Source organism: Rattus rattus, chromosome 8, assembly GCF_011064425.1.
Source record: "Rattus rattus isolate New Zealand chromosome 8, Rrattus_CSIRO_v1, whole genome shotgun sequence".
Taxonomy (NCBI): domain Eukaryota; kingdom Metazoa; phylum Chordata; class Mammalia; order Rodentia; family Muridae; genus Rattus; species Rattus rattus.
The window spans coordinates 105,843,482-105,987,660 of NC_046161.1; the positions used below are offsets into that span (position 1 = coordinate 105,843,482).

General features: G+C 44.6%; 1 protein-coding gene across 1 annotated transcript; it reads right to left on the minus strand.

Moving 5' to 3' along the window:
- Nucleotides 1-5,055: 5,055 nt before the first annotated feature.
- On the minus strand, nucleotides 5,056-72,178 carry Stt3b (STT3 oligosaccharyltransferase complex catalytic subunit B). The gene is made up of 16 exons (XM_032911029.1): nucleotides 71,812-72,178; nucleotides 45,827-45,935; nucleotides 42,462-42,749; nucleotides 28,925-28,990; nucleotides 27,167-27,266; nucleotides 20,330-20,428; nucleotides 19,391-19,537; nucleotides 18,073-18,121; nucleotides 16,839-16,993; nucleotides 15,847-16,058; nucleotides 14,504-14,691; nucleotides 13,501-13,672; nucleotides 12,568-12,741; nucleotides 10,212-10,325; nucleotides 8,697-8,909; nucleotides 5,056-6,664 (listed from the first exon to the last, which is right to left on the minus strand). Exons 1-16 carry the CDS (start codon nucleotides 72,117-72,119, stop codon nucleotides 6,584-6,586), a joined length of 2,475 nt encoding a protein of 824 aa, XP_032766920.1. The 5' UTR covers nucleotides 72,120-72,178; the 3' UTR covers nucleotides 5,056-6,583.
- Nucleotides 72,179-144,179: the final 72,001 nt, after the last annotated feature.

Here is a 144,179-nt window from a genome sequence, read left to right on the forward strand (position 1 = left end):
AGGTGCTACGTGTATTCTGGGATCCAAAGGGACAATGTGTCATAAGAGTCTCCTTCTGACAGCAGGAGCCTAGAGTATGGACCAATAGCCCTGCAAAGATGGCTGGAAAATCTGTATAGAAGAATCCTATTGCAAGATGAACACAGGCCAGTATACCAGAAGAAATACACATTCTGAGATAAAGCCAGCATTTGGGGCTATTTTCCTTGGAAATTGGCAGAGGCCAAAGAGCTGTTCATACCTTTATAGGAGAGAAACCATGTTTATACCCAAGTATCTGGCTGAAGTCTTTGCACAACATTACCATGGGAGCAATGATAGTAGGCCAGAATTGTATATAACATTTAATCCTTAAACTGGGTTCAGGTGATTCTGGTTTGTTAAATTTCCCTACTTCTCTGGAAGATAAACAATCTCCTCCAAAGTAAAAACAAGAGCCCTGGCCTACACTTACCCACACAGCTTCTTAATACAATGCTTCTACCACCAAAACCCCATTTACATAGATGAGAGCATAGACAACAACTAACAGGAGAAAAGCCCATGCACCAGAACAGAGGCTCTGTAGGTACTAGGAGACACAACTTAAAACCATGCTCACTGTTAGTTATCTATGCATCCTGTCACATCACGGCTGACAAGACTGGTCAGCAGGTATCTAAAGGCTAAGCTCGAATTTGATATTCAGCACACAAAGTAGGAGAGACCTGATTCAAGTTGTTGTGAGACCTGTATGTCAAAGTCCCAGTCCTTAAAAAACTCAAATGTTTAAAAAGCTTTAAGTCTTTTAACTATGGGTTTCTATTAAAAAAAAAAAAAAGTTAAATACTCAGTTCAAGAGAACCAGGGCAACTGCAACCAGATCAAAGCAAACCCCAAATCCAACTGTATGAACAGCTCAGTGTTTGACATTTGGGACTCACTAATGATCTGGGCTCCAAAGGGCTTGGGTAACCCCTCTCCCCATCGCTCTGGTTTTGTCGTGAGCATCACATGCAGGTTACCCTATATGCTCAGGCATACTCAACGCCAGCTACTGTCCACATTGTTACCCTATGGGCTTGACAATTCCAACTGCTGGAGTCCCCATCACAACTGAGGCTGCACCTTTAATGGTCTCCTGGCTTCTCTTTGGGGACTCCAACTGTGCTGCACGGTGCTAAGCTTCAGCTTTTCTCCATGACCGCTGCAATCCTGGGGTCTCCGCTGCAATTGAGGCTGCACTATCACCAATGGCCTCTCCTAGTGCTCTCAGCCACTATGACCCTTTTATACCTTCAATACTAGTACCACCTGGGAGACCCTTATACATTACCAAGTTTGGCCACCGGGTGAGATGGAGCCTTGGCCCACTCCGGAACATCGCTTTCTGGGTACTAACCCTGAAAAAATACTTTCCACAAGATTTTACCTCGTTGATGCTAGTCTCTTATGACTCAGAGAGGATTCTTTAGCCCAAGCTGATCAGAAACCACAGATTCTTAATTCAAATATATCGCCTCTACAGCCCTGATTGTTTTTGCTTCCTCTGAAACTTACAATCCAGGCTTCTATAGCCTGGATTTCTCTTTACACTCTTAGTCTTCAGAACTCCCACATGAGTAGCTCAAAGGCTTTTCCAGCCCAACGTTTCACACAATTCCACAATCCTCCCAAGACGTGGTCAGCTGTGTCACAGCAGTGGCCCACTGTGTGGCACCGACTTCTGACCTAGTCTGCTTCTGTTGCTGTGATAAAACACTAACAGAAAAGGAAGGTTAGAATTCATCATTGCGAGACGATGAGACAGGAACAAGGATGCTTCTACAGCCGGGGCCACTTTCCCTGGCAGTGCTGCCTCAGTGGGCTGGACCCTCCTCCATCAGTCAGTAACGACCCACAGGCATGGTCATACGACACTGTGATGAAGGCATTTTCTCAGGTGAGGTTCCTCTTTCCAGGTGACTCTAGCTTGTGACAGGTTGATAAAAAATTAACCAGCATACTCACACAGACATAAATCAAACATTTATAACCATCATAGTGACGAACGCTTGTAATCCCAGCACTCAAAAGCCTAATGCAGGCCCCGAGTCCATGACAACCAGACTAGAGAGTAAGACCCTCTGCCTAACACATACATATCTCAAGATAAAATGTTCACGATTAATCTGATCAAAGGTATCTGCAGAGATTATACTCAATGGCAAATGAACCAGCTTCCCTGAGAGGAGCCAGGCAACCCAGTACAAACCAATTACAAGGAACAAAACAAACCCACCACCGTTTCCAAGCGACAGGGCCAACTGTATGAACCCCTGAATGCCAGAACACTGAGGACGAGGGCAAGCAAAACATTACGTAAGAACACATGCTTCTATACTCTATAAGGAGATATTAAGGGTTTATGACATATTTACCAAAAATCACACACCAGGACACCAGCTAATAGAAGCCACTTTTTTGAGGCAGCAGAGTGTCGTGTAGCTCAGGGTTGGCCTTTAACTCACTATGAAGCTGAGGATGAACTTACCTCCTGCATCAACTTCCCAAGTGCTGGGATTACAAATGTGTTAGCCATCATGGCTAAAATAGAAGGTTTAAATCTACATACACACCTATACTTATGTGTCTGGTCTGTGTTTGTGTACATGTCTGAGTAGAGGCCATAGAGGGTGTCAGACTCCTGGAGCTGCAGTTACACCACCCAAAAGCAGGTCCTTTGCAAGAGCAGCAAGCCTTCTTAACCTCCGAGTTATCACCACCGCCCCTAAAATAGAAACTTTAGGCCTGTAAGCCAGGACAGTCACCAATAAACAGGCATTTCACAATGTACTCAACAAGGGGATCCTGGGTAGAAGGCAAAGAACAGGCAGAGTCAAAGGAAGGACAGGCACGGTCTTGGTGGTTTTACAAAAAGTTTTTTTTTAATCTTCTAGCATTACATATTTATGTATTTATTGTGTATGTTTTGGGGTGGGCATGTGTGGAGACCAGAGGACAAACTGGAGGAGTCTGGTCTCTCCTTCCGTTATGCGCATCCCAGGGGGTTCAGGCTTGCCAGCAAGCACCTATCCATCAAGCCAGCTCTTCAGCCCATGAAAAGATCTTTTTAAACAAGGTGCAGACAACCACAGACATACATAAGATCAAAGAGATTAATCCCTAACAGCCTGTAAGCTGAATATTGATGACCGCACAGATGAGATACATAATGAATTTTCCAGAGACAAAACAGTAGAGCATGAACCAGAACATACACCCCAGAAAAAAATGCATTTCCAAATGGCCTACACTTTTCTGGTGAGCCAAGGAAGACAAAGTAAAGAAAAGGAATCATTATCTGTTCTCACTGTGCTTGGTGCCGTAGTTAGTAATCTCGTCACGGGAGGCTGAGCAAGAGGATCATGGCCAAGAGTTGTGGGCCAACCAGAGGGCTGGAGGCAAGGAAGAAGGTAAGAGAATAAGTGAAAGGCTGCTGAGAACACGGAGGCAACAAAAGTGACTTTATCCTGAGACTCCCAACTGTGGGCGAAAGCTGAGAGAAATGTTTATTTTCTTGGCATTATTTGCAAATGTCCATCAATAAACCAACAAGAAAATGGAGGTGTTTGAACAAGCTGCAGAGGGACGGAGTATTACATATTGATGAAAGCCGAAAAACTGCCTAGGCAAAGTCTGTACGCTCCAGGACTCCACTTCCACAGCCCCGAGAGTAGGTGCACCCAACCACACTAAGAGGAAGCTACTGAGGTGGCAGTGGCTGAGGACACAGGAGCAGCTTCAGGAATGCTGCTGCCTCTCCTGGAGTGATCCTGGCCGAGGATGTAAATCCTCCTTCTCTTTAGTTAATTCAACATGGCATACAGTCATTTTCATTTCTGTGTCAGTCCTGGCACTTCATTAGTTTGCTTACTTGGTCTTTCCACTGAACTGCATGTCCAGCTGTCTCCTCACCTCAACAGGGTTAAGGCAAGCAAGGCAAACAGACAAACACCATGAGAAGCAGCGGCCAGATGAAAATGGTGGCTCAGTCGTCTCATGCTGTGTACACTAACAGCACTGCATGTGGGAAGCAGAGCGCAGGCCAGCTGCTTCAGTCACACCCTGCCCTACTCTTCCAGCTCTTTCTGAACCAGCAGCTCGACAATTCAGTTACAATGGTTGGCCAGTGAGCTGGAGGGGTCCTGTCTCTTCTCTGCCCTTAGTACACAGGTCACAGCTTGGTGGTGTAACTAAGGCCTGATGACCAGCACTTGACCAACTGAGTCATCTCCCTAGCCCCGATCTATGGACTTCAGAGCAAGTTTTGGCTAGTGGTAGTGTCCAACCAGTGAGCAACAATGCCAAGGCTGTAATAATTTTCTAAGAGTGAGCAGCAGCTCCAGATCCTGTGGTCGCCTGACCAGCAATACAATAGTACAGACAATGTTTTCATGTCCAGTCTCGGGGCCTCCTGGTCACCACTCAGAATGCCAGCACTGTAACTTAAGCAGGGTAACAATGTCAGTGTGGAAGCTGAAGTGGCCTAGTTGATATTATACCGGGTGCCATTTGCCACCAAATTTCTCTGGAAAGCTTCAAGGTCATGATGCTGAAATTCCACTGTGAAATTTAGGGTTAGTGATCATACACAAAATGAATTTAGATTCGAAACAAGCTTCTAAGCTCAGCAGCTGACACTCCGGGTGTGGTAAAACCACCACCTTGTCACTTCCCCACACCAGCACTGTGAGCTTCACAAACACCAGGCCTCAAACCAAACTTGTTCCCCAACCTGAAAAAGGCGTAGGCATGGCGGGAAAATGGCACGCAACACTGAGCTGTGCCGTCTCGGGAGCCCCGTGGAATGGGTACCATGACAGCCTGGCCTGCCTTTCTTTCCATTGCCGGACCCCAAAAAGTCAAAACGAGGTACGGTTTATTCTGAGTAAAAAGGTAATATTTAAAAACATGTTTTGAACAAACTTATTTTTCCACATATTTGGCTAAAACCTTTATAAAGTGAGTAGAGAGGGAAGAATGGGGTCAGAACTCTGCACTTCTTTCAAAAACAAGGTCTGCAAAAGACAAGGCTTAACACAAAATTTGAATTAACTTTATTTCCCTTATGGTCAATAACGTCTCTGCATTGAATTGTAAAGCAAAGTAAGATAAAATCCCCCAAATGACAAGGTATCAGAAATCCAGATTTAGTTACACTTTATTTGTGAAAATGTTCAGCTTTTTTTTTTTTTTCTTAATATTGGTCTGTAAAAGAACCATCATCTGGATCAAGAATGAATTCTATAAATCAAAGAATATTCTACACCTTGGAAAAGGAAGTCAGCAGTAACATTCTCACGGAGCGTTGTAAATTACGGTTTCTTCATAAAAGGTACATACTGTTCTGTACTTTCCCACCAAAGCAGTGCTGTGGTGTGTAAAAAGTTCTCCTGTGGCAGGAAACCTCTCTCTCACTTTACTAAACAACTGGATAAAGTTTTCAAGTCTGTATAAAGTTGCCTATAAGCTGGAAAATGAACAGGTTCAATCTCCATTTATATTTTAGTGCATCTTTTGACAATTGTCACATTTGTAATAAAAGTAAGAAAATGCCTATATAGCACTAAAGAGTGTTTCATCAAATGCTTAAGGTATCAAAACATGAAGCAGTGAACAGAAATCATCGTGATGAACAAAACTGGTATAAAATGAGGAAAATCCAGGCAAAGTTTACAAATCCTTTGTCACTGTGTAGTCACAGAAATGAACTCTGGATGCCTGTCCACTGTAAGGGCTTTCCCCCTTAATCATCTGCGTGGAAACACGGAGCCAACCTCAGTACTAAGGTAATAGCCATCCTGGCCAGCAACATCCTGTGTGTGCTCGCCATGATTCCCAAAGGATATAAATTTAGCCCTTGAATGAAGAATGCATGAAATCTGCTCTGTAAGTACCTGGTGAGGACACCTGCTAACTGCAGTGCGGATGCCTGAACACAAACATCTATCTATCAGCTAACTATGCAAGGCCCACCGTCAGCAGCAGCTGCTTACAGCGGCAGTGAGCGACAAAGTGGACATTTGATGAAACATTCTTCACACCGGAGAAACAGGAAAATAAATAGAGTTCACAGACGTAGACTCTCTGCTAACACGTCTCTCAGACCTGGGCTAGTTGGTTTACTGGTCAAGAAGCTCTTGTCACATCTGCATTTGAGTCTTACATATTGCTATTTGGGTAATTCAAATAAAATGCAGGTCTGGTAAAAGAAAAAAATTGACAGGTACGCATGTGCCAGGGACCAAATTAGAGGGTTCTTTGGTGCAATTAGTCCAAATTCTCAGATTTGAAGGGTAATATGTACCAATAATTAAAAAAAAAAAAAAACAACCTTCTGCCAGATGCTCACAGCAGGGCTCTGTCTTGCTTCACATTACAAATCGCAAACAGCTGTTCTCAATAAACCAATTTAATTTTAAATGAGGCATTGCCAGAAAATTTTGTACATTGACTTGGCCCAGCGATGTTCTGTACCCTTGGTGCTGTGAAGCAGGACATGAGCTGAAGGCAAAGACCGGTTCTCACAAGGACTGCTGCAAGTCAGGCCAGAACAGTGTATTTAAACAGTCTTCTTAGAGATTTTCTTGCCTTTCTTAAAAACTAGCTTATTTTTAACGTAGCCACGCTTCCTTTTAGTAGTCTGGAAAGAGAGAAGAATGCATGGTGTTAGTTCAGGTCTCACACACTGAAGTGCCTAGACACACAGCCAGCTTACTCTGTTACGGAGACGGTCACTCAAAGTTTGTCTTGCGGCACGACAGTGGCACTGCTGTCCCGAAAGAAAACAGCGATGAACAGAAGTATGGTAACTGCTCGAAAGGGTCACTACGGCATCCTTCACACCTCCCTCCTCAAGCTAGTGGGACGAATGACAGAGTCCAGGTCCCAGCTAAGGAATTAGAAAGGCCATGTTGCTATTGGCTAAGCATCCTAGGGAATTGGCTACATGAGAAATAATACATTATAGCCATTTTCAGAGCCCCACTTTTTCCATCTGCAAATGAGGATGATTATCTATCTACCTTCAAAACTTAAAAGGCAAAAATCACTTGGCCTATTCTGTCAAGTCCTTTTAGGAAGGAAACAGGTCAGGATGAAAACAAACATTCCTCTAGTTTCATAAATCTTGTCAAAATAGAACCATTCTTCACAGCTTGGTATCTAACTAATAATAGTTGTTTAGGTGGGTTCCTGTTTCTGTGTACGTGTGTGCACTTAGGCATATGTGCACACAGGTCAGATGCCAACCCCCAACTCTTCTCCACCTGGTTTCTGAGACAGTGACAGTCTGCTCACTAATTCAGCAAGGCTGGCTGGACAAGGAGGGATCTGCCTGCCCCACAGTGCTGGGCTAGCAGGTGTATGCTACCACAGCAGGTGGTGCTGGGGACCAACAATCATTTTACCACGAAGCTGTCTCCCCAGTCCTACTAACATGTAGATGCTTTCTGGTAGAAGACTGTACCAGATATGGTGGAAGAAACTATTACAAGAGCATCTGCTGAACCAACGGGATGCCAGATCTAAGAGCCGGGGAAAGCACTGTATGTACCCATGCAGGAACTAGGTTTTTACATTAAATATAACTCTTCAAGTAGGCTTCAAAATTCAGAGCAGAGACAACCAGCATGTTCCTCTTAGAAAAGGCGCTTGTTACCAAGGCTGCCCTCTTGGTGGAGAGAACCAACTCCTACCAATTGTCTTCTAATCTCTGCACCTCCAGTGCTATACCTATTTACTATCATACATATTGCCAGCATGGTAAACATGCATGTAATGCCAGCATTCAGGAGGTAGAGGCAGGAAAATGTCTAGTTTCAGATCAGCCTAGGCTACACAGCAAAACCACTTCATAAAAGTAAATGTAAGTATTCACTTCTAAGGAATAACAATATGACTCATGTTCTGAGGTAGTTGGCATGTACCTTCCCAGTTTAAGTGGACTGCTCTGTTATGGAAACACCTAACGCTACCTGGATCAGTTTATTAACCAGTACTCTGCACCCAAGCCACAGAGGCACCGGCTGCTGTCACTTCCGCCTGCGCCCCCTTTCACTGTCAGCTATCTCTACTAGGAAGGTTAGGACATCTACCCAACTTACAGGAGCAAAATGACCCCTGGGAGAGACTTCCTGATCCACTGTTTCTTAGGAAAGGACACCACGCTCTCCCTGCAATCCCTGCCTACAAACTCTGTCACAATAACTACGTTAAAATTAGGTAGCTTAAGAAAAATGATCTGGGTTTTTGCTTCAGAAGGGCTCATTCAACTGCAGATCATCTACTTAGCAAATAAAAGCTCCATTTAAGAGCATGGATCCCAGTGCGCTTTAAACCTGAGGACAAGGAACTACAGTTCTTTTAAGTTCTGAGTTTCATGCAGGTGGGACAGCAATGGCCGAAGATACAGTCTAGAGACACCCCACTGAGGAAGACTGGAACAAGAGTGCCCCTACCTAAACTTCCACTGGGCGTGCCAACAACCAGCAGGTTGGGAAGGCTGTGGCTTGAGGATACTCAGGCGCTCCTGACGAGGATTCCTGTAGCCCTGCATCTTCGTCATAGTCAGCCATGTTCTTTATGAGCAGTTATTAGCATTTTCCATACCGGCCCACTAACCCACTAAGCCTAAACAATATCCTCTTAGCAAGATGGCTTTACTGGGTACCCACCTTCTTTGACAAATACTTCTGTTTGGGGAAGATGTTGGTGACTCGAGGCTTGTGACCTAATGTCTCCCTGTTGTCGGGTGCTTTCACTTTATATATCCTGACAAGCCAGTGCTCTGATGTAAAGGCTTCCTCCAAATGCTTGAATTTAATGTCCTTATTTCCGATCTCAGCATTACGTGTTCGGTCAAAACCAGGGGGTGTGCGAAAATCTAGCTGCAAAAGAAACATTAGAACCTAACGTCAGCCTTGAGAAGACATTCAGTAAAACAACAACTGCTTCCCGAGGCATGAGACTAATAGGGCTTAAATTGTTCATAAAACTTAAGGAAAAAAAGTTCCTCCTCATGCGGAGAACCAGGACAATTATTTTCTAGAGTAACTATTATAACTAGGCATGTTTTTCCTAGCCTGAGTTTGGATCCCAGGCAAGTGGTCTTTAAAAGGGGCAAAAAATAAATAAATAAATAAATAAAAATTTACATCTAGATACTGTGGGCGTGGTGTTTGCCTCTAAGGCCACCTACAGCGATCCTAGGTGAACAAAGAAGCAGGTACCCATTGTGCCTATCTGCCCTAGAGCAGCACAGGAAGCAGGGATGCACAAACCCTCCAGGGTCATGCCCGCTGCACAACTGTTTTACAAACGGGAAAACCTGTTTCATACTTTGAATTTCAGACAGATCCTTTCAGGTTGGGGTAACATCATTCCTGGTAGAAAAGTAAACAAATAATTCCTTTCATTTATAAGGTACCAGGCTGACTAGCAAGTGTCGTAGAGTTCCCTTTACTGACAACTTGTTACAGGCTATAAAAGATTAGCATAGGAGACACTTGTCTCCCTGCAGCCTCCAGGCCCTCTTTAGGTTGGCATAGATTCCTGCAACAAAAGACACAGTAACAACAGCAAAACAAGTTTATCAATCCGTGTAACACAGGACAGGGGGATCAATGAGAAGTGACTCAGGAGTAATGGCTTAGAACTGCATCTCACAGAACATGCTCAACCAACAACAGTAGGCAGTGGAGAGACAAGGGAAAGGCTGAGGGCTCTGCACAGGGGGCGTGAGGGCAGCAAGCATGCTCGTGGGGAACAGCTGAGGGAGTGTGGACGGTCTGCTCGCAGACTGCTTCAGTGCACTCACTCTTCAGTAAGAGAGAATTTAATTTGTGCCTTTAAGCAGGACTGAGGCCAGATGAAGGTCCCTGTGTTTGCTATGTAATTGCTTTTAATGCAAAGCTAATTTTTAATGTCAGAATAACATGTTTCCACTAAAGTAAAGTAACCAGTTTACCCCTCCCCCTATTATTTACAGATAAGAAAAAGTCACTGGTCTAATTTTTTTTTTAACATTCACAAAAACATTCAGAAGTTAAGCTAGACATGGTGGCACAGGCCTATAACCACAGATGATCTAAATACAGTGGGAACGGAACTTTGCATATCTCTCTCCACAGTTCAAGTCGCAGGCCCCTCCCCATTCGAATAAAGATTACAGAAGAACTTATTGAACCGACCTGCATTTCTCCAAATCTGTAGTATGACATTTTATACATAAGGCAATTTAACAGAGTAGGAGACCCGGCTCTGTCCACTCGGAATTCTCCCTGCTGGGTGAAGTAGTCGCCTTCCTGCAGAGAAATCACACGCTCAGGGTCAGTCCAGCCCCGCACACCCAAAGCTTCGGGCTCTAGCTCGGAGATAGCATCAGGAAATTATACTTTTTAACCCCCCAGCCCCCAAATTAATCCTGTCAGATTTACAACCTCAAAATTAAAAAGAGCAAGACCAACTCCACATTAGCTAGAGCGAGTCCCCCACAACTGCCCTCCCACCCTTTCTTGAAGTTTGCCTTCAATTTTTCCTATAAACTCCAAAATCCTCTTTTAGTTGGGGAGGGGAAGGTTCAGTAAACTAAAAAGAATATATGGCACTATTTTTATATTAATTTTTATTGGGTTATTTTATAAATTAGCTTTTCTATGAGGCATATATTGCTACTACTTTAAAAAATGGAAGTTCAGGTAGTAAAGACACAATTCCTGACACAACACTTCCTTTCACAGGACTATATTCTATAGATACTTGTATATGACTCAAATAATGGACGCACAAAATGATTTACTATGCCAGAGACAAAAATGCTCATCACACAGAATATGCACACACAATGGACACTGTAAGGAGATGGTGGTGAGTGGGGATGAGGACCACAGTGTAACAGACTCCTCGCTATGGAAGCACCAGTGCATACACATACTTAAATTAGAACCACATACAAAACAGCACTAGCAATGACCAGGGACCTCTTAACTGAGGACTCACACCCTTTCTTAAGATGACAGCACTCAGGTCTGTTCTCAGCAGGAAGTACATGACGCACAGGAAGGAGTGTATGTGCGCTCCTCTTGTGAGGGATAAACTAACTTTTTCCATACTTTGTAATCTATTCACATAGTTTAAGAATAACACATATAAAACAACATAGAAATATGTACTTCAATGTTTGGATCACGTTATGACTTTTAATGGTGCCAAGTAATCGACAAACTGAAATCATGTTTTAGGAGAATGAAGTATCAGTTAATCTAATGAAAGGATGGAATGTTTGTTCCTCCCAGCTCGGGGGGTGGGGGGAGAGAGGAGAAAGACAGCACTCTCTCCTGAGCAGGATATCTGGGACTGTGCTTCACCTTTGTCTGTTTCTCTCTCCTCTCAACTTTTGTGCCTTCCTCACATGAGCACAATTCTATCGACTTGTCCTCAGATGATGGGAAACATGAAATCTAATAGAAAAGTAGTCTTCTATAAGGACAATAAGAGACATGGGTATACCCAAAAAGGGCTGGAGAGGAGGTGACAAGGGTGTGGAAGGAGAAACACTCCAAGACACAATTCTAAAAACCCATGTCAGATGACCAACGAAAGAAGGTACAGGCAAGTTTCAGGGACAGGACAGCCTGTAGTGGTACAAAGTCGGGCAAGAGACCAGCAAGGGGGGCTGAGCTTGCACTTGAGGCAAGAGTTTAGACTTTGCTTTACCAAGAAACAGACCATAGTAAGGCTAGGCTTTCACTATATTACCACAGATATTCGAACACCTCCACGCATGTCATTGCCTACATTCAATAGTCATAAGCTTAAGTCTTGCCTTGGGCACCACACTAATTCTAGATCCTAGAAAAAGACCCAGTGCTCAAAGCATTTATGTTGACTGGCATAAAGTAACTTGCCTGGAGCACCTAGCTGACAGTTTGATTTCAAGGCTCATCTCCATTATTTGTTGAAGGCTTTCAAAGCACAAAGTGGCATGATCAATGAATGTCATATACATGGAAGACGACACAGGACCAAGGCAAAGACAGTAATTTCTAGATTGTTGGTCTCTTTCATATTTGTAAGCATTAAGGTTAGTAGTGGAGCAGAATGGAAATGCAAAAGAAGGGCAGAAGCAAGAGACTAGGCGAAGAAAATGCCAGGCGAGATGGACGCACAATCACTAGGGTTTGTTCTGAGACAGGCATTCTATTAGGCAACACTTTCACTTTAGAACATCAGGATGTACAAACACCAATCTGGACCGCACTCCCTCCTATACACATACTCTCACAGATATGCTGCTATCAATCTGGTACAGGGCACGAGAGACTACCAAATCCAGGAATTGTAGTTAGTATTTTAATGAATGGAGAAACTAAGGCAGTAGACCAGGGCAGGCTGAGAAAAACAGTGCAGCCCCTGGGTGTGCTAAGGCGCACCTTTAACCCCATCCTTAGGGGCCAAGGCAGGAGAGCTTTGAGTTCCAGGAAGGAAAAAACACATAAATCAGCGAATGGGAGAACAACATGGGCCCTGTGAACTGTTGGCCCTTACCCGAATGTCTTTTGGGTGCTCCCCTTCAGCTATCCTGACCATCCAGAGGAACTTGTTGATATCATCACCAGAATAGCCAATAACTCCTCCAAAAATGACCAACACATAATCAACATCAAGAGACCTCATGATTTTATAGGCGGCTGTTTCATTAGAAGACATAGCTTTTCCTACCTGTGGGATAAAATTTAAATATACATTTTTTGTACTGTAAGATGAAATTAAGTTTGATATACATTAATTTTGGGTAGAAATGATTTTTCTGTGAATGTAATAAACTTAGAGGAATTCACTAACATCTTAACTACAATAACCATTTTATGGAAGAATTGTCAAAATTTGAATATATGTTTTAATAATTAAGCTCTAGGGCATTAATATTTTAAATGAAAGCAGGCAAGCTTTTAAAGAGAGGTTTTCTCCAAACCTCAGGCTGAGCCTGGCCCGTGATTTCCACAGCAGAGTCTTCTGAGCCCAGCAGACACAATAATTAGCTACCACACTCGTGAAACTGCTGAGTCCATTTATTAAGGCCCATTTATCTACTCAGACCTAAAGTACAGAAGGGACTCATTTATGCAGATTCACTATTTAATAAAGGAAAGGGAATATATAATTTGCACATCTGTCTATCTTGCACAATGTAAAATCCTTGTTTTCATATTTCCAAGACTTTTCTTAAATTTGCAATGTAAAAACTATCAAGCATTTTAAGTTTCAGATTTTGCCTAGGTCTCAGTAGGCTAAATATATCAAAAGCTACCAAAAATTAGCCTGCGATTTTGCATATATAATACCACTCCTAAAACAAGAATACACAGGCAGACAAGAATCCTAACTGGATCTTTTGTTTGATTCTAGGTGAACTCTGATTTGCTAATTGGCATGAACCATTTTATTCTTTAAAAACAAACAACAAAGCCGAGAGCTCACCAGTGCAATGTGGCTGTTGTTCCATGTGTTATTGTCCACCAGAGTAGTCCTGTTGGCCATCCCAGCAATCTGATAGCCATAGTCCCACCAGGACATGACCCGGGCGTGTTCATCCGTGTTTTGTCTCAGCCAAAAGTATGCTTCTCTAAAATCATCTAAGATATTTCTGGTTCTGAAAACAAAAACAAAACAATTCACAGTTTTATTTTAAATGAGGTCTTTAAGTGTGAAGGAGAGGTCTTAACATTTTGAGGTGTTTAAATTGGTGAAATTTTTCATTTTAAAGATGGTAGTCAAAAGCCCCTACTTACAAGGGGGAAAAAAAGAGGAGGAGCTTTTTCTACCCTACTGTTTCCCAAACTAAGGTGCCGCCCCCCACCCCCCCAAAAAAAAACAAACCAAAACTCTTGTCTTGTAAACATCAGATCCTAATAAACCAACTCTGGGACACAGTCTGTGCTCTGTTGAGATGGTGCTAGCTGGGCCCTGCCCTCAGGCCTCTCAGGTAAGGCTTAGGGTAAGCTCTACAGTTCATTTTTTTTTTTTTTTTTTATTCATTTATTATATAAGTACACTGTAGCTGTCTTCAGATACACCAGAAGAGGGCATCGGATCTCTTTACAGATGGTTGTGAGCCACCATGTGGTTGCTGGGAATTGAACTCAGGACCTCTGGAAGAGCAGTCGGTGCTCTTAACCACTGAGCCATCTCTCAGCCCCCTACAGTTCATTTCTACCAAGTCTCACAGTAGTGATGAGCAGTGTTCACTAAGTATACACAACTACACATGGACAAGAGCACAAGCTACAGCTCCTACCGCCCCACCCTACAGGATGGGGAAGGCCACACAAGAGACAAAGTGAGTAAACTTAGGGGGTGGGGTTGCCCTAGCATCTCTACTACAACTTCAAAAGGAGAATCAAAATCAGAGCTTCACGAGTGACATTCCTTTTGAGGTTAGGGGATATTATAAAGCCCTCTCACAGCCAAGGTGCCCCCTTACCCATCATGATTGTAGGAGGCGAGGACCACACTGGGGCTGGAGTAGGCGTTGCTGGTGACCCAGGTGCAGTGCACAGCGAACATCATGAGGAGCATAAGCATGAGCATGGTCACGATGCTCTTGATGTTGGGACCCAAGCCCTCCTCCGGCTTCTCCTGCTCCGTCACATGCTTTCTCACTTTCCCTGCCTGCAGATGCACAGTGACAGTCAGAAGCCCTTGCCACTGTACTTGGTTCATTAATACAGTCAAGGGGGAAAGTGAGGAGAATATTAAATAATTCCATGGGTCAGAGAGAATGTAGTCAGATATTCTACGGGTGAGGCGAAGATTTGCTCTTGCTTTATAACTCAAAGTGAACTTTAAAGTCAATGTGAATTAGAAAATACACTTAACTCCAGGACCTGATCTCAGAGTAAACTATCTCTGATAGAAGGCAGCTTTTAATTAAATATAAAAGTGTTAACCATGGGGCTCCATTCTGGCAACATAAAATCCAGTATGTATATACCTAAACTTAATTCTATTCTTGAAATGGCTATGCCCACCTAAAATACAAAATAGGAAATTACTTTAAGAGAAACTACAGAATTAGCCAAACATCCATCCATCACCCCCCACACACACACACCCCTACCTACCTACCTCTGTTGGAAACAAAATAGCCATAAACGCTAAGTTATAAGGATGATTAAAGAAAAAAAAAAACAAATAAAATATAACAGGTATGTGCTTAACACAAATCTTTATGAATTACGTTGATTTCAGAGTAAGGAAAGAAAGAATTCCAGCCAATTTTTACATGGCAACATTCCACTGCTGGTTAGAAGTGATAAGCTAAGTCCATACTAAAATAGCAAGTCTAACAGGTTATTTAAGACAAGTGCACTAATTCCTAAGTCTTTCCCACACTTGTACCCAACAGTCTTTGTCCTATTGTTATGCAGGTTAAAAGTGAATTCGCAAATAGATGTTAACAAACAGGTGTTTAACCAAATACCATTTTGAACACCAAGTTACTATTTAATACACAGAGCCAGTAGATCCACACAAGGTCATACCAAACACAGACTAAGGACAAGTGCAAGCAATGGTGCACATGGGTAAACCTGATGAGCTGTGCTCTCGGAAGTGGAAACGGGCTAACATACCTAAGTGCTTAGGTAACAACAATCCCTTCTCTGATTCCATTCTGTTTACTGTGAGCTCAAAGGCGGACTAGGATTTCAATTTTGAAGCAAGCAATGGAGAGAAACTACAGAAGGCACAGTTTAGTATATTCATTTCAGCACACATCTGGAGACTCCTCTGGAGCAGGGCAGACGGGGACAGCACAGCCCTCACCTTGTCATACAAGTTTCCTGGGCTTCTTCTGTCATCCTCGTCACTGCTGTCCTCCACAGGTGGGTTTTCCCTTTTCATGTCATCCCCCAAATAGTGCTCAAAAACACTGGAGAAGGCAATTGCAGACAGCATGCAGACGACTGGGGTCAGAGTCAGCATCAGCCGTACCATTACTCCAGCAAAGTAGACAGCACTGATCGCATACAGAGCAACTGCAAAGACAGGTTTTCTCTTTCAACACCGAGGGGAGAATGCTCCCAGGAGACTACATGTTCATTACCACAGTGCAGAACACATCTGAAAGTAGGCGTCTGTGAGCTCACAAAATAACTGTTTCTCAATTGCTAATACTGACCAAATAGTTGTTTAAAAAATAAGTACTGTTGACTAAATAAATAAAAACTAAACAGTTTAGAGAAATGTACTATCATTCAAATGTAATTATTACAGATATGAAAAATTAAGTGTAATTTGCTTTTGTCCAGAGCACCATACATCACAATATCCGTAGCTGACAGGTGACAATGGAATGTGACTTTATCATTAGGCACTCAAGTTTATAGAACCAAAACAGCCTCAGAGAGCCAGCACCACACCTGCTGTAAACCCTTCTTTAAAGCAAGCACGGATAAGAACACAATAGATGGACATCTGTCAAGCAGTACTTGAAAGGACAATCAGGCTCGACCAGCCAGCGCTCTACAGAAAGTACTGACAGCCTCAGGCCAAAGGCTTCAGAAAAGCCAATGAAGTATTTGACTCCTATATCATCTGAAGCTACTGAAAATATTCAAGTAGGCCATGGGTTTAAAAAGTAGTAATTAAAATACACATACACTGAAAATTCAACTCATTTTTGTCTAAGCACTTTTGTAAAACATGAAAAATGAATGTTCTTGAACAGAACATATATAAGAAAAACAAAACATTAAAGTGGAGTAATCTCAATGAAAAATTTGTTCTGAATCAAAGAGTTCATTAAAAAACCTTACCAAATACTCTTTCATCGTTGATATTTTTGATGCAGAACCATAGGCCTGCTGGGAAGGTACACACAAGAATATGTAGATCAAAGAAGAAAGACACCCATGTCGTAGGCTGATGTTCAGACACTGATGCAATAATTGGAATGTGTATTTTTGCATACCTAATATTAAAAAAGTTCGTCATTATTACAGTTAAAGGACAAGACTGGAGTTCCCTCCTTTAGATGAACAATCTCTCCTGTATTACTGACATCACTCTCTTTCAACTTTTCTTGTTCAAACTTGCATTTTAACTGCCGTAGTTAGTGACCCAGTTGTTTGGTATACATTATTCAAACTAAAGCTAATATGTCTCCTTAAAGTGGAGCTGTCTAGGGCTCATAGAACTGCTGGCTCTGGTGTCTAATCTCTGTTCGGATAGGTAGGTGTCTGGAGTCAGCTCTGTCGCCTACTCTCTATCAACAAGTTTCTCCAACTCCTCTTGGTGGCACTACCTCCTGTGCTCCAATGCCTTTCCAGACAAGGGGCTGGCCCCTGGCATGAGGATAGAAGCCACTTTGCACTCTGGGATTCCAAAGAGGTCAAAATTACTTTAAAAGCCTAAGTACAACTGATACACATCAACTTTGGAACTTGGCTTGGTCAGCAAATGTTTTAGCCATGAAACCAGTTTACTCTGTGTGACTTCACTTGCACGGGAGCCTTTGGTGTCCTATTGGAAGGACACCTGATCAATAGTGATGCCATCGCAGCACTAGGCCGTCACTCCAAAGACATGAGGTGTCACTGAAATAGTTGGTCTAACTCAAACCCAACTTTTGAGTTCCTTTTATGTAGCACTCTTAAAAAATGTACCGCAGACCCTTAGTATATTTCAGATTTTCAAAGCAGAAGCTTAAATTAAGTGGTTATACAAAGAGTTCTTCATACCCACTTCATAAAAATTTATAATACAGTGCCTTATCCGTAACAAAACTTAAAACGTAAATTTTACATTCATCTCTTTTTTAAAAAGTCTCCAACTTTAAATTATACAGAAGCTTCTGCTCTGACAAAATCATAAGGAGTTGGCTATGTAGAACAGGAACATAGAACTTACGTCTCAAAACAACAGGCATTCTCTTCAAACAGCTCAGCTTGGGTATCTACTATTGCCTAAGTAATGACTGAAATGCTCAGGATACAAGAACACAGCAAAAGCTATTAGAATAGGAGGCCAAAAGAGCATATTTGAACTTACCCAGTATCCCATAATGAATAAAACCTGCCACTCCATGGTGCAATGTAACCTTGAAGGGAAAACACAGAGGTAATTATCTGTCTTTTTATTATTTTGTATGTAAATTCTCTCTCTTTGGGTGTAGGGATGTTGAGATAAGGTCTCCTTGATATTCAGCCCCATCTGCCCATGGTTTCCCTCAAACTTCCAACAAAACAATCCTCCTACCTCAACCCCTCAAATGCTGCTACCGGGCTTAGCCCGGGACTGGAGAGATGAGTCAGTGGTAAAGAGCAGGGACTATTCTTCCAGAGGACCTAGGTCTGAATTCCAGCGCTTACATGGTAGTTCACCACTGTCTGTAACTCTAGTTCTAGGGGATCTGACATCCTATTCTGGAGTCTGTGAGCACTGAGCGCACACACACACACACACACACACACACACACACACACACACACACACACACACACACACAGGCAAAACCACCACACACAAAAATATAAAAAAGTAATATTAGCATTGATGTGTATTGGGTACATGCCACAATAATAACTATTGTTGTTATTAGTATGTGCGTGCATGTGTACGTGCGTACTTATGTTTGTTTTGTAAGCCAATGAACATGTGTAGAGGTCAGGGGACAATTCTGTAGTGCTGATTTTCCTCTTCCACTTTCAGGGAGCACGTTCAGGTCACTAGCCTTGTCAGCAGATACCTTTCTTTACCAGCTGAGCCATTGCACCAACCCAGTTTTGTCCTTTGTTACTATTATTTATGAATAATTTAAACCACTATATTTTCAAACACTCAGGTCTTTGACTCCAGTCATACCTTCCTTCACCCTGTGCTGGGCCTGTACATCAGCTGGGCTTATGGAATACCTCAGGGAAAACTGGACCGTTGTTTAAGACTTCTGAGCTCAGGCTCAGGGAGTAATTTAGATCCAAAGCATGTGGAGTGCTGTGGCCGACAGTCTCCGAGGAAGAGGGAGAGTGCACATGAGAGGGTGAGGAAACACTAGCTTAGCACAGATGCTGAGTTTCCAATAGTTTTGGTTCTTTAATAAGCAAGAGAAGGACATTTGTGGATTTACAAGAGCCTGAAAAGCAATAATATTAAGATAAACTAGTTTTTTTCTAAAGTCAGGAATGACAGTTCATGTCTTTTTAATTGTAATTTGCAATGTGTTAATGGAGTTTAGAACGTTTGATAATTATTTGTCACTGTACAGAATTTGATATTAGGATAAACGGAGTGTGTGAGAAGAACCTGTGAAAGCCTGCTCTTGACAGTAATCGAGAGCCACGACCTCCATGTTACAGGTGACGGCACCTACCTGTGTATGTCAGATAGATGACACTAAGGAACACAGCGCCTGCAGCTAGTGAGACACCCAAAAAGAAAAGGGTCTGGAACTCCTGCTTTGTCAACCGGTCTCTCAGATACTGCAGAAACGCATAAGCCTGCAGCAGCGCAAAGACACCTGGTCAAAGAGAAGGCTTGTGTGAGTACCATCACAGTGGTCCCCAATGCCCTTTCAATACTTTCACTTGCAAAGGCATAGAACCCCGTGTCCTCCACCCCAGGGTTAGTCACCTCACCTACCCGTACTCCCATGTCAGCTGACAGCTAATCTACGATTAATGACCTGAGAAATCCTACTGCACATTTCCCCCCAATGCTCAGAGTCCTTATACATGCACCAGACTAAGAACGCAGCCGACTGCACAGTGACGCCGAGGACTTAAAGCCTAAGTTGTTTCTGTGCTGGCTCGTTTTTTGTTAACTTGACAGAAGCTAGAGTTATCTGAGAAGGGGAAGCACAATTGAGAATGACTATCAGATTGGCTGATGGACAAGAGTGGGAGTATCTCCTTGATTAATGACTGACTGATATGGGAGGGACAAGCTCACTGTGGACGGTGCCAATCTTGGACTGTCTAAGAAAGCAGGGTGAGCAAGCCAATGAGCAGCGCCTCCATGGCCTCGGCTTCATGATCCTGCCTTGAGTTCCTATCCTGACTTCCCTCGGTGATGGACTGTGATCAGGACACTTACACCAAATGAATCCTTTCCTCCTCAAGTAGGTTTAATCAGTGTTTTAATACAGCAATAGAAAGCTAGGTACACCAGCTATTATTATTATTATTATTATTATTATTATTATTATTATTATTATTATTGAAATCTCTTATAAATTATGACATAATAAAGAGCCTAAACTTCATTTTAGTGTCAGTATAGAAGGAAAAATTATTAACACTGGTTTCCATACCTGCAGCTGCCATGTGCTCGCTTGTTCTGATTGGCTGGAATCCCACAAAAGGTATCTGCATGGATAATATTAAACCCACAATGTAGAAAGTGCTATATGCTATAAAAACAAAACAGGAAACAAGGGTAATTTACTACTGCCATTAAATACTCAACACATAAATATATTTATAAATCATTTTAGAAAAGTTTTAACAGAACTTAAACAATATTATCTTGAAGTGACTGATTTGTGAATGTTAGTCGCTTTATAGATCATAAATATTTTATCCATTTTTTAAAAAGTATAGTTTGTAGACCTCACTTATAGTTTCAGAGACTTGTGCTACCTTCCTTTCTAGGAAATGGAATCAAATTTTAAAAAATTCATCATTAATAATCATTCTGCAATTGCACTTGCATGAAGTAACTACCATTGCTGTGGTTATTAATCCAAAATACTCATGGCCTCACAAACGCCTAGCACCAATCGTGTGCCCGCTGACCTCAAAAGCTCTAAGCGTTTTGTGTCCTCTTCCCAGTTTCCTAAGACTTCTTGAGTAGAAGTTGAAGAGTTTAAAAAGGAAAAGAGCCCAGCCACGGAAGTCAGTCTAACAGAAAGACCGTTTGCCCTCCACAGTACCCTCCTCAGCTCACACGGATTCAAATGCACAGAGCTGCTACCGTGCAGCGGCAATCTGTGTCAGAGACTGGTTCCCACTCACGTGGCTACAGATCAAGATTAGGCAAACTGACTAGAGAGAAAGTTTAAGAACCACTGAAAGTAAAATTTTATCAGAAGATAAAAAGTGTATTTAAATAAGCTGATATGAAAATAGTATTCTATTCATAAACTTTATTTACATTACTTTCATAAATGTACTTGATGTTCAATTTTGGGTAAATAAGCCATTACGAAAAGGGAAGTCTAGGACACATTTGAAATGGATATTACTCCATGCCCTTTGCCTGCTGTACTCTGTGCAACACAGGATAGAGCACATGCCTTTCTCCTCGCCTTTACAGTTTATACTTATCTGCTTTTAAAAGAGGTCCATTTTTAGAAGGTAAATTGTGAACCACTAGTTCAAATGCTACACTACTTCCAAGCTGTGTGCTAAGTTATGACTACTGTGTTGGGAGGATAAGCTCATGAATCTAAGAGAAAGGGCCAGGGCCTGGGGAGAGTTTGCAAAGACTCAGAAGTAATGAAGGCCACAGCTCTGCCATCCACCCAGAGTGAACTCTGCAGACACTCATGCTGCAGGCATGGGCCTATGTGAAACACTCAAGTGAAACTCAAGTTACCACAATTTCTAATGTGCTTATGTGGTCAAGAGGCCTTCTAGCAAGTTTCTTTTACTAATTAGTCTGTGCTGAAGCTCTGATACAGTCAGAAGTAGAATAAAGAAGGAAAGAGGAGAGAGGGAAGGGTGGGAGGGAGGTGAGCACACAAGGCTACCATGTGATTCCCAAGTATACAAAATCAAACACTTTGTTCCATTAACACAGAGTGAGAGCTGGGTGAGGCCCGTGACCTCCTGCCCACATCAGGGCCACAGACGCAAGATGATCACTACGTATCTTACAATGTGGAACTGAGAGCTCAAACCCTGAACATGAACAGACACCACTAGGAAAGACTGGAGAGTGCTAAGCTTTCCTCAGTGAAGCCTGCCCATAGCAAACACTGCAATTACCTCAGGCTGGGGCTACCCTTAGAAATACAAACATGGAATTCAGCAAAACTGACAGGATTAGGTCTGAATATAAGACAATACAAACTGAATTTAAAAAACAATAAATTATTCCCCTTTTTAAAAATCCAAGGAGAAAATAAGGGAGTAAAACTACCTTACAATGAACAGTATATGATCGCCCCAAAGAAAAACTCATCTTCCCGAACCCGCAAAGCAAACTCCACCTCCTTCACACTGCTGCTTCCCAGTTATTTTTCCCAGAGCAAAGGAAGACTACACTTTCACGCCAACTTCAGACATTCATTCTCATCAGGAAGGAGACGGAAACACCAGGCAGGGAGTGGCTCAGTAGTAAAGCACTTGCCTAGCATTCCCAAGGCTCTAGGGAATGAAACCATGAAACACCCAAAAGCAACCAATCACAAGACCCCAGTCTCTATGGAAACAAAAGCACAGGAGTCCACGTTAAAGGAAGAGTGTCAAAATGAATTCGGGGAAAGGGTAAGTTCTCACTGCTTGGCTAATGCAGACAAAGTATCAGGACGCTCAGCTGGGGCCTCCGCACGCACCTGAGTCTGCTAGGACGCTGCAGTGACCCAAGATCTGCTCTAAGAGCCGAACCTGCACCAGCCTGAGCTTCAGTAGTTTTGGATCACTGGTTCTGTGACGTGTTCACACAGGAGAGCCCTTCAACACACAGGAAACCACTTGTACCAAACAAGCTCCGTACAGTGCTAAACATCACAAGTTTATCTCATGTAAGATACCGTGCTTCCTAAATGTATAAACTAGCATGCATGAGTCAATATTTTAAATCTCACAAATTTACATTTTAAAACATAGAAAGTAGAAAATTAGATTCACTTGAATAGAAAGACATGAAGAAATAAATTTAAGAAACACAACCTTTATCCACTGTAAAAATAAAGTATTTTTTCTCCAGACCATATGACAGCACCCAATAGTGTGCTTTCAAAAAGACCTTTTATCTATGACAACTGGGACATTTTAGAAACAGAAAGTCCTGTTAAGATCAATCCAAGCTGGTGTGTAAAGTCTACGGGATACTAAGAGCACACCATATCCAGCTAACACTTGTAATAGCAGTAGGGAGGCTTACGCAAGCAGGCGCTCAACAGTAGTACAAAAGGCACCCCGTTCTTATAGGACTTCAGCAACAAACCCACAGCACCCATTCTTCCTGAATCTCCACTAGGAGCTGTCACCAAACCACTGCCCCACCTAGGCCAAGTTTCTACGCACGTACACTAACCTATTTCTTAAACTCTTTACCCTATTCCACCAAAGAAGTGAGCTCTAAAAGAAAGAGCACAACCCAAGGAAACCGTAAATCACTCATTACATCATAAAATGCTACCACACTGCCATCCTGTGGAAGCATAGTTCCTGGCATTTACTTATTGCTGAAGACCATGCTCCTGCTTAGAAAAATGCCTCTAAAACAACTGGACTTGTTCACACGTACAATTTGTTTTACCCAAAGAAAACTCTAACTAGAGACAGAAATCTATAGAAATCCTAATCTTGTTTCCCTCAAAACACTTGAGTTCCAGTGAATCTGTGGCTGGTGCCATGCTGGGCTCCAGCTGCGCTGAGACCTCAGGCTGACAGAGTGCTTGCTGCTCTCGCTTCAGTACCTCACAGATAAGGCAGCACAACACTCTAGGCCATCTTTTATTCAGTAGTGACAGTGCATGTGTGTGGAGGTCAGAGAACAACCTAGAGGTATTCACTTTCCTCCTTGAGACAGGGTCTCTCTTGGCTGTTGCATCCCCTAGTGATTGAATTAGGGAGCTGCCATATCTGCTCCAAATGGGTTCCAGTCAGGGCCTCACATGGTGCCTTTTGCCTTTTCCTCAGCCCACATCTCTGGAGTTTTAAGTTACAACTACTCTTCCTTCTGCAAACTTGGAGAAGGGTCTGGGAATGCACAAGCCCATTTACATTAACCCACCATAAGGCCCACCAGCCTTTCTAAGCTATTTCATCTCTTGGGCAGTGTTTAATGGGAATAGCTAACAAAATATCACTCTTCTGTTAGACAAGATACAGAAGAGAAAGACCTTATAATCCAATTAGTTGTACTTGACTGCTGACAAACAAATATTAAGCTTGTAAGAATGTTAGACAGTTTACTTCAAGTCCGTCACCTTGCTACTTTGTGAGCACTGGCTACTGAGAATTTTGGTAAATGTTCAGGGTAAAGCATGGTGAGAAGCAGCAACAGCAACAGAGGGCAGAAATCAGGCTCTTCTGACTGGCAGGAATACCTGGATGTGCACAGGCACAGATACGCTCTCTTCTTCCCAGGGCCACTGCTCACAGCGACCAGGTAGAGCATGTCACTGAATGTCACTGAAACAGACATCTTACAAGCTCCAAACTTGTAGAGGCAGGAAGAAATGACAGAAACTACTTGAGCAGAGATCATCACACTTTCAAATGAAAAAAAAAAAATCTGCTACTACCTAATAGGGAATTAAGGGTAAGAATCTAGAGGAAGTATACCCAGATTTAAAATTCTAGTTCTGGACTGGAGAGAGGATCAGCAGTTAAGATCCAATCAGTTGGCTTGGATCCTCCAAACGACCTGGTTTCAATTCCAAGCACCCACATGGTGGCTTACAACAGTCTATTTACTCCACTTCCAGGGTATCTGATGCCCTCTTCTTACCTCAGCAGGCACAAAGACATGCACATGGCGTAGGCATACATGCAGACAAAACAAAATAGATATGTGCAAAAACAAAAAATTAAAAATAAGTTTAAAATTCTACTTTGGTTTTACAGAAGCAATTCATTAGTTCTGAAGGCTAATGAGACACCATCAGAGCACAAGGAGATTAAGAATACATTGTGTGAACAGGTAAGGGGGAACTCATGAAATATATACAACTCTTCTTTCCCTAAGACAGTCTCACTATGTAGCCCTGGCTGTCCTCAACTCAGAGATCTGCCTGCCTCTGCCTCCAGATTGCTGGGATTAAACAAAGGTGTGTGTGTACCCACCATGCCTGGCTAATTCTACTTTTAAAAAATGGGATACTGTTAGTCAATCACTCCTGCAACTATGCAGTAACTATATCTAGTATGTGTTAAAAAGCACAACAGATAAATATCAGCAAACATAATTTACAAATAAAACAGATTTAAAAGAATTTAAACAAAATTGCAATTTTATTGCACTAAAAATCATTTAGGACTTTCCTTTTTGTTTGGAGAAGGTTGCAATTTTTTACCCCAGGCTAGCCTGAGATTCACTGTGAGCAAGGCAGACGTCAAACTCTATGCATCCTCCTGCCCCAGCGAGCAGAACACCAACTTACCTTAGACAGACCTAAGCATCTGTGTAAACTAGCTTCTACACAGATGTACTCCTGAGCAATTTGACAGGTGCAATGCTAAGACTGGGCTCAACTATGACAGCACCAAAGCCATTTTTCCACTTCATTTGTAGATATGAGGAATCTTTGTGTCTATTAATTGAAGAAGGCAAAGTGATCAAAGATTCCTGTTAAGTCACAGTAAGATAGGCCCTTGCTTTATGTAGTTTTAGTCTTCAGACAGAAAGATACTGCTAGGCCTGTCCCTTAAGGAATGAGCGTTTCTGGCTCCCCTGAAAAGCACTTACTGTAACCAACACTAAGACCTGTGAGCAAATGAGAGGCCAAGACAAAGCCTTCAGCACTGCTGTTGGCCCTCTTCATACACCATGAAGGTAACACACAAAACAGATTGTCATCGCTAAAAGGATCAATCTAGGAAGCACCGAAACCACTTTATGCTTTTATAAACAACTCAATCATGCAAGTAATGTATCTAGTTTATAGGACACAAGAGCAATCTCCTATCTTCATAAATCTTTACCTATCACAAATATAAAATCATACATATTTTTATTATTTCCAAAATTAGTTATGATAGTAACTAAATAATTTAAACAAATGTAATCAGAAAATTGTGCTATGAATATTAAAGTATTATTCTAAATATTATATGGTAATAAAAACCCTATTAGACAATTAAAATATGGGTGTCAGAATAAGTATTACAAACATGACCACTATCCCATGGTGTGCTTGCCCTCTGCCTACAACATAAATTTAGGCTAATTACTGCTATTAGTATGCGCTATTTATTATAATATAAGCTTTTTTTTTTTCCGGAGCTGGGGACTGAACCCAGGGCCTTGCGCTTCCTAGGCAAGCGCTGTACCACTGAGCTAAATCCCCAACCCAGCTATTTTTAAATTAGGAAAACTTTCTTACATATTCAAGGCTGGCTTTGAACTTGCTACCCCCCTTACCTCTTAGAACTGAGTATACAGACATGGCGTCTAATAAGCTTTCCCAATGTCCTGTTACCTACAGAACAAATCACCTCACCTCAAATAACCAATGTAAATCTCAAAAGCAAATTGAAACTGTAATACAGAAACAACTATTTTTTATTCTAAAATTATTTAATTTTATTTTATGTGCATTGGTGTTTTGCCTGCATGTATGTCTCTGTGTATCAGATCTTCTGGAACTGGAGCCACAGAGAGTTGTGGGGTGCTGGGAATTGAACCTGGGTCCTTTAGGAAGACCAGCCAGTGCTCTTAACTGCTGAGCTATTTCTCTCCGGCCTCCAGAAATAATTATTTTAGTCGCTTTGCAAAGTTTAAGCTGTTGTGTCTCTTGTTGAGAGAAGCAAATCCTATACCATGTTTAACTTTGACATTTTCTATCCAAGTTCTCATTAACTTTAACATGAGTGAGATTCTTATATAAAACAGTATAGGTTTTACATCTCTGCTCTTCTGCAGTTTCATGAACTAACCACATCCCTATATGGAATGTCCTACTATATAATGCTTCTACTCACTGACCCCTCCCCGAGACCTTGGAATAGGTCAGCTCATTAATAAAATCCGGCACAGGTAATGCAGAACCAATCACACAAATTAACTATTTTTATACGTTATGTGAACATATGAGGCTTGTTTTGGGCCTTCTCCCCATCTCCCACTGTTTTTCTATTTGTTTTGCTTTTGGTGACAGGGTCTCATGTAGTCAACATAAAGAAGTTAAATACAAAAAAAATGACTACCGTTTCACGGGCAACACTGAGCACATCCCAGAGGTGGAGTCGCTTACCTATGTAGACTCTCTTGCTGTACCTCTGCATCAGGAGCAGCACAAACACATGGAGAGGGATGAGGTTGATGATGAACACATAACCTCCCCACGCAGAGACCTATGGGAAAAGAGAGGCTCAGACACATGCTTCTTCTCTCTCTCACTTCCTAAAGCAAGTATGTCTCATTTGTCACAACAACCTGAACACAAGAGAAAAAAATGCTAGGATTTTTGGCAATTTTCCTAGGGTAGATAGATGTACATAACAGTCATTTTTTTTTTATTGATAAGTAAAATAACATAATCTCATGAATCTAGTAAGCTTTTCTACACTCACTGGAGAACAGCTTAAGTTAATAGGACCATCACATAACTGAACTAGCAGAACAGGCTGCCTGGAAATGAGCATTGACCATAAAATTTTAGAATAAAACATAAGCTTTTATTTTACCTAATTATGATGACCTATTTACCTATTTACCAAAAGATGGGTCTCTGAGCTTAAGAATGAGGAATTCTGACACTGGTCAGACTCAACTAAAGGGGCCCTTTCATCCCCTGGCCACACTGTGGGCTCTGGACAGTGCTGATTAGCTGAAGCTGTAAGACAGATTACAAGTAAGGCTGTGCGCGCACGCGAACACACGCACGCACACACATTTACTGCTTAACCACATGCCCCCGGATATTCCTAACGTTCAAAGGGGCCTGCTTGACTAAGCATAGGTGCAGAACAGTAACCGGGCATTACTACCTCAGAAGACCCCAGAAAATTGACGCACTTATTTACCCTATGAGATTAGTTTCAACAATCAGTTTAAATTATCACGAATTTTCATACAAACAACCACATAGGCTACTGCATTAAAGAGGCAGAAATATAAAAAGCATTATTGAATCCCAACCTTGAGAAACCTATTTAGAACTTAGGAGATAGTTACGGGCTAACAAAGTACACAGGCAATGCCCGGGTAATGACTAAGGAGTTCAGGAATTCTCGAAGTGCAGGCAGATCCATATGCCACGTCGTCTCTGTCCATTACAACGAGGAAAACCCAAAGTCTCAGGTTTGAAAGCAACACTGCTCATCCTCTGCCATGGCCTTTCACCCTGCGCTTCTCTCCTTCTCTGGCCCAGGGGGCAGACATTTTCATCCTTTTAAGGAAGGGGAAGAAAACACAGTGGGGCAGAGGGCTAGCCTCCCCTCCCTTCTGTTTTCTCAGTAACCCCTCCCCCAGCTCTCCACCGACATTCCTTCTTTAGCGCCCTGACTAGTGGCAGACAGATGATGTCTACTTTTACAACTCATGATCATGACTAAACAGTCAATTCCAATAAAGGAAACTAATTGATAGTGAAAAATTTTTAATTATTTGAATGTCAAACAGAAGCTAACTTCATTTAAACATGATACAATGCTCTGTATTTGACAGGTAGTTTCTTGTTCTTTTTTATGCTGTGATCTAATAATATGGGAAAACATATTACTTGTCCATAAAATGAAAAAAAAAATACATTTAAACACAATTCTAGATGCCATTAAGAAGTTAAACTCTTTTAGAAGTTTAATGTTGTTATTGGTTTACTTGCTGATTATAAACACTGCATTTGAGGACTGAGTATCAGCTCTTCTCAACAAGGGAACCAGGGTAGGGACCAAGAGCAAGAGGGGAATGCAAGGGTGGGGCAGGGCAGACAGGAGGAGGGAATTCGAGGAGCACACGAGCAGAGTCCACGTCCATACCGGGCCGGAGCCCCCGCAGGCACAGCTCTTACCATGTAGAAATACGACAAGCAGCAGCACATCGTCCAAAACACAGACCCGGTTTTCACAGACTTCACCTGTAAACAACAAAAGCAAATCCCACTGTAAAATGTAAAAGGCACTGAGGGAGGGCTGAGGCTTGGCTCTCCTGACTGAATGAAACAGACCTTTACAATGCTGGACAAGCTGTATTTTAATAATGGATTCTTGCTTAGTTTTAAGTAAAAAGAACAAATAAGGGAAATTACGTGTTCTCATCGTCGGCCATGAGAAGGTCAGTATGGACAGACTGCAGCCTTAAGTAACTGCGTCAGTTATCTACATGTTCACACAGCTGACCTGCTAGACTTGTGTATTCTTCATCTGAATTCAGGGTCACATACATGAGTCTAAGCTTCTATTCTGAAAAACTTACTGTTACAATAAGAGCGTTTTAAAATAATCAATATTTTAAAATGTATATTGAACTATCTTCCAGAAGAGCCAATTCATAAGTAAATTCTCAGTAAACTGTATTAGAAAGACTATACACAAATAAATCAAAGTTCAACCAATCTGTCTTAAAGTACTCATTTCAAATGAGTTTGTTACCAAAAAAGCAAATCATCAGCATCTTCAAAATAACTGACCCAGACCCAAACACACAGACATGGTCACCTTCAAGATGAATGCCTAAGAGAAGAACAATTCCTAGCACAAAGCCTATATTCAAAAAGGTGTTTCCTGTCTCTCTGTGCGAAGAGGCATGCTCAAGAAGCCTAAATTAATTTCCAGAAAGTCTTTACTTTAACAACAGGTTTTTAATAACACAGTATAGCTAACTCCACGTCATGTCTAGACTTTGGTACAAAGTATGAAAACAAATACAAGAGGAGGAAGCAAGGGAGGGGAGGGGAGGAAAGAAAGCATTTCTAGTTTCTTGCTCTCAGTGAGAATAGTGGGGAAAGTTTATTAAAACAATGACCATTTAAAGCAAGAACTGTTCTATGGCCAGCCCAAGATGATCTACTTGAGGGGTGATCACCAAGACTGCAGGGGAGTGGGGGTGAAATGTCATTGCACACCCTGTAGAGCTAAGACTGAGCAACATGTACCAACGCCCTACTAGGAAGAGCAGCGGCCACCAAGGAGATGGTGAGTGAATGCCCGGAGGAACCAAAGGTGCCTGGAGAGTAATGGGCAAGAAAGCAGAGGACAACCCCAGAATGGCCCTGGAAGGCAATGGTAGCAGCAGAACAAATGGACAGACAGTCACCACGAACTTGGCAGCAGAAAGCACATCAGGTTAGGGGTCTCAGAAGAACAGGGGGTATAGGGCCTGCCAGGGATGTAGCTTGCCAACTATGCCACTAGTACCTGGCCTTTCAGTAACCAGGATCCATTGCAGTGACAGCTTTCTACCTTCATCTGATACCCACTGTGCCACAGGCCACCAGCCTTTATCTGTCACCTGCCTACACTCCAGAGTGTTTTGATTCAAACTGGTCCTGGTCTGCCAAGACACTGAGCTCTGTCATCAATGGGCTGAACAAACCTAGAACTATCAAGAGTCCCGAGCACCTTCCACACCATACTTTCTGGGGTACCGTTCCTATTACCACATACAGTACACAGCTTTCCTTTACCTCATGGCCTGTATATCACAGTTAATATTCCTGTTTATAGAAGTTTCTTTATTTAACTTCCTGTGACTATTTTTTTGCCAGGACAGAGCCAAGATGCCTATAGTCACAATACACTCCATAGACTTGTTTTTTCCCTTTAGAGAGAAGGCTGGCTTAATCCTCCAGGTTCTACTGAAGAACTGCTCAGTTTACATTCCATTTGCTTAAATCCCCTCAGGCTGTAAAGTCAACTGGACTATCAAAGAATGAGAAGTCAAAAGTACTCCTCGATGTTCACACAAACTTTACTAGTCGACTCTGATACATAACTGAGTCCTTTTCCAATGGAGGGGGACAGAGATACAAGGTAAGGATTTCCGTCACGGTACAGTACGAGATCATACCATGCAGCTGGGTGCTGAGCAACTAATGATACAGACTCTGATCGCCAACAGTGAGGGGAGGCGGTGAGAGGTTGGGGAGCGGTGGCTTGGACTTGGGGAAACTACGAGAGGCTTTAGAAGTGGCAGGATTCATACAGAAGTTTACAGATACGATACAGTCAAGTCCATAGTGGATCTAGGAACAGCAACACAGCTGGAGGGAGTGAAGCTTAAAACTAAGTGCCTGTAAAACATACTCAAGAGAAGGTGAGGAGGAGAGTCATCTGCACCATATGCAAGAGGTGAGGTGCTGGAGAGACTGCTCAGTGGTCACTGCTCTTCTAGAGGACCTGCTTCCCAGCACACACGGAAGCTCACAATCACCTTTAACTTCTAGTTCTAGGTGATCTGATAGCGCCTCCTGGCCTTCATAGGCAGGCAGGCAGGCAGGCCATAATAACAGAAGTGGCTTGGCATGGGGAGGGGAAGATGCACGCCACAAAAATGAAGTCAGTGCACACCAGATGGTGTCGCAGATAAACAGCATGCATTAAGTTCTAAGAAAACAAGACCAGAGTAAGAGAATCTACCTGAAAGAGTATCAAGGTTTTGAAGAGGCGGGCCTTGAGGGACTGCAGTAGGCAGTCATCTCCATTGTTTCAAAGGAAGCAGAGAGGCTGTGGTGGGTGAGGGTGAGACAGGAGAGGCTGTGTACCCAAGCTCCTGAGATGCTTGTAAGGCACAAGAAGTAAGAGGTAAGTAAGAGAAGAGCCAGACGTCCTCCGTGGGGTCCTTACTTAGAATGGATGAATGGAGAGGAGGGGCAGTGTTAGAGGAGATCAGCATCTCAGGGCAAGCTACTGAGCCCGAACTGACGGGCGTGCACGCACACACAGACACACAGACACACACACACAGACACACACACAGACACACACACACACACACACACACACACACACACACACACCAGTTTCCTGAGGAGGGTAGGGTCATGGACGGTCTTGTGGAGACGTGGACGTGATGTTGTCATTTGGTCTTTGACAAGCTGGTACCAAGCTTGATGGAATCATGTGACAGGTTCAGCATCCATAGGCACAGCCTCACCTATCAGACCTCTGCTTCACTGGCTGAAAAGTTCACAGGACTAAGCTTGAATAGAGACCTAAGATGGAAGACATCTCAGACCAAAGCAACCACTCCAGTGGCACAGAAGGACAACGGTACAAAAGGTAAGTCACAAGCAGAGAGACATTTTTAAACAGTCATGACATTATGGGTTTATTCATTGAATTCTCAGCTATATGACATTAAATGTGGTTTTGTGTGTGCACAAAGCCCTGGGTTTGAGCCCAGTGCTAGAAATAATATTTTCTTCCACAGCTAAGTGAATTAGAATCTTTTATTAGAGTTAAAAACTGACATGAGACATGTCTGGCTAGAGGGATGTAAGGGCTCAGAGATCATTCACTGAGGAAAAGAGAAAGGAAGGCCCAGAACTAACAATAGCTCAGTGCCAGAGTGCTTGCCAAGCACACATGAGGCCCTAGGTTCAAAACACACACAGACACACACACACACAGACAGACACACACACACACACACACACACAGACACACACACAGACACAGACACACACAGACACAGACACACACAAACACATACACACACAGACACACACACACACACACACACACACACACAGACACACACACACACACACACACACACACACACACACACACACACACACACACACACACACGTCCGCGCCTGCGTGGAAAACTATCAGAAGACTCAGTTGAAATTTTGAAGGTACTCATCACACCACAGACTAATCAACTGTGTGCTAATGCTTGACCAGAAACTCCACCCAAATCCTTGGCCGACATATTTATTCAGACAGCAGTGATCTTTAGGAAGCTAAATTAGAAAGATTAGAAATAAAAATAACAGTAGATATGTCGCTCTAAAACAGGTTCAGGTTTAGGAATCCAGCATAGCTGAGAATAGTGAACAAAGTTTAGCCCCAACTACACGGCTTCCTCACCAAGAGTAGGGAGTGTGCACAGACAGAAGGACCAGCCAGCAGACACACGACTAGAATCAACAGAGGACTAGAATCAACAGAGGTGCTGGACTTGGAGAACACAGACTTCAGTCAGCTCCAATAAACGACCTTTAATCCCAGCCCTTGAGAGGCAGAGGCTATAGATCTTTGTGAGTTCAAGGCCAGCCAGGTCTAAAGAGTGAGATCTGGAACAGCCAGCTCTACAGAGAAACTCTGTCTGAAAAACCAAATAAAGCTTTGGGTTTTGTTTTGTTACAATAAAGAGCTTCATATGTATTTTTTTTTACTCATATAATAAAAAAAACTAGAAGCAATTAGAAATTTGAAGAGTACAAGCATAAATGAACAAGAAAACTTATCAATAAAAAACACCCATTCCAGGGCTGGAGAGATGGCTCAGCGGTTAAGAGCACTGACTGCTTGCTCCTCCAGAGGTCCTGAGTTCAATTCCCAGCAACCACATGGTGGCTCACAATCATCTGTAATGGGATCCAATGCCCTCTTCTGGTGTCTGAAGACAGCTACAGTGTGCTCACATACATAAAATAAATCTTTTTTTAAAAAAAAAATCACAACTTTTCAAATTTTATGGTGAACAATCCACAGAGCCAGGAACCCGAATAAGCTGACAAGTATAATAAATAAAAAAAACAAATTAGACAATGGTCAAAGGACTGAAAGATAAAAAAAAAAAAAAAAAAAAAATTCTTTAGAGGATGAGAAAGAAAAAAAAAAAAAACATGGGAAAAAAAAAACATGGGAAAATGCTTATTAACTACCAGTGATCAAAAAGAGCATCAGCCCTAAGAAACTATCATTAAATCCTGAAGGCAGGCTGCGCGGTGTGGTAGTATAGGCCGTGATCCCAGCACTTGGGAGGCAGTGGCAGAAGAATAAGAAGTCCAAGGTCAACCTCAGTCATATAGCAAATTTAAGGCCAGCCTGAGCTACCTGAGATCCATCACAACAGAGCAAAGCAACCAACTGTAAATATGTGTGTATATGCATATGTATATACACACAGTACACAATTATATCTAGATTTTTAGACTAGTGACACATATACATATATGAAATGGAATAAGAGAAAAACAATGGAGCCACGCTGCTAAGATGTACTGCAGTTATCTTAACAGCTCGAGGCAGACTGTACTAACTGCAAGATGCACAGGAACCACTATACACAAGATTTTTAAAAAACTAAACAACTAAAATGAAAAATAGACACAAGTAGATAGAAAGATGCCATATACAAATACAAATCAAATCACAGAAAAAGAGATGTCAGTGTGAATCAAATTCTAATGAAAAGGCAGACTTGGTTAGGACAGATGAGCAAGACACAACTGCAGTCTTTAGAGAGAACTGTTTGAATTTAAAGCTTCTCCAGGGCCCAGTAATCTTTTGCTGAATGACAAGAAATCAATATAATTGGGGGAGGGAATTAGCCCAGAAGCTAGATAAACTTTAGCCAGACTAACCAACTCAAAAGGGAGGATACAAAACATCAAAACCAGAAATGAGACATCATACAGACTATACAGGAATTAATTTATGCCAACAAATCAGACAACTGAGGTGAAATAGAAATGGCTCAGAATGGACACACAACCCTAATTACTCAAGAGAAAAATCAGATCAGACAATGACATTAAAAAACTGATGTAGCTCAGGTCTGGAGAGATGGCTCAGCAGTTAAGAGCACTGACTGCTCTTCCAGAGGTCCTGAGTTCAAATCTCTGCAAACCACATGGTGGCTCACAACCATCTGAAATGGGATCTGATGCCCTCTTCTGGTGTGTTTAAGACAGCCACAGTGTACTCATATATACATAAAAAAAAATAAATCTAAAAAAAAAAAAAAAACAAAAAGCAAAAAACCCAACAATAACAAAAAACCCAAAAATCAAACTGATTCAATAATTAAAAATCTTCCAAGGTCCAGTGGTGAATTCAATGTTACATAAGAGACAATGGCAATTTCATGGACACTTTTTCAGAACATAAAGGAGACAACACTCCCTAGATCATTTGTGAAGCCTTCTGCAAACCTGATATCCCAAACCAGACAAAAACAATCCAAGAAAACCAGCCAGTCTTCATCACCAATGTAGATATAAAACTAACAAAATGTACATAATATAAACACGACAATATGTATAAGGTTGTGCACTTTTAACAAATATTTATCTCAAGACACAAACTATTTTAACATCTGAAAAAAAAAACCCAAAACCAAAAAATAACAACAACAACAACAACAACAACAACAACAACAAAAAGCCCTAATCCAGGAATCTCTTTCTGGGGTAATTCTGAACCTCGGGGAACATTCAGCAATGTCTGGAGACATGTTTGGTTGTCATAATGTCATAACAGGAAGACCTACAGAGTGTATAAAGGTATATTAATTATCAAATTTAACACATGACACAGCAAAATTGATCCAACCAAAATATTGATGGTGCAGAGGATAAGAAAACACAACTATAAGAAAGGTCAAAGCAATGTGATTAGCTTTAGCAAGAGACAGAAAACACAGTGTATCCACCATTAACTGCCACACTGAAAACCAAGGAAGATTTCTTAACCATAATCAAGCACAGTGACCCTCAGCTACAATCCCATCGCACAGGTACTTCTCTGTGCTTCCACTTAAGTCAGAGCAAGTGGAAGCTTGCTTTTGATTTTCCTTGCGTCTTATATTCAACACTGTACTTAGATTCTAGTCAGTACAAACCAGGAAGGAAAAGAGTAGGTCTACACATTGGAGAGCAAAAGGCAAAGCACCACCCTTTGAGCTGCCTGGGGAGAGAGCAGATAAAATGACCTTGGTATGTTTAAAATCTTAGGAAATCTTTAGCAAATAAAAGGAAAGTAATGCTTAAGTTTATTACAGAGACATGGCCAATACATAAGAATTTCCACCACACAGACCTTATGTACTATGACATAAGTAGCTAGCAAGCCAATGGGGGAAGCACAGGCCCTAGACCCCTGGAGTAGAACAGACTGAGCAATAAGCCCATCAGTGTCCATCCGTTAGATCAGAACAAGGCCACGATAACCTCTCCCATCACTCCCTTTCTATTAGCAAATTCAACAGAGGAGGAAAGCAAAAGGAATGCAGACTGGTGAGGATGAGAGAAAGTTGACGTTTTAGAAGATGACATGACTGTCTAAGGAGCAAAGTTCAAGGAATCAAAACTACTGAAGCCACTAAGTGAACAGACACACAACAGGATACAAATAGCAATTAACACTTAATATCCTTTTAACACAGTACATATATTAGTTCATAAAAATAAATTTAAGAAATATGTATAGAATGCATATACAGAAAACCAACAAACTATGGTGAAAGAAATCAAAAGATTATAATATAAAAACATTCCATGTTTGTGTTAGGAATGCTCAATATAACCAAATGTTTTTGGTTAAAAACAACAACAACAACAACAAAAATGAATTCAAAAGTCTGTATAGAAAGGCAAAAGACTCAGTATTAGTAAAGAAAACCACAGGGTCGATACTATCTGGATTTTAAGATTTACAAATTCAAGACAGCCAAAAAGGATCATTAACTATAAATCATATAAATATAAATCAGAAGGTAGGAGGCCAGAGAGATGGCTCAGTGGCCAGGAGCACACCCTGCTCTTGCTGAGGCAGCCCTGGCTTCAGCTCCTTAGGACCCCTGGAGGCTCACAACCACTTGCGGACCTGGGGTCTTCCAGCCTCGTATGCCCTTTTATGCCTGTGGTGCACACAGACATGTAGACAAAGACAGACAGACAGACGCACAAACCAAGTAACTTAAAAATTTTAAATTAAGCTAGAAAATTTCTAGAATACAAAGTAAAATTTAGTTACAACCTAGACACACAGAAAGACAAGTCCCATGCAAGCGTGAGCTGGCCTCTTCCATGATGTCCAGTCAGTTAGAACCCAAGTGAGTCCGTTCTCACCTTTACATGGAGTTCATGCAAACTCAGGTAAAAGGCAGATTACTGCTGTGTGAAGAGAGAGGATGAGAAGCTAATGACTGAAGAGGGATACAAAAGCCAATTCTAAGCGGACCAAGGACCACAATCCAAGACCTAAAACTGAAAATGCTAGAGAAAAAAAAATAGAAAATTTCCAACAGCTCAGGAAATAACAAAGAGATGGCATTGAATTATGATTGACTGGTTCAAAATTGTGGTTTCTGCATTGTTGAAATCTGCCATGGTAGTGGAATACAACTTTTCCCAAAAATTCGAGACAGGGTTTTACTATGTAGTTAGTCCTGGATAGTCTGGAACTTGATATATAAACCACATCTTTGCTAGTGACTTATTACTTGATATTTATTTTTAAATTTACCTTATAAAATGGAAAATAATCCTCTCATTCAAATTCAAAATGGGTCATAAACATAATGAACTTGGCTCAGGAATGCCACCAAATACTCACAGAATGGCAGCACAAGACATTTTGCAGAGGGGCACTGAGCCTGTAAGAAGCTGACCGTGGACAAATGAGAGCAGTTGTCCGTCCATGTCAGTCCTCTCACGACTCCCTGAAACTGCCAAGAACTCCACACCAACCAGTCAACAGTTGTTCAGCATTTGAAGCAAAAAAAACCAGCCTGTGAACCCACTGAAAATCCAAACATTCATCACTTTGAACTATCAACAATACAACTATACAACAATAAACCTATTCTTTGTCAGATCGCTATATCTTCAGCTCAGCCATTGGACCAGAGGCTTCAGAGCACTCCTCAAAGACACCAGAAACCAGTTGCAAATACATGTGGTTGGGGATGGTTTAATCTACCAAAGCCTTCTGAACCCTGGCAAAACCATTACATCTGAGAAGTGTGCTCAGGAAATGAAGGAGGTGCAAGAAAGCCCAATGCCTATGGCTGGCACTGGCCAAAAGAAAGGGCCAATGATTTCCAAGACAACGCCTCACTCCCCACTGCACAATTAACGCTTTAAAGCTGAACAAACTGAGCTACATTACTGCTTCACACACCATAGTCACCTGACCTATTTCTCCCATGAGCAGTTTCTCCAGCATCTCCAGAACTTTCTACAGGAAGATACTTCTAAACCAGAAATCTGCAGAGAACACTTCCCAGCAGTTTGCTAAATCTCAAAGCATGGATGTTTACACTAAAGGAACTTATACTATACAAGCACTTTTATTGGTACAAGGTGCTGACTGTGTAATTTTCTTTTTCTTTTTGTCAATAAAGGGATGTTTGAGCCTAATTATAATAATTTAAAATTCAAGGTCCATGGGGGCTGGAGAGATGGCTCAGAGGTTAAAAGCACTGTCTGCTCTCCCAGGTCCTGAGTTCAAAGCCAGCAACCACATGATGGCTCACAACCATCTGTAATGGGATCTGGTGTCCTCTTCTGGCCTGCAAGCATACATGCAGGCAGAATGCTGTACACATAATAAATCTTTAAGAAAAAAAAAAAAAAAACCTCAAGGTTCATAATCACAATTCCTTTTGTAGCAGCCTAACAAAAAGCACTATATAGGACAAGAAATAATTATCAAACAGAAGAAAAATCCCTCGGATTGGGAGAAAAATCTCTGCCAGTACTTTATCTAGCAGGGGCCTGATATTCAGGATATATGAGTTCAAAAGAGTCAATACCAACAGGAAAAATATCTGATCAACAAATGAGCAAATGGACAGTTCTCAAAACAAGTACAAATGGCCAATAAAAACATGAAAAAAAATGTTCAGTATGTTTAGCCAAAGTGCAAATCAAAATTGCAATGCAATTCCATCTCACCCAGTCAGAATGGCTACTATTATGATTAGATAGCAGTGCCAGGAGGACACAGGCTAAGGTCACGCAAAAGCCATGGGTGGAACTGCACCACAGCTCTGCAGTGACAATCACGGAAAGATCTCCTGGCTCCTGGCCACCCTTCATTTCACTATGGAGATCCTGTAACCAAATCTGTGGTGCTGGAATGTGAACAGAAGCACAGCAGGACGGGTGAGCTCAAAGGTAAAGCCATGCAGCACAGAGAATTTACTTCTGACAAGAATGCTAAGATCATTCTGTTAGAAGTTAAGAGGGTTGTTTCTGAAGGGGCCCAAATACCATAACTAATTATGATTATGAATAAGAAACCAAGCTAGAGAACCCATACTTCCCAATTTCAAAATGTACTACAAAGTTCTGGTGGGTCAAACAGTGGGGTGCTAGCTGGCAGAAGGACAAACGCACAGCTCTAGGTAACCTTGGCATGTGTGATCAAATGACTCTGACAAGGTATCAAGACCAATCAAAGGGGGAAAATAGAAATCAGCATGTGACCAAAGAGTACACATGGAGGAACCCATGGAGGGGAGGCCCTTGGTTCTGTGGAGGCTCAGTGCCCCAGCGTAGGGAGATGTTAGACCTGTGAAGTGGAAGTGGGTGAGTAGGTAGGTTAAGGAGCACCCTCATAGAGGCAAGGGGAGGGAGAATGACATGGGGGTGTTGCAGAGGGGAAACTGGGAAGGGGGATAACATTTGAAATGTGAATAAAAATAAAATAACAAAAAAAAAAAAGAAAAAAAAAAATCAGCATGTGAATTAATACATTTGGACCTTTAAGTATCATTTATAAAATAATAAATGGAACAACTTCAATATAAAACTTAAAACAACTATGAAATTCTTAAAAGAAGACATAGGGTAAGATCTCACAGTGATGTGTTTTACAGTGATTTCCTGGAAAATAGGAACAAAAGACAATATTGACAATTGAACATTAATTTTTGTATATCAAAAAATGGTCATGGGATAAAAAGGCAGTCCATAAAATGGGAGAACCAAATAGAAATTGTTAATCCATTGAGGGATTAGTTGCATGTATACTTAGAGAACTAATAAAACTCAACTCAAATTTGAGAAAAGGACTCTAAGAGGCATTTCTACAAAAAATTATCCAATTAGCTATGAAACACACAAAGTGCTTCCCACTCATCACTGAAGAAATGCAAACCAGAACCAGTTACACTGCCTTACAGCCATCAGCATCATTACTAGCACCAGAAAAATTAAGCCAGGCATAAAGGTACACACACAGAACCCCAGCCATCTGGGAGGTACACACACAGAACCCCAGCCATCTGGGAGGTACACACACAGAACCCCAGCCATCTGGGAGGTACACACACAGAACCCCAGCCATCTGGGAGGTACACACACAGAACCCCAGCCATCTGGGAGGTACACACAGAACCCCAGCCATCTGGGAGGTACACACAGAACCCATCCATCTGGGAGGTACACACAGAACCCCAGCCATCTGGGAGGTACACACAGAACCCAGCCATCTGGGAGGCACACACAGAACCCCAGCCATCTGGGAGGTACACACAGAACCCATCCATCTGGGAGGTACACACACAGAACCCAGCCATCTGGGAGGTACACACAGAACCCCAGCCATCTGGGAGGTACACACAGAACCCATCCATCTGGGAGGTACACACAGAACCCAGCCATCTGGGAGGTACACACACAGAACCCCAGCCATCTGGGAGGTACACACAGAACCCCAGCCATCTGGGAGGTACACACAGAACCCCAGCCATCTGGGAGGTACACACAGAACCCCAGCCATCTGGGAGGTACACACACAGAACCCCAGCCATCTGGGAGGTACACACAGAACCCAGCCATCTGGGAGGCACACACAGAACCCCAGCCATCTGGGAGGTACACACAGAACCCCATCCATCTGGGAGGTACACACACAGAACCCCATCCATCTGGGAGGTACACACAGAACCCATCCATCTGGGAGGTACACACAGAACCCCAGCCATCTGGGAGGTACACACAGAACCCCAGCCATCTGGGAGGTACACACAGAACCCATCCATCTGGGAGGTACACACAGAACCCCATCCATCTGGGAGGTACACACAGAACCCCATCCATCTGGGAGGTACACACAGAACCCCAGCCATCTGGGAGGTACACACACAGAACCCAGCCATCTGGGAGGTACACACAGAACCCCAGCCATCTGGGAGGTACACACAGAACCCATCCATCTGGGAGGTACACACACAGAACCCAGCCATCTGGGAGGTACACACAGAACCCCAGCCATCTGGGAGGCACACACAGAGCCCCAGCCATCTGGGAGGTACACACACAGAACCCCAGCAATCTGGGAGATACACACAGAACCCATCCAACTGGGAGGCACACACACAGAACCCAGCCATCTGGGAGGTACACACAGAACCCCAGCCATCTGGGAGGTACACACAGAACCCCAGCCATCTGGGAGGTACACACAGAACCCCAGCCATCTGGGAGGTACACACAGAACCCCAGCCATCTGGGAGGCTACAGCTGGAATAGTGAGGATTTGAGGTGAGCCTAGATACAGAGTAAGAAACGGTCATAAAAGAACAAGTGCTGGTGAACATACAGAATCATTAAACATCTGCTTACTACTGACTGAAACTGGAAATGGCAGTTATGGAAAATATCAGTGGTCCATAAAAGACTAAAATTTTTTAACTGTTATACAAGTGTATACTACGAGTTTCTACCTAGTCAACTAGCCAAAGTCAATGAGTAGAATGATTGCATTTTATAAGGCATGAGTTGATGTGGATGGTCACAAAACATAAGTATATACAACATTTCTAAACGGTGACATTTGCTAAGTGTTAGATTCCTGTGTATTTTATCATAAGAAAAAAAGGCTGAAAGAAAAAATATAAAATAGATACATGTGTAACAATTATGCTAAACACAAAACCCAAGACAGTAAGTGTCCTATGTAGTAGGATTTCATTTTGTGAGGTATCAGGCTAGGTAAGTCAATAAATAAAACTAGTCCGATGGCTCAGTGAGATGTCTCAGTGTTAAAAAAAAGCTTGCCTTGCAAGCCAAGTTTGATCTTTAGAACCCCTGCAAAGAAGAGAGAACCATTTCCGCAAACTTGTCCTTTGGCCTCTACATGTATGCCCTAGCATACATGAGCCTCCAGACAGCATCATACAAGAGCAGCAAGAAATGAAACTTTACAATGCAGGTGCATGGTTTCCACAGAACACAGAAGAGGAGGTATTAACAAGGGCAGGGCTGAGCTCAAAGCACAATCTTTAGAATGAAATCTTCTGTCTGTAATAGCGATGCCAGCTGCATAAAACTGAATGCAGCAAGGATAAGTGTACACTTCAAATATTAAAAGGTAGTTGAGATTTCAGTTAGGACATTACTTCTTCAATAGTTCACACCCACCAGTTAGAAGAAAAAGGAGGATAAAAAAGTACACAGAAGCCAGGAATAGCACGTAACTATGATTCTAGCCCGCGGAAGGCAGAGGCACAGCAGGAGTGTAGGGCCAGTCTCATACAGATCTGTGTGCAACTCTATTGGTAACAGATGCATGTCTGACCTAAATCCTTAGGGCGGAAGGTCCTCAGCGTTAAAAGCAGCTAACATTTAGTGGTACTTACCCATAAGTAGTAAGTGAACTGAAGTGCGAAAATCGCAATGCCTTCGTTATCAAAGGATCCCGCTACCGACCGAGATATGTACCCGGGTACAATAGCAATGAAGCAGGCAGCTAAGAGCCCTGCTCCCTGGTTCCAAAGTTCTCTAGTTAGCAGGAACGTAGATATAGATGTAAGGCCGCTAAAAGTTGGTGCAAGGAACACACACACATCTCTGATGTGAACTGTTATGTTCAATGTATTTAAAATCCAATGAATAAGGCCAGCTGTTATCATCAATCCTGGGTAAACCTAGAGAGAGGGGAAAAGCGAATTTAGTTACATGAAAAAAAAAAGTTCCTGGAAAAAAAGTACTTCTTCCATTTGTATCTGTAGTTAAGATTGAAAGACCTCTCCCTTTCACATGACACAGAATAAAACCTTTCTGAACTAGATCCAAAGAGCAAACTCATATGGAATATACACTTACAAGAGAACACAGAGACTAGAAAACAAGAGTAATTAAGAATATGCAGTAATCCTTATCTATTAATTACCCCTCTCAGTTCTCAATGCTGTCTTATTAGTCATTTATTCTTCAGGAGTGGCATTTTTTAACACTCTAGTCTAGTTCTTATTGTGAATACATATAAAAAAGAGAAATGATGAATAAAAGTCTCCCCTACTTTTCAATCTGAGATCCTGAAAGTAAATACCCCTAGCTAAGAAGGCCTATTTATTTGGGAACAACAACAACAAAGACTAAGAGAGAGGCTGAAAGCACCATGTTTCAGGTATTAATGATGGGAGGGAAGGTTACTATCCTGGCACACCCACCCTGATACCAAAATAAAAGCAGCAGACATGAGAAGATTCAGTACTGGGGACATTCACTCTGAAGTATACCTCAGTTAGCAAAATGCCTGTCTGAATCTGCATTTGCAACCGCACCCCAAAGGCTCTTCTTTTTCCCAAGACCAGAGGCCTGAAGTCATGTGACACACTCATTCCTGGCTGCCCTACCTCAATCTGTGTCTCACACCCTCCCAGCCCTCCGCTCTAACCCACTCACTCGTGTTTTCTCCCTAACATTTATTACACTTACTAGCATTGAACACACTTTATAAAATCTTAATTTAATTGCTCAACTTCACAAGAATACACGCTCCAGAAGAATAAGAATGTAATTCTCAGCATCAGGGACAATACAGGGGTAGAGTGTGTGCTCAATGGCCAGTGAGTGCAACAACAGGACCTAGGCTGCGAGGAGAAGAGCAGCACAGAAAGTCGTTATAATTCTCAGAAAATCCCATCCCGTTTCACAGCCAACACTACGTCCTATTGTAGGATTCCGCCAGCAGTACATAGACTTGAAAGTGCTTCTCAGTATAAGTCCACTTACCCATAATATGGCAGATGGAACTTCAACATACAAAGTACTACTGGATGAAAAGACTAAAACCAAAGACTCCCGACAGCAAAGGTGTATTCACACTTGGAGCTGGAGAGATGGTTCATTTGGTTAAGAGTGCGTGCTGCTCTCACAGAGAGGACTCAGGTTCAGTTCCCAGCACCTACAACATTAGTTTACCCCTATCTACAACTCCAGCTCCTGTGGTTCCAACTTATCTTCTGACCTCTACAGGCCCTAGGCATGCACAAACACAAATGCATGTCTACATAAATTTAGGATTGAATGTATATGTATTCACGCTCTAAGGGAAAAAAGAGTACTCTCCAGATGTAAACAAACAAGGGAGTTCAAATTAAGCAGGCATTCATATTCCTAGAATCCACAAGGAAGAAAGCAAAAGAGTCCACGAAAGCAGACGTACCTTGGAGCCAGAGGTTCAGGGGTTTAACTTGGCCCAGGGGTCAGGGAAACAGCCTAGTTCCCAGCAAAGTCAGATTCTATTTATGAAACTAAACTGGACAATTTCTTCTCATTGATCAGGGAAATAAGGAAGGAACTCTGCCATCCTAAGTAGGAACAAAGACCCACGGAAGGAAGATTGTTCTGAAACTACAGCACCTCAGAATGGTGCTGCACAGACAGCTCAGACGAAGGCCCTGCATCTTCAAGCTGCACACACAGCATGGGCTATCGGCACGTTCTTGTAGGCCAGTGCTGCGAGGGGGGGACCGGCATGGTGGGCGGAGGCAGTTGGACACCTGGAGTTTGCTCATCAATCTAGCCCAATTAGAGAGCTCCAGGCCAGTGAGGGACTCTGCTCAAACAACAACAAACCCGAGGAGGACAGCACCCTGGGGACATGTACAGCAGACTTCTCATCTCCAAATGTACATGTGCCCCTAGATGTGAATACATGTGCACACACACATGCACCACTCTTTCTAAACACAGAAGGAAGGAGCATGGAGTAAATTAGAAGGCATTTTAGGTTACAATCAAGAATCGAAAACTAAAAGGTTGGAAGTTACACATATTTCCTAACTACAATCCATTTGAAAAATTTAAAAAAGCACTATAAACCCCTCTTTGTTTACAGGCTAAATGCAGTTCTAGGCAGGCCTGGTGGCTCACACCCAGTGTCCCATCATTCGGGAGGCTGAGGCAGAAGGGTTAGTGCTGAATACAAGGTTAGCATGGGCTACAGAGTAAGCATAAAAGAAAACAAAAGCCCACAGCAGAAGGAAATCCTAACAGATTAATGTGGAAGGAAGGATGATGAAAACACTACCCCAGACCCAGGAAGTGCTGCTGGCAGCATGGCAGTGACTGTGACCCACAGAAAGCCAGCCTACAGTGAACAGAGAGGCTCAATATCACTAGCGATAGCACAGGCAGTTGGGAAGGAAACATAAAAATAAACTCAACAAATTAGGAAAAAGGAAACGAATCTGAATTAACGATAGAAGAGAGCAGATGTTTATGAGGAGTGATCAAAGGGTACAAACTTCCCCGAGAGCTGCCATGCCCCCCCTCTATGAGTTCTCCTTACACACTGAACCCTAAGAACCCCCATGTCATCCTTCTGGATCCAGAGCCCTCTACACTACCCATTAAGGTTCAATTATCTACATCTATTTAGAGGCTTGAGGCTACAATCATTTAATTATTTTGATTTTTCAAAACTTTTATTTCCTTCCCCCAAAAGCTTTAAACTCAATTGCTCTGCAACAAAGTGAAAAAACACAGCCTGGACTTGAGGTAGTTTGTGTCGGCAGATTCTTAATCCAGTCTCTGACTTTGAACAGAAAAAGGCGGCAATGTGAGATATCCCACAAGGAAACTGCCAAAAACAGAGCTGAGCTATTGGGTAATTAGCCATGGCAGATGTATTTTGTGAACTACTCCCAGATTTCAAAGACACCCCCACCCCCCCGCAGTTGAGGGTTAGTCAGTTTACAGAGGAACGGGTACTTACGGTGCCACCCACGATTCTTCCTAGTGGGTACCATGCTCTTTCATCAAACCAATTTAAGAACTCATAGAACCCATGAGATGCAAGATGATGAGTTGATCTGTAGTTAAACCTGGACAAAAGAGGAGAGGAGATGTTATAAGACGGTTAACACGTGCCTGTCTGTATATTCAGTACATGGCTACACGTGTCTCACTCCAAAGAACGAACCGTGAGGCCCCTGTGAGCTATTACTACTGTGATTATCAATGATAAAAGCACCAGTTTTCAAGGTTTAAGGAAAACTGTGATTATCCATTAAACCATAAGCAGGTTATTTTAGCAGACAAAAGTGAAGGGCAAATTACAAGGTAACAAAGTATGAAAAAGTCAAGAAACCAAGAGACACCCTGAGTTCTTACACTCACCATACAGAATCATTAAGTGACACAAGGGACTGGAGGGCAGAGCAGGCTTCAAACATAAGCCCAAAATGCCACTGATAAAGCATAATTCATTCATTCATTCGTTCGTTCATTCATTCATTCAATTGATCAAATAGAATAACAAAATAACAAAATCAGATATGCTTTTTGGTGTAACTACTCAATGCTGTAAAGTGATGGAATAATAAATTTTCTGAGAAGGGGATTTTTTTTTAAAAGACTTATTTATTTATTATATATGAGTGCACTGTAGCTGTCCTCAGACACACCAGAAGAGGGCATCAGATCCCATTACAGATGGTTGTGAGCCACCATGTGGTTGCTGGGAATTGAACTCAGGACCTCTGGAAGAGCAGTCAGTGCTCTAACCGCTGAGCCATCTCCCCAGCCCGAGAAGGGGATTTTTAAGATCAAAAGTTAAGACTGTCCTTGGTGCAACCCAGGACTCTCCACACCACAGAATTATCTTTAAAACCAAGCCCCAGACCCCTAAATCACTGATAAACCGAGAAAGCACATAGTGCTACAGAGCTCTGGATGCACTTAAAAACGACAGTCAGGCAAGGAAGGCCCCATCCTAGAAAAGGAAAAAGACAGCCCCAACCTCGTGACGATATTGAATGAAAGAGGCAGTGTCATAGCAAGAAGCAAGGCTTAAAAGAGTTCAATGGAGTTTCCTGAGTGACAGAACAACAACAACATCTTCCTCAGGTGATGATCACAGCACTAAACAGTCTCTCCAAAGTGATATCCTTTTAGCTGTAACTTCTGAAGGAAAGCTAGGCATTAAGGGTCTACTGAACACTTGGACAATGGTTGAAACCGTCAACAGCAATGGCGTGCAAGTGCTGGGTCTTAGCCGAGTGTCAGCATCTAATGCTGGCAGTATCTCAGGTGTACACGCTCACTGCGTCAGTCTGTATTTGAAGACACCTTCTCCTGTCTTGAAGCACTGTTCTTTTGTCAGTTCTCTAAATCAACTCTCCTCCTGTGGCTTCTTTTTTCATTCTGCCAGTGGTATTTTAAGTTACAGTATTTGTCAGAGGTGGGCCGGTGCTTGCCAAAAGAGAACAACCTGCAGGTGTCCCTCTCTTCCACCATGTGGAGCCCAGAGATTGAAACCAGGTCACCTCTGCAGCAAGAGTCCTGACCCTCTGAGCCATCTTCTTCCCAAGCCAATGGTATTTTTTAAATACTTAGTTTCTTCTTATGTGCATGTGCGTTTATGTGCATCAGGTACACACAGCTGCACATGGAGGCCACAGTGGGTCAGATCTGCAGGAGTTGGAACTACAAGCAGTTGTAAGCCACCTGATGTGGTTGCTGAGAACTGAACCCAGATCTCCTACAAGAGCAATATCCATTCTTAACTACTGGGCTTTCTCTCCCCCCCCCCCCAACCATGGTATTTTTTAAACACAAACTCTTTACATGAACCCAAATGTATTTTTTTTTTCTTTTGCCAAGAAAAGACAAAGTACAAGGGCAAGAGCAAGGGGGAAGTTAGAGAAATAATGCTCTGCTATGGCACGATCATAAAGATAGTGCTTATTTTATTCTTCATGATTAACAGTGTAAGGTTGCCCAGCAAAATCCTTAGTGAGTCCAGAACTGATCATCACCACTGCTTCGCATTGGTATCCGAGAGACTGTTTTACTAGTAGTTTTTGGCCTGCCTTAGAATTTTCAAATTACTTTTTCTGTCTGGTTTTCTGACAGAGGGTCTTACTATGTATCTGACTGACCTGAGACTCCCTATGTAGCAGACTCCTCCTGCCTCAGAGTCTTCATGTTAATTTTAAAGCAAGTTTGTCAGCTCTACCCAAGATAACCTGCAAATTCCACTTAATCTCCAAACACTTTGGGAAGAATTAACATTTTAGAACTAGGATATCGAGAATATGGCTGATACCCATTTATCCAGGTCTTCCTGAACGTTGCTCCACAAATCATACCATTTTACCTTACAAATGTTGAACACATTTGCTGAGACTTAATCTCTTCTCTAATGCTCTCTTTACATCTAAAACATCTGACACGTTCACAATAATCTGTTGGTATTTTCACAATGACTCTTAACTAAAAACCCTACATATGCTTGCTAACACTTACAATATCACTAGATTCTACATTTTAAATATGGAAAATAATGGCTATTCTGGCATTAAACACCGAGAGTATCTCAGGGACTCTGAAAGGCCTAAGAGCACTGCCAATAAGAGCTCATGGCTTCCATCTTGTTCTTTCTCGTCAGCACCCCTGGAACTGCCAATCTTTTCAATCACAGAAAGCAAAAACAAAAAAACTTACAGGTGAATACCACTTTTAGTCAAAGTAAAATATTTAACAAAACCCCCATTAAGTTCCAAAATGAAGGAAAAACTACTGGGTTTCTAATATTACAAACAGTATTTTTTTTTTTCAATAAAACCATCATGAACTCAAAAAACAAGAGAAACAGTATTCATTAATTAAGATACTAAAGTTTCTTTAGAGTCTAAGAAAATTCTGGCTCCTGGGCAAGGGACTACATACTAAATGTCTGCCTCCCTCATGGTTATATTAAACAGGAAGTGTCACAATCTAAATTTACAACTTACTACGAATGTGCTGCAGATTGGGGTGTTACTGCTAGTCTAGTTATTTTCTCTCCTGTAAACTCTCAGTTGCAGCACTGTAAGTCCAACCCAAAGCAAACAGAAGCGTCATTTAGATTAACCCTAGGCTATTCTTTTCCTAGTATCATAAATTAAAATGGAATGTATTTACCAATCACCTTCTTTTGAGCATTTTTAGCATGGCCTTTCTCACCATGCACCTTGTCACACACACATCGTATTCTCTCGTCCGGTCACTCAGCTGAGATTTCTAACTGTCCTAAGAGCTTCTCTGACGATACTGCCTCCCTCCACCCAGCCTGATTTAATGTGTGCTTTCAAAACTACAGGTTCACCTCATCGTGTGCATGTGGTTTGTGTGAGCGTGTGCGCATGAACACTCGAGAGAGTGCCAGGGTGTATCCTGGGAGGACTTCCTGCTTCTGCCACTTCACACACAAGGGCTAAGTAATGCCAGCACAGCTGACTCCTCTGGGCACCCTAGCATTGGACAACAGTCTAAGTTTTGTGCCTTACCCTAAACAATCTGCTGGGGAAGGGATTGTCTCAAGCATGCCAGGCAAATGCTCTACCACTGAGCTATGATCCCACCCGTTGTTTTAGCATTATATGGTATATGTAAAATATGAGCCAGAAAAGCTGGAAAGTAATTTTCACCTATCTTATAGCTAATGCAGTAAATCAGAGCAGTGTTTATTCCACAAATGCATTACAAACAGTGCTGAAAGGAAAGCCAGTTCCCAAGGGCCTGCTCCGTCCGTCTTTTGTTCTAAACGTTTCTCCTCCATAAGAGCACCCAAATGTCTGGATACAATCAATCAAATACTGTTTGCTTCTTGAGGAGAGATGTGAGAATTATCATTTTTCATAACATTTAATTAAAATGATTGCCAAGGGCTTGTGGATAGTTGGTAATCTCTTCACTCTTTGTGGGTAGAAACAGTATGTTGCTATGTAGCTCTGGAACTTGCCATGACAGACAGGCTGGCCCACAAATCAAGAGATCTGCCTTCCTCTATTGTCCGCTGAGATTTAAGGTGTAGGCCACATACTTGGTTCTTTCACTTCTGCATTACATTCTCAGATCCACGACTGGCATGTTTTTAGAAACAAAGTGAAAACCAGCCTTTATAAAAATAAATTTTAAAAACCCCTAAAATAAAGGGACAGTAGGAAGCAATCAAAGAATGACTGGGGGGAGGACCTCAACCATTTAGCAGTGAAAGAGTACACCAATCCAAGGGAGGTAAGAAATAAACAGTCTCACACCTAAAGCGTTGAGTCCACAAAGCTTTTATACCCAAGACAAGAGCACAAGTCGAATGCAGTCTCTGCGCATCAAACCCAGGGCACATGGCAGGAACTATCAACTAGGTGCGGAGAAGAAAAATAACTGAACAGCGAAGGCAGCTGGGACCAACGCAGGCAATGAGAACCCAGAAAGGCCCGGCCGGAGTGACAGCTTCTACAAAGTGATAATCATTTATTTTTAAAACCTCTCAAGTATATTAATGTACCATGCTTCTTTGATGTACTAAGAAAATTGAAAGAGAAAATGGTTCTTTCCGGAGCTTAACTGCAATAGACAATAAACACAAAGCAGATCATTACAGATGGGAAAGTTTCACAAAATATGAGTAAAATTAGAAGATAGGACACGCTCCTCTAAGCAAAGATAAAGTTCTATCTCACACCATCTGTAAGATACTTAAGAATGAAGTAGTCACCTACTCAGAGAGAGGGAAAAGAACTAGTAAGTAAATGCAAAGCCTGTCTTAGTTTGCTTTCTACTGCAAATACTGCGACACTATTGTGATAAACAGCTGAACCAAAAGCACCTTGGAGAAGGGAGGGTTTATATCAGATTGTATGTCCCAATCACAGTCCATCATGCAGGGCAATCAGGGCAGGAACCTGAAGGCAGGAAGTGAAGCAGAGACCACAAAGGAACACTGCTTCCTGGCTTGATCCTCAGGCTTGCTCAGCTTTTTATAATACCCAGGCCCCCTGCCCAGGATGGACTGACCTGCACTGAGTGGGTCTATCAATCGTCAAGGGAATACCCCACAGACTTGCCCACAAGTTAAGCTGATAAGTGATTCTCTCCTCAGTAGTCAATCTAAGGCCACAGGGCCTGAGAGGGAGAGAGGCTATGAGGTCTGAAGTCCTTTTATAATTCTTGTAACTTGTGCTACTAAATGCTGTATTTTTTCATTCACTCATCTGGCACACATAAACACAAACAAAACCTTGAAATGAGATGACTGGATTAAGGCACAAATGTCTAACAGCGGGCCAAAGTCATACAGCTATGCAGTGGCTGCGATGGCAGCTCTAGCCCTAGCACCCACATTCAACTGGATCCAAGATGGCGCTGAGCAGCAGTGGCACACAGCGGTTCACTCACATCCCCTTCTGGGCACTGCTTACCTTGAAGTAGATTTAAAACTGCTTGGAAGTTCCAAAAGGCTCCCCTTCAACTATCTCCCCAACGAATTGGACACACTTTAAAAAGAACATGTTATCCTTCATTTAATCTGCATTTCTCTGTAATATAGTGGGTTCTTGTACAAATCTCATTAATGGAAGGGTTCAAATCTAAACGGTATTGGGAAAGCACTGGTTATACATGTTTCGATACGTATGACAAGCATGTAACTACGAACTGGTAAAGTCCTCTTACCTGTTTTAAGAGGGGAGGCTGCAGAGATGTTTCAGTTACTGGCACTTGTTGCTCTAACAGTGGACCGGTTCAGTTTCTAGCACCCACATGGTGGTTCACAACCATCTGTGACCTTGGTTCTAGGGGATACAATGACTTCTGATCTCTGTAGCACCAGACATGCAAATGGCACACATACACACACGGGCTAAACACTATACACATAAAATGACTCAAAAGAAAAAAGGGACATGGAACCTTTTGTTAAGTTACCTTGGAAACAATGCAGAAGTCTAGCAAATGGCTGTGCTGCTTGAGACCTAAACTCTTTAACAGTTACTATAGTCATGGCCCTTAACAAACCTTAATCAGGCCTGCTTAATAGGTGACAACCACTACCTCCTAAAGGCCATATATGAAGTTTATAAATGCTTTCTTACAAGCAAGTGTTACCCCCATTAAAGAAAAGCAGAGCAGTGTGTCTCCATCTCTCCCTACTTTACCTAAGGTCAACCTGTGTCAGTCTTGACAGAACTTGTCTCAGTAGGTTGATGTCTGATCTGTCCACTGTGCTCAACACTTTCCTTCTTGTCTCAGGAAGGGGTGTGTGAGCAGGAGCAGAGGAGCAATCCTCTCTCTCCCAAAGAGACACAGCCTCTCCTCCCACCAGAGACAAGCACGCTACCCAGTATGAAGAACTGCTTTGGGAGAAGAGCTACTAATAAACATGGCTGCTGTCCTCCAGAGCGGTAATGGCTCCAGTGCTAAGAGCAGTAGCAGGATGGGACAGAAACCACTCTCACACAGAAAGCTTACTCTCTCTGCTTACTTCTCTACACAGAACATGATTAGCAGGAATTCCTATTTGATCAAACAAAACAAAAAGCCAAAAGGCCAAATACCTACCTACTATACAATAAACACGATTAAAAACTTAGAAATTAGAACACCAAATCAAAAGAAGTGTGGAAAAAAGGCAAGAGCTTAGGGAGGAAGAAAGGCAGCCAGCAGTCAGCATGACAGAAGAGACAGAAGGCAGAAAGGCAAGTTGAAAGTTAAGTCTGCTCTTTCTCCTGTAAGTTACAGCAACATCTTCCAAGATAAACATGTATTTTGATATGAATAAATTATTCAAGTTTAACATCTTGTCCTTTACTAAATTTAAAATCCACATTTGACTGATGTCAAGTGTCTCCCTCAATTCCAACAACTTAAGACTGTAACAGGACCTTGAACATATCCACACTCAGAACATCACGGGAAGACTGGTTTTGTCTTTCTCAGACATCGTTTCTTTGTAGCTCCTGTGGCTTTAACTCCTCCACTACACAAACATCACCGTGGACTAGGAAAAACAGCCCCACCCTAAGGGGTGCTTTACCCTCTCCATTACAGAATTCATTCCTCAGCTCTTCCTGGGCTAGTATTACTCTAGCATCCTGGAAAAGAAAAACAGCTTCCCACACAGCAGCAAAGGCTGTAGAATGAAGACTGAAGGAACCGTATCCTTAAAACATTGTCTTTATGGGAGAGACTTATTTATAATTTCAGAGCCCTAGAGTCTTTCCTAAGGAATCCTGCTTAGACATAGCTAGCCCTATTAGAAACTCTATGAGCAGTCAGAGGAATATTATCTATTTGTACAACACATCCGCACCCGCACACACGCACACACGCATACACTCGGGAGCAAACGTAGAAGGTGAAAGGTTCAGACTCTAGCATTCCTGAACTCGGCTCAGATTCCCACCGACAGAGAACAAACACGTTCTAACAAACCACAGACTATTCCCTCCTCGTCCTTCTTACACTGCATCAGGGATGGTTGGAATGGAGAAGCAGAGAAGCCATTCGGAGGAAGCTCTGCAATCAAAAAGGTCAGAAATAGACCAAAAACAGAAAGGAAGCCAAGACACAACAAATACACCAAACACACTGACTGTTCATTACAGGCGAGTGCTCAATATGGAATCATTTCGTGCCAACCTTATGGCTAGCTATGCTTCTCACGAGTTGGCAAAACAGGCAGCTGCCAACATAAGCCTGACTGCAAACAGAGGCAAGGACAGGGTTTCTAACCTTCCTGGATGACAGCCTCAGATACTGACAGAAACATGGATTCCCCCACTAAAAGTCTGTATAAAGGTGTGTACTATTTTAAAGCCGGTTTTAAAATACCTACAAATAGTCACAAAAGGTAGCATTAGATAGACGAACAAGTCAGACTTAGCAGCACTGGTCAACTTCAGTTTCAAAGACTGTGTCCCCACGAAAGGGCAGTTTGGGTTGATCCAACTGAACTTATTTTTCAAGTTTCTGGCCTAGATGTTAGTTATTTAAAGTTAGTTATCACTTCATTAGGGAAAACAGACAAAGACAGTAGCAGTTAGGCAAAGTGTCAGATGAGCAAACAATTGCTTTCTCATCACTCTTGTTTACTGAATAAAACATGCACATGCACACGCACACGCACACACACAAATCTAACTTCTACCTTCTCTTCTATTTCTCACAGAACACTGATGTAGCAAGAAGAAACTCAGAAGAAAAAAATGTACAGTTTCACCTACTTAAAGGAAATAAAGTCCCATCTCTTCAGGGAAGTCAGATGTTTAGATGCTTACAAATACAGCATTCACACTCTCAAAACCATATCCAGAGCAGGCTAACACTAGTAAACACGTCTTGTAAGTTCTGGCACAGAAAAAGATGTTAGATGTCACATAAACAGTAAGACTAAAATTCTGTAATAATGCAAGTATTTTTCTTGAAAATGTGACCATAAAATATGGACTAACTTTAAGAAACTACAGTTCTCAAATAATTTCCCACCTCAGAACTACTGGCTGGACACTGTCCTGTGTGCACAATGGTAACTGGGAACAGAGGCAGACTTGCTTTCTGGCCCTGCAAGGCTGACATCTGACCATTAATAGTACAGACAGCAATCAAAGAACAGAACACTTGGGCTGCAGAGATGGCTCAGCGGTTAAGAGCACTGACTGCTCTTCCAGAGGTCCTGAGTTCAATTCCCAGCAACCACATGGTGGCTCACAACCATCTGTAAAGAGATCTGATGCCCTCTTCTGGTGTGTCTGAAGACAGCTACAGTGTACTTATATATAATAAATGAATAAATCTTAAAAAAAAAAAAGAACAGAACACTTGAATGTTAAAGCTGCCCGAATCATATATATGTTCTCTTTTTCCACTTTTGAAATCTGAAGCAAGGGCTGAGGAGGTAGCTCTGTCAGTGGCGATAACTGCAGAACTGAGTTGGAGAGGGTCCCAGACCTGTGACCAGCCAACCACTGTGCTTCGGTCCAGAGATACATATCTCAAAATAAATGAGTAAACATATAAATAACGCAACAGAACAATCAAGGAACTGTGCTGAATGAACAACCTATCCATTTCACAAACAAGTACACACAACACATTACACATAAAAAACCCTCACACATTGATACACACATACATGTCTTCATGTTTTATGCACTGAGCTGACAGTGTGTGTATCACCATCCTTAGCTATCACCCCCAAACCCAGGAAGTTCCCACCAGTCACCTCCCCTTTGAAAGTGACCTCTTTCACCACATACACTCATTTGTTCTTCTCTGCTTTCTTTCGTATAAATAGGATAGCGCTACTCATGTAAGAGTAACATAACAATGTTAGCATGTTTCTGAGACTCACCCATGAGCAGTAATGTGTGCCTTTTCACTTCTACGTGCATTTCGTCTTATGACTCCTACCCACAGTTATCACTGACAGTGGGGCTGTGGGGCTGTTCCCAGCTGAGAAGTGATAGCCCTGATGGCTTACGCATTCTCATACAGGCCCAAGCCTTTAAGATTGTGAGTTTCCCGTCTGGAGACAGGAATTAGTAAATGCTTTTTTCCAACTCCACTTCTAGGCTATAAGCGTGTATTTAGAAGACAGTAAGGGGTTTCCCACAGGAGTCACCATTGCTCCTCTCACCAGCAATGTGCAGGAATCCCAGATCCTCCCCAACAGGTTCTGTCTGTTCTCAGGAGCTCACCTTACATAGTGCTCCGGCACTGGCACAGTCTGCCTCTCTCACAAACTCAACTACCAAAAGAGCTCACAGAAGCCTGCTACAATTGGCATTTTCTTAAACCTGGGCTAATTACCAAGCAGGGACAGAAATGTTCTAAATGGAGAAACGCATGTATAAGGGCTAAAAAAATGTACATTCCACTTCATAATGAAAGGAAGGCTAGGACAAGTCTGAGACCGGAATGTGAGCTCAGTCTTCTGCGCTCTCATTACAGCGCATGCCCTCATGGCATCTGTCATTCTTACTTGTTCTTAGTCTGTCTACCCTACTAGGCTAGAGTCATGCTTGACTTCAAGATTATATCCAGGGTCTGGTGGACGAGAGGGACTCTTAACTACCTCTTGATTACATGTTAGGCAGTAGCAAGATGAGAAGCAAGGGCTGTGAAAGGCATTTGTCTTTGTTTTCTACCTTTGTGTGACAAGCTGCACAGGCTTAGTGGCCTTGTTAGTTCAGTGTTACTAGGTCCTTTGCTTAGAGTGCATGTGGGGCTGGGTTCTCCTTTGGGGGCTCCTCTGGGAAATAAGCTCCTTCCAACCTAAACTCTCTTAGGCTACTAGCAGAACTGAGATTTGCTTGAGGCGAGAGGTCTGCAAATCCTAATGACGTAAGTCTTGGCTGAACCTCACAAAAGGCTGTACTTGTCGATATGGCGGTTTAATTTGATAATAGCCAGGTCTATCTGGTGAAAGCCTGCTCAGAAGCCCAAGAAGCCTTCCTTTTTGTTGACAAAATCCTTAGCCTCAAACTCACTGTGTAGCTGAGGAGGATATTGAACTCGTCTCTTCCTCCCAAGTGCTAGATTACAGGCATACGCAACTTCACCTGGTTTATGTGGTGCCGGGGTGTGTGTGTGTGTGTGTGTGTGTGTGTGTGTGTGTGTGTGTGTGTGTGTGTGTGTTCATGAGTGGCAGGTGTCTACTAAGCTACAAGCCCACCCAAGACAAAGACAGTCTTCTACAGCATCACAGAACCATATGCTGCCCTTCAGTTTCTCATTAGCCTATTCGTCAAGGCTATCAACAAACAAGCTCTTTACTTTGCAAGATTTACATAGACTCTCTCAAGTTCTACGTTTTATACATATATGTTCTAGGAGTTTACATATGTAACTATTTAAAATGTTGATGTTAAAACATGTATTCAACCTAGTCAATAGGAAAGCAAACAGGGACACGGAAAGAATGACGGTATAGATGCTAATGTAAGCCTAACGGTCAGAAAAACGGAAGTCAAATTCAACACGGTGCATGCACAAAGGCAGGTCAGAACTCTGATGGTCAACTGAGAGACACTCAGCAACTGGCATCAATTGTGACAATAAGCCTGGTGACCTGAGTTCCACCCCCAGAACGTTACATCCACTCACATGTAAATGTGAAAAGAGAGAACAGAGTTTACAAAGTTGTCTTATAACCTTGACATACACTGTGACGTGTGAACCCTCACATACACATCATGCAAACAAAATATCATCTGCTTTAAAAACACCAGTGATTAACTCAAAGACGAAAGGTTTCCATCCCTTCCCCTTCGCCTTGTTACTAACTCTCCAGTTTTACAGCTGTCCTTACAGAGGTGGGTACGCCTCTGGCTGAGACTTCACAGTACCTCAACTCAGTGTGACTGGAGCTAGAGAACAGTACCAATCAAGCAGAAGCAACTCTGGCACTTTGTCTTTTGTTATCCCTGCCATCTAGTGGTGGGACCAAAAACCCAAGGACATCAGACTTCACAGCCTCCTTAAGGGGGTTGGGGGAAGCCTGCTTTATTTCACTATAGCTACAAAAGCAATTTAAACCCAGGTGCACCAGCTGACATCTTAAAGGCACTGTCTAAACGATCAAGTTTATAACTTCAGATATGGAAATTCAAAGAAAGGTATCCACAGTAGTGCTTCAGTACAGCCGAGAATTAACCAACGATGCCTGAAAAGAACTTCAAGTCAACTCTGAAGGAAGAGACCTAAAGAGAGCAGACAGGCCCTGCAGCACGAGCATGAATGTACTCATGGGTGCACAAGCAGCTGCAGCTTAGCCCTGGGACGATGCTCCCCGACCTCCACTCACTGGTAGGTGGGCTACTTTCATACAAGACCTTCTTCAGCAGAAGAGCATGTGTGTACTGGGACACACCCACTTCTCTCCTGGTGAGCACTAGAGGAGAAAGTAAAGGGCTGTGTCAAGTCTGCAGCTATCTGGCCACTCTAAGTCACTGTCACGATTCTCCCTCAGTGACGTGGACAAAACTCAAAAGAAATGACAACACACAGCAAAGCTTCACAACAATGCATTAACTACAAATAAGGGCTCTGTTTTAACTGTCTGCTGCCAATTCCATCTGTCCCCCACCCCCGCCAGAAGAGGAGGGTCTCTGGACTATCAGGGAAGGACCTGCACTTTGTTCTGTTTTGGGAGAGGCTCTTCCTCTGAGGCCACCTTGGGAGACTTCCACCTCAGCCTTCCAAGTGCTGAGATTATGTGTGGACCTACCACACTTGGCTACACTTGGCATTTTAAAAACTAACTGAAGGGCTGGCAGGATGGCTCAGTAGTCCTCAACTTGCACCCGTGTGTCATGGCATGAACCGTGCACTCAAATCACAGTCTAAAGAAGATGTGTGTCTACTGCCTGATATTTACCTTCTACTTCCACCATTGGCATTTATTTGTTTGTTCGTTTGTTGAGACAAAGACTTACTACTTAGTCTTGTTAAAGCCCTTGACTAGCCTAACTTACCATGAAGTCAAGGTAGCCTGAACTCTGGCCTACTGCTGGGATTAAAGATTAAAGGTGTGTGGTACTGCATTTAGGTGTTAAATCCAATGGGTGGCATGTTTCCACTAGGTCTACTGGGGTACTATCAACAGACAGAATTGAAATAAATGGAAAACACACAAATCTTCCAAGTTGGAGAGCGGAGCAGAAGTGTCTACACGTGTATGTCCAGAGTTCAGGCATGAAAACAGTGGCTTCACTTCCCTCAAGCTCAAGTTCTGCACTTCAGTCCTGCTCTGTGGCATCCTCACTTCTGAGGTAACTCTGTTGTACTTCGATTGCCCTGTCTAAAGCATTCTAAGAACATAGGGCAAACATTTGATCACACACTCCGAACTTCTCAAATTCATACAATTTGAAAGAATTTTAGCCACAATATTTAACCTTAATTTCTAGAATAAAGTATGGAAGTAGAGGTAGGCAAGAAAATCTCAAGTATCAGCGAACACTTCATACCCTGAGAACAGAGAGCACTCGTAGAAAGAGCACGAACAGCAACTAGCCTGGCTGTGGAAAGCAAGTGTGCAAAGTTTGGGCAGACAGTGACTAAATGATTTAAATGAAGAACTCAGAGGGGAAACAAGAAATAGGGAAGTGAGCACGCACACGCGCGCGTACGCACACGCGGACGGACAGACACACACACACACACACACACACACACACACACACACACACACACACACACACACACACTCTCGCACTTGGGAACCTGGGGCAGGAGGAAGCAGCCTGGGTTACATAGCCAGACGCTGCTTCAATATAAGCAAATAAAAAACAAACAAAAAGCCCCAAGTGGGCAAAGATATTCACGGGAGATTAAAATAATAAATGTAATGTGGAGAATGTCTAAAGATGCTCCTAAAAAATCCTGCACCTATACACCAGTGTTCTCTTCTGACACTGAAGTAAGCCTATGTCACCAATAAATTAGACTGGAAATGATGCCGTCCACTCCAGGCCTTTTCATCAGCCAGATGGCTTCTCCCACCTTGGGACTCTTTTGGAGCCCAGGAACCGCGCAGTAAGGCAGCCTATGCAACAGTGAAGAGCCAAATTCTGATTAATGCATGGTCAAAGTTCCAGCATGTCACCAATGCCCAGGCGTCTGAGGCACCCCTGCTCCAGCCAGCTACAGCCTTTGGAGACAACTATAAAGCTCAAAACGTAGGCTGGTACAACTTCCTAGTCGGCCACATTACGGTGGAAAGTGCTGGCTCCTGTGCCACTAAGTTTTGAGATGGTATCTTTATAATTCGCTGAAATATAATGTCAGTGCAAGTACAGAACTATCAAACTCACGCATGTGTGTACCAGAAAAGTTTAACATCACTCATGATAGAAAAAACCTAGAACTAACAACTACTGTAATTTCAGCTCCAGAGACTCTGAACACCCACTCCTAGACTCCTAGACTCTGTGGCCATCTATACTCAGGTGCACACACACAGACACACATCATCAAAACAAAATATTCGTACAGTCAAAATGCTTTCCTAGTTGCAACAGGAAAAATAAAAGAGGCAGGCTAAAGAACAGGTAAATATGAAGATGGTGCTCCATTCTGCCGCCGCTGGGTAGGTTTCCAATATCAACAGTAAGTTTCATAATTATATAGAGTACATACATCCCACTTACGTGCATGTTACATTTTAAATATACCTCAACCTATTAGCAATGTCTTCTGTTGTGATCTGGCCCAATAAGTCTAATTAACATAACTTAAATGATATAAGTATCCAAAATGGTTTTATTTTAAAAGGAAAGCCTTTTGTATCAAGGTTGTTTCTATTAGACCCTTTAAGTTTAGTATATTACTTTGACAATCAAAATATCTTAAAAGGGGGAGAGCATCTTCCTTTTAATGAAGTGAGTGATTCAATTTAACAACCATAAATAGCTGGATTTTTAGTCAGTTGTTCAAGCTTATTTCTTCTACTCTGAGCATATGACTGGCCTTTAAACCATGTTAAGATTAGATCCATTTCATTATCTTACATGGCTTCATCATCCTGTTCCTCTCTTTCAAATGTCAGCATGTTAAAATGAAAGCCTCTCTTGGTTAAAGTCTAGAATAAATGTGTGGTAGGAACCAGACTACGTGCCCATGGACAGGTGTAAAAGTTTTGAAAAGTCAGTGAATATACAATGTTGGCTAATATACTGAACAAATTCCACTCAAAACATGTGTTGCCCTTTTGCTGTGCCAGGGACTACACTTGGGGCTTTGAACGTGTACTAACAGACTTTCTTTTTAAAATACACTGATGAAGAAAGGATTTTTTTTTTTTTTTAAGCATAGTTTTGTTAAGTTTGAAAAAAATAGAAAATCCCATGAGGTCACCTCCAGGCTGTGAGCGTGAGGACTCACAGGACACTTAACAGACCAATCACTTCTATTAGGCTTTAAACGACAATTTAAAAACGGACAAGGGCCTCAGAGTTTGGTTTATTTAGTACTAATTCACTAATAGCTACTACCCAATGACCCACCTAATAATTAGACACAAAGTTATTTCCTCTGCAAAGATAGTTCCACAAATAAAGCGATTGGTTTGTTCTAATGAGTATTTTTATTTAGTATTCTTTAATTTCTAAGTTTAGAAGGTCAAAACTCTGATGCTTTCTAAAGTGCTGCTGGATTTGAGTATCAGTTACCTTCATCATTGAGTTCAATCAAGAAAGAGTGATGAGTTTAGTAATACTAATTAGTGTTAAGGCATACAATAATTTCAGATCTTATTATTCCTCAAACTCTAGCCTGTAAACTCATTTTTATTGAGATGACATCTTTTCCATTCATCATCTCAGAAATTGACAATGCGACTTCTATAACTCAGGAAGCTTGTAGGTATTAACTATTCTCTCTTGTCTGATTCAGAGCTCCTTAACTACTGAGTTAAACATGAACAGGAACTCAGTGACTTGTGCTTGTAAGAAACACACACACAACTAAACTTACACTTTCTCCTGACACTTCCCAGTGCATCCAGTCGGCCATTCCCCTCACTGCTAGCAGCCCGCAGTGCCACTCACAGCTCCCTTCTGCTACAGCCATCCGTTCTCTAGCATCGCTCCCTTCCTTAAGACTAAATACCTGTGAAAGTGGAGTCACAACGTTCACTGCGTGACTGTTGACACTACAGCCAAACCTAAGAGACTTACTACATGAGCGTTTTACCAAACAAGACAGTTTAAGATGAAGTTATTTTTAAGAAGGTATATAGTAAAAAAAAAAAAAAAGGTATATAGTTAGAGACAAAATTTCAATATTCATTGAGTGTTCACCATGCCCCTAATACTGTATAAAACACTGCAGGGAGAATACAAATGACGTTCTTGACTGAAGGGAACTTTTTCCTGCTTTCTATGGTAACATTAAATCATCATTCACTTCAGGGGCAAATGGACATCAAAATCCAATGACTATGCCCTACAAAGTCAGATAACAAAACAAAACAAAAACCCATGACCACAAAAACCTAGTGTTTTTTTGACTATTTTTACTTTATAGATGTAAAACTTCAAAAAATGGCTTCAGCCTGTAAAGTTTAGCACAAGACTGTTTTACAATGTTATTAACAGAGCCTATACTGACTAACTTCAGGTTATTTTCCTGAAAGGAATGTAGCTGGCATGGTTCACAACAGTAAAGACACCAAGGAGAGTACCTCCACTTCCGAATTCATACAAGAGGAGTCTCGGGCGCAGGAAAAGGGCTTCTATCCTTACACTGACCATTACCCACGCGGAGGCTAACCTCAAGGCATTTGGATTATTCCCTGCACGGAGTTCAGGATGATGGGCTACATTAAACATCTTTCTTAGGATAGCTGGCTTAAATTAAAGTTTGGACTATAAAGTTCAAATGCTGGCTGACTCACTGAGTTTGAAGAAAGGCAGCTCCAGATTTGAATTCTCCTCCACAATAAATTAAGTCTGCCAACAGCCCGCTATTTGCTCACAGGGGCCTTATATTAAGGCACAGCAGGACCACTACCAAATCCACCAAAATCACTTCAGTCACCAGAGAGATGCATGCAAGTTTTTTCTGTTTCACTTATGTGCTGATTAGTAAAGGAAGCCTTCCCAACCAGAGTCACTTTCCTGACACCATAGAGCATTTGCTAACAGACACCCAATTCTCAGAGCCCAGTAAAGTTCGTGTTCTTACACGAAGGCCAAGGACCTTATTCTTTGAATTAACTTTATCCTTGAAGATGATTTTTGAGAAACTCTTCTGACTATGACTTTCTCAATATTTCTGAAGACTGACACGGCCTCTAAACAATCAAGAAAACAAACTGAAAAGGATCCAACTCAGTAAACACTGGAACACGAGAGCAGTGGTTCGCAACCTCCTAATGCTGTGACCCTCTAACACAGTTCCTCAGGTTGTGCTGACCCCAACCCTAACATTATTTCTGTTGCTACTTCATAACTGTCATTTTACTACTCTTAGGAGTCATAATGTAAATACGTGTTTTCTGATGGTCTTGGATGACTTCTGTGAAAGGGTCATCTGTTGCTCCCTTTCCCAAAAGGGTCATGACCCAGAAGTTGAGAACCACTGCACTAGAAGAAAGCAACCTGGGAAACTTTAAGAGAACTCAAAGAAGCTATTCAAGATTCTTAGCTATATAAAAACACACTCACACCAACCAAAACTAGTAGTAATTGTGTGTGCACACAATGCACGCACGCACACACACACACACACACACCCCAAACAAAAGAAACAAAGCAAGTAATTACTGCTAGGTATGGTCCCAGCACTGGGGAGGTAGCCTGGGCTATCTCACAAGTTCTAGTCCACCTAAACTGCATAATGAAATCCTGTCTGAAAACACAAAAGAATCACACACATACACCTTGCAATGGGAAAAGAAGACAGACACCTTGGTGGCGGTGGTAGTTTTATATCAGCAAGAGCAAAGCAGTTGGCAGTCCTTTGTGCATCCTGGCTTGAGGGCCATCCTATGCCTAGACTCACATCATGTCAAGTGCATTCAGCACAGCACAGGAAGAAGTCAGATAAAAGACCTGCCCTCTGCCCTCCGGTGTACAGTACAGGGGGCATAGACATCCGCTTGCCACCACCTCTGCAGCATGGATGGAGGATGTCACTCAGGGGCCCACCAGCCACATGGCCAGCCTGCAGGAGGCAGGGAAGGCACAAACAGGACATGGCACCATATGTATGAGTATGTGGTGGTCAAACGGGAGATAAAGAAGTAGAGCAGCGGGGTTGGGGATTTAGCTCAGTGGTAGAGCGCTTGCAAAAGGCCCTGGGTTCGATCCTCAGCTCCGAAGGAGGGAAAAAAAAATAAAGTGGAGCAGCTTTAGCACTATGAAGAGAGATGAAATTGCTGTGGGGTGGCACAGAGGAGATGCCTACCCCCAGCCCCTCACCACCTCCAGCAGCTGAGAAAGCTGCCCACAGGGTCATGAGCTCACGGGAGCTATCCTGCCCTTCACTTGGGAGAGCAGGCCTTGCTCCTCACCTGCTCAGCTCAGTAATATTGGCCCGGATTAAGAGGGAGGGGAAAGTGGAGGAGATAGCTCTGAGGACAGGGCTAGGCAGACCTGGTCCTGCCACCCTCTACTGTGAAGTGGTGGTGGTGGGTGCCCTCTGCCCCCTCATCCCTTGAAGCACTCAGGAGAGCTGACTGAGGTCATGAGAGCAGGTGAACTGGCCCAGCTGGCCCTGGTGGAAGGGATGTGGGTGAGCAAACCCCGAGGGAGAAAGAACCAGTACAGGCATGCCATGAGGCGGCAGGAGTGCAGTGTGTGTAGGGGTGGTCATCACCCCTGCACCTCTCAGTCTCTCAAAATAGCTAGGACTGCAGGCATGTAACATGGCCAACACCACTGGAGCTCCTTCCTCAGGGCCCAGTTCTTGAACAGTAACTTTTTTATTCCATTATTGTCTGTCTCCTGAATGATGTCCCCATGCCCTGGTTCTTTTATCCTCTGTCTTCTGAGCAGTTCAATCTTTCTAGGGTTATCTACAGAAAAGGAAGACTCCATCTAAAAGAGTTGGCTTTAAGATCATTTGTTATCTAGGCCTGGAAAGATGGCTCAGTGGTTAAGGGCACTAGCTGCTCTTCTAGAGGACCTAGGTTCAATTTCCAACACTTACACAGCAGTGAAAACTTGTAACTTTGTAGGTAAATGGTACACAGATGTAGGTACACACAGATAAAACACATAAAATAGATTAAAAAAATTCTTTACAAGATCACGTGATACCTTGTTATCTTTTCCCTTCATTTTTACAGGTACTTCCTGCTATAAAGAGAACAGGCAACTCTCCTGTGCTAGACTGCTGCGTCTCATCTCTGCCCACTGTTCTGACCAACACAGAGGAGCAAAAGGATCCGGATACCAAAGCTACAATTCTGCTTTACTACGACAGGTTAACCAAACTGCAGCAATACAGAAAGCTCACCGCCCCGACACAAGTCAAGCAGTTACTACTTAGGTTAGGTTACAGGGTGGGGGACAGGGACTGGAGAAGCAATGTCACAGGTGATGAAAATGGTCATGAATGCAATGGTCAGGTGGGTCTTCATTTTACTGGGTACTGACTGGGTCCTTAAGGCTGAACCCCCTTTTTTCTATAATGCCTTTGCAAATTCACTTTTTGCTCTTTTTTATATAAGCACTTGAGATTTACTTTCAAAGAATATCTCAACTACTACAAAAGTGCTGCTTTCTTTTTGATAATCCTACATTCACTGTTTTTGCTGTGGATTGCACATTGTGAAATAATTTACTCTCATAAATAAACTTGTAGACATGATACTTTTTTTTTGGTGCCATTCAATTTGGCCTCATACTTTTCTTCAGACAAATCTGACCTGTAACAAAATAATGTAAGGTGTGCATAATGCACACTTTAGGAAGGAGTTACTATGCCTTTTAATTTTTGTAATGTTGCAGACAACAGTTTACCTTCAACATTAAGCGGCGTCATACACACACACACACACACACACACACACACACACACACACACACACACATACACACACCCCAATTGCAACATTAGATATAGAGAAAAGGACAGAACAAGAACCTGTCAATATTTAAGTTAAAAAGATAATAATTTGAAGTCTTGTTAAGTTGAAAGAACTAGAAATCACTTTTAAAAAACCATACTGGGGGTAGGGGCGGTACTGTTTAACTGGAAAGGGTTATAAGTTTATAAATCTTAAAAAAGAAACTCATCAACTTGCTTATGAACGGATACTTTAGAATTTTTTTTTTTCGTTTTTCTTTTTTTTCGGAGCTGGGGACCGAACTCAGGGCTAAATCACTGAGCTAAATCCCCAACCCCTAGAATTCTAATAATATGAATAAAATCTGACTACTCTATCGGAGAACACTTCTTTTGATAAATAAGCATGAGCACACAGTAAAGAAGAATAGCTTTATAACTTAATTTATGGCAGAGACAGGCAATTCATGCCCACAGCTTTTTTACATCACCAACTCCAAGTTAAACTTTATACTAAAGTCCTGTTCTATGTGTGAACTAGTATTATTTTCAACACCCTCAATTCTAAATGAATGGTAATATACAAAGAATACCTTGAAAATCTATTTACCTCTAGAATTCTGAGTCTACTCTTAAGAGCATAGCTGTCCACTCAAAATCTCCTGCTGGGCTGACTGAATACCTCCAAGGTCAATATTATGAACTTTTTACAGACAAATCTTAGTGAAAATATTTAACTAGATTCAACCATCTTTTCTTCTCAATAGGCTACTTACTTACTAAAAGGCCCATTTCTGAAAATTCATTACTCATCTTCAACAAAAAACAGAACAAAACTTAAATCAACTTTTCTTCTTTCTTCCCCCACCTGAAAACAATCAAAACAACTATCATCCAACTAGCGAGCTGACTGCACTAGAGAGGGCTGGGACCAAGCATTTTGATGGTCCAATAAATAAGGACTTAGAACAGATGATTAAGAAGCAAATTAAATTGGTGGCACACGCCTTTAATCCCAGCATTCAGGAAGCAGAGGCAGGTGGATTTCTGAGTTGGAGGCCACTCTGGTCTACAGAGGCCTTCCAGGACAGCCTGGGCTACACAGAGAAAACCAGTTTCAGGAAGGATTTAAAAAAAAAAATAAGAAAAAGAGTGAGAGACATTTTCTTTGAAACCTGTGTTATAGTCAGAACATATAAAAACAGACTTTGGAATCAGGCAGATCTGGAGACCAATGAATTAAAATATGCTTTGTCTATGAAACAAAAGATTTCACCACATTCCTCAACTGAAAGGGAAGTATTACAAAGTGCGAGACACACTGTTGAACTTACACATATCACTTGAAAATTCTGTTAATGTTTCCTACAAAATTAAGTTCCACAAAGGAAGGGTTACAGATGATATGGCTAACTTGATTAGTACAATTCACAGATTTGCTCATCTTTAAATGATACAAATTTGAATGGACAATTGATATAGACGTTAACAAACAGACATTTAGTAATTTATGTTGAAAAGTATATTCCAAAATGTTTAGATGTCTCAAACTAAGATAGCTTTTTTCCAAACATTCAAACTATAAAAAAAGTGCTTCAATATTTTGGCCCGCCTACAACACCAGTAAACAAATTTGCCCCACATTACAGGGGCATCTGAACAAGTGCCCCAACTAACTCTCCCTCCATGTACTCCCACCAGACACGGAGCTCTTTCCTTTGCCCCATGGCTTGCCTACCATTTCTATCCATTTCCAGCCTTCAGGTTTACTCAAGGCAGAAGGGGAAAGCGAGAAGCAGGACACACTGTAACCCAGCCTGCCAGCCTGGGCTTTTCACAGCAAGCTCCTGGGAGGGAGAAGGGAGGAGAAGGGTGGTCCACACTGAGAAGTGTCATCAGTCAGAATCAGCACGGTGGTCCTTCTCCTGCTCCTTTAATTTGGAAGTCTATGTTTTCAGGCCCTGTACTGTTTGGATGAAACACTGTAGTGACAACAGGCTAAATAGTAAAACAATTCAAGACTTTACAAGTGCTTCATAAGAGAAATAGAATAAAACCAAAAATCCACCACTGCAGATTTTTCTCTCCAAACAACAGAGCCAAGTCATTTAACAAACGTGGTTAATACTCTGGCTTACAGTGCACTCAGGTAAAATTAATGACCAAAACCTCAAAGGGATAGGATCTGATCTTGGCCTGCAGTCCAAGTGAAGATACAAAAAGAGTTATTTGTACATGTTGTTCTGAATGATTTTACAGAAAACAAAGCAATCCAGAAAGAAAGTTTATCCTCGAGTGAAGGAAACAAGGTAGCATCCTGTATCACAGGCCAAGGCACCAGTAGTCTCTCTAGACTTCAGAGTCTAAAGGAGGAAGGGTGTAAGCACAGCCATGGACACTGAAGAGTTAAGAAAAATATGTCAATCAGAGAACACAGGCAGGAGTGATGTGAATGTTCACTCTAAAATTCAACTTTCCTGTGTGTTGAAAACTTACAGCACAATCATTTAGCAGAGGCAGATCTGCTGAGACACAGAGGCTTTTAACTCAAAGCAGTACTGTGGTGTCCCAGGATCTCACTTTAGAAAACATCAGCCTTGGGATTAGTTACTTCTGAGAACACCGGTGTAGTGTAACTACTAAGACAGTACAATAAAGACTATCTTATCTTTTTCTATACATTCATCACTTTTGAGAGCATGAAGACTGGAGGTCAGGCACAGACAGGCTGCTAAGTTACTTCCACATCCAGGAGTTCAGAGCCAGAGAAGAGAAACTTTAGCTTCTAATGCTCCGTAGACAACCGTCTTCATGCAAACCACTTATAACTAGAAGTACGTAGTCCTGCCTAGTCTGGCCCTAAAGCAAAGAAAATCCTGAAGGAAAAGCAAAGATTCCAAGGGCTAACAACAGATCCTATCTGCTTGGGATCTAGCTTATGCTTCACGAAAGCCACGATGACTACCCGAGGGGAAGGGTGGCTGCAAGTGGGCACAGATTCAAAGCCATCATTAAACGCAGCCACTCAAGCACTTCCTATTACATGTACTTCTAACTCGAGGATCCCAGTCGCTCCTGGGCAGAAAGTGTGGATTACAATGAAATCAGTGGTGGTGTACCCCATCTGGAAGCACTGCGGAACTGCTGCTGCTGCTGCTTGCTAATGATCCCAGTCACAGAGGCTTTAAAAGATCTGGGAAACTTTCTAAAACTGCTTGCTTTTGCTAACCATTCTGTCTTCTTCAGAAATGAGGTCAACAGTTTTGTTTGGTTTTTTGTTTCTGTCATCTGTAAAGTGAAGAAAAACATGGGAGACCTCAAAAGACAGGATGCAGTCCACACTCACAAACAGCTCACTTTCCAAGGCTTATTGCTCCTTTGAAAGATATTTTCACTAATGAACCTATTTATACCATAGTTTCAGCTAAAGCCTAAAGCTTTAAATTCTAAATTCCCCAATTCTCTCTAGAGAGAAGCCCCTAAAAGGCTGTGCCATGAGAAAAAGGGCATCTCCTTAGAGTAGTGCTAATGGGGAGAGCTACCACAATCTGTCAGAAGCTAACAGGAAAGGTCTGGCTAATGTAGCATACAAGTGTTCATAATCACAGCAAAACTGCAAAGACTAAACACAATGTTGGATAAAAGGATAAAGCTAGATGCTTGCCCTTAAACTAGTTGGTCAACCAAATGTCTGGCACCTACAGAACAGTCTCAACTGCTTCCTGGACTCCTGTCAGCTCAACTGAGAAGGGAGAAACATCGCTGGCACAAAAGGTGAGAATATAACCCCAAAACATTGCCAAATTATCAAAAGAAAAGGTACTTAAGTCAATAACCTCATATACTACCACCTCTTATAGTAGTTGGTAAGATTTATAACTTGGGGGGAAAATTTAAAAACAGGTGTAATTTGGTGACAACTCCCTCTTGGCAGCTTTCTGACGTCTCACAATTCAAGAGGCACTGTTAGTACAGAAGCACTCACCATCAACTGCCTTTCCCGAAAAGGATTCAGAAATTGGGGGGTGGGGGGGCTGAAGGTGTGGGCAGGCCAAAATTGGTTCATAGAAACAGGCAGAGAGAACATTGAAATATTACTAAAGGTTCCCATCACTGCTGCACGGTAATCTGAGCCACTTCCAAGCTAGTGTGTGAGACTGCTCTTACTAGCTTTGGAGAAAACTGTTTTAAAAGTCAAAAGTAATGACAGGCAACAGGCAAGCTATACAACCTCCCTTGTAAAAAATTTTCAAGAATGATTATGAGATGGAAGAATGAATGGCATGCCTATTAGTAACAGCCATGAAATGAAAATCTAAAGTGAACACAGTATTCTTTTTGTTTGAACTTGATTTCTCTCATTAGGTCTCTTGAATCAGGCATTCCACGAGATTCACCCAAACAAGTCACCATGCACAGTGAGGTGCAGGGACAATTCCTTTACTATACCTATCTGCTCATTAGAATGTTCTAACATTCCAAGTGTGAACATTTCATCAAGAATACACATTTAACACTGCCACTGGTAGGTGGAATAGCTAAGTAAGCAAGCAGGCCTTGGCTGTGGACACTGCAGATCAGTGTATGTGGATTAAAATTTAAGTGGAACAGACTTGGATGGAACTGTGTTCCCATACACAGCAGAAATAAAAATAGATTTTCATGAATAAAAAAAGTTATGATCTCAAATTTCTAAGGCCATCTAAGCCTCCTCACTATGCAGTTTTACTAGGGGGAAATGAGCAAAAAAATTAAAATCGCCTCATTTATTTGTGCATTTATCTGTAATCATTAATTTCAGCATCTGAGTTAACTCTTAGCAGTTAAGAATCTTCCATTTGTAAAAATGTTACTTTCTGGAAGTATCTAAAAATCACTCTGGAAGTATTTCCAAATTTTGTTACATCCTGTGCTATCTTCATCTGAAAAGACACAACTTTCTTCTAGTGTTGTTCAGTAAATTTTGGTGGCTTTCATTTCTGGTCAATTTTATTTTTAATCTAATTGTTTGTTTCATACTCTATCCAGTTAGTAAGACTTCACAAGTACTAGTAGGGTCATAGTAATCTCCACCAATATGATTTTCTTCTCTGGTTCCAAATAACATAATGGTCATTTATAAAGCAAATCTAATGTTAGAAAAAAAATTGATACCTCTAAAATGGGACAAAAACCCCTCACAGCAGGCCGTCACTGTGGCTCACTGCTTCTCTAAACTGTTTTCCTTGAGTAGGCCCCTCTGGTGTTCAATAGATATTGCAGCATAAATATGTTTCTTAAAGTACAACTTAAATCCCATACTGAACATTTAGGTTCCCCCGGCAAAAATTCATTTATAACCTATATATTATTAACTCTTAAGAAGATTCTCTGTGCATTTCAAATGGTAAGACAAATACCCTACCGTTTAATTAGGTCTAATTACAAGTAAGATTAATTCAAGGTTGATAGGGCAGCCAGAGAAATAAACTAGTTTAAAGAGGCGCGCTCCTGCTCTCTTTCTCAACCCCCCCCCCACCCCTCTCTGAAAGAAAAAAACAAAAAACAAAAAAACAAAAACTTAACTCAGGTTGGGCCAATGGGGAGAAAGCCCAAAGCAATCTTCCAGTCTAGGTAACTCTGTGTTCAGAGTTGGGTTAAGTCCCTAAAACCTTCAGGTCAATGAGTGCCATGCAGCGTGTGCAACTTCGGCACCACAATCTAGAGCTCCCAGCACGGTGTGTGGTACGGTTTGTACTCTTCTCCACAGACCTTCCTGCAGAGACCAATAAAAGAACTCATGCAACGCTGTCGGATATTGTGGTAACAACCAGGGTGAGAGTTCGGCTAACAGAATAACGATCTCGCTCTAAAAAGCAACGCAATACAACAGTACAAATAGTGTGGCGAGCTGAGAGCACTTAAGGGCCTTAGGGGGGGTTAAAGAGACACTCCTGAAAATACCTAGGGCTGGAAAAACACGAGGCGCTACCACTGCGCTCGCTTTCGGGATGATATTTCTCCCCCTAAATCCTAACACTCCGCTCTCCAAGAGAGAGAAAATACAAGGGGAAAGAGTGAAACTGCGAGGCTGAGCGGACGAGGGGTTCCAGTCACCTCCAGCGGCCAGAAGGCAATCCCGGGGCTGCTCCGAGGCAGGAGAGGAGAGAAATGAAATAAAATGCAACAAGGCGCAAAGCTGCGGCGGAGAGGGCGTGGGGAAGGGGCCCCGGGAGCAAGCCGGGGCGCGGCGGGGAAGAGGCGCCGCGCGGGGCCGGCCCACCCCGGCGGCCGAGGACTGAGGCTCCGCTCCGGGGCAAACTTCGCCAGGCGGGCAGGGGGCGCGCCCGGCCCGGCCCGCGGGAGACCGGGTGGGATCCGAGGGGCTCTGGACAAACGGGGACCGCGGGCTGCCTGCGGGGGAAGGGCGGGCACACTCACCACGGGTCGAACTCGTGGATGATGCTCTCGAAGCGGATGACGGCGAAGAGGCGCGAGCTGAAGCCGGCCAGCCAGGCCAGGAAGAGGATGGTGAAGGAGAGCAAAGACTGCCACCCGGCCGGCTGCGACAAGCCCCCGGACAGCCCCGCGGGGGGCCCCGGCTTCGGCGCCGCCGCCGCCCTGGAAGCGCTCTGGGCTCCGGGCCCGTGGTGCCCGTGGCGGCTGTTCCCCAGAGCCATGAGGCCGCTCCACGGGGACGAGTTGAGAGACGACTTGTGCTTGCTCTCCGGGGCCGAGGGCTCCGCCATGTTGTGCCCCGGCGGCGGGTCTCGCTCGTCCTCCGCGGCCACCGCCGCCGCCTGGAGCGAGGGGTGCTGGGCGGAGACCCAGAGGAGGAGGAGGAGGAGGAGGGCGACGGCGACGACAACCAGGAGGAGGAGGCGGAGGCGGAGGAAGAGCTGGGCGCGCTCCCGCCCTCAGCACCGCGAGGCCGGGACACTGTGGGTGGAAGCGGCGGCGGCGGCAGCGATCCGGAGTCTCCGCCTCAGCAGTAGCCGCGACCGCTGCGGTCTCAACCCAAAAGGCCCCTGCGCCCCACTAGCCATCCGTGTCCCCCGTGCGGCTGAGGAGGCGGCAGTGGCGGCGAGAGCCGACGGGACGAGGGCGCCAGAGGAGCGGTGGCTCGGAGCGGCAATGACATTCCCCCGCCCGCCCCGCCGCGAGGATCACAAAGGGGGAGGAGCCCCCTGGAGTCCGGGCGGAGCTCAGGCAACCTTTGACTCCGCCCCCTCTCCCAACAGGAACTGGCCCCTCCGCCTGTCACAGAGCGACAGGTCCGTTAAGGGGCGGGGCCGGAATGGCGGTGTGCACCAACAGGAGCGCGAGCAGGGTCTTGGGCGGGGCTTCGGCTGAATGGCCCTCCCCTCCTCCCCCTCCGCCTCGCGGCCTCGCGCCTATTCGCCGCCGGCCGCGGCTACGATTTCATTGTCAGTTGAAAGACGCGGTTTCGCGCGCGGGCCTGTTTGGGGCCCTGGGGAAGGGCACCAGGAGGTTCGGCTCGCTTCCCCGCGTGGATCCTGACTCGAGGAGCAGAAGGTCCCACGTCCCAGTCGGCTAAAGGGACGCAGAGAGCACGGCCCGGCGGTCCGGTGCTCGGCGGCCGTGACTTTTAACCCGCTCAGCACGGAGCGCCCGCCACGTGACTGGGCGCGCAGGCGCGGTGCAGGGCCCTGGGCGCGTGGGTCCAGCTGCTCGGCTGAACGTGCCTGAGTGAGTGGCTGGGTCGCTGCATTCTCTGTCCCCGTTGTGCTGCCCTGAAAACTTAGAGAGGGCAGACGATCGTCCGAGCCGCAGCCAGGCGCACGCACACACACAAAATGTCACCTTCTTTTTCCTGTGTTTCCCAATTGCCAGGACATTATTTTTGCAGCTCAATCTTTTGACTGCAAGAATTCACTATTTCCACCTGCCTACGTTCGTCCCGTCACCAAATTAACTTTTCCTGGACTAGGTTAGCTATTTCCCAATTCCCACTTTAGCAAACTAGCGAACCGAAAACCCCTGTGTAGGAACTTTTCCTTGTCTGGGGCAGTTTGCTTATACCGCCTTCTTCCTCCACAACTGGCTCCGCCCATCCCCCAAAGCACAAAAGTCAGAGATAAAAGATCGGCGGGATCATTGGGAGACTGGAATTACTGTGATATAAGCCCCCCCCCCACTCCCCGTCAAGTACAGAGGTTATTGTAGATACAAGGGCCAGTTAATATTTTATTGGTTTCTTTTATGACACAGGAATTTTTAAAAATGTGTGTAAAGAAGATTAAGTCCTGTAAAAATTGCAAAATAAAATTGTGTTTCGTTGCTTATTGTCTTAGGTAAATGAACAAACGTACCTAACTAGTATATTCAGCCACTCCCAACCTAGTGATTAACTTTGCCGGTTTCCTTATAAAAATAAATAGACTCTCGGGGTTGGGGATTTGGCTCAGTGGTAGAGCGCTTGCCTAGGAAGCGCAAGGTCCTGGGTTCGGTCCCCAGCCCCGGAAAAAAAAAAGAAAAAATAAATAAATAAATAAATAGACTCTCATCGGAGAAAACGAGAAGCCTTCCATAAATAGATCTCCTCACCACCAATTTAATATCCAACATTTATTAAACATGTAAATTTTAATGAGATTCACCGTAGAATATTAACCAATCTCTTTGAACAAAGAGAGGCAATATGTCCTTTCTCAGAAAAGTGCATGTTAAAATGGCGGCATTTCTTTTGACCCATGTTTCATGAACCTATCCATCTAAAATAACAGGATTTATCTGGTGACTCTCACTTTAGACATTTTGGGTGTCTCTTGTATTACAGGTGTTCCCCATTGAGTTTGTCTTCTCCCTCTTGGCGGTTTAGTGACAGGAGGCCCAGTCTGAAAGGGAGTAGAAACAATTATAATAAATTATAAAACACAAGTCACCTGTGTGGGACCATCCTTTCATCTTTGTATGTGAGAGTGGGCATATGTGTACTATGGGCATACATATGAACGTCAGATAACAGTCTTTTTGGTAGACCAGGTTAGCCTCCTGTCTCACCAGAGAGCAGTGTTTCTCAACCTGTGGGTCTCGATCCCTCTGTCAAACTGCTATCTCCTAAAATATTTACATGGTAACTCATGGCAGTAGCAAAATGACAATTATATGATAGAGCAACAGAAGTAGTTTTATGGTTGGGGGTCCACAGGAGTAATTGTATTAAAGGGTCACAGCATTAGGAAGGTTGAGAGCCACTGCCACAGAGCATTGGGATTATAGGCACCTGCTGTTACATCCAGCCTTTTATGGTTCTGGGAAATCAAACTGAAGTCCGAGTGCTTGTGTGGCTTGTCAGTATAAAATGAGCTTATCTGGGAACACCATGGAACATTGTTCAGAAACGCAAGGAAATGCAGGGTCATGATGTAGACAAGGGTAAATGAGCTCCCGGGAAAGCATGAGGACCCACTCTCGTAGGAAACCTGAGAAACACGGCTCCTGTCCTCACACCCACATCAGTCAGCCCGTTGGACTGGTAAGCCTGTTGTGTAAACCGTGGGGAACACGAGAGGAACAGTTCAGGGTAGGCTGACGGACAACCGAATGAGAGCGTTACCAGAGGAAGCAGAACTGCGGATAAGGATGGGTCAGAAGAAGAAAGGAAAGAGAAGCAAAGGTCCTGTGGTGCTGGAGAGGGGAAAGCAAGGAACTCAAGAAAAGACTGGTATAGATGCCACACAGATCATAGAGTCCCAGACCTTCGAAACGGTTGGATATTGCATGTTCTGGATTTACAGCCTTTCAATGTATTAAAAATGGCTTCCAGTCTGTTTAGGATGCTTCTGTCTGTGGGCCACTGTAAACATGAACTCCCTGATTCTTCCGTGCCTCTCATGGCCTTGTTGAGCTGAAAAGTGAATCTTCTTCTTAACAATCAGAATTTCACCAGTTTCCTTAGCAAGTTTAGAGGTTGGATTACACATCAGCACTCACACAGCTAGGAGAGACCATAGACTACTTTCCAGAAGTCTGGCACCAAAAGTACAGAGGACCAAGTTAGTCAGACCAGGAAAACAGTGTCAGGGACTGGAGAGAGTGATGCAGAGTGGAAAAAACCCAGTCTCGAGTTTGCACCAGCTTAAATCTCCTGCTAAGAGACCATGGTGTATGACGGATCTGAAAACACCACCAGGCACCATCCTAACTCCGTTCTCAGGTCCGTTTGGCGAGTCACTTCACCTCCAAGCCTCAGTGATTATGGACTACCCCTTCCTAGAAGGGTTCTGTTCAGAAGGAAAGAAGGAGCCCATGAAAAGAACTTGACCCAGTGCCTGGTTGGAAGGGGGAGCAGTCACTCCGTGTTGGTTATTAGGAGTGTCGGTAGGACTTAAGCAGACAGATGGTAAGATGGCTCAACTTCCTGATGGTCAGGAGAAGAATCTCCCATGACCCAAGCCTGTCTGAATGCTTCTCTGTTTCCTCTGCCCGGAGAGCGCTTACAGCAAATAAAGCCTGCATTTCCCCCAACACCTGTACATACACAGATACACAAGAAGCACTGTGTGACAGGGAACTATTGTCTCTGGCCAGCAACTCACAGGACCTGAGGCCAGCCAACAGCTATGGTAGTGGGCCAGAAAGCAGATACTTACACTTTCAGTCACGAAATGAGTGCAGCCCTGAGACACCAGAACCATGGGCCTTCCATACTTGCACAAGGGTTCCTAATTGTAAGAGGTACAAAATAATAGTTATATTCTTAAGCTTCTGAGACTGGGGGGAGGGGGTATTTGTTACACAGCTGTGGCTAACAGACACAGTGAGATTAAAGAATGATAAGCTTGCTAGTTATCTTTCTCTTACATTCCTCAGAGCAGTCCGAACAACCTGCATGGATGAACCACCCCAACCATCCCTACTGTGTCAGCTAAAGTGTATCCCCTGGGGCACTCACTCCGCAGACATGTTAGTAAGAGGAGTGGAGCTCTCGGGCAACCAAGTCTGCATTCTTTATTGTCCCCTTTTAGAACCTGGTTCTAAAAGCAGGCCATAGACTAAAGTGCACGAGGTTAATAGGTGTATGCGACTGTTCGGGGTCAGTAACCACCAGGAAAATGCAAATCGAAACCCTATACCACCTCACCTCAGTAAGAATGGCCGTCAGGAAAAAGACAGGAAAGGACCGTGAGGGTATGAAGCAGAAGAGGGACTCCCAGGGCAGGGTTGGTGGTAATCCTGTTTGATATGGAAGCTGGCACTTTAGCTTCGGTCTTCAGATGTGAAAGGGATGTACTCAAGAGCCAGGACTCGAGCTGAATTCCAGGGGTAGCCTTTGGTAACAGGTCAAGTGACTCGGGGGAAGTTATTGAAGCCTCCTGTGTGCACGGGTAAACTACAGGGAGCCGTGGTAGTGTAAGTTCCACGGGGCTCTGCAAATCTGTGGGAGCATCCCATGCAGCTTTACAACAGGAATCTAGAAAGAGGGACAGGGACCTTCGTTCGTTGTCTGCTCTCACGCAGTATTAGGCAGTTTTCATCTTTGTGCCGAGATACCCAAGGAAACTGACTTCGAGGAGGAAGGCTATCTCTTGGACCGTGTCTTCAGAGGTGTCAGTCTATGATCAACAGGCTTTGTTGCCTTGAGGTTATAGCAAAGCATCCAAGCAGAAGGGTGGCAAAAGAAAGCAGCTTCTTCCTTCAAAGTAGCCAGGAAGCAGGGCTGAGTGCAGGAGAAGAAGGAGAGGTAGGAGGTGCCTGAGACAAGACACGCCTTTCAGAGAAACATCCAATGAGCTACTTCCTCCAAGTAGGCCCCGCCTTCCAGTCGTCCATTTAAAAAAACTCATTATTGAAGTTAGCACTTCTGTGATTCAGTCGCTTGTCAATAGTGCCACCAGCTGGAGGCCAAGCCTTCAATGCATGTTTTCGTGGGGATACTTCATATCCAAAGGCCCCAGCCCTGGGCTTAGTGCATAGCAATTGATATTTACCAAATGAACGTTTCTACTTTGGGTGACACTTAACACGATGAATAACGTGAGTAGGTAAGGTCAGTCCTTTTCCTCAAGCTCCTGGGTTCCCATGAGGAAACATTTCCAAAACTTTAATGGAAAACTCTGGCCGGGAAAGAGTGGAAGGTGGTGATTCACCTCACAAAGGCAATACTCTAAGCGCTATAGGGAATATTAAAATGAATAATACTAATTTGCAATCTGATAGAATTGGGGTGGGAAGCTTTTCCTGTGGAGGCCCACAGAGTAAATGCTGCCAGTCACGTGGGTATTGTTACTGTGTGCTTCCAATCAACTCTGCCACCCTAGCAAGAAAACATCCACAGACAGCAAGCCAGGGGATGGGCCTGCCTCCTTCCCAATCAACATAGCCACTCATGCAGGCCAGTGTGTGAGCCTTGAGGTAGAAGAATGAAGTAATTACTGGAATCCAGTCTTGCTCAAAATCTGGTATGAAGGTAAAGATGTCTCCAGGAGGAGTGAGTGCTTATGTTAAAGAGCTCGCCAAGGACATTTTCATGAAGCAATTGGTTTAGCCTTGAAGAGTAAAGACAGGTGATATCTGTAAAGTAGAGGGGTGCATGTAGGAGCTGCCTGGGAGACTTTCATGAACGAGACAGTGATCTAGAGTTCAGCATTCTCTCTGTCCTAGTTTCATTGCTTTTGCTGTGGTAAAAATATACTGACAAGAAGTAACTGAGGGGAGGGAAAGGGTTGTTTTACCTTAGGACTCCTGTCTGTTACTGCAAACAAGTCACAGAGGCAGGAGCTTGGAGCAGCTAGTCACATTATATCCACAGTCAAGAACAGAGAAAGAGAAATGCATGCATGCTCAGTGCTCAGCTAATACTGTCTAGCATCCCAATCATATCCATAGTCAAGAACAGAGAGGAAAACCATGTACGCACGCTCTGTGCTCAGCTAGTATTGTCTATAGCCCCAAATAAGAGAACGGTGTTCTTATTTGGGTCTTATAGTCAGGTTTGTTCATCCCACATCAATTCTGACAATCAAGACAATCCCTAACAGGCATGTTCACAGGCCAACCATCCCTCATGAAGTGTCTCTTCCCAGTGAACCTAGGTGATGCCAAATTGACAAACCACCACAAGCACATACTATCATTCTTTCCTGCCACCGAATCAAGGGCACTGTGCAGTTTTAGACTCCAGGACCTAAGGCCAAGCAGTTTTGTATTTTCTTCTGGAAGTCCGCCCTTCTGGGTCCATATCCTTGTGGCTTCCAGAGAAGAAAGGCATATCAATTAGGCAAGCATTTGGCTAAATGTTACAGCCAGGAGGTAGTGGCTCAAACCACAACCTCTTAAATGAATGGGATTTTGTGACATGGCTTTGTAACCAGCCATGGGGTCTCTTGAAAATTTGGCAACCATAAGCTTCCCAGTATGCAACAACATATAATTAATTAGAATGAAACCCCGTAATGAATCTGAGATGTTTTCTGGCTGCAGTTTAAAAAAGGATTGAGCTATGTGAATTTACTTCAGGTTTGGTTCAAATGAACACACAGGCTTGTACCTGCACTATAGAGGCTACTGACACACAGACAAGGCCAGTGATCACCACCTGACGCATCTTGCCTCAGATTCAGGATGGCTCCACGACAGGGTTTACCATGTGTTTTCTGTATACCCTTTATCTTAAATTTCTGTTCTTTTAAGAGCATGATAGGTTATTCTAGAAAACAAAGTCTTTTCACAGTATGATCCTTCTTTGTCATGTAGGATCAAGTCAGGAGGGTCTTTGGATTGAGTTGTATTAGAATGTTTGATTTTAAGCTTTTTAAAAAATGTCTATGAGTACACTGTTGCTGTCTTCAGGCACACCAGAAGAGGGCATTGAATCGCATTACAGATGGTCATGAGCCACCATGTGGTTGCTGGGAATTGAATCCGGGTCCTCTAAAAGAACAGCCAGTGCCCTTAACCTCTGAGCTGTCTCTCTAGCCCCCTAGAATGTCTGATTTTACAGGTGGCTGTTTGGGTTGCTGACTTGAGTTTCACTTATAAAAATCATTAAATAAATTCTGGCTTGAGACTAGGACAGAATTTCCAGTAATTTAAGAAATGGCCCTAAATACAGTCTACCATAGATTTATGTAAAGGGGCGTTCTCAGCACTGATGATGCTAAAATCAAAATATTAACCAACACTCAAAAATGATAATGATGGTCTACATTGTGCCATATCACATACTCCGCTGAGAGGAATTCCGTACGTGATAATAGGGCACTACCATCTTGCTAGCATATAAACTTGCTTTAATCTTCAGTGTTTAAAGTTTTACACTTTATTTTACATTCATGAGTATTTTGCTTGCCTGTGAAGTCTACCATGTGAATACAGCACCTGTGGACGCCAGAAGACGGCATTAAATTCTCTGGAGCTGAAGTTACAAGTGATGGGAGCCTGTAAGTAGAAGCTGGGAAGAGAACCTGGGCCCTCGGCAAGAACAGCAAGTACTCTTAATAACGGAACCATCCCTCTACTCCTATTTTTTAATATTAAAAAAATACATTTGGGGGTTGGGGATTTAGCTCAGTGGACGAGCGCTTGCCTAGGAAGCGCAAGGCCCTGGGTTCGGTCCCCAGCTCCGAAAAAAAGAACCAAAAAAAAAAAAAAAATACATTTGGGGTGTGTGTGTGTGTGTGTGTGTGTGTGTGTGTGTGTGTGTGTGTGTGTATAGGTATGTGCACATGAGTGCAGGTAGACAGGAGGCCAGAAGAGGGCGCTGCATCCCCAGGACAGCAGGAGTTACCTGCTGCTGTGTGCCACCCAAAGTGGGTAGTGGGAACAGAACTTGAATCTTCTGCAAAAGCAGTGCGTGCTATTACCATGGAACTATATCTCCAGTTCCTGCTTTACTCTTTAATACTCAGTAAGAGTATATATATATGTATGTGTGTGTGTGTGGTGTGTGTGTCTATATATGTCTGTCTATATGTATACATGCATAAATGCATGTGTATATACGTGTATATGTATGTATGTGTATATGTATGTACACATGCATGTATATACGTATAAATGTATCTATATGTGTATATACATATATATGTGTATATATGTATATCAATAATTGTTTGTAGAGTCCATTTTTATGACTTATTATCAGTAAACATTTTACCTGTATACCACTTTAGAAACATATTGGATTGGTTACTTTTCACTGCTATGACAAAATACCAGAGAGGCAACTTAAGAAAAGTAGGGACTATGTGGGCTCATGGTTCAAGGTCTAGTCCATCATGGCGGGGAAGTATGAGGAAGGAGCATGAGGTGGCTGCCACACCTGCCACACGGCGTTCACAGCCAGGAAAGAAAGCCTGAGAGAAGCTCACTCGCTTATCCTTTCCATTCAGTCTTGGTCTCGGCCTACAGAGCAGTGCCACCACCCACATTTAAGGTGTGTCCTTCTGCCACCTCAGTAAACCAAGTCTACGACTCCCTCACAGACATCCCAGACGTGTGTCTCTTATTTGATCCTAGATCCTGATATATGTGTGTGTGTGTGTGTGTGTGTGTGTGTGTGTTCACTCATCACTCAAAACTTTGTCAGACAAAAGAGGTGTGAGTAGGAAAAATGTAAGCAGTGTTTGCCTAAACAACCTTCTCTTCCGTAATGTGAACTGTGCGGCTGGTGTTTGCTGGACGGCTCTGGTCACTCAGGGAGAGGCCCTGGAGGCTTTACACCTTTGTCATGTGTGTTGGATTACACATGTTTAACTCATCCCCAGCCCTTCCTACAGTCTCCTCTTCGCCTTCTCCTCCCGGGTACCCCTCTCTGGGTCTACATCACGGTTCGTCAGTGACAGAAGTCCTGGAAAACAGACGAGACAACGAGGAGGTGTCAAAGACACAGGGACGAGCAGGCCAGTTAAGAAGCACGGGGTATTCGGGGCTGGCTGGAGAACCCACGTCACTGCTGTACACTAGGAGTTTGTGGGAGCTTCTGGAGATGGTTGGCAATTGAACAGTTTCAGAGAACCTTAAGAACCACCCCTTCAGCCCCTTCCGGCTACAGGTTCAGTCTCTTCCCTGACCCGAACTCCAGGGCAATTTCCTGATCTTTGTTCCCTGAGGTCTTTCTGACATTCATGGGCATCATTCCTGCATTAAAGCCTTTTATTTCCTGAAACACCCAGAATAGCTCTGTTTTCCCAAGTGAACACAGTAATACATGCTTAACTCCCTAATGCATTGGATTGTAAAAGAGCCGCAGCAGCTGCAGACAGACGTGAAATTACCATTTGAGGCAAAAGATTAGCAGCGAGGTGGGGGCGGGACTGTCACATATGCCCCCCCCTTTTTTTTTTTAAAGGAAAACACACTTTCCACAATTCTTCTCACAGACTTTCTCTTAGGTTTCTCAGGCACTGCCATTTCCCGACTCTGTACGCTCCTGTGTGCTGACTCTGTATGGCTCCAGGCTAGGGCTCTGTCTCTTCAGGCATGCCTGGTCTTGCTGACAAGGCGGCTGTGTTTCCGTAGCTCTGATTGGCCCAACTCAGATCATGTAGCAACTCCCGACCAAGGACCTTTGCCAAGATGAGAAACAGTCATTGGCTTAAGCTATTCTGGATCCCGATTTGAACCAAACTTTACTTGTGAGAAACCTGAAGATATCTGTTGGATATAAAATTTTGGGAACGTGTACATCAAGGTGTGCGTGTGGACCACGTTCCTTATTCATTTATGCATTTTTTTTTTCAGACTTGCTAGGAGTCCAGGCAGAGGTTGGTAAAGTGCTTTTGTACAAGGCTAGGTGGGGACTGTAGCTTGTCAGCTCTATGGTTCAACCGCTCAAGTTTGATACCCTGATACTACAGCAGTCATAGATGACGCACAGGACATGGCGGGCTGTGTTCCATTAAACCTGATGTGCTGTTGGTGGTTGGATAGGAACTGTCCCCTGTAGGCTCATGGGTTGAAATCTTGGTCCCCAGCTGTGGCACTTGTCTCTGGAGGTTGGGGGAAACTGAGTTGATGAGGCCTGGTTGGAAGCAAGGCACACGGGGTATCTTTGTGGGCTCCATTAATCTCTCTCTCCTTCCTGTCTCCTGTTCTTCAGGAGGTAAAGCGCCTCACACCAGTGACTCTTCTCATTGTTAGAACAAAATATTTGACCAGAAGCATCTTAACGAAAGACAGGTTAGTTTTAGGGGATCATATTTCATCAAGGAGGAGGGAGCACGGGGAGAGAAGTGGGAATCTGACTTCTGGAACAGGAAGTTATAAAACCCGTAAAGCTCACCTTTCAGCGACCTCCAGAAAAGCTCCTAAAGAGTTCACGACCTCCCCAAACAGCGCCACCACGTGGCAAGGAGGTATGCAAGCATGCACTTATGGGTCACGGTTTCATTCAGACCATAACCGGCCTTGATCATAATGCTCCTGCCACCTAGATAGAAATTCAACCTGGCGGAGAGTCCAAGCCAGGGAGCCAGCCAATTAGTAACTCCTCTGTCAATTGGTCGTAGCTACAGAAGCTAACGGCATATTACTAAAGCAGGCAGCAAGCCAGAGCTGGCAAGAAGGTGTTCACCAACCTTTGAGCTGTAGCATTCGTTACCCTGAAGTGGTATAAACTTGGGAAGCGAGCCTTTTCGACCCTTTCTTGGTATTGCCTTTCTTGTCGTTTATTGTATTGTTTTATTTAATTCTATGAAAGAGGAAATATGTTCGCGGCAAAGTCTCTGTCTCCCATTCTGGAAGCTGACTCCACAACCCTCCTCATCCTAATAGATGCTGCTTTCATATTTTCTCTTTATACTTTTTTATATTCATGTACAAACTGAAGATACTCTCCTATTTCTCAATTCCTTCTTCACGCTCTAAACCTTTTCGCCCACCTTAATTTCTCAACATTTATTCTCAAGAACTTCCCACATCCACTCTCGTTCCTGTTTTTGTGGGTCCACAGTGTTGTACTGGTTAGCTTTATATCGACTTGACACAGGCTACAGTCGTTTGAGAGATGGGAACCTCAAGAGAGGAGAAAATGCCTCCGAAAGATCCAGCCATGGACAAGTCTGTAGGGCATTCTCTTAATTAGTGATTGATGGGGGACAGCCCAGCCCTTGTGCATGGTGTGATCCCTGGGTGCTTGTCCTGGGTTCTCTAAGAAAGCAGGCCATGAGGAGCAAGCCAGTGAGCAGCACCCCTCCATGGCTACTGCATCAGCTCCTGCCTCATGGTTCCTGCCCTGAGTGAGTTCTTGTCCTGACTTCCTGCAGTGATGGACTATGATGTGGAAATGTAACCAAAGAAACCCCCCCCCACTTGTTTTTCGTCATTGTGTCTCATCACAGCAACAGTATTCCAGAGGACACTCTGAAGTTAATCGAGTAACTCACTCGCTGGTGGGTCTTGCCCACTTCCAGTTTTGCACAATTACAAGCAAGGGCATATTTATTAAACACCAGCAGAAATAATTTTGACCATGAGTGAAATTTGGTACAAGTATGTCCATCTGTAATTTCTGCAGATAGAGTCTCCTCCATATGAGCTTGTAATTACTGAATTTCCAAAATGTGTGAGAAGCCCACTTCCCAGGGTTCACTCTGAGTGTGCTAACACACTGTTGACTCTCTGCCAACAGATGACACGCAAACTGGTAGTTTTCATTTGCATTTCCTCTCAGAGTGAGGCCGAGGGTACTTATTTAACATTTAAGGCAGTCTTTACACTCTCAATGAGGCAGAATTACCACCACTGATTGTATATTCTTTAGCATAATTATTGGAATAGTATGCGCCAATGTTATGGAAACCATTAACATGTATGGTTTTATTTTCGAGTTGCTCAGCAAATGAGGTCATCTATATTAAGTTCATTCACAAATGTTCTTTTTAGAAAATGTAACTCTTCTCCCGTTCAATTTAGCATATCCCTTAGATTATCTATTCTAGATCATGTATTTCCATGAAATTACCTTTGAAGTCATGAGGGGATTTTCTTTATGGTGCTTTAAGAGAGTCAGATGGGTGTTTTCTGGGGATAACATAACTGTCAGGTAGCACCCCTTCTGGTAAGCCCAAGAACTTTGTTTGTTTTAATAGGATGAACATCTGTGCCTTCCCGACGTCCAGCTGAACTCTGTTCTTTTTGCCGAGAGTGTTATAAGAAAGTATGTGCCAGCTGGACTGGGGGCTATCCCAAAAGCTGTTGCCTGTACACAGAATATGCTCTACTAGCTGCACTGCCTTTTCTGACCTTAGTGGGAGAGGATGTGCCTAGCCTCACAGATATTCGATGTGCTATGGTGGGGGATATTCCCAGGGGAAAACCCCGAATTCTCAGAGGAGAAAGGGAGGGGAAAGGGAAAGGGAGGAAGAATTGTGGGAGGGGGTGACTGGGATGGGGGCAGTGAGTGGGATGTAAAGTGAATAAGTAAAAAAATTAATAATAAATAGATAGATAAATAAATAAACTCAACAACAACAGAGCTGAAAATTTATGGGTGAGCAGTATACATTTTAAATAAACACGTTTTTCAATAAAGAAAAATACATTCCAAAATTCCCCTTTCTATTTTTAATTTCCTCTCTCCTTGCATTCATGTTGTGCATATGACCTCATGTATGTGAAGATCTTCAAGGCCTTCTCTCCCTGTGTTCACATGGTCATGTGCATGTGACATTATATATGTGAAGACCAGGATCTTGTCTCCCTATGTTCACATGGTCATGTGCATGTGATACCATGTGTGTGAAGGCCAGGGACAGCCTCGTACTGAGTCCTCTTCCGTCTTCATGCATGCAGATGTCTTCCTGTTTGCCATGGGGTATGCCCATCAGACTAGCTGGCCCCCAAGCTTCCAGGGACTCTTTTGTCTCCCATTTCCATTTCCCTGAAGGAGTACGGCATTACAGATGCACAAACTGAACCCAGCCTGACATGCATGAGTCCTGAGAATCCAAACTCAGGTCCTCATCTCTACGTGAGTAGCACTTTACCAGCTGAGCCTTCTGGCACGCCGTACTTTCTTTTGCAAGTCTTTCAACTGTAGCTACCTTTGTTTTTGCTTTTTGTACCATCCCAAGCAATCCTGGAAGGAGTAACTGCATTCAGTTTATGACAACATTGATTGTTATGTTCTTCTGTGGTGGACCATGACACAAACCAGAGTGATCTTCTGAGCAGAAGTTTATAAAATGTGAAATTTACAGGGTATGATGATGGCACCCCACAGGTCTCGGAAACAAGGAGTCTCTCTGGCTTAATGAGACCATTTAATAGATTCAAAACCGTGGCATCCCACACACACACACACAAAATCTTCCTGCCTTTCCTACTTCCTATTATAAGTTGTTATCACAAATGTTTAATTTTAAATTTAGGCACAATAAATATTATACTGAAGAAATGTATTCCATTTAATAATTACACAGAACAAATTCATTTACTAAGGAATTAGAAGGGATTTTGTTGGTTATTAAATTAGTGACACGATGAAGAATGGGAGGCCACATTAACTAGAAGTTATAAAATAGAAAACCACATTATAATTTTGATAATAAAAACAAAATTAAAAGGAGCTGAAGGGACTTATTAATTATAAAATGTCGGAACTATCCCAAGCACCGTAAACGCTCTTTCAGTTGGGGTGTTCCTGGGACTCTTGGGGGGTTACGTGGAACTCTTCGAGCTCCTTAGCTTTCCGAATATCAGCGTCCCGTTTGAGTTGCTGGGGGGTGGAATTATGGGAATGTTGCGCAGAGGAGTGAGAGGTAGACAAAGCTATCTATGCAGCTGCACAGCCAGACCGTGCAGGAGACAGGAAGTTACCGTGCAGGAGACAGGAAGTTATCCCAGGACACAGCAGCTCTGGAGGCTCGACAGAACTCTGCAGCAGGATCAGTTCGCCCCTGTGTGCAGCTTCCTGAACTGTGGTCCTGAGGTTGGTGGCTCTGATTTTTGCTTCAGTTTCTGCTGTGGCCACTCCTCCTGCCTTCCCCCTACCTGCTTCTCCTAAGGTTTCTAAAAACTAATATCACTATTATTATGATCTAATTATTATTAGGGGAGAGCACGTGTGTACCTTGGCACACGTGGAGGTCAGAAGATAGTTTTCAGGAGTCGGTTCTTTTAACCGGGGATCCGAGATGGAAGTTAAGTTGCCAGGCTTACAAGGCAAGCACTGTCACCCACTTAGCCATCTCTGAGGCTTTCTCCTGGTTTCTTTACTGATGTGCCTCCAGTTTCTGTCACTGTGTGGCTTCTGTCTACCGAAAGCCTCTCTTGAACATCTGTTTGCTTCTCATGAAATTTGTGAGCATCTGTCTTCTATCAGTTTCTTTAGATGTAACCCTTGAGTTTGAAGGGACTTTATTTAGGAGATTTATGAAGAAAATGTTCTCAGTCTCAGAAAGACAGTGCCAAAATCAAAGTCATGACGCAGTCTCATCACAGACGCTCAGAACCCTTTAGCTCATTCTCTCGGATGCAGAAACTGGACACAGGAGCTGGGGCAGTCCTGACTCCTCATACAGTCAGTCATTGGTTAAGTGACGGTGCATGCAGTAACTTCCGGGTCCTTCCAGTACTCCAATTGCTTGCAGGAAAAGGTCTAGGGAAGGAAATGCTCAAACGGCAGATAGGGACACCCAGGGATTTTGGATACAGGTGATGGGTGTAGTGGGTCAGCACACCCTTCAGGGTCAGGTATCGCGTACACTGCAGCTGTCTAGGACAGGTCTGAGGCAGTCACAAAGTTCTGTAGAAGATGCTTCCAAATGGCTGGCCAGATTACCACCCCCCAACCAAAAAAAAAAAAAAACCAAAGCCCCTTGGAATAGGTAAGTATATACTCAAGGGCCGAATTTGGTAGATTCTGTGCTGCTTGGGCTTCCTGGAGCAGCAGTCAAGGAGGAAGAGGAGTAGGAGGGGAGAAAGAGGAGGAGCAGAAGGAGGGAGAGGAGGAGGAAGAAAAGTAGTAGGAGGGGCGGGAGGAGAGGGAGGAGCAGCAGAAGGAAGAGGAGTGGGAGGAGGAGCAGGCGGAGGAAGAGACGGAGGAGGAGCAGCAGAAGGAGAAGGAGGGGGCGGGAGGAGGAGGAGGAGGAGGGGAGGAGGAGGGAGGAGGGGGAGGAGGGGAGGAGGAGGAGGAGGAGGAGGAGGAGGAGGAGGAGGAGGAGGAGGAGGAGGAGGCATTGATGCAGCAGGTGGAGTCCTTCAGTATTCCAGTTCCCAAGAAGGCCTCAGATATTGAAACTCCCAGCTTGCGGGGTGACAAAGGGGTCACGGGTCCTTGGCTCTTAAGTGGAGCTGGTATTTGAGATCCTGGCAGCCTTGGATATCCGGATTCTTCGTATCAGGCTTACAGCTCGTGTGTTTGAAGTGTCTGCGACTCTTTCCCAAAAAGGATCGACCGCAATCTGGAATTCGTCTTGATTCCTTACAGCCTTTGATTCTTCTTCAGCCTCCACGGTGTCTTCTCTACTCTCACCAGCCCCGCTGTCTCTACCCTGGCTGTTCTTTCTGACTGTTCGGCTGACTTTAACTTCTGGACAGCCTCACCATGACAGTAGCTTGGTCAGCGGACCCACTCAGCTCCGCCTGCCTGGCAGCTTGCAGGCCATTATCCGTCTTGCTGTGTTTGCGGCTCAGCCTGAGGACAACTCTGCTGGACAGCTGATCCCGTTACCAGGTCTCACATTACTGAAAATGGCCATGAAAAGACCACTCGAGAGAGGCCTTTTCCTGGGCCTAAAGCATAAGTATTTCCCAGGGCACCAGAGCAGCCCGCGTCTGTAGCCAGGAGGAGGAGTGTTTGAGCCAATCACAGCGCACCTCATATGCAAATGAAGATTTGTGTTTGAATCAGCACAGCCTTGGTTCTTCAGTGTCCGTTGCTCTGGTGACCACCAGGAAAAGTGCTCCTCCTACAGCCTAGGTGGGAAAGGTTGCTGGGAACTCAGGTCCTCACGCTTGAGCGGCAAGCACTCTATACGCTGAGCCTTTTCCTCAGATCCTCTGTCGGCTTCTTGATCTTGAGTTAGCAAGTAGATTTCTGCACTTAATTTGTTAGATCCTGCTGTGGCCTACCGCATAGGCTGAGCACACCCCATGCGGTTAATGCATTTTTTAAAAATGTGACTTTCTCTAATATATTCATTTTTTTTAAATGTGAGGATTTTTATAAGTTTCAATGAAACGAAATCTAAGACATTTACTGGCACATATATCTCATTTAGTTAAGAAACTTAGGAGCATGGAAAGGATACCAGGATTCTTACACTTCAGGCTCTTACGTGTATAGAATATTAACGGTATATTTTATTCTTATGCGTGTACTGTCTGTGAGTTTGGAGATCACAAGGATAGCATTTTTAGCTAGAGCGGTCTAGCTCAACCCTTTAAAATAAAGATTTTATTTTATTTTTAATTGTGTGTATTTGTGTGGGTGGGGTATGTGCACACAAGTGCAGGTATACACAGAGGCCAGAAGAGGGCGTCAGATTATCTGGGACCCAAACGGATCCTCTGGAATTTCATCAAGTGCTTGTAACCACTGAGCCATCTTTTTAGCCCTCATCCCCTATTTTAAGAATAACTGGGTGGTCTGTATTAGTCATGTTTTTCTGGAGTTACAGAACTTATACAATGTCTCTCTCTCTCTTCTTCTCTCTCTCTCTCTCTGTGTGTGTGAGAGAGAGAGAGAGAGAGAGAGAGAGAGAGAGAGAGAGAGAGAGAGATTAGAATGACTTACAGGTTGTGGTACAGTGAATCCAACAGTGGCTATGAATGGGAAGTACAAGAACCCAGTAGTTGCTCAGTCCACGAGGCTGGATGCCTCCGCTGGTCTCCATTACATACTGGAATCCTGAGGAAGTAGGCTCCAATGCCAGTGAAGGCATAGATGAGCTAGCAAGGTGAAGGCAAAGAGCAAAAGCTTCCTTCTTCCTGTCTTTAGCCAGGCTTCCAGCAGAAGGCGTGGCCCAGATTAGATCTGGGTTGAAGTTGTCCCTCCTTACCTCAGAGATCTGGATTTGAATTAGATTGTCCTGGTTTGAGTTAAGCAGAAGTCCCTCACAGGTGTGCCCTGTATTTTGGGGGTTTTAGTTAATTCTAGATGTAGGCAAGATAACAACTGAGATAGTCATGTGGTCCAAAAGAGCCAAGTGACTCCCAAAAGATAACATTAGATAGCACAAAATCACTAATAGGTCATACATATGTGTGTGTGTAATATATATATATATATATATATATTTCACTATGATAGGCACTACATTATAGTATTTGTTACTCTTCCATTGTTGTGAGCATGGCCATGACCACGATCAAGGCCACCCATAGAGAGAAAGATTTATTTGGCAGCACGTGAACAGCTGAGGGCGCACATCTTTTTTTTTTTTTTTTAAGTTTTATTTATTTATTATATAAGTACACAGTCGCTGTCTTCAGACACACCAGAAGAGGGCATCCAATCCCATTACAGATGGTCATGAACCACCATGTGGAATTGAGCTCGGGACCTCTGGAAGAGCAGTCAGTGCTCTTAACCACTGAGCCATCTCTCCAGAGGGTACACATCTTGAACCACAAGCAAGGATACTGAACGTGAAAAGATGCAAGACTTTAAATTCTCAAAGCCCACTCCCAATGCGCTCTAACAAGGCCACCCCTGCTAAATCTCCCAAATAGTGACATCAGTTGGAAACAAAGTACTCAAATACCCCAGACTGTGTGTGTGCGTGTGCGTGCACATGTCAATGGTGATTCTAAAACAACCTTTAGATCCTGTGGTCATGCAGACCACCAAAGACAAAATCTTCTATACATCAGATAGAGAAATCTCATGTTAGCCTTTCCTTCTAATGACAGTGCATTATTCCATTACTGATACAACAGTGCTGCCTAAGAAACAACTCCAGAACTTAGCAACTTAGCAAGTGATTCTTGCTTTCTATCACGGTCTGGTGGGGTGAGTGAGTAGTTTGTGCTTCTGTAGAACTCTGCCTGATATAACCTGGACGGACTCAGCCTTAAGAATGGAAAAGACTGGGACCTTTTTCAAATGTCTCCCCTGTTTCCTTGAACCCTTTTGCTCCTTGGATATGTGTTTTTCAGAACAGACGATATCCCAAGAGGCGAATGGAAGCCTACAGACAGATCCATTTGTTCGTGTGTGCATGCTTGTGTGAGTCTGTTGTGTACAGCATCCTGCAGAGGCCGGATGTGGGCGTCAGTTCCTCTGGAGCTGGAGTTACAGATGGTTGTGAGTGGCCCTGGATGTGCCGGGAACCGAACCTAGATCCTCTGCAAGAATAGGCGTGATCTTGACCACTAAGCCATTGCCTCAACCCTTGCAAAAAGACCGATGTCCATTGTTTATGCAATGTATTAAGAATTGTGAAAATTTGTTTCTTTAAATAAAAAAAAAAAACAGAAATGTTATAGGAATAAGATTTGTTTTAATTCCCCCAGTGTGGGGATAAGGGGCCAATTTGGATTGGCTACTATAGGTGACTATGCTTTGCCTGGTGCTCCAGCAGAGGTGTGTCTTTGCCAGCTGTACATGGTTTCTATGATTCTGTGACATTTGGATCCCAAGAGGTTATGTAATGCTAGGGCCTGAAGAGGTAGGCTGAGGAGTGGTGGTTGGTGGTCAGGGGAGGTTGGTTGTGGTTTGTTAGCAACCCTACTCAAGAAGAAACAAAAGGAAAGAAATTCAACTCAGGGGTCTCTCTGTTTCTCTCTCTCCCTCTATCTTTGTGGGAAGAACCCACAAAGTAGCAAAAACCAGCTACCATGTGACATCTACCAGTATTTTGCTAAGCTAAACAAACCTGCGGCCAGGTCTAACATCAGTCAGGTGAGGCTCTTATGAGGATGGTTCTAAAGACTCATGGCAAAGACCCTGAGCGACAATCCCATTTCAGGAGAATGGTAAATTTAAAATAATTCAAACTGTGAGAAATATCATACAGTCTCCCTGGTTATCGCAGTACAGTTAATAAGGTGCAGTTTCTAAAATCCCAGGCAACAAATTTATGAGCCAAAAGCAAGAATGAATTCTAATGTGTTTTATGCATACTTTTTCTTTAAGATAAGGAAACACTATTAATTAAGGTATATATTTATCGGAGCGGTATGCTTCCTCTTTAGTTATATGCAAGGCTTTGCTTAAATGAGAGAAAAAGAAATATATTCTGGTTGTAAACTTGTCGTTTTGAAAAGATGTTAATTATAGTAAGGCTTCAGTGATTGGGTGCATAAACCCACCTTTATCTACCTCTCTATGAATTCAGTTGCTAGGCAGAGAAAAGCTCTAAATCCAAGAATGTGGGCTTCAGAGTTATCCAAGACCTCAGCACAGGTTGCAGACAGGAGGACTGTCTGTAGAAGAGCTCTAGGAAGGGGAAAGAATGCTTTCTAAATTTAGGTGAAACCTATTTTCACTCAGTCTAGTAAAACTTGGGCATTTTGCTTTTGACCAAATTTAATCCGAACCGAAATCTTATTTAACAAAGGTTTGAACAAGAAGAGAATCTGTTAGTTCACCGTAACAAAAATATCACTGTTTGAGTTTTAGAAGCAGCTTGATCAAAGGATCAAAACACATCAGCAGACTGTGTCTCCATCATAACCACCCGTTTGGTAACATTTACTTCCTGGCTGGCTCAGTTCCCAGACAATGGCTACCATATCTGCAGCTGTTTCAACATCTCTGTTCAGATGAGGAAAGGCAGAAGTCACCCCCCAATTAAGGATTCTCATCATCCTCGTTGCATTTGATTGGCTCTGAGCAGACCGTGCATCTATCTGAACCAATCCCTGTGGCCAGTGACACACAGTATAATAATTGGCTTAGCTTCAACTCACATTCTCTGTTTAGGACTCCATTGGCACCCTACTAAAAGCCTGTTGAGAACGAGGAGGGGATTTGAACTGGTTAACATACAACAGTATGAATACTAGATTCCATAACAAAAAGTATTTATAGAATGCAGGCCATTGTAGATATAACCTGAAGTGTTACGTCAAGGTACTTTTAGCTATCTTTAAGTTATAAATGATTTGTAAGACTCTGGTAATAAACTAGTCTAAGAAAATGCCTAGGCTGAGGCTGTAGCTCAGTGGATGGAGTGTTTCCTCTCCTAACATGCACAAAGCCTTGGGTTCAGTTCCCAGGCTTAACCAGGCATGGTGAGGCACACCTATAATACCAGCACTGGTAAGGTCAAGGAAGGCGGATCAGAAGCTCAAGGTCACCAATGTTTACATGGCAAGTTTGAGGCTTGGCTGGCATACACAATACCCTGTCTAGAACATTCTTTACACACTTTGACAGTTCAGCCACCACTCAAGTCTTCCTACTTTGGGGTGATGTCATGCTAATTACAAGAGCTATCATGCATTGAGTGTCCTCTGTTTTCAGCTGTTAACTATGCCGGGAAAATAGTTACATCCCTACCTTAAAAACGAAGAAACAAACCCATTGGGGTGGCTCATCAGGTAACAATGCTTGCTGACAACCCCAATGACCTAAGTTTGATCTCTGGGGCCCACAGGATGGAAGAGAGGACCATCTCCCGCAAGCTGTCTGCTGACCTCAACACAGGTGCCATAGTACATGCGCACGGATACATAAGTAAATAAATGTAACAAAATGTTTAATAACTGCAACTATGTCCTCAGAGGCACAGAGGCCTTTTCATGAAGACAGAGAGCATGCTGGTAACTCTATCTATATTACTTAAACAACAAACAAGTTGGCCTTTTTACTAAGGCCTTAACTCTGGTGTTTTTGTTTTTGTTGTTTACCCATTGCTGACCGGCATCCAAGTGGGTTTATGAGCACCTCTGTCCCACGGGAGCGTATGAGGCTGACGCTCTGCATTTTTAAGGCTACTCCCCCAGGACAGGTGACCACAGTCATTCTGCCAGATGAAGACAGTAGCAAAGCCACATGCTCGCTGGCTTTTATGGGCAGGCGCCCACACCACTCTCTAGACTCCCGAGCACACCAGCTGGCTTGCCTTCCTCCCCTTCCCAGCCCATGGCAAAGACAGGACCCCTGTCACAAAGGCCATCTCACAACCATCAAATATGAGTTCTGATCCATTAGACCTGAATTTTATTTTTTCCCCTTTTTTGGGGGTGGAAGGTCCAGTTCGTTTACTTCTCTTTTTTCTAAAGCATTTTTAAAATTTTAACATTTTTATTTAAGTTTTTATGGTGTATGTGTTAATGAGTAGTGTAGGCATGATTAGCATCAACTCCTGTTCACACGTGTGGTTGTCAGAGAATATCTGTAGTTGATTCTCTCTATTGTGTGAGTTTGAAGGATCAGGCACCTTTGCCTGCTAAGCTGTCACACCATCCCCCAGAGCAAGACTTCTTAAACTGGAGGTCACAGTCTCATGCTGGGCCACATGACTGGATATGAAGTCACGATAGAGGAATACACACTGGCCACATAGTAGTTCAAAATCGAATGCGTGATGAGTGTGAGGTGTCTCTGGCAATGGGCTTCCATGTGGCCTTGCGGCATGGCTCCCAGCCTTAGTGATAACTTGCATTGCCACGTGCCTCAACTCCACATGCTGTCATGACACCAGTACTAAGCAAGTCCGGCACCGAATGTTCTGGAATGCCTACACTAGGGGGCTCAACTCTCCTCCAAGCAGATGTGGGCGGTCCTGTGCTATGAACTATAGTGTACCCTGTAATTTCACAACGCTCTCAGCTTTTATAGAAATAGAATTACTTGATTATGGGAAACAGAGAGTTACAATGTTTTCTGGCCATCCTTCCTCAGCGGTTAAGCACAATATTAATGTATCTTTCGATTGTATTGTATTACAATGTTGCATTTAAAAAAACATTTCTGGAACTGGTCACTTGAGTTTTCTTTTTTAAATGTGTTAAATGAATTTTGGCTTAGGCGTTTGGGTCATGAATTCTCATAAATTCTGAAAAAAAAAAAAAAAAGCTTCTGCTGTTTTGTAATGTGCCGACTGGCACTCTCAGCATCGATAATTACAAAATCAAAATATCGATCAAGTCTGAAAGACACTGGTCCTACCACACCGAGTATTCACCCAAGATTTAATTCTCCCGGGAGAATAAGCAAGGACGCTTTCCTCGTTACTATGCAGACTTGTTTCATTCTTCACTAAGTGATAACATCGTCTGTATAGGGGAACTGTTTTAAAACTCATCGCTGTATGATTTGTTCTCAGTAAATGCTCAATTAATCATGGTATAGCTGGGTGGGTAAAATTTTCTCTGGCCAAGAGGGGTCAAAAGTGGATTAAGTTTAAGAAGCCTTAGAATTACTTAAAAAAAAAAAATACTCCTCACCCTTTTGGCTGATCAGGTGATCAGTGAAGATTAAGTAAAGAAGCTCTGTTTTATTAATTCATTTTTAAAATTTTATTTTATGTATGTGTGTGATTTACCTTCATGTAAGTCTATGCACCTAGTGCATGTGTGGTGCCCTCAGAATGCAGAAGAGGGTTTTTGACCCTTAAACAAATAACCTCCAACCCCGTTTTAAAGCACCAGTAGCTGGGGCTGCAGAGATGGCTCCGTGGTTAAGAACACTGACTGCTCTCCCAAGTTCAGTTCTCAGTGCCCAAGTTGTGTGGCTTTCGTTTTGCTCCAAGAGCCCCAATCTCTCTGGCGTCTACAAGTACTGCATGTGCCCGTGCGCACGCACACACACACACACACACACACACACACACACACACACACACACACACACACACACACTGGCCATATAGTGGAAAGCAGCAATGTTTTGGGGGAAATTAAATGCAAATTTCAATATCTATATGTCTCTTCAGGATCATGCACATGATACAGTGTTCTCAGACATGGACCTGTATTTTCACCAATCAAGAGAGAAAAGACAAGGGCTGGTGACATGGCTCCGTGGACCCTGCCACCACGCTGGGACACCTGAGTTGGATTCCAAAGAGCCACTTGGTAGAAGGAGAGAACCCTCTCCTCAAAGTTGTCCTCTGACCTACATGTTTGTCCTGTGGTGCCCTTGTGCACATAAAACAAAATAAAGAATAGAATTATTTCTTTGTGTCTTTTCACGTTGTTTCATTTTTTTTTTCCGAGATAGGATTTCTCTATGTAGTAGACCTGGTCCCGAAACTCACTTCATAAACCAGGCTGGCCTCAAACTCACAGAGATCCGCCTGCTTCTGCCTCCCGAGTGCTGGTAGTAACAGCACGTGCCACCAATGCCAGGCACATTGAAAATTTTTAAGGAGGCAAAACTAAGACTAAGAATATGGATTTTATCAAATATGCTATTGTTTGTTGCTTCCCAATGCAGAGGAACTACATCTGATCTCTCCCTGAGCTCTCTGTCAGAGGGCACCTTCCCATCCTCTCTGGGTCAGGGAGTGGTCATTTGTGGAGGCTCCTTGACATAGAAGAAGCCCACTACCCCTTCACCTCCTCCAGCTGGACGGGCCTGGAAACAACCAGCCCAGCCTCTGGACCAACCTGAGCAGTATCTGGCACTCCCAGCACCCCTATAAATGGACTCTGTTTCATTTCTCACCAAAGAAAATACAATCTTATTTAGGTGTGCCAACACACCCGGAAGTGAACCTTAACATTAAATTCACCCTCCCCACCCCTTGCCCTTCAGGCTTGTACTTCTCTAAATGAGAACATTCTTTTAAGGCTGTTGTCCAACATCCTTAGGATGTTGCAATTCTTGAGAAAGCCTCTCCAACTCTGAATACTCTGAGATTTACGTTTGTACACCATGTAATGCTAACACAAGAAATTCAAACTTCTGCCAGGCGAGGCGGCTCACGCTTGTAATTCCAGCATGTGGGAGACCGAGGCAAGGCCATTGTTGTAAAATTATATTAAATGGCTTTCTTTTATCCCCACTAGGTCTGGCATTGCAGTGCCCCAAGATATCTGATAGATATCTTAATCTCAGCAAAGCCTCTCACCTGCTTTGCTCCATCCCATATCACACTGCCGATGGCTTCTCTCTGAGCCTGGCAACAATCTCTCTACCCATCCAGTTCCCAAGGCAGGCTGCCACCATGCCAGACACACACATCTCAATTCCGTGGCGGCTTAGCGTCCCAGCCGCCACACACTCTCTTAAAACTTAATTCGCTACGTGAAAGAACACACAACACAATAACTTCTGATCCAATTGATAAGATATAATTGCCCACCTACACATACAAAGCCCTGTACACATCACATCCATACCTTAAGAACATTCATAACAACCTGTGAAAGTACAGCATGGAATCTTAAGGTTAGCCTCCATGTTCTCTCAGTGGCTTCTCTCTCTCTCAATCCAGTCTCCTCCTCCTCCCTCAAACTTTTCTCCCACCCATCCTTCCTTCTCATCCAATGATAGGCCTCGCTCTATCTTGTACCTGCCTTCACCTGCATAATGAAATCATCCCACAGGCTGTGAGTTCAAGACCAGCCTCGGATGCATAGTGAGTTCCACGACAGCCTGAACTGCAGAGTGAAAATCTGTCTTAGAAGGAAGAGGAGAAGGAAGAAAAAGAAGAGGAAACTGAGGAGGAATAATAATAATAATAATAATAATAATAATAACAACAACAACAATAACAACGACAATATGGATGATAATGATAATGAAGGGTTAACTAGTAACTTATATGAGCATAAACGAGTCCTTAATATGGTTCCTTTCTAGTCCCTTTATATTAAAGGTTTCTACTTTATGTTCTGCATCTGCTCGACACCCTCCTTAGCGGTGGGAGACGGCTTACTTCATCTCTGTTTCTGAAGACGCTTCTATAATTTTAGAACTAGGTCAGTGTATCAGTCCCTTGTCTGGATGCTGTGACAAAACACAAGCAAAAACAACTTCCTAGTTGTTTATTTCAGCTCACGGTTTGAGTCTACAGCCCACCGCGGCCAGGACGGCACGGTGGCCGGAATTCACAGTGGCTGGTCACATTGCATCCGCTACAGTCGGGATGACCCAGAGTCTAGACAGAGCTGCAGACAGGTTCGATGGCATGCCTCCTGGGACTTCTGAGAAGGGCAGACGGGAGATGAGACGGAAGGGTTTTACCCCGCAGGGAGCAAGCCTGACACTGCAGGAAGCATTTTGCCGAGTATGTTCGTTAAGATGAGGTTTTGAGCCATTAGAATAGTCGAAACACAGTAATTAAGACAGAATGCGTGTGTGCACGCACATGTGTGTGGTATGTGCACAAGTCCATATTTGCATGTATCACACATGCCTGGGTGAAGGCAGAGATTGATGTCGGGTGTCTTCGTTTATTGATCTTTACTTTTTGAGACGGGGTCTCACACTGAGCTAGGAGCACACCGGTTCGGCAGACTGACTTGGCCAGCAGGCTGCAGGGATCATTTTACCTCTGCCTTTCCAGTACTGGGATTGGAAACAGCTGCCACTATGCCTGGCTCAGGGATCTGAAGTCAGGTCCTCACGTTTGTGGGACAAGTGCTCCCTTTACCTGCCGAGCCATTTCTCCAGCCTCTTGAAATGGCTTGTCTCTCATGTCAGTAGAGTAGAGCACTAAGGGAGGGAGGGCTGCCTGGTGCTCTGTACTCCAGAGAGAGAGCTTCTTCCCTCTGATGTCCTTGAGCCCTGGCTCCACCAGGGGCTTCCAGGATAGCTCCTTGGCCTTCGAAGCAGCATGTGAGGAAGGAATGGGCCAGACTTCAAAGATGGCTGGGAGGCAGTATGGCTTGGTTGGGAGAAAGCTTGCTTAGCATACAACGAACGAAGCGCTAGAGTTCATCCCCAGTGCTGCACGATCCAGCAGTGGTCGGACATACCTCCAGTCTTAGCAGTTGGAGGCAGGAGGATGAGCAGCTCAGGGTCATTCTCAGTAAAAGGGGGTCTCAAGCCAGCCCAGGCTACGTGAGATCCTGTTTTAAAAACCACAACAGGGGTTGGGGATTTAGCTCAGCGGTAGAGCGCTTGCCTAGCAAGCGCAAGGCCCTGGGTTTGGTCCCCAGCTCCGAAAAAAAGAAAAAAAAAAAAAACCCACAACAAAGAGTGTTTTGGAAATTGTCCATGAAGCTCCCATGGGGGGGGGGATACATTATTACACGGTAATGAGAGGAATCGGCTGCTGGAAGATAACTGGGTGTCTCTGATGTGCTCCCACAGAAGGAGAGTCTATTGGAGAAGAGAGGGTGGGCATAATTTAACGACAAGAGACAAATCTCTCTTTAACTGCGTTTTTTTGAACCTCTGGATCAAGCTGTGCCTGAAGGAAACACATCCTTTGCTAACCCAGCTCACTTCTTTCTCTTCCCTCCCTCCTTCCTCCCTTCTCCATCTTTCCAATCTACTGTCCAAATTAAAAAAAATGGAAAACAAAACCAAAATGCCATAAACCCTATGGTACAGGGAGGAGGATTTTCCCGGCACAGAACACAAGCTCACCTTTTTATTTTTTTTTTCTTCCCAAGTGAGCTGACTAGTCTCATGTCCATTGGACACAAGCTAGAATCACTGTAGAGGAGGGAGCCTTAATTGAGAACATGCCTCCATCAGATTGAGCTGCAGGCCAGCCTGGAGAACATTTTCTTAATGAGTGATTGGTGGCAGGGGCCCCTCCCATTGTGAGTGGAGCCATCCCTGGCCGGTGGTACTGTGCTCTATAAGCAGGCTGAGCAAGCCACGAGGGGCAAGTAGTGTCCCTCCACGGCCTCTGCATTAGCTCCTCAAGGTTCTTGCTGTGCTTGAGTTCCTGTCTGGACTTCCTTTGATGATGGACTATGATGGGAAAGTGTAAGTCAAGCAAACCCCTTTCCTCCTCAACTTAACCTTTGGTTGTGGTGCTTCATCATGGTGACGGAAACCCTAACCAGCACAGAAGCTGGTCCCAGGATAGTGAGGTATTGCTGTGCCAGACCTGAACATGTTTTGGGGAGGATTGTGGAAGAATTTTGGAACTTTGGGCTGGAAAAGGCAGTGAGCGTTGAGAGCTCAGTGGGCTGTTTTGTAGGAGCTTGGAAGACCAGAGAGCGGTGCAAAAGATGGAGGCCTGGCTTGAGACGTTTCAGAGGGAAGCAAAGGCTCTACCCTGCCTTCTGTGTGAAGCCTTGGTGGTTCTGGTCAGCTGGAGCTGAAGAATCGGCTGTGACTGACAAGAGACCGGGACCACTATAGTGAAACTAAGAAAGACATCACGTTCTGTTCTCCCCGCTGTGGGAGATATAGCCAATCTTACCTGTGCTCTCCTACGGGGCTATATTAGGCACCTTTGTGCCCTGTTTCCTTTCATTCTAAAGGACAGGGAACTGCTGGTACTCTGTAGAACTCTCCTTTGGGGCTTAATAGAATTTTCTAAAGTCTATTTTACGAGATTTCTACTGAAATCCGGAAGCTGGTATTCTCAGTCCTGCTCTGTCTAAGCATATTGCCCGATCATTCTTAAAGGCTTCTTGAAATGTTCCTGCTTTTCAGAGGAGACTCTTGTACGGAGAGAGCTTGGCTGCTACCCTCCTCCTCAGCCTCCTCCTCTTTCTCCATGATGACTTTTATAACATTAACAGTGTCCGTGGCAACTGGGGCCTAATGGATTTCTTTTGTGTTGATCTGAGAACCGCACCATAATAGGTTTCATTTAAAAGTGTTCCAAATAATTGGTCAGCAGGACAGCATTTAAAATTTCTTTAAAGTAACTCTGCTAATAGTATCCATTTGCCTTGTCTGTTCCATTTTCTGGGTCTTTCCTTTGAAGCACAAGACACAAATATTAGGACTTCCTACCCGCTTCTGCTTCTCAAGCTGTCCTGTCCTGCTTTCTGTGTCAGCTTACCTCAGTAACAGGTAGGAGTGGAGTGTCTAGAGACAGCAGCCACTCCTGAGCTCTATGACTGGAAGTTGTGTCACAGTAACACTCGGCCAGTGTGTTGACAAATACTCAAGGCACTCCTTTTCTAGCTCCTCTCAAGCCTGGGGACTGGCTGTCAAGGTCAAAGTTCAGGTTAGGGTCCTTACGCTTAGCATCACCTACTAAGAGCATTATAGCCACAGCCAAGGATACACCCAAATTAAGTACTGACCAGCACCCCAAGGCTAGATGCTACAGTGGCTAGGAGGATAGTCTAGGGGTGCAGAGAAATTTGTCTTAGCTGCACTTCTTAGTTAAGTTTCCTTAGCCCAGTTATAGAATGTCACTCAAGTCCCCCAAAGGCATTATAAACAGTTATTACCATCTTAAGGCAATTATTCCAAGGGGTACCACAGAGACTCTTAAACACAAGGTCAGATTCAGCAAATGTCCAGACATTCAGCGAGTCTTCGGATTTATGATGATAGTGGTTTGTCTCTCTGAGACTGTCACGAAGTCAAGCTTCACATCTGTGTGTTTGAATGGCCCCTGCAGAGGACAACTTTGGGTGTTGATCCTCAGGCACCACCCACTTTTCGCTTAGAGACAGGATATCCCACTGGCCTGGAGCTCGATGGAATGGGCTAGGCTGGTTGGGCAGAAAGTCCCCGGAATCTGCCTCGCTTTGCTTCCTGGTGCTGGGATTGCCAGCAAGTAACACCGTGCCCAGATTTTTTTTTTTTTTTCCTTTTCTTTTTTTTCGAGCTGGGGGACCGAACAGGGCCTTGCGCTTGCTAGGCAAGCACTCTACCACTGAGCTAAGTCCCCAACCCCAATGCCCAGATTTTTATGTGGGTCCTGGGGATCAAACACAGGTTCTCATGTGAGGTAAGCACCTCACAGTCGGAGCCATCTCCCCGGCCTCTCTCATTTTAGAATTTAAACAAGGTCCTGACACTTCCAACTGTCACTGTAGATTCTGGGTGTTCTAGCTCTCACAGTTGACACAGGGGTAGAAGGAGATGGTGCCTTTCTATACACCTGCCCTCACAGGAGACTTGGAGTTGGTTGGGAAGGAAAGATGAATGCTGAGGCATAGGTGTGGGACCAGTCTCTTGCGGGTTCTGGGGATTCGAACTTGCAGGAGAGTTAAGCAAGCTCCTCTATTAGATTTCCATCTGTGACTAGAGACGTAACATGCATGTCTCAAGTCCTCTGTTCCCAGACGTGGTGAATGAACGGTCAAACTGGGAAACAAGGAACGAGGCTGCTGCAGAGAACAATCTTGTTAAATGGAAGCCAGCTCAACTTGCTTGGTATGGATAGGACCTCGGGAACAGACTCCGTGGGGGCTTGGCGACATTAATGTATATAATATTTTGGTTAGCATAGATTTCACTTTGAATCTTGGAGGCAATTTTCTTCTTATATAAGATGGATAATTTCTTTTCTTAGGTACTCATTGCCCTATAAGAAAAAAAATGATGACAAGGGAAAAAATTAAAAAAACAAAACAAAACAAAACAACAACAGTGTATCACATTTGTGATAAATAAAAAATGATCCAGACCTGGGTGCTAATTTCTAGGCTATTTAAAATCAGCATGGGTTATTTGAGACTAAATTAGGCAGTACATAATTTTTTTTAGCACAGGGAAGTATATGGTTGTCTTACAACAGTGGTAAAAATGGTTTGGATCCCAAGTATTCCAAGGATGGCTTTCGGCCAGGGCTCTTGTTCATCCCTGTGGAGTGGCAGATGCTGTGAAAGCCCCCTCCCCTCCCCCGCACCGTTCATCCCAGGTGGCCCCTGGCACCTCGGCAGAATCTGTTATTTTCTTCCTCCACTGTGAAGACTTCCTGGGTGTGTGCTTCTGCCGGGCCTATGTGACAAAGCTGCCCCCATTCCTGGGATTTAACACCCCAGGCAGGAAGTGAAGAGTAAACACCCACACTTTCTGGCACCGAGGAGATGTGCTCCACCCGCGGGCCTCCAGCGGGTCCACAGAGGGAGCCTTGCTAATTAACACCTTCTTTCTTCTTCTCTCACCCTTCTTTCTCTGCTTCTCTCTCTCTCTCTCTCTCTCTCTCTCTCTCTCTCTCTCTCTCTCTCTCTCTCTCTCTCATTACTACCGCCCGGATTATCTCCCAAACAAAATAATCATGCCCAAATTCTCATAGGGGACAAGTTCTGGCGAGATCTCCTGTAGGGCAACAGGAGGTGATGAGAGCAGATAAGCTCATGGCAGCCGGAAGTTCGGAAGAGGATTTGTTATGATCCGGGCTGTCTCTGTCCTTAGATGATGAGGTGTGGCGAGCGCCGACCGTTTCTAAACAGTTCTGTGAATGCAATGATCTACACGTGCCTGAAAAAAAGACTCGGAATATTTGATGATAATGTCAGTTCTAAGTTCATGCCACTCATGGTATACTGCCACAACAAAGAGATATAATCATTGCCGAGGAGCAAAGAACGTTTACCTTCTGTGTATGCAAGTGCACGTGCAACATACATGCAGAATACACACGAGTGTGTGTGCATGTGGAGCCCAGAGGTTGACATGGGTGTCTTACTCTACGGTTGTCAATTTGGTCAGATAAAGTCTCCCACGGACCCTGATGCTCACCGCTTGGTTAGACTAACTGACCAGCAAGCTCCTGGAATCCTCCTAACTCTGCTTTCCAGACCGGAGATGATGGGTTCACTGTTTCATCTGCTTTGTCTGTCTGTTTGTTTTTGTTGGCTCTGGGGATTTGAACTCGGATCCTTACGGTTGTGCAGCAAGCACATTTTTCACAGAGCCATCTCCACAGACTCCTTTCTGCTTTCTGTTGTTTGCCCCTTGTAAATCATTTCTAGAAGGAAGGAAGTAAGAGAGAAAGGGAAGGAGGAGAAGAAGAAAGGGGAGAGAAGAGAAAGGAAAGGGAAGGCAGGGGGAGAAAGGAAGACGGAGTGAGTGTGTCTTCTTACCCAGACTCTGTTAAACACAAGCTGCATTTCTCAAGTATCTTGTGAAAGAGGCTCTCACGTTCTTCTGAGTCAAGTGCCTAAATGAGGGCTGAGTGACTGGAAAGGTGGCTGGGTGGGTAAAGTGCTTGCCCTTGAAGCCTGAGGACCCAAGTTTGTATAACCTGCATAAAAAGCCAGAGGCAGTAGTGCACATCTGTAATTCCAGGGCTCCTAGGGAGAGATGGGGAAGAGGAGTCCTAGAAGCTGGTAAGCCAGCTAGCCTGGCCTATGCGGTATCAAACAGCCCAAGGCCCTGTGTCTCAAACAATGTAGAGGGGGATGGCAAACCCTTGAGGTTACCCTGACCACACACATGGCACAGATATACCCTGCACGCCCGGTATATCACACTTCATAATGCTCTTATGCCTTCTTCCCCCTCCCCCACACTTGGCTCCCAACCCCCCCCCATAGGCCCATTGTACAATACCACAGCTTGGCCACGTGCCCATTGGGAGTATATAATGTATTCATACACACGGCTCAGTGTTACCATTTGCAAAGGTCCGGCCTCCTTGGGAAGAGTCCAATCTAAACATCAGCTTCCAGCTAGTCAGTGGAGGAAATGGCCACAAAATAGCGATCACTCTCAAGAATTCCTTTGCTCCAACACTTGCCCTTTACGCCTCGACTCCTCATGCAGCCAGGGTTTCACCAGGTGCATAGTGCTTTCTCTATACATTGTTGCAAAGTTCCTTGGTTCTCTTTAACTCACTACCAACTGCCGCTGTGGGTCCCCTGAAGAGTCACGCCCGGTTAGCACCAGGCAGTTTCTTCATCGAAGCTGACCTGACGTTAGGGAAACGGAACAGGCTTGCTTCTAAATTCACTGGGAATTATCCCTCACTGTCCCGGAATACATTTAATCACATGAAGTTGCCCAAAGAGCGTGTCCTGTGTCTCCTAGGAAGAAAAGTTGCGGTCTCGAAAGTTAGATTTTTCTAGGCTGTACACAGGAGGCCAGAATGCATGATTACTCTCAGAGATCAAAGCAAGCTGGCTTCATTTACAAACATCCAGCTTTGTTCTGAAGGCCTGGTGAGCAAAGGTAGTAATAGCTGGGTCAAAACAAGGGGGGGAAGCAGTTCCTCAAATTATCACGTTTTATCCTTCACAACGACGAATTCTTTATTCATTTTTGCAGTTGTCATCCCAACCACATTTACACGCCACTTGCAAATAAGCTAATGGTATGGGAGCCGACAACGCAGAGGCAGTGCAATTGTCTCTTAATTACACACAGCAGGCTTCCAGTGTCTCTCTTCTGAGGACACTTAACAAGAAACAAAAGAAGTCCGGCCCTCCGTGCAGTCAGTCAGACATCCCACACAGGCTCCCTGGGTGACGGGTCCACCCTGAGATGCACTGCGGTAAAGATGGGGAAGAAGTTATCTTGGGGAAGAGTCTAACCTACCCTTCACCCATCTCCAGAGCGTCTTCTATTAAATCTGATTATTCCATCTAGAGAGAAGGAGTTGAGCCGCCCAAGAAACAAAACCTCGAGGATAAACTGATCCACAAGCCAAGTGGTTTTCACGAAGCCCAGGCTCTTCGGTGCGTGAAATAAGGAAATGTCTCGCCTCACGTTGGGCTGCTCAGAACTGTTTTATATCTTCCGTGGGAAAGAATCGATACATCCTTGGTATTGGGAGATCATATATTTTGTAGGGGAGATGGTCAAAGACCAGGAATATGCCAAACAACTTCATCTTCTGAAAGATTAATTTAATTGGGAGAAAAAAAATCTATCAATTAATTAGCCCATAAAAGTTTATGGCTTGCTGATTAGTTGATGGCGCCATCCACAGCGAGGTTAATAAAATTTTGCCTGTATTACGTGCTTTTTCACACGTTCTGTGAAGCTGCTGGAGGAAGTCCCATCCAGACACGTGAGGATGGCGTGAACGTGAAAATGGGTGCCGGTGCCTAGGGGTGATAATGATTACCATGTGTGGATAAACTGCCCGTCAGACAACAAAGGATGTTCACAAGCCTTCTCTCTTTTTGATTCTTCCTAGAACCCTGTGAAATGGATAGGGAAGAATATTAACTCCTTTCTACAAGTGAGAATGTCTATGGGTTTGGGTTTAGAGACTTCCAATGGCTTTGGCAAACTATGCAGGCAGGGAAAACCCATTACAGGAGGAGGGCACGAAAGGGACCAATGGGGAGCATGATGGACCACACCCAAGAAGGGCCACCAGGCCCCTACGGCTGGCTGTCCTTCAGAGGGCACATCTGAAACTTCCAACCACTTTTATCTTTTTATTACTTAGCGCATGTGTGTGGTGCATGAGTGTGTGTGCAGTGTGTGAATATGGGTGTGTACATGCGTGCAAGGGCACACCCATATGTGCAGGTGGGAGGTTGTCTCTTCAACCATTCTTCATTTTGTGTCTTGAGTCAGAGTCTCGCCTAGAAGCCGGAGCTTGCTGTTTTGGCAAGATTAGCTGGCCAGCGGTCTCCTGGGATCCACTGTCCCCACGCCATGGTGCTGGGATCACAGTGCACACTGCTGCACTCGGCTTTCACGTAGATGCTGGGGATCAGAACTCAGGTCCACGGGGCTTAGGGAGAAGGCACATTGGCCGTGCTATCTCCCAGCCTCTCCATTTCCTATATACAGTGTGGCCTGTCTTATTGGTGTCCTTTGTGCTAGATCAGCAGGCTCGAGCCAGACACTTGCTGAGTTCACTCGCTCTTCAGTTCTCCACACTCCACCAAGTCAGATTCCACTGGGATTCTCAAGGACGTCTGTCACCAGGTCTGCCCTGGATTTTTGGAGCTCTTGGGTGACACCTTGACCTCCACCAGGACATCTGTTTTGTCTTTTTCATTTTTTGCAATCCCAGCCCGATGAAGCGAAATATTCCAACCCTTAAAACTGTTTGGAAAATTTAGGAGGACATAGCTGTTGATGATTATTCTCAAGACTCCTCAGAATTCTCCATTTTTCAATGTGTACCCAGCTGGAAGGACCGGGGAGACGGTCCAGTTGGTACAGTGCTCGCTGTGTACGCACGAGGACTCCAGAACCCACTGTAAAAAGCCAGGCACAGTCGTGTATACCCCTATAATCCCATTCCAGGGAGGCGGAGACAGGAGGAGTCCTGAGCTGTCTGTCTGACCCCAACAATGTTCTTAAGTCCAAAGTCTCTTCTGATAGTCAAGAAAAATGGCTATGAGTCCCTATAAAACAAAAGGCCAAATTATGTATTTCCGATATATAATTGTCTTAGTTAGGGTTTGACTGCTGTGAGCAGACACCATGACCAAGGCAACTCTTATAAGGACAGCATTTAATTGGCACTGGCTTACAGGTTCAGAGGTTCAGAATCCATCAAGGCAGGAACATGCCAGCATCCAGGCAGGCAGGGTGCAGGAGGAGCTGAGAGTTCTGCTTCCCTATCTGGAGGCTGCTAGGAGAATACTGGCTTCCAGGCGGCTAGGATGAGGTCCACACTCACAGTGACACACCCACTCCAACAAGGCCACACCCACTCCAACAAGGCCACACCCACTCCGACAAGGCCACACCCACTCCAACAAGGCCACACCCCCACTCCAACAAGGCCACACCCCCACTCCAACAAGGCCACACTTTCTAACAGTGCCCTCCCTGGGCGACCGTATACGGATCATAACAATAATGGACAGAGTAAACGTGGTCGTTCTAAAATGGAAGAGTGGGAAGATGGTAAGGAAAGACGGGACCCAATCAAGACCAAAACTCTGCAGGGCGAACGTCAAACCTTGCAGCTCCAAGTGCGGGCGCTCAGGACACCCGGTGGCATGCTGTGAGCTCCAAGGTGCTTGGGTAGCCATCCCAACTCTCCTGTCACTACAGCATCCACTATCGGGCTGCTCCTGGGGATCTGCAGCTTTCTTTGGCCGGTGTCTCATGCTCCTGGCATCTCCAGCATCCTGGGATTTCCACTGTAACTTGGGTTTCAGCGTCACAGCTTCCTAGACAGTCTTCTCATTTGACTCTGTTCCGTCTAGCTTGGCCTCGAAGGCTTTTCTCTGAACCTTTGGCGCAGACCACCGTGATTCTGTAACTTGTTAATTCAGCACGCCTATGAAACCAGCCTCAAAACGGGTGACGCCAAGTTTTTCTGCCAGCCGGAGAGGCAACCCAAACCCCAGGACTGTGGCTACGGCAGCACTGAGGTGTGCGAGAAGCTCGTCCTTAGGCAGTCCTGTTGAGTAGGGCGCCAGAAGGGTGTTCTCTTTCCAGATAGTTTCTTAAAAATCGATACATCTATATCGTCCTGTGTGCATGTCATGGTGCACACGTGGACGCCAAAGGACCGTTCGTAGGAGTTGGTTCTCTCCTTCCACCATAGAGGTCTCGGGGATTGAACTCAGGTTGTTAGGCTTGGAGGCAAGCGCCTTTGCCTGCTGAGCCATCTCACTGGCCCACAGACTCTTCTGTCTTCTCAGCATTTTCCTGTCAAAGGAAGTCTTTCACAGGGATCTCTACCTTTGGCCCTGGCTCTTGCCCTTATTGCAAACTGAAGATTTCTTGTCAATGTCACTAATGTCCTTCATAACTGCCTCCATCAGACTGACCTGTGAGTAAGTCTACGGGGCATTTTCCTGACTAATGACTGATTCGGAAGAGTCCAGCCTATTGTGGGTGATGCCACCCCTGGGCTGGTGACCCTGGGTTGCCTAAGTAGGTAGGGTAGGTAGGTTGAATGAGTCTCAGGGAGCAAGCCAATAAGCAGCACTCTTTCTTGGTTTCTGCTTCAGTTCCTGCCTCCAGGGTCTAATGTGAAGTTCCCATGAATGATGGGCTGTAATTTTGTAAGATGAAATAAACCCCTTTCCTCCCCAAGTTGATTTTGGTCATGGTGTTTATCATAGCAGCAGAAGCAAGCTAGGCCACAGGGACTAAATGAGCCTTCCTAGTCACACTCTGAAGACATTATTTTCCAAACTCTCCTGCTCCATATTACCCTACAATTCAATGACTCCTGCCTTCACATCCATTTAGTGCGAGTGGACACAATACAGTATGGAAGATCAAGGAAAACAACCACTATCGACAAGACAGGCCGTGACCGGTGGCTACTCTGAGTTTCTGAGAAGCCTTAGTAGGCAGTCGAGCCTACAGGTCCTCTCAGCAAAGTCCTCTGCACACCCATGACATGTCTGTATCACGCTTCCCCTTCCATCCCGGTCACAGCTGCCTGGGAGAGAGTGATAGGTTCCAGGTAAAAGATATAGCTGAAGTTAGAGTCTGGGAGGGCCGGGATCTATAATTTTCTTACCCTGCTCCTCCCAGGATGCTGGAGTAGGAGACACTAAAGGCTATTCTTAAAGAAACCAGGTATCAAGGGTCAAGGGGAAGTGTAGGGGTCAAGGGTCAAGGGGAAGTGTGTAGACAAAATGAGAAATGTGGAGAGGAGCAAGCTGGGAAGGTTAGGCATGAGTTAGGAGCAGGAGAGCAACCGTTCCAGAAATTTCTGGTCCTCATGCTGTACTTTGTTCTTCTGGTTTTTTTTTTTTTCATTCCCTCTTTTTTGTCAATACCCACTGTCCACAAAGAAGGAGGGAAAATGGCCCACAACCGCCCCAACACTAAAATTCCTTGGGAAAGGCTCTGATTGGCTCTTTTCAGGACATAGACGCATCCCTGGACTAACTGGTGTGGCCTTGAGGGTGGGGACTATGGTTTGCATTAAAAGTACATTGTTGGCTCAGTGGTTAAGAGCACTGACTGCTCTTCCAGAGGTCCTAAGTTCAATTCCCAGCAACCACATGGTGGCTCACAACCATCTGTAATGAGATCTGATGCCCTCTTCTGGTGTGGCTGAGGATAGCATATATATATATATATATATCATAATAAATAAATAAATAAATAAATAAATCTTTCTATCAGAATGGCGGAGAAGAAATCCAGATGTAATTACATTTTAGTTTGTAAATTATTTTAAACTTTTCATTGTGTGTGTGTGTGTGTGTGTGTGTGTGTGTGTGTGTGTGTGTGTGGTGTCACCCCTGGCACACACACACAAACACACACAGTGCATGTGTAAAGGTCAGAGAACAATTCAGACAATCTGGTTCCCTTTTTCCACCCTTTGAGTTCCAGGGATCGAACTCAGCCTGTCGGGCTCCCCAGCAAGTGCTTTTACCAGCCTAGCCACCTTGCCCACCATAACGCTTTCGTGCACATAGCCAGGTAAGATTTTGTGGCATCATCAAAATGCTTGCTAACTTCCCAGAGCTACAGGTTTTTGTGTGTAATGACCCATTATTAATAACCTGTGGAACATGTAATCCAAAGCCTCTGTATCTTACAACAAATGCTTCTTTCTCACTCAGTGGGGGTCAGCAGAGGTGGCTGTGCCTTGGGCTGCAGGCTGGACGCCTCTACTTTCTGCTTCTTAGGCTGGGAAGAACGCTGCATGGTTAAGAGCTCAGAGAGTCTTCGTTTCACTCATGTTGTACCTGGAGTGTCTTACTGTCTGTGCCCAGTTTCTGTGAGACACAGAGTAGAGTGACTTCAGTAAGTGGAGAAGACGGAGTGACCTCGAGGAACATCTACCAACGTCCCAGCAACAAGAAATGAGTTCGCAGCAGGTCTGCTGAAGTCATCCCTCTGTGTCCCTGTCCCCCTGCATTCTGTTTAATTGACACCTCTTTCTCCCTTCAGAACTTCAAGTGAGCATGACACACGTTACTTTCCTATAACATAACTTAATTTTATTCGGAGTCCCCAGTCAGCTAAGGGGCAGAAACTTAACCTTATTTAATGCACAATGATCTGTCTTCATCTCTTTTAAGATTGTTTCTAAATCCTGGGGATTGTGTGTCATCAGAAGACATCTGGGGGCATCTGACCTGTCTGCCAGGCGACTGCTGGAACTGTCTTCTTGGTCTCTGGAGCCATCCATGCAAATGACCTCTGCTCTCCTCAGTGTTCTGCCCCATGGCTCCTCAAGCACAGGCTTTCTCCGCCATGTGTGTTTCTGTCTCATTCGCCAACACAGCCTGGACTGGGGCGAACCCGAGCTAGAAAATGCACTGTTTGGTTTTTGCAGCAGGCCCCGGCCCCTCCCAGAGCTGACTGGGGAGGAAAGGTGACAGAAAGCAATCTGCCGAAGGAGTAGAAGAAAAGTCTGTGAGGTCTGAATGCTCTCTCTATGACTCGACCCGCTGATGTGTGCTGACCAGGCTGTTATGCTTTCAGACTTTTCAGGAAGAAAAAAAACGCAGCAACACACTTTTATAAAGTAATATTTATTAGGTTTTAAATGGATTTAGAAGCTTCTATTAAAATGTAGATTTGTTTGACACTGTGAAAAATCATGGCATTTTTGAACCAAACAGCAAACATTACAAAAATAAGGTCTAAGAGAGCCTCCTCCAAGTCCTCATTATTTTCCCAGTGGCAAGCTGCACACGGCGGCCACTTCCTTCCAGAGCAGTGGAGACTATCTCCTTACTGTGATAGTCTCATTTTTCACCCTAATTATCAGACTTGCTCCTTCCCATTTTCTATGGGATTGTCAAGTGCTTAAATATTTTTCTATTCATCTTCTCCTTCTACCCTTCTTCCCTCCTTCCTTCTTTCTTTCTTTCCTTCCTTCCTTTCTTCCTCACCCCTCCCCCTCCCCTCCCCTCCCCCCCCTCCTCCTCCTCCTCCTCCTCCTCCTCCTCCTTCCTCCTCCTCCATGAAATAGGGGCTTACTGCATAGCCTAGGCTGTCCTGGAGCTCTTAGGTAGCCTGAGCTAGCCTTGAATTTGTGACCCTCCTGCCTCAGCCTTCCAAGAGCTAAGATGATTGGCATGCACTCTGTCTCTTTGATGCTACCTGTGAGTGGGGTGCATGTGTGCACATGTGTGTGGAGGCCAACAATGGCCTTGATGAAATCCTCAGTTTCAAGCTGTCCATCTATGTTGGGGACCAAGACCCGAGACTTTCTGATAGGCTACTGTGACTTCCCTGAGGCTCTCTGATAGGCTACTGTGACTTCCCTGAGGCTCTCTGATAGGCTACTGTGGCTGCTCGTCAAGCTCCAGGGATCCTTCCCTAGCTCTGTCCCCCAGCACTGGAAGTACAGCACAGACCACCATACCTATCATTTTATGTGGGTACTAGGGTTGGGACTTAGGTCTTCATGGCAATCACTTTAGTCACTGAACCATTTCCCAGCTCCACGGTGTTTTCATTCTTAAGCTTATCCTTCCTTTCTTCTGGAATTCGTTTGTTCATTTATCCATTTGTCCATCCATCCATCCATCCATCCATCCATCCATCCATCCATCCATCCATCCTGTCTGTACCCGTACACATGACACGGTGCATGTGTGGAGACAACAGAGATTCTCTTTCTACCACGTGGGTCCTGGGGAATGAACTCAGGTCTTCAGGCTTGGCAGTGACTGCGGTTGAGCCACCAGTGAGGTCACTGGCCTCGCTGTTTTTTAAGATAACATTCTTTGGGGGTTGGGGATTTAGCTCAGTGGTAGAGCGCTTGCCTAGCAACCGCAAGGCCCTGGGTTCGGTCCCCAGCTCCGAAAAAAAGAAAAAAGAAAAAAAAAAAAGATAACATTCTTTGGTAGGTGGCATGAGCGTTTCCTCGGCCACTGTCTTTCACCGTCCTAGGAAGGATTTGGGAATGAAGGAAGTTTGCTTCACAGTGGATGCTGTGGGGCTGAGAGACAGACAAGATAGTTTCTGCAGAGAGTGGGCGTGAGTAGGGCACCTCCGATGAATGTTTTTCCTGTCAGGAACCAAGATATACTAGAGACCCTTATGTCCTTCCCTTTGCCTACCAGACTGTGAAACACTGGACCCCCAAGAAATTGAATTTGACAGGAGTCTCAGCCGGGAGAAGGAAAAGGCTGAAGCCAGAAGGGGCATTTGTCTCCCTCAAGATACCTCACGCAGTTCGGATGACATGTTGGACAACCTTGTAAGGGAGACTACAGCCCAGACAATGTTGAGCCAGTGATGGGTGGGAGGGACCACACTTGATCGTGATGCTTAACTACGCATACCTCTTACCTGCTGTAAAAACCGAACTTCATGCTGAGACCCCACCATGGACTGGGGTAGGGTAGCACTGGGGCTCTTTACCTGCCTTCTGGGTGGGATTGTATTGGATAACATTGAATAAATCTCCTTTGCCTGCTTCTCACCATTACCTATCAGTTAATCGGTCTATTGAGGATGGGGGCCTGTACTGGCTGGTTTTGTGTGTCAACTTGACACAAGCTGGAGTTATCACAGAGAAAGGAGCCTGCCTTGAGGAAATGCCTCCATGAGATTCAGCTGTAAGGCATTTTCTCAGTGATCGAGGCGGGAGGACCCATTGTGGGTGGTGCTGTCCCTGGGCTGATGGTCCTGGGTTCTATAAGGGAGCAAGGTGAGCAAGCCAGGGGAAGCAAACAGGTAAGAAGCACCCATCCATGGCCTCTCCATCAGCTCCTGCTTCCTGACCTGCTTGAGTTCCATTCCTGACTTTCTTGGTGATGAACAGTGTAAGCTGAATAAACCCTTTCCTCCCCAACTTGCTTCTTGGTCCTGATGTTTGTGCAGGAATAGAAACCTTGACTAACACAGGGCATGGCTGGTTAGGGCTTGCTTGGCCTGGGCTCCGACCCTAACAACTCAGGTCCATTTGCAGACTCCAATTCCTAAGCCCCTGCAGCTTTGTGCCTGGAGGGCCCCAGGCCTGAGGGAGTTTGCAGGCAGCATCCCAGTTACACCTCTGGTGAGTTTCAGCTTGTCTAATTGTATTTCTGTTGTTTGCAACTAGAGGACTGTAATAAACACACTCTCCTTTTGCTGAGTTCAGTGAAACCCAACCTCATTTAGATCAACAAATTAAGCTGAGCAAGGAGTGGGGGTGGGGGGAGTGGGGGTGGGGGTGGAGGGGGATGAGAAGAGCTTGCTGGCTACAAGTAACTCATCACCAGGACTCTGGAGTAGCCAAGAGAGGTATCTGTGGTGGTGGGGTCTATGGGTGTCCCAAAGTCCTGATCGGTAACCTGTGTAAGTTAGGTGATGGCTGTTTATGTCACTGGCGAATCACACACAGTGATGTCAAAAGTGGCCCATTCAGGGTGGAGGGACATCATAGGAGAAGTTTCCGCTTCAAAGGCAGGCAGGCTTGTGGGGCTTATTATGTTAGGCTCCCAGCCTGTCTGCTGCTTTTATGTACTGATGTATCGACTTTAAAAAAAAAATCATTTAAAAAAAAAGTTTGATCACATGTTTGCAGCCATCTGCTTCTGGTGACTAAGTTGAGGGTGCAGGGTGCCAGGAGAGGATGTAGGAGCTTTGATCAACCAAGTGGGGGATGGTGGAAATCACAAATCAAAACTCGGAGTTTGGGGGAAGAAGTATCCGGATTCACACAAATAAGTGAAAAAAAATATGCAAACTATAGATCTCTTTTAGGCTTGGTAAAAAAAAAAATCTAAGTTTGGAAGGTATCTTTTTAAATTAAAAAAAAAAAAGAAACAATGTGTCAGGGTCTCTGTAGCCCAGGTTGACCTGGAGCTCACTGTATAACCCAGGCTATCCCCCAACTCCTGGTGAGCCTCCGGTCTCAGCCTTTCGTGCGGGGACTGCACACCCTGACTTGAGGGTATTTTCTGCTCAGTAGATGGTATATTTAGACTTATGCATGTGTGAGCTATAGGAAGTGACTGCTACGTAAGACCTTGATCATCTATATCCCTTTCTGATTCCCCAGGGCTAAAATAAAACTTAGGAGCTGATGAATTGACAGGAACAGAGGAGAGAAACTGGCCAGGCAGTTTTAAGGTGGGAATCCTAAAACCAGCAGTGTTGATTCTTGTTCTTGTTCTTGGCTAGAAGCAGGGAGCTAGTCTTGGTCCCTGGGGCACTTCCGTCCTGGCTGGAGGCCAGGGACTCCAGAGGAGAGGTCTGCTTTGTGATCTCTTGTCCTTTAAATGAGCACATTTGTCTGGATACTGTCTGTGAAGACCTGGTCATCTGAGGGCCACCCAGGTACGTGTGCAGACTGAGTGTGACCCAGCCAGCCCAGTCCCCTTTGCGACAGTTTAGCAGCAGTGTACCTGGGCACATCAGAGCCAAGGAATGCTACGGCAGAGATCATACCATGCAGTGGATCTTACCCAAGAGATTTATTGCAGGGTGGGAGGTGGTGGAGGGCGAAAGGCCTTCTTGAAGTGAGGGCATGAACGATACAGACAGACAGACGGCAGACAGAAGACCAAGAGGCATAGAGGTACAGAGAATGACAGGGACCATGACAGGGGCAGGGCTTTTAAAGGGTACACATGTCACACAGAGAAAATATGCAAGCCACGGGGATAGTGGAAGTGTCCCCATCTGGAGGCAACAGGTGATGATGTCTTCTGGTGCTGAGTCCCAGAGGGCAGGCTGGCAGAGCACCTAATTTCCAACACCATCCTCATGCCTGACCCCAGTTTCTGCCTTAAGTCTTATAAAAAGCCTCTGAGCCAATTACTTGTATGGGCCATTCCTGCCACACAGGGCTCAGTCTTCTCTCCCTTAAGTGCACACCTGTAAGTTATACTATTTATAAAGTGCATAATTATAATTAACATCCATCTGAGGCCCACCTCTGTGTTCCATGAACTTCACTCTTCAAATTGTCCTGGGTGGGTTTGTGGTTATTGACTCTCTCTGGGATCCGAGTCCTGCAAGTTACAGCCCACACAAGGCCAGGCAGCCTTTGCTGTTCTAAGGGACATATCACTTCCATAATCATGAATATCAAGGGCACACTTGCTCTGAGAAGAGCTGTATTCCAGGACCCTGTTGAGTATAATAAGCCTGAGTGTCTAGCCACTGTGGCTTTGTTCTGTTTGTGTTTCTTCTTGTTGGTTTGGTCATTGCTCTCTCTCTCTCTCCTCTTTAAATGAGGTCTTTCTGTGTAGCTTTATGTCTTAGCTACTGCCAACATGGCTGTGACTAAATGCCCAGCCGAAGCAACTGAAGGGAGAAGGGGGTTACTCCAGATCACAGTCCCACTGTCACCGCGTCAGGGAAGGCACGGCAGCAGGCGCACGGAGCTGGCTAGACACATCGCCTCCACAGCTGGGAATCAAAGACTGGGAAGGGGAGCAGGGCTATAAAACTTTTAGTACTGCCCGGACTGAAGGACTGAAGTACTTCCTCCTGCCAGGCTCTGTCCCTACCCCTGCTGAAGGATTTCCTCCTGCAAAGCTCCATTCATCACTAAAGGTTCCATAGCCTCCCAAATCGCTCCACCAGCGTGGGACTAAGTGTTCAAATGCAAAAGCCCATGGGAGACATTTCACCACCAAATAACAGCATCCTAGCTAGCCTAGAACTTGGAATGGCCCTCCTGCCTCTGCCTCTGCCCCTACCGCTGCACCTGCCCCTCTCCCTGCCCTCTGCCCATGCCCTCTGCCCCTGCCCCTGTCCCTGCCCTCTGCCCCTGCCCTGTCCCTGCCCTCTGCCCCTGCCCCTGTCCCTGCCCTCTGCCCCTGTCCCTGTCCCTGCCCTCTGCCCCTGCCCCTGCCCCTGCCCCTGCCCCTGCCCCCCCTGCCCCTGCCCCTGCCCCTACCCCTGCCCCTGCCCCTGCCCCTGCCCCTGCCCCTGCCCCTGCCTCCTGAGTGCTGGATGTAAAGGCATGCACTACTCTATACACAGTTCCTCTGAATCCTGTTGGTTTCTGGGTTTTAATTTTGAAAATTTTAATTTTTCCCCTTTAATTGAAAATAGATGTTTCCCCCTCGCATAATATATTGCAATTATGGTTTCGCTTCCTATTCCTCCTAGTTCTTCTTCACCTCCTCTCCTTTTCTGTCTCTCATTGGAAAACAAATTGGCTTCTAGGGGATAAGAATGAAACAGAATGTAGATAAATCAAAAACCAACACACTGGAATGGAAGGAAACAGACAGAAGGAAAAAGGGTACAAGAGAAGGCACAAGAATCAGAGACCTCGTAAGTCACACATGCGGGAGTCTCATGAATACACCAAACTGGAAGCCGTAATACACACACGAAGGGGCTGGTGCAGACCCGTGCAGGCCCTGTGCATTCCGCCTCTGTTTCTGAGTTCCTGTGTGCTGGCCTTCATATTGCTGATTTAGGGGACCTTGTTGTCCGGTTGACTTCAGTCCTCTCTGGCTTTTCCTCCTCTGCGGGGTTCCCTGAGCTCTGCGGGGAGGGATGTGGTGGAGACATCTATCTCATTTAGGGCTGAGTGTCCCAAGGTCTCTCGTTCTGTGCATAACGCCTGGCTGTGAGTCTCTGTGTTTGTACCCAATGCTGCAGGAGGAAGCCTCTCTGAGAATGGCCGAGCAAGGCACGGATCCATGCGTACAGCAGAATGTCACCAGGAGTCATTTTACAGCTATTTGGTTTTACCTAGGACCCTGGGCTATCGAGTTGCAGGTTCTTGGTCACCCAAGCAGAGTCAGGGCTCTACCTCATGGAGTGGGCCCTAAGTCAACTCAGACACTGGTGAGTTACTCCCACATGCTTTAGTCTGTCTTACAGGCAGGACTCTGCTTTGTTGCTGTTTACATGAATGCATTTTTCTTGGAATGCTTCTCAGACCTAAATTATAATAAGCTTCCGGGGTTGGGGATTTAGCTCAGTGGTAGAGCGCTTGCCTAGGAAGCGCAAGGCCCTGGGTTCGGTCCCCAGCTCCGGAAAAAAAAAAAGAACCAAAAAAAAAAATTATAATAAGCTTCCTTCCGAAGCCACCCCCCAGGGTCCATGACCTTCATTCTTCAAACGGGTGACTTTCCTGTTCAATTTCGGAACATATTTTATTTCTCCTTCAACCAAAGCTGCCCCTGGCCCCTGACCTCGTGGACGGCTATGCAATTCATCTCTCCGTGATTGCCACGGACAAGATAAGCTTTTGACAAAATTGGAAAAAAAGTTCCTTACGCGTGCTGTTGACTTCGTTCCCCCAATAGCACATCCTTTCCCTCACTCTTCTTCCTCAGCCTCTCACGCCGCCCGGGCGACGGAGCTGCAGCTTACACAGAGCCAGCTTTCTCTCTGGTACCTGGGTTTCCGTCTCTGCACTTATATAGGAGTAAAAACACATTTACTTACTTTTGAGAGACGTACTGTGTTCCAGCCTTAGGGGTGAGGCATATAGACATAAAGCAGAATGCAATCGGAACATGGTTCCAAAGGGTTGGAAGTCTGTGCAAAGAAAAGGATGCGCACACATGCTCCATGAGCAGTGCACACATATGTGCCTATGAGCAAAGGCTAAGCTGAGCAACCACTCTGATAGCCATTGTAGTCACCAGCATAAGGAAATGCAATGGGAGGGAGAAGCTGAAACTGGCAATGGCAGGAGGAAGTCAGATAAACTGGAGAGCAAGTGCGAAATTTCAGATAGGGAAGTCAATATTTCACTACTCCAAGTGGGAGGAAGGAGAATGCAGTTGTGGAAGGTAACGGCCGACACGCAGTAGGTGTTATTACTGTGTAAGTGTAGGAACTTGAGTTCGAACTCCCTGCAAGCATGTAACAACAGCAACAACAACAACAGCAGCAACAACAACAGCAGCAACAACAACAGCAGCAACAACAGCAGCAGCAACAACAACAGCAGCAGCAACAACAGAAGGGTATAGGAATCTGCAGCCTGCCGGGGCATGGGCAGAGACAAGGGAGAAACAAGAGCATCTCTGGGATTTGCTGTTTTGCCAGCCTGGTTGGGGCAGGGATAGGCAGCTCCATGTTCAATGAGAAATCCTGTGTTACGGGAAGAAGACAGGGAACAGTGGAAGACTGGACAGCCTCCTCTAGCCTATTCCTGCATGCACAATATGCACTCACATATTCATCTATACATATAACACACACACACACACATGCACATGCTAACACACACACACTCACCCACACATACACATACATGCACACATTCTAACACACATACATACACTCATCCACACATACACACACATGCACACACATGCACACATTCTAACACACATACATACACTCATCCACACATACACACACATGCACACACATGCACACATTCTAACACACATACATACACTCACCCACACATACACATACATGCACACATACTAACACACATACATAACTCATCCATACATACACACACACACATGCACACATACTAACATACACACACTCACCCACACATACACATACATGCACACATACTAACACACATACACACACTCACCCACACATACACACAATGCACACACATGCACACATTCTAACACACATACATACACTCACCCACACATACACAAACATGCACATGTACTATCACACACATACACACACATACACACACACGCACACACATGCACACATACTAACACATACACACACATGCACATGTACTGTCACACATACACACACTCAACACACACATTCACATTCACACACATACACAATACTCACACATACTCACACACTCACATACACATTCACACATATACACGTGTACACACAGAGAAACAGAGAGACAGAGAAAGAGACAGAGACACATGCAGAGAGACAGAGACAGACAGAAAGAGTTAGACAGAGACAGAACTGAATTACAGACCAGGAATTAGGATCGCCAACTGGTAAATATTTGACATTGTGTTGGCCTTGGCAGGTAGTGCTGGGCTGTCCCTGTATCCTTTCTTTCTAAGAGATCCGAAGATCGGCTCACAACCTAAAAAGCAAACTGTTGACCGGCTCTTCTTACGAAAACAACGTCCAGTCAGATAGGCATCTGCTTTGAAGTTGGAGCCAGAGAACACTGCATTAAACCAGCCACGCCGGTGTGGTTACTGATCTGTCTGGGGTTATTGGTTCACCCTTTGTAATATGTTTTTATAAAGAAGGCTAGTGATATGATAGGTTTCTTCACACGTCTATTATGAAAATTGAAAATGACATTTTCTTCCTGGGTAAATTTATCCTGATCCCCGCCAAATCTGTCAGGATATTTCTTTGAAGGCTGTACTTAGAGAAGGACTTGATAGATGTCATTACTGGTGCTAGCTGGTGAAGAGAAATAGAGGAGAGTTCTGAGGCACCGGAAAGGTCGAAGCGGTGGGCCCTCAGTCTTCATGAGCTAAAAACACCATCCACAAAAAGCACTCAGGTAAAAGGGACAAGAAACCTTCCAAATTACGCTATTTAAGTACTGTACTTAGCCTAGTAATTTTGGATATAGCATCCAATTACATTAGGTAGGCTTTTGGCTTCAATTACTACCACAGGGACACTCCAAACCCCAGACAGAGGCTTACGTGTTCACAGGAGCACATACATGTATCTCTCTCCTTGCCCAGACAACGACCTTCTTTGAAAACAAGGACCTATTGCATTTGGATTTGTAGTCACATGCCTCGCACACAAGGCTGGCACTCAACATATATTCATCAGTTTTCTGTCTGGAGCTAGTAAATAAATACGGTGTTGCTCACGGGCAAGTGAAGAAGGGGAGAGTTTCCAGGCATGGGAGAGAAAGTTGCCCATGTGTAAGAAGCATCCCCAGGAGGTGCTGTGAGCGGCTCTGAGGGGATGGGTAGCTCAGAGCCACGATGCCGGGAGCCCACAGCTGTCTCTGTCTTGTAGCCAGAGTCTTCATCCACATAGTAGGCGAGATAGTGCCTTGTTGTCCTTGGGGAGGTTTGTGGAGGTGATGTGGGCAGGGCCCTTCGGGGGAAGCATGGCTCCTTCTGTGCTCTCCAAACCAGTCTAGATCATTCAGGTGTTACCATGAGGGGCCCGTCTAGATAAGTGTGCCATAAAGCCGTTGGGCTCTTTCCTGCCCCCACACACATTCATACCTCCCTCACATGCACTCTCTCCCTCTTTTGTGCCTCCCCTCACACAGTAATAGCCTCCTCCCAGAGGTACCCCCTCCAGCAGGCACACAGCACACTTTCTCTCCCTTCTTCTGGAACCATTTTGTCTTCACTTCCTTTCTCCTGCTTCTGAGGAGGGGGAAATGAGATTTCTGGGCGAATGGCTGCTGTCAACTATCCTATCTTGTTTGCTAGAGACCCAGGAGGTTTGGAAGGTGAGCTGCTGGGGGCTGGGCCTACTGGGGTGTGTCTAGGGGAGGGTAAGGCGTGACACAAGGACAGGTATTTGCTTGGGATGATTTGCCTTTGCCTGGAAGATTGTGATCAGGAAGAGGACAAACCTGTGTTACTGGTTTTATGGCTTTAGGGACAGGGGCCCGGTCTCAGGGGCCTTGTAAGATAAGAGCAGAAGCCGACCAGGTTGCTCAGTGTGGACTCTGAAGCGTCTGGGGAAATGCAAGGGCCCGGCTCTCATGGCCTTTTGGTCAGCAGCTCTGATGGAGGAGTGTGGGCATCTACATTCTCATGTGCACTGTAGACCATTCTTTTCTGGGAGCCTGGGAGCAGCACAGAATCTCAGGCCCCACCTCCAAGCTGCTGACTCTGAGTCAGCCTGTTCATAAGCCCCAGAGGCGATCTACAGCACATTCCCTCTGAGACTCTGGCCTAAGGGTTGGAGGACCATTGTGCCTGGAGGATAGGGGTGGGAGGGGCTGGCAGATTACAAACAGGCTGTGGGACGACCTAGAAGAGCCTGGAATGATTTGTACAGTGAGGATGGTGATGTAGACAGATTCAGTCTGAGGCTGGCATCTTAAATGCTTCAGGGACAAGGTGGACACGACACCCCAGGTAGGCCCTGACGACACTGCTTTGAGAGGTCCTGTTTGCCTCTAGGGTGGATAACATGGAGGTTGGCAGACGGAGGGAGGCTGCGATGGGTGCAGACGGCAGAGGTGACGTGTAGATAGACCATACGACGTCTTGTTCAGGAGAATGTGGCTCATCTCTGCCCATCTCCAGAGGGAGCAGGAGCAGGCCTGGGGCTTGGAAGAAGCCCGATAGCCTATGTATCTATTGAATACATATGTACTCATAGGATGGTAAGGCTGATAGAAAGCCATTCTCATTAAAGTTTGGGATTCTAAATAAATGTAGTTACCACAAGTGTTCATGTGCCTCATGGTTCTTGAGAACCATGGTTTTAACCTTTAAAGGTCATTTGGTTATGTCTGGAGGCATGAATGAAGGACAGAGTTCATAGTCGCTCTGTATCCATGGACTGGACATTTTTGGAAAAAATAAATAAAACCAAACCCTCACCTGTATTGAACTTGTACAGACTGTAAGGCTTGAAGTGAGTCCTAACTACTGTGAGGCCCCCCAAGTGAGGCACGAGAACAGAGTTCGATGCAAATGCAAGAGGTTTAATTTCAGGCGTGTGGGGATCGACCTTCGATGAGCCCCTCGTGGCGAGTGACTAGAAGGCGACCCTGAATGGCTATAAACAAGCAGTTTTTATACTTTTTAGGGGTACAAGTTACATCAGCAAGGTTACAGTTTAAACTTATTGGCTAAGCATATTGACCTTTGAATCTATTGGATAGCAAGCATATGACATGCATTTGAACTCCATCTGGGACCAGAGGGTCAGATGACTATGTCAGTACGTTCTTTGGGTTTTCAAGAACTGTGAGTGGAGAATAGAACTTGGCCTAGCCTTGACCTGAGGCAGGAGGCTGGTACTTGGCCGAATCTTGACCTGAGGTGGTGGGTGTAAAGCTGGTGAAGGCCCTTAGGGTCCTCATAACCTACCTGCTTTCTACCGGGTCAAGCCTCCTAATAGTTTTTGTGCTTCATTAAGAACTAGGGTCCTTCACAGACCCCACTTTTCTGATGTTTTCCCAGTACTTGTACTGTGTTAGGGTTACCCAAGTACTGTGTACCATTTTCGTAGTGGTTTGAATGAAAATGGCCCCCACAAACTCATAGGGAGTGGTATTAGGAGGTGTGGCCTTATTGGATAGATGTGGCTTTGTTGGAGGAAGTGTGTCACTGAGGGTGGGCTTCGAGGTCTCAGATGCTCAAGGCAGGCCCGCTGTCTCCCTTTCTGCTTCCTGCTGATCCAGATGCGGAACTCTCAGCTACTTGTCCAGCACCATGTCTACCTGCATGCTACCATGCTTCCTGCCATGATGAAAATGGACTGAGCCTTTGAACTGTAAGCCAGCCCCAGTTAAATGTTTCCTTATAAGAGTTGCTGTGGTTATGGTGTCTCTTCACAACAATAGAAACCCTAGGTAAGATACATTTCTGTTGTGTTAGAGTTACCCATGTCCTTGTGAACCATTTATACCGTATTAGAGCTTTTCAACGTGAAAGCAAAAACACCCCACCCCCCACGGGCTCAGGTGTTTAAACACTTGATCTCTAGCTGCTGGTGCTATTTTAGGAGGTGTGCATCCTTTAGGAAGTGGCACCTCAGTGGAGGAAGTGGTTCACTGCAGCGGGGTGGCTTATGCTTTATAGCCTGACTTCAGTTCTGGGCCAAGCTCTCTGCTCCCTGGTGCAGAGTTCTAAGGAGTCCCAGGTGTGTACATCAGCCACCATGGTATCTCCCACACCTTCCTTGGCACGAAGGGCTCTACCCTTGAATGGTGAGCCTAAGTAACTGATTCCAGCCTGAAGTTGTCCCATTTGGGTATTTCACCGTCGTGTCAAGAAAACCAACTATGCCTATGGCATTATATACCATTGACATTATTTCAGGCCCATGAGAGCACATACACAGGCTCCATGCAAACACCTTAGGTTTTATAGAAGGGAAGGGGCATCTGTAGATTTTGGTATAAAGGTCCTGAAATGGATCCCTGCAGATACCTAAAGGCAGCCACATTGTTAAGCATTTTACACCACATAGGATATCTCCCATAGAAATGGATTCCTGGGTCAAAGGGCTAGTAGTGCCCAGAATGAGGAAAGAAGGTGAATGCCAAAGACAGACTTAAACACACACACACACACACACACACACACACACACACACACACACACACACACTACACACACACTAGAGAGAAAAGAAAGTTATTTTAAAGAGATGTGTTTTTATGATTTTTAATTGTGTGTGTGTGCGTGTGTGTGTGTGTGTGTGTGTGTGTGTGTGTGTGTGTGTGTGTATGTGTACATGACTGCAGAAGACAGCAGAGGCCAGAGACACTGGATCTCCCTGGAGCTAGAGTTACAGGCAGCTGGGAGTGGCCCAATATGGCCACTGGGGACTAAACTTATGTACCTCGTAACAGCAGTATCCACTCTTAACTGCTGAGCTGTCTTTCCAACAACCCTACACCCCCTTCCAAGAAATTTATTAAAACAACAACCTTGAATTCTATGCTATGATGAGTTATGTGAGAGAAGGCATAATAAGAGAAAGAAGAGACTCAGGAAAAATAAGGAGGCAGGAGAACAACAGTGAAGAAAGCGCTTGCCCTCAACTTCTGAAGGTCCAGCGTGGTCTGTGAGTACACTTGCAGTCCCAATACTTAGGAAGTAGAGGCAGGGGGATTACAAGTTTAAGGCCGGACTGGGTTGTATAGTGCAATCTTGTTTCCTAACTAAAACAAGATCTTTTTTTTTTTGAAAGGATAAATACAATATAACTGAGCCAAAATCAAACCAACCAACAACCAACAACCAAACAAAAAACAAAAACAAGATAAAAATAAGAAAGAAACTAAGCAACAACAAACTCCTATAACATTCCCCACGAAACCTCAGAACTCTGAGGAAAAGGAAGAACAAAGCATGACTTAACAATTAATGATAAATAAATAAACAAGAAATGTCAGGGTATCAGAGGAACCTTTTCGAGGTACACGTATCTTTCCACTCTCCCAAATTCCATGGCACAGTGAAGCGTCTCCTTCTTTGGGAGTTGGCAGTGGAAGAGATGTGAGCGTCCATCACTTTATCACCTCCGGCCAGCGGTCTACAGAATACTAATTAGCGATTCCAACATTGCCTGCGAGGATAAAACAATAAAACCGCATTCTATCTTCGGTCGTTCCGAGGTTCTAGTGTAGATGGGGCTGTGCGGATGCAGGATCAAAACCAAAGGAGTGTGGGATGGGAATTCGAACACAACATACAATTGAGGTTGCTATAGAGACCAGGCCCGTCTCCCTCAAGACATCTCAGGTACGGATGTTATAAAACACCAAACCATGCTGAGTTTAAGTGTGTTAGAGTTCCTTTCTCATCCCTAACCCAAACAATACAGTTCAGAAAACCATCTTAAGATTGCATTTAACCAAAGGAAATTCTTAAAGGTAAGCCTGGCTGGAGAGAGGACTTCAAGGTTAAGAGCACTTGCGGTTCCTTCCCGAGGACCGGCATTCCACCACCAGCACCCACCAGGAGCGTGTACATCTCTAGCGCGGAAGAGGGTGGGGACCCCTGGCCCAAGGCTCTAATGTACATAAACCCACCTCCAAAAACAAAAAAAAAAAAAAACAAATCTCAAAAAAAAAAAAAAAAAAAAAGGAAAACAAGTAAATCGGCACCTGCATCTGTACTTAATTGTGCATCTTTACTAAGAATTTAAGTGTGGTGGAAATTCAAATCTTGTGATATTAAGCCTTGGGAGGTGAACTTAGAAAGGCGTAGGGCCACACGCGGTCATTGTAAAAAACGTTTGAGGGTGACTCTTTTGGGAAACCTAGGCCTGTATTTTGGGAGTGGGAATCATCCTTTTCCTCCATGTCTCTGTACTTAAACCAATCTAGCTTTGGTTCATTGTGACATTCCTTTCTGTGGCATAGTCAAGTGTCTTAGTCACTTCTTCATAGCTGTGATCAAATAACTGGACAAAAAAAGCAACTTGGCGGGTTGGGGGGGGGAGGGTGTGGGTGGGATTGGTTCCAGAGAGGAAGGCATGGTCACTGAACTGTGAGTCCAGCCTGGCCGTCGAGAAGCTGACTGCACATCTCAATGGTATCCAGCAAGTCCAGGGAATAGGCGATGGAGCCAGACTGTAAACCTCAAAGCCCTCCTCCAGTGGACACCTTCTGCAGCAGTGGACACCTTCTGCAGCAGTGGACACCTTCTGCAGCAGTGGACACCTTCTGCAGCAGTGGACACCTTCTGCAGCAGTGGACACCTTCTGCAGCAGTGGACACCTTCTGCAGCAGTGGACACCTTCTGCAGCAGTGGACACCTGCAGCAGCGGACACCTTCTGCAGCAGCGGACACCTTCTGCAGCAGCGGACACCTTCTGCAGCAGCGGACACCTTCTGCAGCAGCGGACACCTTCTGCAGCAGCGGACACCTTCTGCAGCAGCGGACACCTTCTGCAGCAGCGGACACCTTCTGCAGCAGCGGACACCTTCTGCAGCAGCGGACACCTTCTGCAGCAGCGGACACCTTCTGCAGCAGCGGACACCTTCTGCAGCAGCGGACACCTTCTGCAGCAGTGGACACCTTCTGCAGCAGCGGACACCTTCTGCAGCAGTGGACACCTTCTGCAGCAGTGGACACCTTCTGAGGCAGGGCTCCACTTCCTAGAGGTTCTATTGCATCTCTGAACAGCACAACCAGCTGGGCACCAAGTGTTCTAACACATGGGCCAGCAGGGGACGTCTCTCATGCAAAACACAACATCAAGGATCCTGCTTCGCCTAAGAGGAGATCCCTAAGGGGAAAGGGACATTTAGGCTTCTGGGGGCTGTGCCAGCTGGTATCCCCCTGTTGCTGCAGCTAAGATGAGAGATCCTTTTGTGGAGGGTGTGGTGTGAGGGGTAGAGAATGAACACGGAAGAGACGAGCTGGGGTTTGATTTTCTCCACATAATGACTTGGGCCACACAGAGGGAGAATATTTCTAGCGTAGCCCATCTGATCACATAATGGTTCACACGACCAGACTAATCATTATTATCCACTGAGAAGAAACTATACAGGAATTATTTAGATGGCAATCTAGCCATCCATTTAATAACACCGTGTCCACAAATACAGTCCAGGAAAAGAGGAATGCTTTGGTCAATAGCTGGTCTGGCAAACAGTGAACGGAAGGACCCTCTGGCGGTTTGAATGAGAATGGCTCCCATAGTTCATACATTTAAATGTCTGGGTCTCGGTTGGCGAGCTGTTTAGGAAGGATTAGGAGGTGTGGCCTAATTGGAGTAGGTGTGTCACTGGGGGGGGTGGGCCTTGAGGTTTTAAAAACCTATACTAGGCCCATTGTGCCTCCTGGTTGTAGATCAGATGTGGGCTTTCAGCTCTGCTCCAGCGCCACGCCTACCTGCCTGTTGCCATGTTCCCACCATGACAGTCATGGACTCACCTGACACTGTAAGCAAACCCCCAATTAAATGCTTTCTGTATATGCTGCCTTGGTCATGGTGTCTCTTCAGAGCAATAGGGCAGTGACTAAGCAGACCCTCTGTTATAGTTCGCATATGCTTGGCTCAGAGAGTGACAGTATTAGGAGGTGTGGCCCTGTTGGAGTGGGTGTGTCACTGTTGGTGTGGGCTTTAAGATCCTCATCCTAGCAGCCTGGAAGCCAGTCTTCTCCTAGCAGCCTTCAGATGAAGATGTAGAACTTTCACCTACTCCTGGGCTATGCCTGCCTGGATGCTGCCATGCTCCTGCCTTGATGACAGTGGACTGAACCTCTGAACCCGTAAGCAGTCCCAATGAAATGTTGCCCTTTATAAGACTTGCATTGGTCATGGTGTCTGTTCATAGCAGTGAAACCCTAACTAAGACACCCCCATTAAGGGCATCCATGTTAATATTTAACACATGCTCTTTGTGGGAAGCCAAGGCAAGTTGTTCTTGTGATACCACAGGCTCGACGAGCTAAAACTGAAGCTCCAGCATCTTCAGTTTCATTTGGAACTTCTGTTTGCTTTTCTTTCGTGCTCATCTTGTGTTTTGGTCACGCTATCAAGAGCCAAGCATCAGCTGTGCACAGACAAGGCAAGGTGAAGGAAAGGCCACTAAAAACTTTTAGAAATCTCCAAGCAGATCTCTACACTGGCTGTTTAATTTACACCCCTACCAGCAGCGAATAAGGTTCTTTTCTCTCCACACCCTCTGCAAGGTTTGTCAGATTTGGTGATAGCCATTTTGACAAGGGTGAGATGGTGTCTCCAGGTAGTTTTAATTTGCATGTACCTGGTGGCTAGGGATATCGAATATTAAAAAACAAACAAACAGTTATCGGTCATTTGTGTTTCTCCTTTCTTCCCAAAAGCTTTCTAATTTTGATGTGTGATGTTTACTTTATTTGTAATTATTTCTAATGATAAAGTTCATTTAAAAATTTAATTGCAAAATTGAGGAGATGGAGATCAAAGATATGAGATTTCATCTCACCGTACTCGTGGTCATCACCAAGAACACAACCACCAACAAATACTGACGGTGTGTGTGTGTGTGTGTGTTTGGTGTCTGTGTGTATATGTGTGTATGTGTGTGTGTGTGTGCATGTGTGTATGTGTGTGTGTGTGTGTGTGTGTGTGTGTGTGTGTGCATGTGTGTCTGTGTGTATATGTGTGTATGTGTGTGTGTCTGTGTGTGTCTGTGTGTGTGCGTGTGTATGTGTGTGCGTGTGTGTGTGTTTGTGTGTGTGCATGTGCACACACAAATGAGTGTATGTACTTCTCTCACACTTCTATTGGGAATGCACGTTAGTGCAGCCACTATGGAAATCATCATGGAGGTTCCTTAAAGCCTAGATCTGGGGAGATGACCCAGTAGGTAGTGCTTGCTGCATAAGCATGAAGACCTCACTTCAGATCTCCAGCATCCCCATAAAGTTGGGTATGGTGATGGAAACCAAACCTGTAACCCCAGAGCTAGGGGGCAGAGATGGAGGATCCTGGGACCTTGCTGGCCAACCTAGCCAAGACAATGAGCTTCCGATTCAGTGAGAGGCTTTGTCTCAAAAAAAGACCAAGTCCTTCACATGTGTGCACAGCCCACACAGGCCAGGGCACCTACACACATACATGTAGTGTGCCTAGCAGCCCCCTTACACACACTCTGAAGACAGAGAGACCAATGTCGCACGATCAGCCAAAGCACTGAAGGGGATGTCCACACATCATAGGGATAACTGCACGTCCATGCTTACTGATGAGCTATTTATCAGAGCCAGTCACTATTTATCATAGTCTTAGTCACTGGTCTATTGCTGTGAAGAGATACCATGACCAAGACAACTTATAGGAGGAAACATTTAACTAGGGGATTGCTTATAGCTTCATGGAGTTAGCTTACTATTGTCATGGTGGGGAGCATGAGGGTTGGCAGTCATGGTGCTGGAGAAGTAGCTGAGACAGGAGAGAGGGAGGGAGAGGGAGAGAGAGGGAGAGAGAAAGCCGAAAAGGAGGATATAATTTTGTCATTTTTCAGGGGAAATGAAAGAAAGCCAGAAAGACAAACATTTAGTATTATGTCAGATATGAAGAGTACTGTTTTATTTTTCTTCTTAGGCATGAAAGTGAAAATTCAGCTAACTGGTACTTCCTGATGATTTAGGCATTCCCCATGTTTCCCTTCATTTGTTTAACAGGCATGAACAATCCATCGCCAACAGTAGGGAAAGCCCCAGAATCCAGGCAATGGATATGATCACAGAGTCAGTGAGGTTCATAACTGTAAGGGACAAGTGGGTAAGTATTGTGTTTGCAACTGGGCTGTGCCGAGAGAGCACGGGGTGTGGGGACTTTTGGCATTGCTTTGGACTCTGAGGGTCTCTGAGCACATTTACTTGCATGGGACTAAGTTTGAACATAAGAATTTGGGAAGTCCAGTCTGTCAGAAGGGCCTCCCTGGGAAGCCCGTACATTCTTTATTTGTATATTTAATCATAGTGGTTACTGCATTTAGTTTCAGACGTCAGATTTGGAGGTAGGCATAAGAAATCCCACCCTATGCTAACGGGCTCTTGGTAATTGGCAACTGCTGGGGGAAGGAGAGTTGGTTTTCTTTAAGGGTGTGGTCCTTGATAAGCTGACTTCACTCTCAGCAAATGGTCTCACACCCAGGAATATGTAGATAGCACAGACTGGACTTGACTTGGGTGGGGAGGGGGGAAGTGAGACTAAAGTGGGGAGGAGGTGAGTTGAACGTGGTCAAAATTCGTTGAAAATTTCTCAATAAAAAATATTTTAAGGCCATTTTGATGTCTTTGTTTTGGGGTTTCATGGATATAAAAAATAAATTATGATTAAAAACATCTATTTATGTGTGTGTGTGTGTGTGTGTGTGTGTGTGTGGCTGCCGTCAGAGGAACGACGTTTGCAGCCGGTTCTCACCTTCCACCATGCTGAGACGGGCGTCTCTGCTGCCAAGCAGTGTGCTGCAGGCTGGCTGACCTGAGTTTCTATCCTCACCTCCCATCTCAGCTCAGGAATGCTGGGATAACAGATGCCCTGGTCACAGCGCCTTCTGGGAGGGAAATCAGATGGTCGGGGCTCTGTGGCTACTCCTTTCACCCACTGAACCATCTCCCTGGGTCCATCCGTTAGTGTTTTTAAGAGATATTGCACTAAAATATCATTTCCCCTAATTACTAAGTTTTCAGGATCTCCTTAGCATCCGTGCTCAGAGTGACTTCTGTGCCTGCCTCATTCTAGCCAGCTTGGAATTCCTTCTTCCACAGTTTGCTCCCTCCACTGCATCCTATTTATTTCCTATACGCCGCAGCACTTACCATGGAGTTTGACATGCTGGAGTGCAAAGGGACTCTGTGGAATGAACACAAATCAAGAACTGTTGGACAGTGCACTTATCTGCTCTACCAATGGGCCAGGCATGTGCCAGGGCAGCTGTGTATGGACTGACACGAACTGAGTGTTTGGGAGACTCAGGCTGGAGCACTGGGGATGGGCCAGCAGAGGCAGAGGACTGGATAAGAGCAGGTAATTGAGGCCCTGTTCCTTATTTTCCAAGCTTGGTCGTACCCCTCCCCCCCCAGCCCAGTGTCCTTGCTAGTTTATGTCCACAGGACACAAGACATTGTTTTCTGGGAAGATGAACCTCATTTCTTAAAGATTGGTCTGTAGGCAAGTCTGTGGGATCATTTTCCTGAGGAATGATTGGTGTGGGAGGCCTCAACCCACTGTGGGCGGGCTCAGCCCACTGTGGGCGGTGTCACTCATGGGCCGGCTGCGTCTGTGGTTCTGGGGTATATGCGAAAAAAGGCTGAACAAGCCATGGGGAGCAAGCCAGTAAGCAACGACCCTCCATTGCCTGTGTTTCAGTTCCTGACTGCAGGTTCCTGCCTCGAGTCCCTGCTCTGACTTCCTTCCCTTCATGATGAGCTGTGACATATAGGTGAGGACCTTTTGGTCACGGTGTCTGTCACAGATCCAGAGGACCCACGAGGAAGTACTGTTTCTACAGTTGGGAAGTGTGTTTGTTACATCTCCTGTTCCTGTAACTAGAAGCAACTTAGGAGGGCTTAGTCCACCATGGTGGGGAAGGTGGCGTAGCAGGAGGGGCTGCTGGTCACGTTGCTTCTGCATCCAGGAAACTGAAGGAAAAGGAAGTGAGGTAATGCCAAGTCGTGGCCCCGCCCCCAGGGATCCACACCTTTCTTTAGTGAGGCTCTACCTCCTAAAGGTCCCCAACCTGCAGAATGGCACCACCAACTGGGAATCAAGGGGACATTTCACCGTCAGAACACAACAGGAAGAGAGGAAGGCATCACTTAAAGAAAATGTTCCGAGTAGAAAGAACAGTGTGATGATGGACTCTCTGGGTAAAAGCAGCATGGTGGGACAGTCTTCAGAGGGGATGTGACCACTAGGATGGGTCCCACTGGCCTGTGGGATGTCTAGGGCAGATATGATCGCTTGGGGGCGCTGTGGGCTGGGCAGGGTAGTGAAGACCTGTAGTAGAAGGTTCTGGAATAGGTGATATGAGGAAGTCTGTCCAGCATTTTAGGGTGCAAGGAACATGACAAAGCCTTAGTCTCTATTTCGATCCTCTGAATACAAGCGAGTCCCGCCCCCAACCCCGTTAGTGCATCGAGGTCAGGCTCTTGTATGTCTGTTGATTTTTCCCTTGGGTATGTTCTGTTTGTTACCTTGGTTTATAATTCTCTTACAGACGTATGCAAACAGTTCGCGGTGACATTAGTGGAATTCAAAATCCAGGAAAAACCGGGTGTGGTGCATCAAACCTATAATCTCAGTACCTGGGAGGCCCCGGCAGGAGAACTGCCAAGAGTTCAAAGTCTGTAGTTCCACGGCAGCTTGAGATATAAAGATCCTGTCTCAAGAAACCAACATGGGGTTAGAGAAATGGCTCAACAATTAGGAGCACGTGCTGTGCTTGCAGAGGACCCATTCAAACCCTAGCAAGGTTGCTTGTAATAACTCCAGACCCAGGGGATTCCGGCTTCCACAGGCACTGCACTCACACATGTAACACACACACACACACACACACACACACACACACACACACACACACACACACACACACACACTTAAAAAATTTTAAAGGTCAGCCAACTAATAATCAAAAACAAAACAAAGAAAAAGCACAGAAGAAAAATCCTACCTGTATTTTGACTACCTCAGTAGACACGTACTTTCATTTTTGTCTTTACAGGACTTAACAGGAAAGCCAATTAAAATGCTTCTGTCTTAGTTTCTTTTCCCTGTTGCTATGATAAAATCTCCTGACAAGATCAACTTATGGGAGAAAGGCTTGGTTCTGACTCAGTTCCAGGATACAGTCTACAGCGGCAGAGAAGTCGCTGAGGCAGGGGCCGGAAGCAGGTGGGAAGTCGCTGAGGCAGGGGCCGGAAGCAGGTGGGAAGTCGCTGAGGTAGGAACCGGAAGCAGGGGAATCTCATTGCATCTGAACTCAACAGCAGAGAGTGTTGCCTGTCTTACCTAGGTGCTCCTCCGCTGCTGTGATAAAGCCACAAGCAAAAGCAACGTACGGAGCGAAAGGCTTATTTTGCTTATAGTTTCCTGCCCATCATTGAAAGAGGCCAGGGCAGGAGCACAAGGCAGGGACGGAAGCAGAGGCCACAGAGGAATGCTGCTGCTCACTGGCTTGCTCTCGGGGCTCACTGAGCCCGCTTTCTAACACAACCCAGAACCACCTGCATAGGGATCACTCTGCCCATAGTGGGCTTGGCCCTCTGAAATCGTAATGAGTAAAAAATGCCTCCGACGCACTTTATGCAGTCCAGGACCTCTACTTCGGGGCCACAGCTAAGGTGGATCTTCTCACATCTATTAACACAAGGAAGATCATCTTACACTACTGAATACATCCCCAAGACTAGAGCTGGGGAGGCATGTTACATGGCTTCCTTCAGACAGACTCATAAGTGGCATAGGCAGTAAGCTCTGAGGCCGTATTGGGCTTCAGTGTTTCTTGGATGTTGTTGCTGAGGTAGAACTCACTTACACTGTTGTAGTGGACAGCTGGAAGGGTTTCGATGTGTAAGTACAGCTATGAGAACGTTACAGTAACTGATGTATGGACTTTTCTATTGCTTCCCAAAATCTCATGCCAAACTCTTTCTTTCCCTCTTTCCTGCCCCTTCCTCGTGAAAACCACTCCTTGCCCCTGGCCACCATAGACCATCTTTCAATAGACTTCCATTATAGGCACCTTTCAATATATCGCCTTTAGGTTTTGGCATCAGCCTGATCGTTTTGAGTGCACACATGCTATTCCTGTTGTTACCTTAAGCGTGTCCCCCTTCATTCATGATGGATTTCACTGTAAATTTGTAACATTTAATTTTTTTAAAATAATGGAAATGTTTAATGACTGACTGCCCCTTGTTCAATCTCCTGTTTTTTTTTTTTAAATGTTTACTCAAATGTTTCAATATGACTAGACAGAGCAAAGGAAACATCCCGAATCGCGAAGTGTAGCTCTGGTCTCTGAGTCAACCTCTTGGGACCTTTTATTCTTAAAAACAAAGATTTAATTCCTTTATGTGCATGAGTGTTTTGCCTGCATGCATGTCTGTGCACTACACGTGTGGCTGCTGTCCTTGGAGGCCAGAAGAGGGCGCCAGATTCCCTGGAAATGGAGTTGCAGATGGTTGTGAGCCTCCATGTGGGTGCTGGGAACTGGCCTCAGGCCCTGCAAGGACAGCCAGGGCTTTTGGTTTGGTTTCAGACATGGAATAGGGGACTGGGATGAGCTGTGTATTTTACATATTAAAGTAGACCTGGCCTCCAGGTTCTCCCAGCATCCCTCAGTCCCTACCTGCCATACCCTGCCCCAACCCTGAACTTTCTATCCCAGGGACTGGGCTGCCCTTCCCTCAGAGGCTCCTCTCTATATAATCCAGACATTTCCTCCCCCCTCTCTCTCCTTGCCTCCCCCCCAATCTCATTTCTCTCTTTCTCCCCCCACCCCCTGGCCTCGATCTTTGAGGCCAGTGACCTCACCCAAGAGGAGCTTCCCAATAAACCTGCCTTTAATACATTCTAGTCTGGCTTGGATTAGCTCATCTCACCAGTGGAGAAATAACCTGTCACTTAGCCGCTGAGCCATCTCTCTAGCCTAGGGCCTTCTGTTGTTATTTGAGAAATGGGATCGTCGCTCTTCTCAGAAACACGCGGAGGGTGGAAGGAGATGGTGCCTGTCTCTGCTAGATAATTATTGTGTGCACCTTCTTCACGATACATTTTGCCTTGGGTTTGAGAAGTTCTTGGGTTCTTATCTTTGGGAGTGAGACGGTCAGTGCGGAGACACCTCAGAGAGCGGAGACCACACACACGTCTGTGGGAACCAGCTTCCTCTCTCGGTTCCTCAGAACGGCTCTGATTCTCGTCTCCCACCCTTTCACTTGGTCATGGAGCTTAGAGTGAAGGAAGAGCTCCTCTGTTCACACTACCCACCGGACATTTCCCCCAAATCAACGAACACTCCTAAGACCTTGTGAGTCTTCGTCACCTTTTCCTTCTTGTATGACCCAGGCTGGTCTCAAATCACTGTGTAGCAAAGGTTTGCCTTGAATGTCTCCAATTCTCAAGTGCCTCCACAACTGGCTGTTTTATTATTATTATTATTATTATTATTATTATTATTATTATTACTATTATTATTTTCTTTAAATGAGTAACTGGGGGTTGGTGAGGTGGCCACTTGTAATTCTCAGAGAGGCCTTGACTTTGGCTCCCAGCACCCACATCACGAGTACTTATAACTTCAGATCCAACTCCTGATGCCCTCTTCTGCCTCCTCGGGCCTAAACACACACGTAGACACATAAATAAAAATAATCTTACTATGAGACTAATAGTAACTTGCCTCAGAAGATAAATCTCAGGACATGATTAAACGATACATTAAAAAACCTTTAGTTGGGGGGGGGTGTCAAAACAAAACCTTTAGTATCTTTTCCCCCCAGTATAGAGTAAAAATTCAATGAACACCCACTGTAATAAACCCCCATACGATACCCAAACGGAAGATGTATAAAATATGGTTTGCTGTCTTGGTCTTGGATAACACCTCTTCCCCCAGGTAGACTGCCTCATGAACTCATGAACCAGCTTGAGTTGTTTCTCCTGTGGAGGAAGCATGATGGGTAAATGGTAGGAAGTGTCTCTTAGATGACCTTTGTGCCTCGTCCTGCAGGAAGAGGGCTGTGCCAGGTGCAAGGTGTTCCAACACAACAAAGTGACCTTTAAGGAAAAGCAATCTATTCACCAAGCAAATCTCCCAGGAAAAGAGGAGACAGGCCTTTAGTATTGGGTCTTTGTTTCACATTGCTTATTGTTACCTGCAATGGGCTAACTTCAGATCTGAGGAATCCTAGAAAGGGCAGTCTGAGATTTGTAATAGATACGCAGCGAGGTAGGCACAAAGAAGGAGAGCCAAACACGTGGGTGTAAAATGCGAATTGTCAACTAGCTCCTTCCCCCAGTGTCTACCTCACAATGAAGTCTTTTCAACAAGAGAAATATCCAGTTATTATTACCTGTTGATTTCATGTCCTGTGTTGTTGTTTCTCCTTCTTCTTCTCCTTCTCCTTCTCCTTCTCCTCCTCCTCCTCCTCCTTCTTCTTCTTCCTCTCCTCCTCCTCCTCCTCCTCCTCCTCCTCCTCCTCCTCCTCCTCCTCCTCCACCCACCACCACCACCACCACTACTACTACTACTACTATTACTACTACTACTATTGATGGCAGTAACTCCACATGGACATCGGGCTCTCTCTCTGGCTGACCGGCTGATAACTGCTCTCTAGTCTTTATTCCGACTTCCCTGAACAACCTATGAGTTAGGTCTGTGCCCTGTCCCACCTGCAACTTGTAGAAACAGATGCTTGTTCCAGCCTCTCCAGGGCTAGAGTCTACTCTGTGTTTTCTGCCTCTTCCCGTTCACTGAAACACACAGCTCCTCTAACCTGTCAGCTTTCCCATAAAGCCACGCTCGAGGATGCCAGCCTGCCGCATCAGTCATCCTGTAAGGTACATGACTCTGCTTCTGACTCAGCTCCTCTGAGCCATCACGGATTCTATGAAACAATGGAAACTTGGCTGAAGTTGAGGGAACGAAACACTTAATTCTTTGACTTTAAAACATTCTTCAGAGGGTGTGAAGTGGTTGCCTCACTGAGGGTCAGAGGATGCGGTGGGCTTAGGAGGGGGGTGCGGGGTGAAGTATGGGGGAGAAGTAAGAGGCACAAAGGGAAGTGAGGAGGCCAGTGGTGGAAGACTGAAGTGTTGTCAAGTGTTGACATTGCCTGTCCACCCTTGGGTCTTCTACCTTCTGACTGAGAAGGCTTTGTTTGTTCATCCTTCAGGAGACTCCTAGGAAGCGCCATTTTCAAGGTCCTCATGGGTACATCTGTACCTCAGACTATGAGAATCACAACTCTGCACCTAGTTGGGGGTGGAACAAACATGTGTTAGAAGCTTTTGGAATCCCCCAGTCCCAGCTGGTGAGGTGAGTATCCTTTCAAGTGTCGCCAGCCTCCGTCAGAATGAGGACGTTCTGGTGACAGACTTCTTCTCTCCTGTCGAAAGGCAGCGGCGGTTGGTTCTGCTGGGTATCCATTCCCAGCATCACCACATGCATTGGCTCTACAAATCTGTCTGAATTCCTTTTATGATGTGAATGTAACACGTAGCCTCACCCAATCACTTCTAAACACAACTGGTCTTTCAGATGAACTTACCTGTAATGGATTATTGACCTTGACCATGCTAAGAGGATTTTTGACAAATAAATTATTCTGAGTACCACATTGTTGACCTAGAAACAGGGAAGAGATAAGCTAGATCCATACCCATGGAAGTAAGAGACAGAAACACTGTTTATGTAGAATAGCCTGGAAAAAAAACCACCACAAAGATTCCACAGTGGAAAAAAATGTACTGTTTCATGACCCCTCTTGTTAGACGTTGCTATGGAGAGGGAGTATTAAAATGTTTTGGATCTTGTTTTTAATCACATGAATAAACAAAACAAACCTTTAATGATGGGAAATGATAAATAAATACATTTTCAAAAAATTTTTGTTAGTATGTGTCTTCGTTAGGGTCTTATTGCTGTGAAGAGACACTATGACCAATGTAAGCTTTATAAAGGACAACATTTAATTGGGGCTTGCTTACAGGTTCAGAGGTTCAGTCCATTATCATCAAGGTGGGAGCAGGGGAGCATCCAGGCAGGCATGGTGCAGGAGGAGCTGAGTTCTACATCTTCACCCAAAGGAAGCCAGGAACAGAACCAGCATCCCCAGGCAGCTAGGAGGAGGGTCTCCAAGCCCACCCCACAGTGACACACTTCCTCCAACAACCACACCTTCTAATAGTGCCACATATGTTAACCATCACAGTATGCATACATTTATTTATTAAAGAGGAAAGCAGATTTGTATAATAGTGAGCTGGATGTGCTCATTTAATTTTACATAAAGCATTGCACCCTGACTGGCTCTCTGGTACTGCAGGACCTAGAACGGCTTCAATAACCCCCAGAGTTGACCTGTATCCTGATTTTCTCACTGTCACTGCTGAGAATTCTGCCAAATGTGACTATGTAGTTCAAAATGGCTGATGTTTGTTTAGGGTCATTCCAGAAACTGTTGGAAATTCTCTCCTAATCCCAAGCCACATGTCATTAGTTTTGAGTTCTTAGCAATCTGAATAACAGTTTTTAGCATCAAACATTCCACCACAGAACCGCACAAGGACACAGAACATACAAAGACACACTAAGAGGTGCAGGCTGGGAGAGTGACACAGGAAAATATAAAAAGTCTTTGTTTTTCATCACTAAACTGCGGTTTTTAGAGGAGCAGAAAGCTTTATGAAATCATCGCTATAGCCTAGAGTCTGAGGTGTGCCAGGTGCCGTTCCTTGCCGTCCCACCGTGCGATGGCACACAAAGTACTTTGTATGGTTTCATGGTAGAACGTTTGACTCTAAAATTGTCATTCTGTTGCTAACTTGAGTTTCAGAACTAAGACAGCAGCGGAGTCACACGGTGTAACATAGTGCGTGTTACTGGCGTCACTCGGGATCCGTTAACGGTTTACTTCGAAAAAGTTTTTACCATTGCACATTCAAAAGTCTTATTTACTGCTGGTGTGTGTGTGTGTGTGTGTGTGTGTGTGTGTGTGTGTGTGTGTGTGTGTGTAATCTTCATATTTATTTAAGCTACCCTATCTGGGGGTTCTGACCTAAAGATCAAGAAGCAGTTGTGTGCCAGTCAAAAACCCAGCATGAATGGGAGAAGGGATCTCAAAACCCCATCCCAGGGGAGGAGCCATTATCATCATGAGAGTCATGCTAGTTTGTCTTTGTCCCAGTGGGTGGCCCCATACCCGTGTCTGGGGCAGGATTAATTGGACTCATTGGTTATTATTTTAAAAGGGAGACAGGATAGGAAGTTGAGCAGGAAGTGTATTGAGGTGTTGGGAACGTTGAAGGAAGAGGGGTGAGTATGCTCAAAATACTTTATATACATGTCTGAAATTCTCAAAGAATTAACAAAAGTTATTTAAATGGTAAAGAAGCTATTCATGGTCTAGAAATTTTGGGGTTGTGAGTCACAGCGCAGACAAAAATCTTTCAGTCAGCCGGGCAGTCAGATGTTCAAGAGTTGATCTGCGCTTAGGTACTTCGGCTCATAAATGATATCATCAGGATTTAACTATTTTCCTTCACTCAGCTCGCCTCCCACCTCTGCCGGCTTCATCCTCAGATTCCATGTGGCTGGCTCAGAGCAATATGGCTCTTCTCCTCCCAGACTCCAGATCCGTAGAAAAGGGCATAGTCGTTTTCCAGTCTCCTTCTGATTGGACAGCCCTACTCCGGTGTTCTCTGCAAGCCAATCGATTGGGGCTCCTTCTGATTGGACAGCCCTACTCCCGTGTTTTCTGCAAGCCAATCGATTCAGCATTCGAGGAAGATATTTGCATGCAGCTTCATCTGGAGGGGTAGGGTTGGACAGACACAATTCCCAGATGAAACCTGCAACTGTTTTAAGGAAAGGAGAAAGGGGAAGCTAACAGAGCCTCTGTGGCTTCCACTACTGGGTGTGGTGGTTTGAATGAGAATGTCTCCCATAGGCTCAGGTAATTGAATATTTGGTCTCCAGTTAGTGGAACTGTTTTGGAAGGATTAGGAGGTGTAGTAGTTTGGTGCGTCTCTGGAGGTGGGCCTAGAGGTTTCAAAAGACCATGCCCACCCGGTTTCTTTCTCTCTCTCTGCAACTTGTGGATCAATGTGAGCTCTCAGCTCCTGCTCCAGTGCCATGCCAGCCTGGCTGCCACTGTGCTCCCCACCATGATGACAATGGGCTAACCCTCTAAAACTGTAAACAAACCCCTGATTGAATGCTTTCTTTTAGAAGTAGCTTTGGTCACGGTGTCTCCTTACAGCAATTAAACAGTAACTAAGACACTGGGTGGTTTGGAAAGTATGAAAAGTGGAGTTTACTTTAAAAGCAGATGCCAAAGGCAACCTTGACTGAACAAGCCTGTAATCTCGGCTCCTTGGGAGGCTGAGGCAGGAGACTTGTAAGTTCAAGTCTTGCCTGGTTTATGGAAGAAGTTTGACCCAAGCCTGGGCAACTTAGGAAAGTCCTATCTTAAAAAAACAAACAAAACAAACAAACAAACAAACAAACAAACAAACAGAAACCATCTAGACCTGCACAAGAACCTGCATAAGATCAATCCAGACCAAGTCCAGGCATAAGTAGGGGAGAGAGTCACAAAGTCCTTCCCCTGGCTGAAGAACTATTGGCAATCTGTGGGTACTGGGCATAGAGACTCAGATTTCTTCTGGGATTGGCCCCTGAAAGGCTATCTGTGCTCTGGTAGATGGTAATACCTCCATGTACATATTAAGTGAATACTCTGTGTGTGTGTGTGTGTGTGTGTGTGTGTGTGTGTGTGTGTCTTTACCCCAACACTGTAGGCAGAGGTAGGCAGATCTCTGTGAGTTGTAGGCCAACCAGGAATAAATAGTGAGACATTGCCTTAAAAGAAAGAAAGGAAAGAAGAAAGGCAGGAAGGAAGAAATGGAGGGGGACAGAGGGAGAGAGAAGGGTGTTGAGGTAATTATTAAAAAAAAATCTACCATCCTGCGCTAGCCAGCTCCGGTGGGCCACATGGCATCTGCAGGGTATTTTCATCTCAATGGCGGCTGGTTCTAGGGCACCACACCATGCTACTCCCAGCTGCTCTGTGGCCTAGGCAGTCTCTCCGCCCCCATTGCTAGCAGCCCTCTCCCGGTTGTCTCTCTGCCAGCCGGAAACTCTCTGGTCCCAGCTACCCAGTAAAATTGGGACTCTAGAGGTTTGCAATTTAGCATTCAGACTTATATGTTAAATTCTCAATACGTCTGCACAATAAACTCACAACCAATTGATAAAGATATAAACCGCCCACCTAGACAAGATAAAGTGACCTATAGAAATCCATCCCTTAAAAAATATTCATAACAACCTGTGGCCATTTGAGGCCACACAGATCTGGGTCGTCCTTCTCTGCCTCCATCTTGGTTCTACTTCTTCTCCTCTCTCCCCTTACCAAAGCTCTGTGCCCGCCCCACTTTCTCACTGTCCAATCAGAGGCCTCGGCTTAACTCGTGCCAGCCCTCACCTGCCTATAGACATCAACCTACAGAAAGGAACGAAAGGAAAGAAAGTAAATTCTTGTAAGAGATTCCTTTTTTAGGTGTTTCTCTAGATCTCCGCCTCATTGTAGAATGGGTGAGTTATATGTAAAGTTCTGATGTCTTCAATGACATGATACCAAATTGTCTTCTCTCATTATCCACAGCATTCTTCATGGCCTCAAAAAACAGTGTTAGATTTTTTTCAGTTATTTTCCAATGGAATGAGGTAAAGCAGTTTTGAATTCTCATAATTTGTGTTTTCCTGATAACTAACAAGGATCGTTGAATGACCTACTAATCCTGGAACGTGTTTAGCTACTGTATCCTAGGTGTTTGTGGCTGTAGTTTCCCTCCCATGTGCTCCTGGCTGGCTGGTGCTGGCAGCCATGTCGAGGGACTCTGCATGGTCAAATACCATATTTTACTGGTTCCTTTGTTTATGGGTGATGGGAACTGAACTCTGGCCCTCTGGAGGGTAGTATGCACTTTTAACTAGTCTGCACCCCAGAGTCTTCTTTATAGCCTTTTGATAACTGAAAAGCAGACGCTCCAGGAAAACCAGCAGTATTTGCTGTAACAACGACCTTGGGCCTCACTCCTTAACCCCTGCATTGCCTGAGAATCTCAAACAGAAGGTTAACTTTGCTGGCAGTGAGCCTATCGTAGCTTCCTGCGTCCTGGGGGATCTTATCAACCGAAATCCTGGCAAGTACTCCTCAGAACCACCCAGTGATCTCATCAGGTTTCTTAGCAACCCTTTGAAGGTAGCAACTTCAAAACTCACTAAAATGGTGCCTGTGACCGCAGCCAAGAGGATGGAGTGGACTCTACACAGAAAAGCCTACATCTATCGTTTTGAGGATGTCTTGCTTCTTAAGTATCTCTCTCTGTCTGTATCAAAATGCCCTTATTAATCCCTAGCTCTGTGCATAAACCAACTTGTCTAGAAATTCTTTTTATGGGTCAAAACCAAATCCAGGTTTTGCTTGAGTTGAGGTCTCAAAAGTCTAGGGGAACCCTCCAGTCTGCTGAGGTCATCAGTGGGATCTGTCCTTCCCCTTCTGCCCACCCCGTTCCCCCTCTCCCCGCTTAAAAAACAAGAAAGAAAACAGACTCCTTTTTGGAATGGACAAGAATAATGATTTCAGGGCAGAAGTTCAAAGGTTGGGAAAGGAGAAATGGGAAAGGGGTTTCTGAGGTGGGTTCCAGGGTATTAGTAGACGCTTCAAATAAGGAAAGGGGAAGAAAAAGGAGTCTTGTGCCTATTTTAGTAGATGGCATAATATTATTATGAAATAAAATATAGCGAGAATAAAATAAAGACATAAAGATAGCCAGATAGGAGGGGTGTGTGTGAGTGTGTGTGTGCGCGTATGTGTGTAATTTTGAGAAGAAGGCCTTCAGGCTACACATTTCTTTTCTCTCTCTGAATAGTTTTAAGCACCATTCTACACCCAATCTCAATGTGATTTTATGTGAGCAATGCACAATTGGATTCTTATCTCTGTATTTTAATTTTCTGGCCATGCTCCAGTAGGAATGGCCACTTTTTGTTGTTCTTCAAAGACATTTCTCTGCCTGCAGCACTCCCGGAGAACAAGCTTCAGCAAGAATTGGTGGGAAGCAAATCTGAATGGCTTCCTGCTTTAAATAAGTCGAGCCTATTTAAAGAAAGATGGCAGAGTCGGGACTGAAGGTTATTGGATTAAAATAGTGAGAAACCAGAGTGCTTGCTTAGCACCGAGGTCGCGGCGAGGCTGAGCTGCCTGCCTCGCTGCGTGCGCCTCGCCGCCATGCGCCTCGCTGCCGTGTAGGCTATGGATGTTGATAATAATTATAAGAGTTGAGGAACGAGGAAGCAGCTGCCCTGTGATGAGCTGGAGTGGAGCCACCGCGAACAGTGTCTGATTAATTAAAACTCTGGTCCTTGTTCAAGCTGCCGTTCCCCTCTAAGGAAGCCAGCCAAGGAGATACGCGGGGATGGACGGCATAGACGAAACGTGCAGCTCGGATGTGGGCTGTGTTCTCAGCCCTTGGCTTCGACCTCCCTCCTAGCAAGTTGACTCTGCCAGCTTGCTAAGCGTTAGCAGGAGAGGAAGGATTGGTGTGAGCAGTTTGCAGAAACGGAAGTTCGTGTGTCTCTTACAACGCCGTTCTCCTAAAGCAGTCCCAGTTCCCTCCGGTCTTTTGGACCCACCTCAAGGGGAGAACTTTCCCACTTAGCCATGTTTTCTACACTCTGCCTTCAGTGCCCCCTCCGCTCTCTCCAAAGCTCCTCAGGCTTTACCAGGCGCCGCATGTTAGCTACCACCTCTTTCCACCTGCTCATGTCCTGAAGCTTATCATCTTTACCCCAGAGGGCTTTATTAAGTCATTTGATGAATATTTATTAGGCGTGTGCCACATTGAATGGTCCAAAAAAAATGGGCATTTTTTTTTAACGTATAATGTATATCCTAGTGGGGGCAGACAGACTAAATCAGCAGAGTGGATGCCAGAGGGTCAAAGAGGACTTGTGGGGTTTGCTGTGCACACCCTTGATCCTCAGCTATTTAGAGTCTGAGGCAGGAGGATCATGATGAGTTCAAGGGCAGCACCTGGGCCTTTTAAGACGCGGCTTTGGAAGCCAAATTCCTTCTTTTCTGCTCAATTCTATTACACCAAGATCATCCCTGATTTATGTGGGAGGAGATTGCCCAAAGGTACACAAGCCAAATAGTAAAGTCTACTCTGGGCCTTTGTAAAGCTCTATCTATATCTATGGTACACGTTACTGACTGAACGCAGATGTCCCTCTAAACACTGTCACTAAAATCCTGGTACCCCTGTGACTATGTTTAGACTAAAGACACACACACACACACACACACACACACACACACACACACACACACACACATATATATATAGAGAGAGAAGAGTCTTAATCCAGCAAGATTAATGTCCTCAATAGAAGAGACAACAGAGAACTAGTTCATATTCTCTCCCTAGACCTCTTGCTCTCTTCCAACACACAGGACCAAGTCCAGGGCAAGATGTGGCGAGAACTCAGCAAACCCTGGGGAGAGCCTTCACTGGAAACTGTATGGACCACATCCTCGACTTTAGCATAGTAGACTCCAGCACCACAATACAACGAGCTGTTGACGCTTCAGGCCTAAGCGCTCCATCTTTGCAGTTTGAGTTGTCTGGTGTAGTTTGCTCATCGAAAGAAGTCGTTCCTTAGTACTTTCCTTTGTCCGAACTTACTTTTTGTTTTCCTGTGTGTGTGTGTGTGTGTGTGTGTGTGTGTGTGTGTGTGTTGTATATAATTATATGTATCTTTGCATGTGTGTGAACATAAGGGTAGTGTTGTGTGCACATTTGCACGTCTGTGTGGAGAGCCTGATGTCGGCTGTCCCTTTGACCTCTCTCAACGCTGTTTATCGCGACAGGGTCTCTTGCTGAACCTAGAGCTTGCAGATTCCAGCTACACCTGCCCTGGGGAGCCCTGGTCTCTGCCTCCCGAGTACTGAGATTTCAGGCAGCCACCACGTGTTTCCCAGCATTCGCTTCAGTTCTGGGAATTCCAACTCCCATCTTCATGCTTACATAGCAAGAGCTTGACCCATGGATGAGCCGTTGAGCCATCTCCCCATTCCATAATGAAAGACCCCCCCTTAAAAGGAAAATTGTATGAGCTTAAGGTCCACAACTATAAAAGTAAAAAGTAAGTTTTAAGATCCACAGACTCAGAGCTGAAACAGGCCTGGGCGTGCCCAGGCATGCCCAGGCCCTGTGGGGCCTGCCCCGCCATTAAAACTGACAGACCACAAAGATAAGGAAGAAGGAATGCAGAACCAGCCCGAGGTATCGGAACTGACTCATAGACCATCTGGCAGGAAGGGATAAGCCCCTAGCCCCTGACATTCTGGACACCTCAGCTTGCACATACTCTTTTGCTGTGTTTTTTGAATCCACCAATCAAGTCCCTGTAACCATGCATCTGCTTCTGTATGCCTGCTTCTGCTCCCCAGAACCCTATAAAAAC

What these genes read in the sequence shown, in the direction of transcription:
- Stt3b (XM_032911029.1), bottom strand. Translation starts at nt 72,119, where the DNA reads ATGGCGGAGCCCTCGGCCCCGGAGAGCAAGCACAAGTCGTCTCTCAAC. An exon ending in CAGCAAGAGAGTCTACATAG is followed by an intron (nt 20,429 to 27,166) that starts GTAAGCGACTCC and finishes TTGTTTTTATAG; the next exon opens with CATATAGCACTTTCTACATT. An exon ending in AGCACCCAAAAGACATTCGG is followed by an intron (nt 10,326 to 12,567) that starts GTAAGGGCCAAC and finishes ATTTCTCTGCAG; the next exon opens with GAAGGCGACTACTTCACCCA.